Source organism: Gasterosteus aculeatus, chromosome 3 (genome assembly GCF_964276395.1).
Source record: "Gasterosteus aculeatus chromosome 3, fGasAcu3.hap1.1, whole genome shotgun sequence".
Lineage (NCBI taxonomy): Eukaryota > Metazoa > Chordata > Actinopteri > Perciformes > Gasterosteidae > Gasterosteus > Gasterosteus aculeatus.
Window position 1 is genome coordinate 6,893,534 of NC_135690.1, and position 102,187 is coordinate 6,995,720.

Sequence of the window (102,187 nt, forward strand, 5' to 3'; positions counted from 1 at the left end):
AGCGATGAGTCTCACTACAGCAGTGCATGCATTTGGGATTTGGAGTGAATTGTCCCTTTAAACACTTCGAATAGCCACATGGCTCCGTTGTTTGAGACGGCAGCTGAAGTGCTGATAGCGATCAAGATATGGATTAGATGAATAAACCATAAGCTAACAAGTGGAGCATGTATTGGTTTATATTGCGGCTCCCACAGTAGAGGCGCTGCGGTTTTAGTGTGTGATCAAGTTTGATCTAATCTGAGAAACAATTGTGACAGATGTTCCACTACGAGGGAATAAAAGTCGAGCGTTTGACGAATAAGAAGCAAAGCAGAGGTTTGGTTTCCTAGGCGAGTATCATGATTCACTTTTATTAAAAGCATCATAGCTACAATTCATCTTACATGATGTCTCCAAAAAACAAAAAGACAAACATCAAAAAAAGAAGAAAAAAAAAACATTTACATGGTATGTCTGTAAACTTCAAGGCTAGATAAGAATTTTGAGGTAATGCTCTTCAGCTTGCTGGCTAAAAGTAACAAAAAGTCCATTTTTTCAAGAAAAAGTATCTAAGTAATAAAAAGGTACCTGATTATTTTAACTCTTTAACACCAGTGCATCAACAGGAACAGAGTGAGACAAAATTGATTGCAGTACTTATTTGTCATCATTTACAGTTTGTTTAGTTTTTCTATTTCATACGACACTGTGGTTATTCAGATAGAGTGTGTGTGTGTGTGTGTGTGTGTGCGTTGGGAGAGTGATGTTGAAACATTCAAAAGCTGCCTTGGTTATTGCTGTCTCAGCATTCAACAGAGAACAAGGGACTTGAGGGGAAAGCGTCTTCCAGACAGCAAAAAAACTGCTCCCCCCCATCGGCCCCTCTCGCCCCTCCCCCCTCTCTGCATCTGCTGGGCTGGCTGTGATAGCAAATGTTAACATGACCTGGCCACTGTGTGTGTGACTTTGTGTGTGTGTGACTTTGTGTGTGTGTGTGACTTTGTGTGTGTGTGTGTGTGTGTGTGTGTGTGTGAGAGAATGGACTTTCAAAAAGTTGAACCACTCGCGGCGCTCGATCGGCCTCGGGGGGGAAAGCGAAACGAATCGGACGCCGTCTGCACAACCCGAGTGGAGCTCCATGTGGAAAGACGTGAGAAGTGTGTCGTCCCGTTCTGGCCAGGTGTCAGTGTGTGTGACTACAGAAACAGTCTCAGGAGAAGGGACCAGGAAGCAGCACTTTGAAACTACCGGGACACCAAGAGATAAGAAAAGATCACAAAAATAAAAGCAATATTAATGTGGCAGCGACTGGAAAAGAAAGCAAATTAAACAAAACCAACCATTGCATGTCCCCCCCCCCCTTAAAACAAAGAAACCTGAAACATCACATCCCTGTGAGAACCACCGCTCCGAATCCATTCACAGAAAAAAAAAAACTCCAAACGTGGTTGGCTGGTTTCGGCGGTGCAGAGCGGACCAATGGAGAGGCCCGAGTGGCGGCAGACCCCGCCCCCCGGCACAAAACCAGCCGCCTCGAAGAGACACAGGATTCAGACGTGGCAGTGGAAAGACTGGCATTCAAACAGTGTGGGACTGGGTCAACAGTATCGGTGCAGTGTGCATTCACACGCTCAAAGGAAAACAGCCGCCTCCCACTAAACAGTCACATGACAGGCGGGCCGGCGGGGTTAGTGTGTGGGTCGGGGGGCGGGACACTGAGTTTTAGTCCAGTCCACCTGGTCTGATATGTGAGAACTAGAAGAAAACGAAAAAAAAAAAAAAGTCTGCTCTGAAACGCTCACGTCAACTCCATTACCCACAATTCCTTTCGCAGCAGCCTGGTCAGACAGCAGCGCCGCGCCGAAATGCTGCTGGTCTTTAGTTTTGAGAACTGATGTTGGAAAGACGGCCGCCAACAACAAAACAGTCCAGACGACGAGGGAAGCAGAAATAAAGACACGAGAGCTGAAAGCAGCAATAATAATAACAACAATAACAATAAATGCACTACTGGAATTCTGTGAGTCCTGCTGGGGGGCCGGGGGGCCGGGGGGGGGCACCGTTCACAGTGCACACTGGAGGAGCTGGAGGATTTTCCCTGACTACACTATCGGTCAGAGAGATTTAACTTAACAAACACGCACACCTTCTGACGCGTAGCAAATATTCCTGCTCGAAAAAAAAAGTAGTAACAAACAGTGAGAAATCAACGGCGATGAAAAACAAAAGATGGTGGTAGTTTTACTTCGGGTGGAGGCGTGTAAACGTGGTGAGGAGAGGAAATGTCCAAGGCCGGTCACGCTCGGGTTTCCGTTTCAGTCACTCTTGTCCTTCTGTGGAGACGTCGCCTCGTCCTCGTCCTCCGGCCCTCCGTCCTCCGGGGCCGAATCGTCTGCTTTCGGCTCGGCTCCGCCCTCCTCTCCACCCTCCTCCTCGCCAAAGTCACTCTTGCCTCCATCCACCTCCTCTTCCTCTCCCGAAGCTTTCAGCCCCTCCTTCTCATCCTCGTCCTCGTCCTCGTCTCTGGGGGGGTTGGCGGTCACGGGATTCCCCCCCAGCGCTCCGGCCATGGCGCTCTGCAGCTCGGCCAGGGTGGAGGCGGTGGGGAAGCCGGGCAGGCTGAGCCCCCCGAGGCCCGGAGGCAGGAACATGGAGGGGTAGAGGAGGCCGGGGGCCATGGTGGAGAGGAGGAAGGGGTTGAACGCCAGCGAGTTGGCCGACATGCCGGCTGCGGCCAGCAGCGCCGCCGTGTCGCCGTTGATGCAGGACTCTGCCGACGAGTCGCCGGGGGCTCCCGTCGCGTCGTGGAGCGACTTCTGCGCCGCTCGTCTGCCATCTCGTCCCTTCTTTCTCGCCTTCTTGGCCCCCTCCTCACTACCCTCAGCCTCCTCCTCCTCGTCCCCTCCTTCCTCAAAGTCTTCTCCCTCCTCATCCTTCGTCTTCGCCGTCTCGTCGCCGTCTTGTCCCTCGCCCCCCGTTGTTCCGTTGGTGTTCCGTGACGTGGCGGCCATGGAGTTCGATGCTGCAGCGGCGGCGGCGTTCGCCAGATTGCCGCCAAACAGGCTGCCTAGACTGAACATGTTAGGGAGGGAGGCGGCCATGTTGGGCATGCCTCCCATTCCGGGCAGCATGAGGGGCAGCATGGAGGCAGCAGCAGCGGCCTGCTTGGGGTCGTTGGGGTGAGGGAACGCCATCAGACCAGCGGCCAACTGGAGCGACTGGAGGCTTTGCAGGGACGACAGGTCCATCCCTCCAAACAGACTGTTCAACAGCAGAGGGTTGATTCCGCCTGCAGACACACAAACACGCGGTCAGGTGACCAGCCTTCCTCAGTATCCACGTGGCGTGTGTGAGAGGAACACGCAGTGGTTATTACCTGCAGATTGAGCAGCAGAGGCCTGGGCCGCGTGAGCTGCCGCCGTGGCCTGGGCGGCGGCCGCCGCCTTGGCGATCTCAGATTTTGGTCGTCGCCCCCGACGACGGACGCCCTCCTCCCTGACAACGGGGCCCGTCAATAGGCGGTCAAACATGGCCTCCGGGAGGAAACCCTGCGTATTGGAGGAGGAAACAGTGATGCAACAAACTTCATCTGTACACAGAATGAGGGTCCAACTGTCTTTGCTACTAACCGACTGCTTGACGATGTCGGTCCAATCGGGGGCTATAGAATACTCCGGGTTCTCCAGCAACCATCTGGGGAGCTCCTTCATGGGTGGAGCCATAGCTCCGCCCATCTGAGGGGCAGGAAGATCACAGTTAGTACAAGAAGCAGAGAGAGAAGGGATACAGAGCAGCAGTGGCTGACGGGGGGGCGGCGTCCCCAGTGTGCTTGCCTTGCGTCCGTTGCGTCGGTTGACTACAGGCACTCGCTCTTCTCCGGTTAGGGTGTTGATGTCGATCTTGTTGGGGTTTCGACAGCGGTGGCGCTTCTGCTTGGGCTTGGAGAACTGAGACAGCAGTGCATCATCGCTCTTCTGTGGTAGGAGAAAGTACGAGGGGAGGGGGGGGGGGGGGGTAACATTGGGCATTAGCGCATTAAGATGAGGCTCACTAATAAAGGAGGTAAAAAGAGGAGGACGTACTGGTGTGAATCCAGTCATGTCCATGGTGTATGTAGGGTGCTGCCTCAGCCACTCCCCCAGCTCCTTGTTGGAAACCGCTGCCTCCTCCTCCTCCACACTGCCTGAGGCCAGAGACCGGCCACTGGGGCTCTGCTCGGGGACGCAGAGGGGTCTTTGGGCCCGGGCAGAATCCTTAACCCCCTCTGCACCTGAGACTTTTGTTCCATCGGTGTCATCCTGAGTGTCCAAGAGGAACATGGAAAGATGAGTTGAAAGACAACATTCGTACCGTTTTGATAAATCTCTATCGTCTAATTCAAAAACACTTCTTACCCCTCCTGCTCTCTTGTTGCCCATGAACAGCAGGTCCAGACCTTCCACATTTTTCCTGCGGCCCCGCCTCCTCCTCATGATTGGCAAGTCAGCCTCCATTGAACCGTTGGCTCTGTGACCGGAGGGCGGGGCTTGCTGCAGTAACTCCATCTGGGCCTTGAGTGAAGGGCTCGTCACCAGGGCACTGGGGAAGCCGGCCAACGAGGGAGCGGCCTTGTGGTGATGGTGCATCCCCTGAGAAAGACATGAGCAGATTTTAGTCATTCGTCTGGTTTCATTGGCCTTTTCTGTTTTAATACGGTAACTTTTGGTTTTCGCTAGTATGGCAATACCCTCTCTGATAAAGGCCTTGAACACTGAGGTTGAGATAAAAACGACGGTTCTCATCTGAATAGCGAGGGCTTTTCTTTGTGCAAGGTAAAAACCCTTCGCTTCGCTAGCAGTCGCCCTCTGACGGGGTTGGTGTAGCAGCTTCGCTTCGGCCACCAAACCTTTCAGTCAAGGTGCGTTCATATTTGCGCTGCTAGTATGAGAGCGTCCTACTTATATTTTAAGCTTTTAAAAGCATATAAATGTTTTCAAACTAATCTTAAATGAACTGTTTTGATATAACAAATTTCCATGACTTTTCCAGGCTGGATGGGAAACGACCATTTTAAAATTCCATGACTTTTACCGGTTTTCCATGAGCGTACGAACCCTGTTTTGGTGGCATTGTATTCTAACAGAAAGTATGGGAGTACTCCAGATAAAAACATTGAAATGCAGCAGCCGGGCTCACCTTAGTGAGGTCGATGGCCTGGCTCTGGGACTCGGCGGCAGAGTGACTCTCTCTCAGCTGCGCCACCATCTCCATCAGGTTGCGCCTCTTGGCCGCCCTCTCCGCCTCAATTTCGATCTTCCTCCGCCTCCTCCTCCTCTGGCGAGGCGCAGTCAGGCTGAGAGCGTCGTCCTGTAACATCAGGTTAACACTTAGACCTGTGACTGCACATCTTCTCAGGGTTTGTCATAGCGTTGGTCAAGTTTGGATCAATTCAAATATTGTTATATTTGTATTTGTATATCTAATATATGTATTTCCACAAGCACTCACATGAACCTGTGGCGATAGCGTTTTATCCTCACTCCCGCTGTAAGCTGTGTGGATACCGGCCATCGTCATCTCAGCGAGGCTCCGCCTCTGTAGCGGGCTCTCGGTCACTGTGGCGATGGTGGATGCTGCTGCAGCGACAGCGGCACTGTGCCCCGGTAGCATGTTGCTGGGGAAGTCAAAAATGTGGCGCCTGTTTACGGGCCACTTGCCCTTCAGAACGACCTCGCAGATGTTATCCATCCTGTTGATCATCACTCGGTCCTATGGAGAGGAGGGAGGGGGGGGGGGGGTGATGACTACTCTGCAACAATTGAAACGAGTGACACCACGAGCCCCCGATGTGAGACTCACCTTGGGCCAGAAGGAGAAAGAGTAGGAGCGGTCCTGTAGGGCCTGCAGAGCCGAGGTCTCCGGCAGGTCGTCGGGGTGGAACCCGTCTCTGGCCGAAGTGCTCAGCGACGCGATGCTGTCCTCGTCAAAGTTCTTCTGTTCGGACGCAGCGCTCACTGTGCACGGGGGGGAGAAAGCGCGCTCTTAATTTAGGGCCGACACGTATGGTTACCACGGGATCCACATTAGTTTCCATTCTCTTGCCACAGTGTAATAGAACACCAGATGTAAGCTTTGTGGTGACGGGCAACTACACAAGAGAACACTTAGAAGACATAAGACATTTCCCACTACATTTACAAGGTAGAACATCACTATCGTGATCAACGTCCTCCTGGCAAAAAACCAAATCCAAAGGTCCACTGAAATCAATGACCGACTTCAATTAACCCCGTTACCTTCAGCCTGAGAAGACTTCTCCGATTTGTCGTCCTCATCCATCCTCTCCTCCTCGTCGTCCTCGTCCTCTGGGCTTTTCTCTGCCTCGGCTGACTTTGGAGATTTGGGAGAGTCTGGGAGCTCCTTCTCCTCCCGGTCCTCCTGCTCTGCATCCTTGTGGTCCGGTTGATCTGTTGCAGTGGAGTTGGGATGCTCTGAGAGCTTGGCAGTCGTCTCTGTCGGGTCCCCGAGCGAGTCTGCAGGAGTGACACTCAACTTCTCTGTGTCTTCTGCCGGCTTCGAGGTCGTCTCTCCGTCTTCACTGTGCTGCTCCTGCTCCTCTTTTTTCAGTGTGGGCGTGGCTTCCTCCTCCTCTTTCTTCACCTCTTTTGTCGGTGAAGCGGTACTTTCCTCTTTGACATTTTCAGTCTTCACCATCAGAATGTCGCTTGCATCTCCTTCCTCAGTTTCCATTTTCACCTCCTTCCCTTCGCCCTCCTCCTCTTTCGCTGCAATAAGGGACACTTCGGCAGCCGCCGCAGCGTTCGCCATCTCCGCGGCGGTGAAGAGGGGCGCGGGGTTGCTCTCCGCCGCTCCCAATGCTGCTTTGGTGGTCTCACCCTGGGCCGCGGCCCGCTGGCCGGTGGAGCGCTGGTGGGCCTCCAGGAAGGCCAAGGCGGGGTCGTTTAAGATGTGGTAGTCTGTCCGGCTCACGCCGTGCTTGCAGGCCCCCAGGAGGAGGTCGCGGTCGTGGCGGCCGTTCTCCCACCACTCTGGGAGGTCCGGGGAGGATTGGCAAAGCTTGAGGCGCTCCGAGAGCAGCGGGTGGGGGAGGACCTGCTCCCGGATGCGGCGGAGCAGCTCTATGCGGTACAGGGTGCGAGAGGCGCGCTCCTCTGTGATGGGGTCGATGATCAGGGTCGGGTCAGGGAGTTCTGAAAAAGGTAAGAGACAGAAAATCCTTTGTTTAAAAAGCAACAATATCTCCACTGGGCCTTGAGCTTTGACCGTAAAGATGTTATTTCAGTGAAACCACACAAAACGCCGTCTCCTCTCACCGGTTTCAGTCTTGACCTGCATCCTGCAGACCCGTTTGCACATGGCGATGAAGGAGTAGTAGTATTTCTCCAGGCTCTCATCCGTTTTCTTGTCCAGTCGAGCGAAGGCCCTGAACTGCGCCCAGTCGAATCTCTGCCGCTGGGTGTCATAGACGACTCCAAAGGTGGACACCACGCGATAGAAATCTGCCTCCTCGCGACGAGTCCATCTGACAGAGACAAAGGATCGTAAATGACGGAGTAACATTGGACGTAACGTCATGTGACAGAGTGGGCAATGCAGGAATAACTACCGTTGTCGTCTTTCCTTGTAGTACATGGCGCCATCAGTCATCAGCGAGCTGGCGCTCATCACCGGCGACGCCTCCGGCAGGAACTGCCCCCCTTTGGCAAAGTAGGCCCCTCCTTTAGTCAGGTACGGGCCTCCATCCGTCATGAACACCGCCGCAGCATCTTGGATGTAAGTTGCCCCTCCTCCCGTTGCGTCGGTAACCATGCCGATGGCTGGCAGGAAGTCCCGGCGGCGGCGGCGGCGCCCGTCGGGCCGGCTGAGGGCCTCCTGGCGGAGCTGCTCCCTGCGGTTGGAGCGCTGGTAGGCCGTGATGAGGCGACGCAGCCGGGCAGTGAGAGCAGAGGCCGCCGGCCAGTAGAGACGCTCGCTGGAGCCCGAGGCTCCGCCCACGCCCTGACCGTTTTCACCTGACTTGGCTACATGAGAGGAGAGATGTTGGGAACCTCAGCAGATGTTTGCTTGGATTTGAAACCGTTGAGATCTTTCAGGTTTATTTGTTGAGACGATGGCACATTTGATTTGAACAAAAAATGGTGTCCACATTCTATAAAACATGCATGAGATCAAAGTTTACCTTCCGCTTCACCGTCCACGTGCTCATCTTTGTCATCCAGAGGAGAGTTGGTGAAGTCCTCCATTTCGTCTTTGAAAGGCATCCGCAGGGGCTTGTACTCTGGATCCTCATCCTCACTGTGGGAATCACAATTAACATTACTGATCAATTTCACTTTGGATATTTGAGGAACCAGGAGAACACTGATTTTAAAAAGGCAAAACATTAAGACAGTGAAAAAATAAGCTTCAGGTTAACTCAGGGGACTTTCAATCACCTTGAGTGCATGAAAGGTTTAAACAAATTAAGACATGTAGCACCGGTTTGCAGTCACATTGTTTGCAGATATGCTTTAGATCTGACTATTTGAATCCAATGTACGAGAGTAGGAGGTGGAGAAGCGACTGAGGAAAAAAGATGAAGCAGAGATGCTCGCCCGCTTACCCCTCAACGCCATCTGTCATCATGTCAGAGCCCCTCTGCTCAGCGGCAATGGCCTTGGCGTCGGGCATGCCCACCCTCTCCAAGAAACACAGGGCGGGGTCGGCTCGCATAGAGTTGTACTTCTCGTAGCCTGAAGAGGAGGAGGAAGAAACAATAAGACACTAAGGCCTGGAAGCCATGACGTCGATGTGCTGCAGACATCGAGGAAAACTCCTAGAAAACAAAAGGGGGGGAAGGAGTTGTGATGCCGCCCCCACACACCATCCAATATAAATGAAGGAGTAGACAAAAACAGCAGCAGAAGGGCAGACCCCAGGAGCCAGCTGCTGACAGGACAGACAGCTCGCATGTGTGCGCCTGCAGGTGCTTATTTCTGCCAGAGAGAGTGAGGATGAAGAGGAAAAGTGTGAGAAAGTGAGCTAGTGGGTACGCGAAACTGTGTGTTTGTCCGTTAGGGGCATTCAAGCAGAACAGATTAGAATGTGCAGATCCCACAGGGACACAGTGGGGTTGGGTTGGAAGGAATAAGGAAAATTTAGAGGAGCACGTGAGATGAGAGGAACACAGAGGAAGTGAGTGTAGAGGACAGGTGGACGGAGCCATGGATGACACACACACACACACACACTTTTGTGTTGCGCCCCCCCCCCCCCAGGGCCTCCAAAGTGAATGAAGATTATGATTACCTATGAGTGAGCCCTTTGTATCCCATTGTGTGTGTGTGTGTGTGTGTTAATTGAATCATAGAGGGTGGCAATGATGATAAAATTATGACAATTACACTGAATATGAATGAGGGTCTCCATCCACGGCTTGTAGTCAGTGAGCACCCAGGGGGGGTCATAGGGAAACGCTACGTCTCAGAATGACTATCAGTGAACCAAGATGTGTTATTATCATCATCATCATCTGTGATATAAACACCTGTAACTACCTGCCAAAGCACACACACACACACACACACACACACACACACCTCCCCCGGTGGCTCCTGGTGAAACCAGCCATCAATCACACTCCCGATAGCACACTGAGCGTGCCAGCTGCGCGCCACTATTGCCATAGCAACACCAATCAACCGGTGGCTGCAGAAGTGGGTGGGATGTGTGTGTGTGAGAAGGTGCTGACATGTTATCGGTGTGTGATGTTCATTTAGAGTCGACCCCGCTGGGAGGACGTGCATCTCTTCTCACCATGTTTGAAGACGCCGATGAGGAGGGATTTGTCGGCCTCGCTCTCCCACCAGTCGGCCGGGACCTCGGCGTGGAACGGCTGAGGGATCCAGATGTCCAACTCACTGTGGGACACACACACACACACACACACACACACACACACACACACACACACACACACACACACACACACACACACACACACACACACACACACACACACACACACACACACACACACACACACACACACACACCGTCAGAGAGTCAAGCTATGTGGTTTGTGTGTGCAATAATCTAAACAGGAAGCACGGCGTCAGCTCCCTCAAGGTTCAAATACGTTTACTTTTCTTCCCAAAAATGGTGCTAAATGAAACTGAAACAGGAAGTGAAGAACCAGAGGACAACCAGCAGAATTGGGAATGGAATGGTTTCTTCCCTTCTTTCCCCATGGAAGGGTTTTCATGTTTTGGAGAGTTTTCCTGTGCTGATGTGAGGGTTTCGGGACAGAGGATGTCGCATGTGTACAGTGACTAAGACTCTGAAGCCAATTTTTGATTTGCGATTTCGGGCTATACACAATAAAATATTCAACCATGTGCATGACTTGGGGCTTTTTTGACAGCATAGTTAATAAGTTAATTAAATATCAAAGCATGGTCACGTTTTGCACCGTTCATGTGTGATTGTGGCCCTTTCATTTTCATAACTTTAAGGTCTTTGGCATCGGTTGACTGTGCCTCAAAGTCTCATTCAGCGGCCGCGTACGTCACTTCCGCCGGGACTCTCTTGTCCCAATCCATCGGCTCCTCTGGACGCGGTCGAGGGACGCAGTCCTCCACGAGCCGGTGTGGAGGACACATCTGATCTGTCCTTTGCGGCCCACAATATCCCAGCATGCAGTGCGGTCCGACGAGGATTTAATTTATTCAGGACGCAGGCGGGTGATCGACAGGGAGGAAGAGTTCCCTTTTAAACGTAACGTTAAGTAATAGAATTCACTCCAATATCTATCGACAGAAACGTTAGAGATAAAATCACAGCTTTATGTTTAGTTTATGGAAAGACTTAAGTTACGTGACCGATGCAGCGTATTATGGTAACCAATGTCGTGACTTTAGAACAAGCTGCTCTTAATTATAACCTAGAGCTGACGCAAACAGGAAGTCCCTCCGTAGGACACGCCGTCCCATTTCAGAGTGCGCTCGGTTCAGCGGTTGTTGGTGGACCAGAAGGCCGCTTTACTTTGCTGAAGAATCCACTTACGAGACGCCACATTTGATCCCCGTTCATTTAGGGACTGAGGAGTTCAAGGGAGTTCTGAGGAGTTCGTCCATTCTGCACCATAGTGCATCCAGAACAAGAGTCCCTCGGGTATTAATATCGGAGCTCACAACTGTAAAAGGTGAGTTGTATTATTAGTGAAGTGTTTGAGGGAGCAGTTAAGGTGCTTCAAACACTCATCAACCACGAACTGAAGAGATAAATCTTCTCAAGGCAATTCGGTTTCCATGAGATCAGGAAGGCCTGAACAGACGACTCCAAGGGGGGAGGAGTTGTGAGATAGTTGTATAAAGTCTAGAGGGAGTCCTCACAAAGACGCGACCCCACCAGACCTCTGCAGCTCCCTCTCCCCTCCACGTTAGCCACGGCTAGCAGAGCATCCCCGAGACGCCAGCTGGTCTAGTTCTGCTGCATCCAATCACCGCGCGCACACACACGCACGCGCACACACACACACACACACAACCCCCCCCTCTCTAGGAACAGTTACTAGAAGCGATGCAACACCAAATTAATTAACTGCCGCTTGACAGCAACGTACGGTGGAGCAGCTAAACTGCGACTGAGCTTAAGAGGTCCACGGTCTTACAAACTACACTTGGTCAGCAGCAGAGCTTTCCGTGCACGACAATGACAAGCGCAGAATAATTATGCGTATTTTGCAGGAAGGATTTAACATTGGGGCACCAAAAAAAATCTCCATTATGGAAAGCAGGTAGAAAAGGGTGTTTGCAGTAAGTTCCAGAGAGAAAGGGTACAATGCACAATGGGTGCAGAGAGAGGGGGGGGGGGGGGCAGGAGGGGGGAAGAAAGCAGGGAAACAGTCCCTTATCTCTGCAAACAGCAGCATGCCCGGCCTTGGCAGCGCACACACGCCAAGACTGGCATGCTAAATCCCTCTGGCATATGTTGGCACCACGGCCCCCCGTATGCTCACGTCTGGCACACACATGCACGCGCACGCACACACAGGGGGGAGATCAACAAGAAGTGCACGTGCTCCACATTATAAATGCAGTCACATCTGGGTGAAAGGGCGATGCGGGGGGGTGGGCGATGAGTCAAGTGGACTGAAGAGAAGGGGAAGGGGGGGGGGCAGATGGCAAGAAAAGTGTCACTTGACGTGGGAAGGAGACCTCCACACCGCCACGCAGAGACACGTGGAGGGAAAACAAAGATCTCTAAATGGGTCAAAAGCACAACAAAGACGCAGATAAGGAAAGTGCGTTATCTCCATCAGAATAGAGAGGAAGCAGCCAAAGAGGCCAGTGGAACAGACAGAAATACACACAGTAATAATTCATGACATCTCTTAACTCACTCATGATCATCCGATACATGAAAGCTTCCCCGTCAACTGTAAACCACCAGTGTGCAGGCAGGGAGACTGCAATCGCCTCTTGTATGGGTCGGATGTGGTTAAAGAGGCATTTCAATGAAGTGTTTACAGACCTGGAGTCAGCGCCTTCCAGGATGCGATCGGCCTGGTCGCCGATGACTTCCTGTCTCAGGTAGTACAGCATCCTCACCCGCAGCAGCACCCTGCAACACGCAGCCAATGGGTCAACAACAAGCAGAAGCTGTGGGTCATTGAAATCTGGTATATCAATTATTCAGTGTGGGTTTTATTGATCAGTTATTTCAGGTTCAGGTTTTCTAATCCAACGATGTACCGTTTTTCTGTGTTATGAATCCGTGTACACTTTGTCTCTGGGTGCAGTTCTCCTGGTCAGATGTGAACCCTTTAAAAGCTTTCACCGTTTTTGGAGGTTTAGTAAAGAAAATATTTCAAAGAATTGATTGTAATGTAACTAATTTTTAAATCTTTACATACTTGAAAATATATTTGTGAAGACTTCTAAGAAATTATAAAATTAAAATTTTGAAAATCGGACTAAATACAATTACTATAAACCTATGTTGGCGAACAAGATTTGTAACATTTCCCAACACGTTCTTCCATGGATGTCTCACGTCCATCCCCCCCTCCCTCCTCCCCAGTAAACATGGATCACTTCAACCAAGGCTCATGGATGAGGTCTGTGCTTGTGACTTCACCGTAAACATTGTCCCCAGGACTTAATGCCAATAACTGATGGGGGGGATAAAGAATGGAAAGGACAGAGTTGGAGGGGATCGAAACTTTGGGAGAGAAGGCAAAGACAGGGGGAGGGTATGAAATTCAGCCACTTGCGACTCACTCTGCAGTGTGTGCGTGTGTTTGCGCATCAATGGCATCAAAACTTGCTGTGTGTGTTTGTTGGCAGGCTGCGTGAGCTCATCCATCAATGTGCCAGGCCTGATTAGCCACAACGCTGTGCTCCAGCCTAGCAGATGGCACCACATAATCACCCCCAAGTGTGCGCGTGTGTGTGTGTGTGTGTGCACGCGCGCGCATGTGTGCGGGTTCTTTCACCCCCTTCCAACAGGTCTGCCTGCATAGCACCTGGCCTGGCACACAGCCACACTCACAAACACACACACGTGCACAAACACTCACAAGCAAACTTCCCCCTCAAGAAGAAGAAAAACAATCTTGGGACGGAGGCCTATCTCCCTGACAACAGAAGAGCCGACCACGGGGAGCCATCCAGCCCGCGAGCCGAAGCCACGGCTCGGCCCCCATTACGTCGGTATGCATTCACTAATGACCCATGAAGGGTTACTGGGCCCCTACAGCGTGCAGGACGCCAGCTAGCACGCTGCATGTGTGGTGGCGAGTGAGGAAGGCCTACTTGTTACAGTGGTGTTTCAGGTGTCTCTTGTAGCTATCCTCTTGCAGTAGGTGGTCAGGATTGCAGCTGGCCAACCAATCGGCTCGTGGAGTCTGCGGAGGCGGGGCCGTGGGCTTCCCCTTCTTGCCCTTCCTGCCTCGAGGGACCGGGGTGGAGAGACCTGGGGGGAGAGTGAGAAATAAGTGAGAAAAAAGAAGAGAGCTACAGATAGAGGAGGAGAACTGTTAACTTCAGTTTGAGTGTCCAAACGTCCTTTTCTAGTCATCTGATTCTATAAAGCGAATCCTTTTGTCATTTTAGTCTAATTTCACGTTAGATTCCATCAGATGCAGATCTGCATCTCAGATTGTGCAATGTTAGCGGGCGCTGTGCAAACACAAAATGTAACTTCATACACAGAGCCCATTGGAGATCAAAGGGCCGTGTCCCTGTGTGAGATACGTGGGAGGAGAAGTGAGGGAGATCACAAGATTTGTTATTTGATTTTGTTAAAGCAACACGGCATGTGGACTTCTTTACGGTTCGTGTTGAAGGCGAATGTGCCGTCTCGTCAGCGTCTCGTCTTAGCCGGGGCCACAGAAAAGATGCCAGAGCACGGTTTTGTTACAAAAAACCAAAAGCACGCATATAAATAACACTAGTGTGCTCAGTGTGGCCGACCCACCTGAGCCTAAATACCCTGGTAGCACTGTAAGTACCAGCACCGTCAGCTGTGATGGGCCACGAATGCACAAAGGCAAGACATCGCTTCAAAGCCACCACTGCCATTGGAATTCTCTGATGCAGCCGTCGTTCCTGGATTCAGCAGGTTGTGTTGGTGCAGTGTGTATGTGTATGTGTGTGTGTGTGTGTGTACGTGTGTGTTACCAGAGTGGTTGGTCAGTGTCTTGGTGGTCCCGTCTGCACTCGGGGTGATCAGGTCCCAGATGAAGCTCTTGATGTTCTCGTCTCCGCGATAATGCAGTAGGCAGTAGGCCAGCAGGGCCCTGCAGATGGTCTCCACGTCGGCCTCCTTCAGGGGCCGCTTGAAGCGACCGTGAGTCAGGATGTCGCTCCACCTGCCCCACCTGAAGACAGGTGAGCAGAAAACAGGAAGGAATTTAGTTCGAGAGACTCACAGGCTCTGGGACTCTACAATATAGTAGAACGCTACAATATTTCATTTCAGACAACACAAAAAGATTAGTAAAACTTAATAATGGGTTTATTTCCAAAGTGCAAGAAGACCACCTCAGTGTCATTACACGTCATTTAGCTGACGCTTTTACCCAAAGCGACCATAAGGATACAAACAAGAAAGTACAATTTCATCAAATAACAAATTTACAACTCGCTATGGATTCATTCAGACTACATCAGGACCTCCTCGTGGGTAAAGCACGGATGGAATAAGTGATCATGTTAAGCTGCTTCCTGTGGAAAAGAAACAACAAATAAACAGCCCTAAAAAGAAACCTGCTCTAGATTGTAAACTGAAACCAGAATGCTTCCTAGACTAAACAACTTCACCGTTACAGTCGCCCTAACTGGAACCATCCAGGAATCCCACTGTGTGTGTGTGTGTGTGTGTGTGTGTGTGTGTGTGTGTCAGAGAGTAAGCGATGTAAAGGCTGATTTGGACGACACGCTGTCCTGTTGTCTGCTGAAATCTTTCCACTGCTGCTTCCAAATCATCACTGAACCATGCGCCCTTCCTCTGAATGGTTTTGGGCGGGGTTGGGGGGGTTGGTGGGGAAAAGACAACAGAGCTGCATGGGCACGGAGGACGGTTCCAGGCAGACAGTGTGATTTTGTGTCCTACAGCCTCGGGCCACGAGACTAGACTGTAACAATAACAGAGCTGACATCCCACTAGCACCACTGCCTTAGAGAACACACACACACACACACACTATAGTGTACTGTGAAGGGGTGATTGTTGTATTATTGTATGATGCTCAGGCTAATTCTAATTAAATAGTGCTTTTTAAAGTTTGAATGCAGTAGTATTGTCATGGTCTACAGTTCCGCCCTGAAAACAAATTCAATGGGTTTCAAATAATTTAACCGGGTGTAACTAGAGTGGAACACACACACACACGCACACACACACACTCTCTCATTAGAGTGTTGCTGGCCTGGAGTGCACGGCTCTACAGGGGCTGAAGTGGCCCAGCGAGACTTCCCGTTCTTCACCTTGGTGTTGTACTTCTGCCTCTCATACCTGCTGCTTGGGGAATTTTAGCGCCATTATTCTTAATCTCACTTCACATTAAAGGAATAGTTGGTCCCACACAGGTCGGTTATGAGCAGCTGCCTGGCCTCGTTTCTCCAACTCCAATTGCCCCCCCATCACCGCGTTATGGCCATGGTTATGCTAACCGTGCCGTCATCATGCTGAGCTAAACTGCCCGTAGCTTCATGCTTGAGTGGAATCTATCTTGTTAACTCTCAGCAAGAAAAGAAAGAAAATAAGTTTCCCAAACTAGTCCATTAAATGAGACTAAACAGAGAACCAATTCCCCGGCTGCAGATTGATCGAGATCCCCTGCCATGGCGCCTCATGGCCCCCCAGTGGGCGGTTTGTTCCTGCCCTTTCACTAGAGAAGAGATTTCATAATGGGAAATATTCTCAAGGAGGAACGTGTGACTGACCCGTAGACCAGGAGGTTCTTCTCCACCCTGAAGCACTCGGACCGGGGGTAGCCCTGGCTCTTGTCCTGGGGCCGTCTGGGTTTGGACGTGGGCCTGCTCGGCTCGTCCTCGTCGCTCTCCAGCTCGGAGAACTCGAGCATCTCGTCGTCTTTGGCGCTGCTGAAGTGGCGCGTTTGCTTCCTCACCCTCGGCGTGTCGATCACCAGCGTGTTCTGGAGACAAAAGGCAAACGTCAAGTCGGTGTACTATTAGACACGCGGTTCGTTCCTGCCGCTGTACCACCTGCTTTAGCCGCGTGCACGGGTACCTGTGCATCGGGACTCGCGTGTCTCGCTCTGCAGTCACATTAATTGGATATTCAGGGCCACGTTTTATTCCCGATGCGGCGAAAATGTATATCCGGCTCAAACAAACTGCCGTTAATTATGTTGTCTAATGAATTACATTTTTGTTCAATTAATTAGATTTCTCTCCCCCCTCCCACCTCCGATCCCATTAATATGCGCAAATAGGGCAGCAGTTAGCGCTGCAATTATCACAGAGCTTGAACATCACACAATGAGAAAGCCCGGGGGGGCTGGTGGAGCTGGATTAAGTGTTCCAGTGGAAGGTCCTTTACTAGAGGGGACGAGCCAACCAGGAGGGACAACTACACCAATACATGAAAGGGAAGCAACGAAGGAATATAAAGATGAGTGTTAGCAGAGCACTCGACGGGTGTGCAAGAATGTGTGTGTGTGTGAGAGAGAGCACTAGCCTAAGTGATATCTCTGTACCCTCCAGGCATCTGCGCTCCGTTAAGTGGAGCTAAGCAGCTTACTCATTCTCGCTCAAACACACACACCAGAGCAGGGAAACATGGGTAATTAAGAAAGAGAGGAGATTCCCAACAGTCAATATTAATCTCTCCCTCCCTCACCTTCCCCCTCCTCGCTTATGGTGATAGCATTGACTAATTAACACTGCTAGTCCCCCTTATTTTTCTTTTCCAGGGAATAACACCTAGAGTGTGTGTGTGTGTGTCTGTGTGGAATTTCAGTAAACCAAAGAATTTGGAAGCATAGTGATTGTGGTCTTCCTCTGAGGCTTTATCGTGTGTGTGTGTGTGTGTGTGTGTGTGTGTGTGTGTGTTTTTACTTGGGGAGGGTTCACTGCCGGTACTTGTGTTTACAGTGCGTATGCACAGCGCCTGTGTGCGTGCGTATTACCCTTCCATTCATGGCGTCCAGGTCAAGCTCTGCCTTCTTGGCCCATTTCTGCCAGAAGTCCGGATCCTCAAGAGAAATGTCTGTTCGGTTACCCGCTGCGACAAAACTGGCCTGCAGAGGGAGGAGAAGGCGCTGGTCAGCGGCGCTGCATCAGACCGCGTGAATAGGGGGAAGCCACGGGAGCGGCCCGTTACCTTGGCGAAGGTGGAGCCCTTCCCCTCGGACTCGATGGTGATGGTGTGGGTTCGTCGCTGGAGGATCTGGTCAATGTCTTCCTCGCAGAATTTGGAGCCCTCGTCCTCTTCGTCCATCAGAGCCCCGTACGCTCCCTTTCTCAGCAGGTCCTCCACCTCCTTCTTGGACAACTGCTGGACCTTGGAGTGGCGAGGGGACACATAGCATGGCGAACGTTGACGTGTGTGTGCGCATGTGAGTTTTGTTTGTCTTGTTTGTAAAGCTTTGGGTGCACTGTTCCAACAAGAGTGAAATATATAAATATACACGTAGACATGAACCCAAAGAGTTTGTTCAGACGTCAGTTGACACTTTTCTGGCCTCGTCTAAAAGGGTTTTTGGTCAGATGGCTGAAATGAAGTCTGCGGTTAACACGGGTTAAAGACATGTTTGTTCTACGTGTTCACAAACAGAACAAGCTGAATACCTTTGAACACCTTTGGCTTAGTGGGGGTTGAAGTCATGTGACCTTTCTTAATTTGTGTAGATTATCTTGATTAACAAAATGTAGATAGTCATTAATCTTTATTGTCTGCTATCATCAGACTACCAATTGGTTTGTCATCATCGCGAAGACCAGCCTTGACACATGGCACACAAACGGCTATCTGAAGCCATCTCTGGAAGCTCACCCCGCTGTTGGCATTCTCTCGTCCACTCATGCTCTGGAGGACCGCCTTGTCCAGCCCCAGCTTGAGACTGGCCTTGTCGAACATCTCCCTCTCGTAGCTGTTCCTGGTGATCAGACGGTAGATCTTCACTGCCTTGGACTGGCCGATGCGGTGGCACCTGGCCTGGGCCTGGGAGGAGGACGGCGCAGACGGGAAGTCAGAAACGTTGCCTACTCTTGGGTTGTGGCTGGCGGAGACATTTCGCCCAGCAGCAGCTCGGCGCTGTGGACCATCGCAGCGGTTCATACCTGCAGGTCATTCTGAGGGTTCCAGTCCGAGTCGAAGATGATGCAGGTGTCTGCTGCGGTCAGGTTGATGCCGAGTCCTCCGGCTCTCGTACACAGCAGGAAGACAAAGCGGTCCGAGTCGGGTCTGGAGAAACGGTCGATGGCCGCCTGCCGCAGGTTTCCCCGAACTCGGCCGTCTATGCGTTCGTAGGGATACCTGGAACCAGAGAGGGGGCGTTCTTATCAGCACGCTCCCAGAAAAGCCCGTCCCAAAACGGACCGGGACGTCCCGGCACCTTGCGTCTCCGCTCACCTTTTCTGGATGAGGTAGTCCTCCAGGATGTCCAGGCAGCGGACCATCTGACTGAACACCAGGACTCGGTGACCGCCGGCCTTCAGTTTGGGCAGCAGCTTGTCAATGAGCACCAGCTTGCCCGCGGCCTGCACCATGGCTTGGAGGGCCATGTCCGGCATATCCGCCCTGCCGCCGTGGGATTCCCTAAAATCCTCGGCAATTTTCTCTTCCGCTCCTGGACGCGAAACAAAACTTCAGTTCGTCGGGACAAAAAACGCTTGGTTTGCAGAATCTTCAGAACTATTTCTTTTTGGCGTTACCATTGATGAGGTACGGGTGGTTGCAGCATTTCCTCAACTCCATCATGGTGTTGAGGAGGTTGGGGACGTTTGGTCCTCCACCTCCGCCAGGACCTCCTTTAGACAGGAAGGAGAAGTTCTTCTCCAGAATGGCCCTGTAGTATTTCTTCTGGATGTTGGTTAGCTCCACCTGATAAAAGCAACAGCTGACTCGATTCATTTCTCATTCTCTGTAATATGATCAAGAGTTTTGGCAGCAAAACGTCTGCTTGCGAGATGACTCCAGTCCTACCTCGATGATAGTCTCCTCTTTCGGGGCCAGGTTCTTCTCCACGTCCTCCTTCAGTCTTCTCAGCATCATGGGCTTCAGAATGGCCTGCAGTTTCTGAACCTGAGATACACAAACGCAATGTTGCGCAATTTCAAAAGTGAGAAAAGGACTAAAGTCGCCCCGTGTTTGCCCAGTTCTGAATAAGTTGTCCACTCACCTGCTCTTCAGTCTTAAGGTCTCCAAATTCAGTCATGAATGTCTGTTCGGAGGGGAAGCGCTCGGGCTCCAGGAAGTTAAGCAAGCTGAAGAGCTCCTCCACGGTGTTCTGGAGAGGAGTTCCCGTCAACAGAACTTTGTGCTCCTGGAGAGGGAGGAGAGGGAGAACATTTGAGCCCCCAAAGGGAAGGAAAGATGCATTGTAGTGACACAAGTTGCTTACTGGCCTTAAGTTTCAAGAGCAAAAAGAAATGCCGCCGCATCTTCTATCAACCCGTACAACCCATACTTGAGTCTTGTGCTCAGGTAGTACAAGTAAGACCATGAGACACTCCAAGGGAGACCCTGACCGCCACTCACCATGTCCATCATTTTCAGTCCTTCCAACAGTTTGCAGTTGCGGTTTTTGAGGCGGTGGGCCTCGTCGATCACCACGCAGCGCCAGTTCACGCTGCGCAGCTCCGGGCAGTCGGTCAGAATCATCTCAAAGGTTGTTATGATGGCGTGGAACCGATACGCTCCCTTTATTATCTTACCCTGGGGGAGGAACAGGGAAAAGAAGGAAGGTCAATGGAGGTCATCTTACACTCCTTTATTATCGTACCCTGTGGATCTGTGGGGGACACCGGCGTCACTTAAGATAAAAAGCAGTGATGTTACGACGCAGCAACTGCTGACATTTGTGAGGTAAAGTAAGATGCTCTAAAACAGGTCAATTGTATTCAAACCAAATCAAGACACACAACTTTAAGCCATCGCAGACGCGGTGGAAACAAACCGTGGAGACCAGGAGGTGTCTGCTGTATGCAGAAGAACACGGCGTCCATGGCGACCTTGAGGATTACCGTAGTCTGGATTAGGCACGAGCAGCTAGCAAGGACACGGCTACTAGAGCTTATTCTGCGGCTTGTGCAGGAGGAGCTTACAGATGCAGCCCCGCAAAGAGCTTACACAGCAGAGGAGCAGCCGGCTGGAGACCTCCCCGACCGAGGAGGAGCTCGGATCTGCTGACTGGAGAACTCTGCCTCGTTACTTCTCATGCCGACGTGGAACCAGCGAGCCAACATCTGTTGCTTCTCTGGTCCAGCCCTGCTTTACACTCCTTACACTAGCTCAGGTTGAGCTCACACACACCCACCAACTTTTACTGTTACGACGGCAAATTATACGTTGCGTCTACGTCAGCTATTTTCTTTTCTGTGTAGAATTGCCCCCCCTCCTCACACTATTGCGGTAATTCCAGTGCAAAGCCAGGTGGTCGGCCCCTCCGACCCGTCTACCTGTGTGTCTCTGTAGTACATCTCGTAGGCCTGGATGGTCTTGCGGCTGGCCTGGCTGCCGTGGTAGACCACCGCGTTGAGCTCCGTCCAGGTCCTGAACTCCCTCTCCCAGTTGGGGATGGTGGAGAGCGGGGCGATGACCAGGAAGGGCCCCTCGATGCCCTTCATGAACATCTCGTAGAGGAATGTAATGGACTGGATGGTCTTGCCTAGACCCATCTCGTCCGCCAAGATACAGTTACGTCTGCGGGGGACAGAACGAGACGCTCAGAACACGAACACACGCACTTGTACAGTCTAGTGAGTGCCCTGATGCCAAATACCTTAAACTCTGTAAACACATTTCACCTCATACTCCACAACTAACGTTCACGGTCAAACTGTCAGATGTGTAAAGATGTACAAGGCCCTCGGTCTCAGTCCACCTGCTACTGAAGGAGGATGGGTCTACAGTAGGGGTCTCAAACTCGCGGCCCACGGGCCAATTGCGGCCCTCGGGACGATATTTTGTGGCCCCCGCCTTCATATGAAAGTGTAATGTTAGTGCGGCCCGCGAGTTCTATATTGTAGCAACCTCGCTGTTAGCAGCCACTTACAACCTCCACCTCAGAGCACACGTTTAATCCACGCATGGCACCAGGAGGAGGACGTCTAGCACACAGTACTGGAGGCCCACTTAGGACTATAGAATGAGGCTGGCGGAGGCCGTCGGGGACTCGTACCAAGAGTAAAGTTGATGCAGACTTACGAGTTGTACCAGTTGAAGGTTAGCCAGTTGAGGCCTTCTAGCTGGTATTCCCTGAGTGCGTTGCTGTTCTTGTAGTCCCTGGAGCCCTCCAGCTGTTTCCAGTCGGCGGCAGGAGGCCGATCCTAGATGCACATGCAATTATTTATTAATCCACATTGAGGCTTAACCATCCTTATGAGATCATTGATGATTTAGGAAAGGCAGCTACAATATAGAATCAATGGATTTTTCTTACCGACATTAGGCATGGCCAAAAATTCACATGACTGTATTTTGTATGATTCTGGCGGTTTCCCGCTATATGACAGTATGTTTTTCCCGATCAAACGCATCCATTCATTGACGGCAGTTAGAACTGGCTCCAACTTGCCACCAGAGACAATAAATCAGATTCTTCAAAAGCAACACCCTCCCAACAGACGGCACACAAGAAATAAGCGGTTTTGTTATTGTAGACTCCTGGTCCCAGTGCACATGGTCCTCTCGGGATGGGGAGGGCTCAGAATAGAGTCCTGACCCCCTTTTAAACCAGAGTTATGTCACCGTGGTTTAGAGGAATCGTGTCATGCACCCAACGGTTGACAAATCTCATTTTTGACCAACAGTCACCAACATCCATCCTCCCATCATCCTGGGAAGAGGAAGAATGTCCATGTGTCAAATGGTCGAGTAGATGCTTCTATGTGGGACCAATCAGATCCCTCTGGCTACACTGCCACAGTGTGGATAAAATATATTAATACAATACAAAGTATGCCTCTGTGGGTGCATTTGTAACATGGTCCTTAATTTAAGGAGTTAATTCGATTCTAAGAGTACAAAGTTCTTGCAATGTACTAATGTGGACGTTTTGTAGACACCTCAAAGTAACAACAGTTCACGTCTGCACAATGTTAGCTGTCCTCTCTTCAGTCACACTACATTATAGTGTGAAGTCAAACTATAATACACCAAAAGTCACCAACCAACTAACTGATTGCGGCAGGGCAGCAACCACTGTGTACGGAGAGGCTCAAACGACCAAAAGGCGCAAAGGGCACAGCTAACGGTTTCAGTTGCCAACAGGAAGGGCTGCGTGACGGCAACATAAAAATATTCCAAAATATAGAGTATATGTAAACTGATTGTGTTCAGTACCTTGCTTCCATTTTGTCTAGTGTAGCAATACACCAACTATGGAGAAGTGTCTGATACAAGGACCTAATGGGCATCATCTGTACATAGAGACAAACTATCAATAAAGAAAGAACTCAAAAACAGCGTGCAGCAGCTAAATAGATGGAGAGAGAGTGAGGGACCGACCACAGCCAGTCAGCTGCTTCTGTTCAGCATTAAACACACTGTTAGTGGTTTGGCTTGGCCACAACAGCAGGGCGTGTGTGTGTGTGTCTGTGTGCATAGGACCACAAGAACGTTGCCCTGTGGAGAGCAGTTAGGAAGCTGTAAATCTGGAAGGCGCAAACACACACACACACACACACACACACACAAATACTTGCCATTCTCGTAGTGTTGGGTGTGCGTGCTGCGATGCGTTCATATTCCTCTATCTTGGACTGGTCGATGTCAGCCTTCAGCTCCCAAGTGGAGTCTTCATAAGGCAGGCTGCACCATTTCACCAGATACAAGGTCACCGTCTGCAATGACACACAAACACGGGAGGTTTGGTGAGTGCGCGTTTGGGGAGGGAGAGGATCAAACCCCATGGAAGATGACAGAAACACCAAAGCACCTCTCCGTTTTCATCTGGGCTCTCGGAGATGTCCAGGACGCGGTCCACCTCCACGTAGTCCGGGTTAAAAGGCTCGTCGTCCATCTGGGGGGAGCAAAGATCAGGGTTATGGTCAGGTGGTTATGACTCCTCTCAGAATGAGACGTTTCCATGTCGATCTGTCCGTGTTTATGGATTTAGACACCTGAACACTCGGCTGTTTCTTAATCCAGAACGGATTCGGTCAATGAGAGATCCGTCATTCATTGGGCTCATTTAAAAAAGTTTCACTGCAGATTCCGAAAATAATCTGCCATTCTTGGATGAGCGGTCATGCTTTCTAGCCGGCTACATGATTAACATCCGGGCTGAAACGACTGGAGGAGAGCTCGCTCGCGTTAGCGGCACTGCTAACTGCTAGCGTGCAGAGGATCCAGTCAATGACATCCCGGTGCATTCATGCTGTGTTCAGAGGAAAATATGTGATGTCATCTCTTAAAACAACATGTGAACACGTCCCACTTTTGAATTAAGTCTGTACTGGTCCATAAGGATCATCAACGATGTGCCTTTGGTACACGCGGTGGTGGAGGAGAGCGCATGTCTTACCTCGGCGATGAAGCTGTTAAGTTGCTGCTTAGCCCGGAACCTCTTGACCTTCTGGTGTATTCTCTTGTCCTTCTCCAGCTCCTCCAGGTCCGCCCAGCGACAGTGAAGGTACGAACTGAGACAAAGACACAGCCGGCGGTTCAGTTCACGCCGATCGAAGCCAGCGACGCTGCTCGTGGACAATATCAAACTCTGCACTGCCGATCACACACTTATTTGTAGGGTCAAAGCTGCTTGCAGCTTTGCTCTCATTTTCTTTTTTTTTGCCGTCCGAATGGAAAGAGATACTTTATCAATCCCCAAGGGGAAACTTACATACATACAATGAGAAATGCCCAATATACACACAGCACATAATTTGGGCTACTTGGGCTGGCTGAATAAATGCCTGCCATGACAGAAGATGGAGGAAGAACAAACAAGCGGCACCACTGGATGCAAGAGGATGCTGGAGTGAAGAAGGCCTGTTGAGTATACTGAGCGCTGACACTTAGGACCCCCTGAAGAGTCTGTGTGCGTGACGAGAAAAAAAAAAAAAAACCTGCTGCATACGACAAAAAGACGCTCATGGGGAGAGCGAAAAATAATAATTAGCATGTTACTCACAAGCCCTTGAACTTGACGTAGAACTCCTCCACCTGTGCTTCCTCCCCCAACTCCAGCTGCATGGACAAAAAGGAAAAAAAGGTTAATAATGCACAAATAATACAAGTGACTGTACGGCGAAGGAGCAGAAGTGGAGTGTCATTGTTATACAACGTGTGAGCAAGTGGAACAGAGGGAGCTTGAAAAATGGTTTTCGCACCGACATTAAGCTGCACACTATTGATGTGTGACACGTTTTCCCAGTGAGCGAGTGATCGATACGTCTCTGTAGGAAACAAAGGAAGCTTCCCCTGTGGAGGCGTCCGGGGACTCCAAGGTTTTTAGCTATGTTTTAAAGTTGAAGGAATCAATCTGAGGATAAGTGAAAATTCTGCTCTGCTAAAGGATTGACTCTTTCACAGTGAGCTGGCCTGCAGTTATCCTTTACGGTACAATAGTAGATAAAACAGGAAGGCCAGATTCATCAGCATAGAAGTAGAAGGAACGTTTCGAATATAGAAAGATTCAACCTTAGAACAGTGTTTCTCTCTACATACAGCGCGCGTGTGTGTGTGTGTGTGTGTGTGTGAGAAAGGGAAATACACAGTAGCTCTTAAAGGGGAGCCTTCCACTTCCATTCACCATTAGTCCTCAAACACACACACACACACACACAGCTCTGCCATGCTACTACTACTGTAACGTCATGAATCATCAATCACACACACAGCCTGAGGAAACGCTAGCTTGGCGTCTGGCGTAGCTACTATTGTGGTTTTGGCTGTATGCCACGCCTGAGGTCAACTCTGAATGGATCCGTGTGTGTGTGTGTGTGTGTGTGTGTGTGTGTGTGTGTGTGTGTGTGTGTGTGTGTGTGTGTGTGTGTGTGTGTGGAGGGGGGGGTAACTCGTTGGCAGCTGGCTAGCAAAGAAAAGTTGGCTGGTGACTAGATGTGCTTGCGTTGGCTCAGCGATGAGCTTTCTTTAGACAAGCCGCCTGAAAAGCACACACACACACGCACTGTCTGAGCCCTGTGTGTGTGTGTGTGTGTGTGTGTGTGTGTGTGTGTAATCTGCTCAGACCAGCTGCTGGAGCAGCTAATCAGGTGACGTGACGGCCGTGTGTGTCCCTGTCGGTTACGTCGTGCCTCACCTGTTTCTTGGTGATGCGTTTGCCCATGATCTTCTCCACGATGGGCCCCTCAGCCTCAGCCACGTCCTGCACACACACAAGAAATGTATCTAAGCCCCATATGGCCGTTGCCTGTTCTGACCCACAATCCCTCTGAACACGCACTGGCGTCTAACCCCGAAAGAGTTTCTCCTGGTTCGTCGAGATGGAGGAGACGCAACAGGCTGTCCGACAAGAAGCCTGATCATTGCAGAGTTCGTGTAGTTTAGTCTTTTCCCCCCCATGGGTGTTAGCGGACAAAGCTAAATGGGGCTCATGTCGGACACTTATTAAATGAAGGCGTAATGGTCCTGCGGCTGTACCTGTTGCTGTGACGACGGGGACTTGGGTGCCGGCGAGTCGTCGCCGCTGTCATCGTCGTCCGAGATCCTGAACTCCAGATCCTCCGTGTACCTCTTCCTCTTTACCTGGCGGCTGGAGCGACGCTTCTGTGGGACAGAGGACATCAGCTGTAGGTTTGATGACTCGATACCCCCCCACTCTGTTCATTTACTGGTCGTAAGGCAGGGGAGATGTGTCAATGCAAAGGGACTCGCACCACAGAACAAAACGTCAGAGGGCCTTTTATGCATATTGGGGCCGGGCTGGGGGGGGGGGGGGCACCGGCTGCCAGGACACACTTCATTGTCACCATTCTCCTCCATATGGCCGGCATGTTTACACCAACACGTTGCCAAATAATAAGGAAGTGTGAGGCGCTAATGTGGAAGACGCGCTGCCGCCGAGGTATTCTCACGTCTGAGTGAGAGCCGCCGCTCTTTGCGCAGCCAATAGCCAGCTGTTGCTTTGTTTACATGGTCTGCATCATAACAAATCGCACAGAAAATAGATCTGATGGGTTGGAGGGGGGGGGATACGGTGGAGTGGCCTCGGTTCCTCCAAATTGCAAATGGCATTTCACTGGAAAAAAAGCAATAGATGTGTGCGGCAGCTGAGAAGCTGTGAATGCGTTGGTGGGGGCCGGGTCTGCTTGGTCTGTCAACACGGCCGGTTTACAACACAAACACTCGCCGCCTGCTTTCTCTACGAAGAAGGCTGCCACGGGCAAAAGGGGTTTTATGGCCTTCTGCGGTTCTCACACGGCTTCCTGAAGAATACTTTTTAGACGCCTACCTGGACACCGTCATCGTCGTCCTCCTCAGGGGGCGAGGGAGGGGGAGACTTCACCTCCACGTCATCACTGACCGACGGCTCTCTCTTCCTCTTGGAATCCTTCTTAGCAGCGCTAGACCCGCCCTCAGACTCAACCTTCTTACTGCTGAAGAGAAGAAAAAAAAACAGCAAACGAGTCAGTGAAGAGACAAGTGGATAAAAAAAAAAAATAACAAAACAGTCCTCAAAGTGTTTCCTATTCAGTTTACACACTCGAGGCCTTCGCGTGTGTGCCTGTCTGTCCCAGGGCAGTCGCCATGTTTGATTTACCCATTTAGAAATCATTAGTGAGCCTCAGGCTCTGGCACACAGGGGGTTAATGTGATGAAAGACTGCGAGGAGGCGGAGGGAGCAAGATGGAGAGATACAGAAACTGAGAAGAAGGGGGGTGAGGGGGAAGCGAGACAGGCAGAGAGAGAGACAGGCAGCCTGACAGACAGAGGAAAATAGAGAGGCCACAGAAAGGAGGAGGAGGGGGGGGGGTTGAAAGGGCTTCAAGCTTCCTCTAATCTCTGGCATGGAGTGCAAGAGGATCTGGCGCACACACACACACACACACACACACACACACACACTTCGGTCTGTCACATCACTGCTACGACCACTTGGTTATGAAGGAAGTTTACAAACAGGATGTTCTAATAACAGCTGCATGCTCCATGGTTTAGGTCATGTAACAACCTGTACAATAACGATGCTTTGCTACATTTAGGATTGTGAGTGGTTCCCAAATCTACTCCAATTAGAGTAGCTACGCCAGTGTGTTGGGGATGCTAATGGACTTTGTGTTTGCAGTCCAGTAAGACCACTCGTACCGGAGGGGCCTCAAACCAGCATTCTCATGCTGACCACCAGGGGGCGACTCCTCCGGTCGTACAACAGTTGCACGGGCAGCTTTTAAAACAAAAAGGAGAGCTGGCGGGTTCTGGTAACGTAGCGTTTGCTTTGCTAACTGGGCTTCACTCGTCCACAGCAAACGAGGCACAAACAACGGGTGATGTCATGGTGTCTACATCCGCTTGGATACGGCCTACGGTGTGGCACCACTGCAGGAACGTAGCCGCTGTGACGGCTTTAGGGAGGAGGAGACTTTATTGTCCATTAGGACATCGTTGTTGTGTGTTGTATGTTTTATGATCACATAAAAAGGGACATATATTAACAACCTTTAGCCTCAGCTCAAAGTCTGGGAGCCCCCGGGTGACGCTTCATGCATCATGTTCTCCAGTGGTGAACAAGTGGTGTTTGTTTGCTAGCGTTCACTGGGTACTGCCACCTTGAGGCTCAAAAAAGATTAGCAGCGAAAAACTGTACGGCAACGTTTTCTTTAAAAGAAATCCGTAAGTTACGGGTTCCATAACAGATTTGTTAGCATTATAGCCATGTCATGTTTTCCACAAACCTGGACCAACAACAGCGCGGCTATGCGAACCCACCACACGTCTCGTGAATGACCAACATTCAGTCCTACATTCAGGCCACAAAGGACACGGTCCCGTCCCCTCCTGGACGTACAACAGCTGGGTCCTCGCAGTGCGACTGTTGCCCTTTGCAGTACTGTATGCCTGGATCGCTCTCGCTCTCCCCCCCCAGCCCCCGTCTCTCGCCCCCTCTGTCCCTGGGGCCCTTCTCCTTTCATCCTCACGCCAAAAGCAATCACCATCTCCCTGGTAACGGCTGGTCATGTGACCTGCACCTGTTCCTCTGGCTGGTCGCCACACGCTGGAGCCATCTGGCCACACACACACACACACACACACACACACACACACACACACACACATCTCCACTTGGCTGCCTTCTCCCCTCTCTTCCTCCTTGCGTCTTAGAGGCCTCACTCCTCTCTTCAATCACTTCATCGCCTCGCTAAAGCGCTCGGCTCCGTCCGGCCGCTCAGACTCATGCGCTCCTTTTCCCATTTCCTGTTTTTCTAGTTCAGTTGTTCCCAAATGCGACAACAATGGCGAACTCCAAACAAGTTCAGCAGCGGTTTAGCGTTGGCCTTGTGTGGACCGTTAACGTCGTTCTGACAGAAGCAGCAGATGAACACATTCGACGATGGAGGGATGACGACACATTGTAGCCGACAGGAAGTCAGCGACACACTGGCTCCTTCACGAGTCGGACATTTGTTCTTTTACCAAACAAACAGCACTTTCAAAGAGTGAATGCTAAATCGGCAGACGTCCAAAGCTAACTTAAGGCTACAAGCGAGCGCACAGCTTATTCAGCGATGATGTACAGTATCTGTTCACATTGACCCGAGCGTTCCGTATCCCTGCGCTCTCAAAGCAGCAGGTTAGATTTTGCTCGACCGTAAATCCCACAAATGATCGGTTTGAGGCAATGAGAGCTTTCGCAACCGGACAATCAAGGTGGACGTCATGATCGATGTGAATGAATGAGACGGTGCGAGACCCGATGCTGTTTACGTGCAGGTACAGGGACTATTTGTCTCTAGACTACTGAAATGAGACACACAACGTTTGGTGGCTACAACTACTTTGTGCTGAAAGGCAGCGATTTACTTCTCTAATTTTGCTGGTAACCGTATTATAAAAGCAATTAAAAGGTACTTGAGGCTGTACTTTATATTCAATAATGTAACTAATAATGTAGTTTGAGGGTTGCCTAACAACACCCCCGAACTGTTACATTATTGGACGATAAAGTACAGCCTCTCTTACTTTATCGCTTTATCAAACTTTGGAATCTATTGAAACACTTGTTATTAACCTTGGCCCCTGGTAGCCTGGAGAGGGCGAGCGTGTTGTCAGCGGGGCTTTATTAATTCGTTATTAAGTGGCTGTCTGTTTACAGAGCTTCAGCACATTGTGGGGAATCAAATCGGGAAACGGCGTGACATTTGTTCTTCTGTCTGTGCCGTCCGGTGCCAACAGGTAGCCAGTAGGGCCGAGCAACGTGAGCATTCGTTTAGACTCATGTGACTGTCCGGGGGCACCGGCCTCCCCGGCTCTCATTCACTCCCGTGGGCTTAGAGCCTGCCGGCCAGCTGTGGTGTCCTCTGTCAGTTTGTGGGAGAGGAGACGCTCCTTCTACGTCGGGGGAGGTGGGAGGGAACGAGAGCAGGAAGTGGAGTAAAACACAGGGAGTGAGAATGAGGGAAGAAATTAAACAAAAAAAAACACAGGGGGAAGGGCGGAGTGTAAGGTACACCTGCTGCCTGGTGAGTCATGCCACTGAAGCCCCGTGCACACACCCGCCCCATGGTAACTAAAAACCTACACCAGCGGCCAGAAGGCAACACACACACACACACACACACACACACACACACACACGTTTAAAAGTGCCGTATTTGCACAGGCGTCTGCAGCCACACAAGGTGCCTGCGTGCCTGTCGGACTTGTTTGTGTGTACTGCAAACAAATCACGCACACGCGCGGCCGCCGAGGGCTCAGTTATTTATAGATGTACTTCCTCAGAGAGAGCAAAGGAAAAGAGTGAGGTGACACCACCCACCCCCCACACACACACCTTTAGTGTTACGGAAAGCATCTTCATGTGTGCTGGACACGGCGCTGTGGGGAGGAATGGGTGACAGATGAGGATCTGGAAATGTGCAGACGCGTGGCAGCACCACCCTGAACCCGCGGCGTGATCCACACGGCGTCAGGGAAGAGGAGCGAAGATGGAGATGTGATGGAGGGGGGGAAGAGATGAAAGGCTCCGACCCTCTTCAGCAGGAAGAGGTGGGACCGGAGTGAGGGGGGGGGGATTACAAGAGAGGATAGTTTGGTGATTGCAGCGGTCCACCATTTTAGAGTAGCTGTGAATGGCCAGCAGCCATTATTATGCTAAATTAACCTGGGAGCTCCGGGCCGCCACTCAAGATGGAGGAAAAGCCTGACAACAGATAAGAGCTAGTTTACCAACACACACACACACACACACACACACGGCTGAGAATGCACTGGCCCGCCCACACATTTCCTCCGCCCCCTCCCCCACCCAAACACACACACAGTTGTGCCTGTGGAGTGGTCAGCAGCGTGGCCTTCATTATCATTAGACGCCATTTTCTGCCACTAACCAGCAACCCCTCCCCCACAGTGCACACACACACACACACACCTCCCCCAGCGCTGACCCCTGCCTGCCGCTCTGCTCCTCCCTCTTCCTCAGGATAAAAGAGGGGCCAAGAGGAAAGGGGGGATGGGGGGGGGCGCCTGACATTCCTCAGTCCGATCAAGTTTCCGCCATCTCAATGAAACCACATCTGACTCCCGCACACAAACCAATTGCCAAGGGACAAAAAAATAAATAAAAACGCTCACGTCGGGGTCATCAGTTATCCAAAAAAAAGTGGAGGAAGAAGCGGACGAGGCAGAGGGGACCAGCGTAAAAGATGAGTAAGGAGCTCCCAGCCAATAGGGAGCGACGCCGATGACTTGGATCCAGCTAATCAATATCAGGACTTACTCAATGGATGATGCTCACAGAGCACAGAATGTGGGTTAATCCGCCGCACAAACTAGTCCCAACAAAGTGGCCATCTCCTCCCGTTTGGTTTAATATAACAGTCCTTTCACAGACCGGTCGGGGGGAGTCATTTCGTCCGGTCGGGGGGAGTCATTTCGTCAGGTTTGGTCTTTTCAAATTAGTTTGTAAAAAAGAAAAAACAAAAAACAAAACAGCAGCATCTTTTAAAGACTAACTTGAAGAAATTGTGCGGTTTACTTACTTCTTACAGAGTATTAGAGCGCCACCTACAGAAACAATGTCAGTCTGAATACTTTAGGAAATATGCCCTTTTCTAATGTCAGATATCTTACATTGCAAACATGATACCCGATAGAAAAATCTACAAATTTCATTTTGAGTTGATTTATTAAGCCTTATGATAATATAGTCTGTTCTTTAGAATAAATGTGGCATTTGCAGGGGGTTAACTGACAACGTGACGAGCTAAGAAGCAGGTGAATAAGGCCACTCTACCCCGACCTGCGTAACTGACAGCGGTTCTGACCCCGTTGATCCGCATCCATAGAAGAAAATGTGATTGATCGTCCGATCTGTCAGGAGCGCCACTCGCTCAATGCTTCACTAAGCCCTGTGAACGCACACAAGGTCATGACCTCTTCAGTTCCCCCTGGTTGGGCACATGAGGGATGATCTAGCGAGTGTGGATCTAGGGCTGCACGATGAAGCGCTCTAGCAAGGGCACTGTATTGTGCGCATGTGCAAAGGTCACATGACACCACATGCATTGTGGGCAAATATACTCCAAGAGTCTTTTTTGCTGCTCGATCTAAAACTCGACAAGTTCTCTTTTCCATTAGCTGGTCCAGTGTGTCTCATGCAGTCCATGTGGACATAATGAACTGCACACGTGCACACTTCTCCTCCTCCTCCTCCTCCTCCTCGCCTGCCCTTGTGAGCACCACCACCCCCAACGGTGAGCAGCCCTGGGACGCTTTGGCCCCAGGGTGAATGAGGGCCATCTCCTCCCCGGGGAAGGCACAGGGCTCACCCACACCACCGATTTAACCTTAAAACTTCAGAAATCCAGACCTAGCGAATGGTCCATCGTGTTGCTACATCCGCTCACGTTGCCCCTCCAGGACCACAAAACAGAATGACCAATGTAAAGCTGCTCCTACCTGGGTTTCTTGGGGGTCTTGGTCTTGGGCGTTGAGCTCTTGGCTTTCTTCTCCTTGGGCTCCTTGGGCTCTTTGGGGGTCTTGGGGGTCTTGGGCGTCTTCGGGGCCTTGGGCTCCTTGCCCTCCACCTTCTCCTTTGGTTTCTTTTTCCGCTTCTTTTTCTCCTCCATCGGCGGTGAACTTCCCTCTACAGTACCTGTGCCGGCCACATGTTCGCCCGCATCACTTCCTGTTCCGAGATAGTCAGACTTTGCGTCTTCCTCTCCTTCTCTGGCTGCTGCTTCCTCTCTAGCCTCCTTCCCTCCTTCATCCTCTCCGGCCGCTACTTTAGCTTTCTTCTTCCTTTTCCTTTTTGGCTTGGTCACCTGGTTGCTGGGCTGCTCTGTGCTGATTGGCTGGCCAGTGGTTCCGGCGCCAACCGTCGACCTGTCAGGAACCATCATTGAGGCGTCGCCTGACGGGTCGGAGGGGGAATGCTGGGAGGGGGAGGACAAAGTCAGCCGTTAATTTGAGTGTTTCAGCTTAAAAACCTAAAGATATATAGGAATAAATCAAGACAATATCAGTGAGATAACAGGAGATAACACGCACACACGCACACACGCACACGTGGTCAATGTTAGCAGATACGCGTGAAAAGCAGGTGAATATTTCTCACTTTGTGACTCATTCATATATTTGGGTTGTAATAGGGATTCTATTCCTGTACTCTATGAATGTGCGTGAATGACAAGTCATTCAATTGCTAGTTGTTTACCCACATTTGTTTAAAATAATGAAAACTAATTGAAACTAGTTATTCTATCAATTCGTAATCCACAATCTAGATGGCAAAGATATTCAGTTCCATGCCATGAAAACTGTTAATCCATTTTTATTGGCTCGGATCAGTTGGAGAACGTCTGCGTTGAAACGTTTCAGTTGGTCATGTTCAATAGACACACTTTCTGCATGGTGGGGGGTGAGATTGGCAGTAATGGGTGACTACATGGCTACACTACCTTTGCCCCCCCGCCCCAGCAGGCTAACCTCGGTAAACAAACCGACTGAGTGCTGCCTTTTCTCCTCCTGCAGACTAAATCCTCTCCCGTTCTCCTTCCTCACCAATCCCAAGTAGGCTCCCCGTGACAGGCAACTGGTTACCAGCTGTTGGGAGCCTCTCCAGCTGCCTTTCCTCCCTCACCCTCTCTTCCAGCTCTGCCTCCCTGCCTCCCTCCCTCTCCCTCCAGCTGCTCAGGGTCCCAGTAGCAGATGGGAAATCAGGCATCATGACACGAATAAATTATCTCCATACTTCAAAAAGGCGCAGCGAGGGAGTGTGCATGTGCATCTGTGTGTGTCATAGCAGCGTGCCTTTGAGAATGTGCGTATGCAACTGTGTGTCAAAGACGTGTGTGTGTGTGTGTGTGTGTGTGTGCATCAGCAAGTTTAGAGCAAAATGCCAAGGCAGCAGCTCCCCTCTGTGTGCGTGCGTGCACAAAGGCGCTTGGTTGTGTTGCCGTGGAGGAAGGAGTCGGGGTGCCATCACTGAAAGTCCACTTCCATCAGGAAAATGCTTATGTACACGCGCACATTTCACACCAGACTACTGCAAGGTCACACACACACACACACACACACACACAGGAGATATAACTGGGGGTATGAAGAGTGAGTGAGCGAGCGAGGTGTGTGTGTGGGGGGGTGCAGTGCCAAGAGATAAATCTGTCCTCCTGCCAAGCTTCCCAGATAATCAATCACACGAATGACAATGGAGACACACAGTGTATACACACAAACACACACACACACACGGCGTTGTGCGGGATGAATTCAGCTCGATGGTTCTCCACAAGGAATGGATAACACACCTCCATCACAATAATATCACCAATGAGTGAATTGGAGGAAATGATCCATGGAAGGGACCAGGAGACGGGCTGGGTTGAGTTTCATCTCTCCTCCTGTGTGAGGACGACGCTCTGAAGGGTTCAATCTCAGGCAGAAACACTCAAGACTCCCAAAGGATGGAGTGAAATTAAATACGGTTAGTGTTGTTTAGCTTCTTCCTTTACCCTCCAAGAAGGCTCAAATGTTAGCAAACAGCAGGACGTCCTGACCATTAGCAGATCTTGCACTTTCCTTTTTTGCTATCAGAGTCCATTTTATTTCTGGGTTTGGTTGAGTAGTCTCACGTTGTCCAGCTTTCTGAACTGCTGCACTTGAATGATTATCCTGTTATGTATTCATTCGTGGCAGACATGACAACATGGAGAACATATTATCCTCCATGGAGTCAGTTGAACGCCTCGTGACTTGAAGTCACTTGTGCACAGTGATGACAGTGCAGTATCACTACGGATGTCACGACAACTACTTTGTTGTGCGATATATTGCACTAAAATATATTGCGATATTGTAATTTTAGGCATAATACCGGTACGCTTTTTCAAAGAAAACATTTTTCTCTCCCAAATATTTAGACATTAAAATCAGAATGTTAAAGAATATACCCTAAATAAATAAGAAATACACCTTTGTTGACAAAAACAAGGTGCAAGGGACACGGAGCGGGGCGAGGCATCGGGCTTGGTGCGATGCCGTAGAGAACATGTGTTCACCGGAAAGGCGCGGCGCACAATTAACTTCTCTCATTCGGCTTAAAGCCAAATCGTTCCCACAAAGGAGCTGACACGGTGGGTTCACTCCTCTTCACCAGGGCCACGTTCCTGGAACGTGGCTAACGGAGTTAGCCGGATAATTGTCAGGATAAGATTACACGAGTCAGGCTTTTCGGTTCCTCAAAGCAAGCATGGCTAAATCACCATAGAAACGCATCCAAAAACTTGAACCTGCTCCGGCGCAGGTTCATTTCAGCTGCTGGATTAGTTCATCACTCCCCGGGGAAATGAGGGCAGCCCTCTTCCTCATTGATGAAGGAGCGATATCAAAAGACATCAAAGATCCCTTATGAGATCACTTCCTGTACGAGCGCTATCGATGCTGAAGACAGGAATCATTTATTTACAAGAAGACCTTATGGAGCCGTAAGGTTACATGATGAACACCACACGCTGCAGCCAAGCGCCCACTGTCCCTCACACTGTCTCACACATTGTCTCACACACTGTCTCTCACACTGTCCATGTCTGTACAGTGTTGCGATGCAGAGAACATCTGGAAAGCCGCTGCATGTCGTGCTCTTCGTAAAGTTCTGTTGGTTTATTTGGCGCTTAATAAACTTCTGGATGTTCCATGTTTCACTGCTTCACTTGATCAAATGTTTGATTATTACGGATTCACACACACACACACACACACACACACACACACACACACACACACACACAGACACTCTCTCTAAAACTCCTAGTTCTATATGGCCAACTACACATACAAGCTGATATAGTTATGAAGATATATGTACTGTTCTTTGAATTGGACTCTTTGGGCTCGTTTTGATCTACATATGCTGAAAGAGTTGAGATCATTACTCTCCTTGGATGATAATTCCATGAAGCCTTCTGCCAGCAGGCACATTTAAAGGAATATAATCTTGATTGGGGTGATGAGGCACCTAAAATGAGCCTAGAAATACCGGGACATACCGGACTACCGTCAGAATCTTACCGTGATATGAATTGTTGGCTACAGCGCCGCGCCCAACATATGACTATGGGACACATATTTACAGGTAGACGTTTACTAAGTTTTGCTATTATTATTAGCATAATCCAGCTATAGGAGAAGGCGAAATTGATCGGGTTGATCGATTTGTTCGTTCAGAGGGCGTGAGCCCTGACCAAGCACATTTTGAAAGCTCAAACATGCTGCGTATGTAGAGTGAATGTTTCATCTGTGAATGATGAAACCTTCACAGTGAGCACAGGAAGGAGGAAGCACCTCCTCTCGGTTCAGACAGCAGCAGTTGCGTGTCTCAGCTCTTCAATCATGGTGAGGTGGGTTTCCAATAAAAAAACACTCCACCACCAAAACAGAGATGAAACCACTTACAGAGCAGAAGCCCGGCGAGCTGCTCGTAGGACGATTAAGTGAGTCATCTTTGAGGACGGCGGAGGACGCCACAATCACCCTCCGTGGCTTATCTTCCCTTAAATCAGATATGCCTTGCTCTGACGGGTCTGATGATGGGCCCATTTTAAAAGACATTTCTAATGGACAACTGTAAACAAAGTGTACAAAAACAGAGCTTTAAAGGAGAAGCGAGCAGCACTCGTACATGGACCACTTTGAAGGTCATCTCTTGAGCAACTACACGTCCTGGTCACTGCACGCGGCTGAAACGCGTGAAAGACAATCCATCAACCAGTGACAAGCATTTCCATGTGTTGGAATCCCTACAAACAACGAGACCCGACCAACCACCGGAGGAGTGTTTCCTCGAAGCCACGGCGAGCTGGATGCTGTGGCAGCTCGCTGACAGCGAGCGAGCGTGGGGGAGGGGCGAGACAGGCATGTTATATGTCAGCTAAAGTGCTGCACGCAACACACTGTGTGTGAGATGTAGAATAAAGGTTACAGCGCAGCACTCTGCTGGAGCTGTGACCTTGAGCTGCTGACGGAGGCCCGTCTGTGTGTGTGTGTGTGTGTGTGTGTGTGGGTCTGTACGTGCATTTGCATGGATGTGTAATAACCATACTTAGTGAACAGATGGAGCTTAGCGTACCAGACATACAGTCATTATGACTGACTGACCAGCTTGGTGTGTGTGTGTCTCGCTTTCTAACAAGTGCATCATGAGGCACAGAGAGCACTCCCTTCTTGTGTCGCAGACGTGCACGCACACACACACAAACACACACACACACACACACACCATTCTGAGTACTCCTCATGCAAGGCTATCCTATTTCCACAGGCACATTCGCCATCCCATTTCAGACCACACCATCCAAAGCCACACTGTGCGTGCGTAATGACAAGGTCTGCCGGGCCTGCAGCCAGAGTCGGGGCGGCACATGCAGCTCGCCTGGGCCGCGGCGCAGGACTCACCAGTCAACCTGACATCTAGGTCAGGAGTGCTGGATGGATAGATAGAGAGCGACGGCTGAAATGTCAACCACAAAACGCAGCGACGCGCGGTTTGGGGGTGGGGTGCGGTAAGAGAGGAGTACTGTGAGCGAGAACGGAATGGGCGGGGGGAGGGGGGGGGGGGGGGGGGGGGGGGGGGCACAGGGCTGCTATTGTGTGTGAATGGGTCAGTGGAGAGAAAGAGCTTTGAGCAACAAAACAAGCTAATGGGAGCTGGAGGGTGCTTCATGCGGGCCGCGATGGCGGCACACTCGCACAGAGCACAAACATGGAGGTTCATGGAGAACTGCCCCCCCCCCCCCCCCCACCACTGCCCGTCCATCTCTTCTGCTGGAGAGCAATCTGGACTCTTTACTAATTTTCCCACTTCTCTTCCTCTAAGCATGTTTCCCCCTCCACCAAACTCCTAATCACCCACCAGCTTTTCTTTTCCACCCCTCCTAAATGTTTTCCCTTTTTTTTTTACAAAAATGCTCTCTGCACATCCGGCTACACAACATTAACTCAGAGATGACACCCCTGAAATGGGCAGGACAAACAGAGAGAGAGACTGAAAGAGAGAGAGAGACACAGACAGAGACAAAGACAGACAGACAGATAGCGGAAAGAGAGCCGGGGAGGAGGGAGAGACAGGAAGGGAGGTTTCCTGTATAGAGAAGGGGGAGACATGGGAGCTAGGGGGAGAATAGATTATGCTGGTGGCGCCGCTGTGTGTGTGTGTGTGTGTGTGTGTGTGTGTGTGTGTGTGTGTGTGTGTGTGTGTGTGTGTGTGCACACACACACAGACAAGCATGTGTGTGTTTGTTGCACACATCTCAGGATATGCTGCTCACAGGAAACAAACCGCTGCAAAAATCCATTTACACACACTCACACGGCAAAAACACACAACACCCCTCCACAATGAACCATCGCCCAGTGCACCGCTGTGTTCTCAAATGTCATGCACACCCTTCACTCCAAACACACACATTCCCCCACCCACATTAGAAATGAACACTCTCTTGAAACACACACAACTCACCTGTACGTGAGGCACTTTCTGTGGAGTGAGGGGGGGTGAGGAGAGCGGGTGGGAAGCAGGGGGCGCCCAGGGGTGGGAGGCCTGGTTGGGGAGAGGGGGTGTGCTCTGCAGGTGGCGCGGCTGGGGAGGCATGTGTGCATGCTGCGTCGAAGTGCTCTGGGCAGGGGGCGCCAAGCACTGTGTCGGGGCCGGGACGCCGTGCTGCCCGACAGCAGGACCCTGGAAACCAATGGGAGTGGGCTGCATGGGCGGCCCGCTTCGGGGGACTTGGAGCAGACGCTGGTCTCCCCCCTGGCTGGCCGGAGCTTCAAGAGGCCCTGGGGGTGGAGACGGAGAGAGGGACGCACCGTCAGCGTGTGGATGCATGACCGTCAGCAAGGAGTTTTTCCTCATCATCACTAACACCCTCTTTCTGTCTCAACAACACAATATTTGAGTAACAGATGCCGGCAGCAGAAAAATCCGTTTATATAAAGTACAAAGGAGGTGTTGAATTATGATTACAGGCAATCAACAGAACAGAAACAAGAGTAAAAGTCTTGGTCTATTGATATTCAGACTGCTATGAACATTTGGCAGAAACCGTGGAGACGATCATCTTACAGCTTGTTAATGAATGTGTTTAGTGGAAGTGAATGGACAGACCAACATGGGACCCAGCCACCGCCCGGTGCTTACCTTGCTGAAGCGGAGGCCTGCTTGGCCCCATCTGTGGACCACGCTGCGGCCCCAAGCGGGGATACATCTGCCCCGCACTGGGGGGCATGTTGTGGGGCTGCTGGTGTTGGGGCTGTGGGGCAGACAGGGGGATTTGGGGAGTTCTCTGCACCATAGCATTGGGCTGAGACTGCAGGGCTACATAACCTGCAACCTCCGGAGCTCCAACTAACCCTGCGCTGGGGGGTCTTCCCTGCTGGGGAGGAGGGGTCGGGGTCCCCAAAACCCGCATGGGGGACATTGATGACGGGGAGGGGTAATTTCCCTGAGCTGGGGGGGCAAGGTGGGATTGTGGCGGGTTTTGGGCCTGGGGCAGACTTTGAGGGTGTTGGGGGTGCATGGGCGGGCCCTGTTGCCCTGCCTGCTGCATTGGGGCAGAATGGGTTGGATGGGGTTGGGGTTGGTGCGGTGGTCCAGGTGGATATCGCTGCACTTGTGGCCCAGCTGCTGGGGTTGATCCCTGGTTAAACCTCTGGCCGAGCTGTCCTGGGCCCATGGCCGGGCTTGTGTTAGCATTGACATTGCCCCCCTGGCCCATCCCAGGTCCCATGGCTCCATACTGGGCCTGATAGCCAGGGTACCGGGAAGTCCCAAACCCTCCCATGCCCGGTTGGTGCTGGTGGGGGATTGAAGGCTGTCTGGAAGGGGATTGTGGGTATCGGGCTGTGTGGCCCATGTTGGGATAGCCCTGGGCTTGCGCCTGGGGCTGGGGAAGTCTCATCTGAGTGCCACCCATTCCATGTCCCAGGTAGTGAGATGGGTCCTGAGCAGGAGGGGGTGCCATGCTCTGCGAAGGGTAGTGTTGGTTCATGCGAGCTGCATTGGATGTGGGCGGGCCTTGCATCCCACCATAGTTGCCTTGGGATATCTGATAGGCTCCCATCTGGTTAGGGCCGGCCCCTGCTTGTGTCGGAGGCTGCTGATAAGCTGATCTAGTCTGCTGTTGCTGCGTTTGCTGTCCCCAAACACCAGCTCCACCTCCACCTGTGCCAGCATCACCCTGGTACCCATGGAGGGGGTTGCTAGAGTTAGCTGGGTTATTATGGTAGTGGGAAGCCATGCCGTTCATGGCAGGGTTCACGATTGGTGGTCCCTGGCTGGGGCCGTTCTGGGCCATCATTCGTCCTCCGGGGCCCACAGGTTGATCGTAGCCTGTGTAGGGGCCATGGTCATACATCTGCCCCAATTTAGGTTGCCCAGGGCCGGCCCCGGCCCCATGGATCATACCCTGGTGGTAGCCCCTGTTTCCCTGGAGCTCGTGGCTCAGTGAGGGGTTACTCTGCTGGGTTAAAGGGTTGGACTGGGCGGAAGCAGGCTGTGGAGGAAAGCAGTCCCCCAAGCCATCCAATCCATCTGAGAATAGCCCTGCATCGTCCCCGAATAAGCTCAACATCCCTGGGTCCGCCATGGCTGGGTGGGGGGCCCGCAGATGCTGGGGACTGGATGGAGGGAGGTGTGTTAATCAGCCAACTGCTAATTTGAAGCGTACTACTTCATGGTCTTAATTAAGTTTCCTGGAGAAACAGACAAAGGGGAGGGGGGACAGAAAATTGGAATTAGTGCATAGGACTAAAAGGCTGCCGCACGCTTTGAACGGAGGGCTGTACTGAAAGCTGGAAAGTGATAAAGGAAGTTAAAAAGCTCCTTGATGGTTTGAGCGGGCCTGGACAAATGCGGAAAGTTAGACACGCTCAAAGTCTGATTCATTAAACAACGGCTGCCACTAAATGACTCGAAGCAGGCAAGTCGAAGCAAGAATTCATGTGTGAAAAAGGGGTTGCGTTTTCACAGCATTGATCATGTATAGCTACATGCCACGTCTTCACACCAGCATATGGTTTTAAGAAAAACATACAGGCATGTTTGTATCCTTATGGTTGAAATGCACTTATTGTAAGTCGCTTTGGATAAAAGTGTCAGCTAAATGACATGTAATGTACCGTGCCACAACATGGTGGGGCTGCTTAAATCATGATTTGGGGCTAGCGGGTAAAAAGTAAGTCTGGAGTTAAACACTAAACCGATTTGTTAGACGGGACCTACTAGTTTATACTATGTAGTTCTAGTGGTACGGCCAAATGTTCATACGACGATAGATGAGATATTCTGCTGCCCGCTGAAGATCGACAACAGTTGTTACGGCGGTGCACCGGTATGTGATGAATTCATAGCGCAAGGACATCAGAAACCGCTGTCCCGGTTGAAGCAGTAGACCGCCCAGCCCTACGATGAAGTGACCGCCCACTACTTTTGAGTGTCATGGCTAAGATGGAGGTAGGACTGCAAGGTACAGCCAAAAATCCATATCCCGGTATGTGATGGTATTGCTTTTTCAAGTAAACGCATTAATTCATTGACCTTGAAAAGTCGGCTACCCGAACAGCCGCTCGTTGGCCAACTCGTTCGCAACTGCCTGTGAGTTAGCGTATTAGCATGTTGTGGCTGCTAGCGTTGCCATCAGAGGTTCGACAGACTTTGCAATAAATCGTTTTCTGATCTAACTTACATCAGATTTTCCAAAAACCCTCCAAACAGACACAGTTCCCAAATGTTTTGTTCTTTGCTTTTACAGAAGCATGAAGTAATCAGCTCCACGACAGAGAGCCAACTGTGGAAGCAGTGAATCGGATGCAGAAGACAGCGTTGTGCAGAATGGTCGAGCTGTTTGACATTGACATTGCTTAACATATTGCTATAGCTCATGTATACATGAGAAGCTACAAAGAAATATAAATAAAATTGAATCAGATCCGATTAGTTGACTGTCAAGTTAAATGTGGAAATAATCACAAGTGGCATCGAAGACGGTGCCTCACAACGTGGCGTCACTGCGGCAATCGGCTGACATCCAACAGACACCAAAGAGGGCGCTGGTAGCAGTGTTGACTGAGACAGGAAAAAGGACATGTACCAAAAGTGAGTCACTTGACTCCAACATGAAGACTCAAAATGCAGGCTGAGATGCCACATACAAGTCAGTCTAAAACAGTAATACTGGTCAGGAAATTAAAAAAAAGTATAGCTTCCCACAAAGCACTCCAAACCCTGTTGCATCATACAAACCAATTTGCTTTAACATTTATCCACAGCCTTGTTAGCTGCTGAGAAGAGGTGCAGGGGATTAACCTGCATGTTTACCAAGGAAAGACACACACACACACACACACACACACACACACACACACACACACACACACACACACACACACACACACACACACACACACACACACACACACACACACACACACACACACACACACACACACACACACACACACACACACACACACACACACACACACACACACACACACACACACACACACACACACACACACACACACACACACACACAGAACAAAGGGGCCCAGCAGATGCAACTCTTGTTTGAACAGCAGCAGCTGCCATCTAGCCAGCAAACAGGCCAGCAAGCTTTTTCAAGCCATTCAGCTGGCTGGCTAAGCAGTCACTCAGTCTCGACAGATGTGTTGAGGAAGCCAGTTAGCCGCGCGCTACCTTTGGAGCCGCTCTGTTGCTCTCGCCTGCTGAGGAACATAACGTGCGTTCACAAAGCCTCCCGCACCACGATTTAACTGCTCACATTTTTGAATAAACGATCTAGAGAGACATAACGGGACTGGGAGGCCTCCCCAACTCTCAGCCAGGCCCCGTGAAAAGGGTGGAGGTAGGTGGATGCCAGCATGCATGACTATGAGCAAGTAGGCCTTGCATCTGACAGGGGGAGGGGTCCCTGTTGCTTTTATGCAAAAATCACACACAAGTGCCTACAGTTTCCCCCGCCTCCGTCACCTCATTTATTTCCTCCGCTACACGCATCTCCCTCCTACTAATTTTACTCACCCACTTACTGCTTCAGGTAAAATAGCTCACACAAATTGGTCATTTTCCTTTCCTAATAAATATTGTGTCTTGCCCCTACTGTGCTAGTGGCAGGCTGGTGTTTAGTGTACAGCATTTCAAAACTAAAGCTTGGACGGAGTTAAATACTCCATGTTAGTTAGCGTCAAGACGGCGACTATTCTTCAAAACCGATGTTACTTGACTTGCTTAACAGGAAACGAGCTGCTGGCTTAATATGTTCCCTCAACAGCACAGTAACCAACCACAGCACGTTAACAGGATCACAAGTCAAACGGCAGATCAGCTGGCTAACGCGTTAAAGATGGTTTCATTCTGCCGTTCTCTGCTACCGGCCAAGAAAGGAAAGACTTTTATCCATTTGGGGCCGTGATATAAATGCTATCCAATAGGTATTATAGACATTTCAGCATTGTGACCCCCTGCTCTTTAGTACTAAATAACAAAGGCCAAACTACTTCTCCATCATCGATCACCACTACTGTTTATAGACAACCAAAGAATACCCATTCAGGGACCATTAGCATGACACAGGACCACAGCAAAGCAGACCCCCTGCAGCCCTTTGAGGCCTCTGCGCTCTCCACAATGCCCGAGTGGAGCATCCAATCTTGTTGGGTTGTTAGTAGCAATTACCAAACCTCTTCCTCCAGCTCTCTGAACCATAAAACCAGCCGCCAACAAAGACCGGAGCGGCTCAACTCTTCTACTATATGATGGTCGGGGCAATAGGCGAGGCCTGTGTGAGCTCATCTCGATGCACTTTGTGGTCCTCGGGCACAGCGGCCTGTTCGAGCACGGAGACCGCGTGTAGTGCGTTATGAATAGGCTCGTAACAACAAATCGTGATCTAGTCATATTGAGGTGAACTATCATGTGTCGAAGGAAAGGAGACGAGTTTTCTATTCTTTTAAACCAATATGATAGGGGAACCACTGCAGCAGGAAGTGGGCCAACGTCGGCGTATTCTCCACAGCAGACTGAGGGCCTACAGCCACATTAATGTGGAATAATCCATAACACCAGGAACTATACGGATGTAAAAGGGATGAACGTTGACGCAATACTTCCACCCTGCTACAACTATTTGACACTGTCACTTACTTTTGGATCAGCAGAGAGATCAAATACATCAAATTAAGCGCTCCTAATTTCTCTACAAGTTTATCGAATAACAGCACTGTGGGGTGGACAATATATCTTACAATGTGCCATCACCAAAGGCAGTCAGGATAAAAAGGACAAAACCCCTTAATATATAGAGAATATATTGGCCTTTGCTTAGAAGTGGACATCATCCCCACATCGTGGCTATCTCAACACTTCTGACCAGAAATTGGAATTTCAAATGCCCCTTTTTTAAAAGTAGATTTGTGTCCATCAGATCAGAGGTTTGTTTTTCCCATACAAACCTATGGAAGCTCTTCGGTTGGTCAAAACTAGATATTTAACGGCCATGTTTTCAATGAATCACTTAAATGCCGGTTGCAAATCCCCAAAGTTCAAGTTTAGTGGTCATAACTGCTCAGAGACCAAAGCAGAGAGCAGCAGGTTCTCACGGAGGAGGTGTTTGAACCACAGGGTGCAGCAGGACTTCTCCTTCACAGTGGAAGGAGAAACGGCACTGTTGAGTTACATCACTCTGTGCATTTCAATCACTACAGCCAGAACAAAAAAAGGCTCCTTCATGCGCGCCCGTGCCAAGTGAGAGTACATTTGTGTAATTTCACATCCTTTGCACCAAGTAACTGAGAAGGCAACAGATTTCCTGTCAGCAGAGTCAAAAGCACACCGCATTAAGAGTTCTACAATACAGAACAAATATAGCTGTATGAGCACTTGCGGGCTGAGAGTGTGTGTGTGTGTGTGTGTGTGTGTGTGTGTGTGTGTGTGTGTGTGTGTGTGTGTGTGCGTGCGTGCGTGCAACAGCCTTGAGGCTTTTCATCAGAGGAACGGCGCTAGTTTAAAAAGTAGATTGGTGTTTTTCTGTCCTTTGACGAGCCAAAGTTGGTCTGCACACGTTACTCGCCTCCTCCCGTCCAACTCCCCGTCTGTCGGGTGCTGCCCGTCCGGTGAACGGGGGGGGGGGCTTCACTCTCCTCAGCCTTCAGCTGTCTTCAACTTTCTGTACCACTTCCTCAGTCTTGTTTCTTTCGCACAGCGCACACACAGAAACGCGCTTGGCGTTGAGGCCCAGCTGTCACTGCAGAGGGAATTAGGTGAACGGTCAGCGTGCTTTGGACAACAAATCTCATCAAAGGATGAGGCCTTTTACTCCTTTGCTCCCCCTCCCAAGCCCGGCCATCACACACACACACACACACGTGGTGAGGAGAGAGACCCGATGGATTTGGGCTTCTACTGTCCGCTCCCACCTGGGAAGACACTAATCAAAAGAAGTGCTGTTCACATCACGGGCTTCAACAACTTTTCCCAAAGTTGGACAACCGAGCAGAAAAGCGCTGCAGCGCTGCAATCAGCAGCGAGCCGTCTGCCTCCTTCCCCTTTGGTATCAGCATCAGCTGCACAGCAGATTGAGCTCGTAGTGACGCAGAGAGAAAGTGTTCACTAGTGTGGTTTCACAACACCACACTGATGTTTATCTGACATTTTAACTATTCATCATTCATGCGGTCGTCATGAGATGAACTCCGTTACAGCTACAGTAGCCGTGTTCCAACAGAAGACAGAGCTCCACACGTCACAGTAAAGTGAGGCTTTCATGATGAAGAGCAGTCAGTCAACTGAACTATCAGGCAGCCGTGTGTTAGTACGGTTTGTATAAATATCATTTCCATCAGAAATTAATCTGCTGCTCCTTTTCTAAAGGAATATGACCAGTTATTGATGTCTGTAAAACAGCACAGGGGACACATTTTCTGCGCCCAACTATCCATTTGGGATTCTCCAAAGTGCTTACCGGCTTCCATTTTGATAGACTGACTTATTGTTCGGTGTGAGACGGGTTCAGGACGAAAAGGGAAATACATAAAGGGTTCCTGACTCCAGCTCCGCCTCACCTGAAGCCAGCAGTCATCACCGGGGGGGGGCTTCAACGGGCCTGATGAACTAAGCGGCCTCGCCGGCGAGGCCCAGGGATTCACGCCGACAGCGCAGCTCTGTCAAACCACAACTATGGGTCGAGCCCCCAGCAGGCGACAGCCAGCGGGGCCACAGCGATCCACAGCGTCACACTTTGACTTCTGTATCAGACGCTAAAGTTCAGGTACAATCCCCGCGCTGTAAACGGCTAAAGGTGAGTCACTGGGGGACATCGCATGTGTGTTAACTTCAGTTGGTATGAAAACCAGCAGGTGCACGGCCCTCCGTGACACGCCTCTCTCGTTTCCTGCTCTGCTGTTCACAGACCGGCGTGCACGTGACTGTCACGCTCTTGATGCAAGTTAGACCCGAGAGCTCCGGAAGGCCTCTTCCTTATTGACTTTGTTTCAATAAAAAAAAAGACTGATCGGGTTCCGTACTGGAGAAGGCGTCCAGAAGGCCGCGTGCATGCGCTGGTAGTCGGCCATGTGTGCGCCGCACAAAGTAAACGCTCTGTAGCCTCCAGACTACTACAGGAAATCTCTCCCTGTCAACAACACCAGCGTTGGGTTTTTTCTTCTTTCCTGCGCTCATGCGGCAGGCAGAGACCAACAGGGTGCAGCCAGAGCGTCAAGAAGTACAGCAACCTACCCCCAAAGCAACACCTGAGGTAGTGAGCGATCCCCCCCCCACCCCCCCCCCCCTTCCTCGGGAGGACGCGTGTGCTCCCACCCACCTCCCACCACCGGCGGGATCTAAGCCGCTATAATTTATACCTTTGTTCCCAAATGGAGGACGGCGCGCTGGAGCTGGCTAGCTGCGTGTGTAATTACGCTCAAGTGAGGGGATGCGGGTCCGTGTGTTTGGGACTGGGATTTGTGGCCCGGAAGGAAGGAAGGGAGGCGGGGGAGGAGGAGATCAAGAAAGGGAGAAGCAGTGAAGCTAGAGAAAATCTGGTTATTTTACGCACGGCTGCTTCGTTAATGGACAGTGTGCAGCGTGAATGTCGGGCGGGGGGGGAGCGGGGGCCTTTTGGCGGAAGGAGGGGGTCAGCAGGAAAGGACTGTGTTTATCCAATCTGTTCCCTGCCTTTACCATGTGGTAGGAAAAACCACTGGCCAGCTACCAGTGTGATCCCAGAGGACAGAAGAGGCAGAGAGACCGGCGGGGGAGGGAGGGGGGGGACGGAGGGAGAGAGAAGTAGGCCACAAGGGGTGAGTGACCAAGGAACCTGTGAGGGAGGAGAGAGACCACGTGTGTGTGTGTGTGTGTGTGTGTGTGCGCGCACCCTCATTCAGCTAAAGAACCTGTTATAGGAAACCGCTCATGAGTGTGCCGAGTGGCATCTGTACACGTGTGGCTTCCTATTGGTCAGCGAGTGGCGACGCCGTCGGCGCTGACACAGTTCAGCCGCAAACCTCACGGACTGGAGGTCTGAGGAAGAGGACAACACGCCGTTCACACTTTTACGCAACAGAACAGGAAGTCTTACGTGTGGCTGTGAAATCGCGAAGCGGGTTACTGGCGTCATAAAAGGCTACGGAGACGACGAGTTGGGAGGAGGTCCCCTGGAAAAAGATTTACTGCTGTTTAAATCAGTGCGAGATGTTTTCTTCACTATGCCAGATGGACACATCATAATATTTCTAATCCTATGATGCGTTGCCCCACTTTTATTCACCGTCAATATTTGGTATCAACGCCGGTCGAATAGCTCCGCCCACAAACAATGGCCCACTTTCCCAATCGAGACGTTTCCAGTGGGATTGAAATAGATATCTTAAAAGAGAAATACATCCTCCATCTCCATTCATACGTTATATCTATATCGGACTGCTCCTACTGGTGCCACAGCCTCTCCTCAGACGGCTTGGCTCGCTGGCAGCAGCTGGAGACATCTTACCCCCGTCAGCACGGGTCCACCTGGATTTCACCCAAACGGCCCAACGTACAACTTCAGTCCCGTCAATAAACCTAAATGAAGATCAGGAATCAAACCACGGCTGCTGGGGGGGGAAATTGTTGCATGACTATGCAAATGAGATTTCAGTGGTACAAACAGGGGGAGGGGGGATCCCCAAATGTAGAAGAACTTTTGAAAAGGGGTTAGTCTTCAGGACTTGTCACTAGCTGGCGGTCTACGAGAAAGCCCCAGTGGTTTTGGGGGCTGGTGAGAGATTTGTCATCCCGGTGCAGATAGACAACATGAAGCAAACGACGCCACGGGCGGGACTTTTCTCTTTCTCAGTTTGATCCAAAATATGGACAAGAGCTTCCAAAGAAACGGTTTTATGATGAATATCTGAAGACACCGTTGCTCTACGTGAGAGCACGCACACGCACACACACACACACACACACACACACACACACACACACCCTAATCAATCACTGCTATTGACATGCCCTCTTAGACCAATGGGACCGGCGTGCCTGGATCATGTCCCCAGAGATTGGCCGATTCCCCTCCCAGCCCCCCTGCCTGCTAACAACCAATTAACTTCCAGAGTCCTTTCTAGGAGGCTGAAAGGAACTAACCCCCCCCCCCCTTTTTTTTAACCAGAGTCAATTCACTCTGCAGGACCCACCGTCCTTCAGTTTGTAGGTGCGCAGGATCACGCATCTCAAGGACAACATTTTTGAGCTCTGGGTCATTTGAGCAGCATGAGCCCCCCCATGACGGGAGGGCGTTGTCTAACAGGAGGTTTACAGGAGAGATGAATACATGGTCTCCTGTATTTAGTCACTCCTCTCTGACCTTGCCTCCTTCTCCATCTTCCTAACTGGAAGGCAGCACTTAACCTTTCATTGGCCGTGTGACTCAGTGGAGGAGAGAAGCAACGGGGTGGAAAGATGCCACAGTGGTGCCGTCGCAGCCCGGCGCGGTTTGTGCGGCAATGGGACGAGATTTGTTTTGTTTCACCAGCAGCGTTGGGTTAGTTGATGGCGGAGCGCTGAGGAGGGAGGGGGGGGGGGGCACAGGTCGACTGCGCTCAAGGGGAGATTAAAAAAGAAGCGCACAGGCGGGTCAGGGATGTACTTGACAAGCCGCCTCGTCCGTCACACATGCAGCCCACACACAAACACTTGAGCTGTATGAACGCCAGCCTCTCTTCTAGGCACAGCACTTGGTCCAGAAGGTCCTCGCTGCAGGAGGACGGTGGGGGGATGGGGGAGGCAGAGTGCAAAGGAGGAGCAAGCAGAGGGAGAGACAGGTGAGAGTGAGACAGGGATGACACTTGGTTTTGAATGTCATCACTGTGCTAAAGACCCCCGCTAACCTTTTGGCTGGAAATGAGGACTGGAGGGAGGGAGGGAGGGAGGGAACACACAGGCAAAGATGGGAGAGAGCGATGGAAAGGGTGAAAATGGAGAGCAGAAAGTAGCAGCAGCTCCCGTATGGGTGGAGGGGGACAAATTGTGGGTGCGTGGCGGTGGCGCGATGGAGGGCTGAGATGAAAGATGAGGACAAACAGCAGCACTTCCCGCGTGTCAAACACAGACTCATCCACGACACATGAGGGGAGACAAAATGGCCACCCATGACAAACACCGTCTCTCCTTCTGCCTCCGGATACCCAACACCACCCAGGTCCCCAGCGCTAAAAACGTTCAGCCGGAGCATCGCAGCGTCACAGGGCTGGTTACCAGATCACATGGCTGGTTACCAGATCACATGGCTGCAAAGGCTTCAGGAAAGTTACACCTGCATTGACGCCATTGATATTATGCAAACCATAAAGATGCATTACACATGGAGCAGTTGAGCCCCCCAGGGTTGGACATTGAGAATTGGTGCCATATTGGCATCTTATACAACCAGACCCTACAGCAGCAAAACGCCTGATGACTGTGTCCCGCAGCAGCTAACGACAGCCTACTGTTTGTGTAGCTACTGTAGCTAGCTAGCCATTGGCCTGCTGTCAGTACTTATTTAAGTTAGTGTCTCCGCTACTGGTATTAAAGCCTACAAGTTTACACTGTGCACAACAGTTCCCTCCCGATGCACAGGTGAGCACGCTCCCACCAGCGGACACAGAGCGCGCGCGCCCCCCCCCCAAAGTTGCAGTAATCGAGCTGCAGACAGTGACATTATTTCACGCGAATTAAAGCAGATGTTACCTAAATATACAAATAACAAATTCTGCCACACAGTAGATAGACGATGTGCTCTCGTGCCTCACGCAGCTCTGAGACAAACAAGGAGCGTCAATCTATCGTAATATATATTTCGCTCCTGCACAATGAGCATAAATCTAAAGTTAAATTCCAAAGAACTAATATTGGCACTTCTGGCTCTTACAGGGGGGGAAACACTACGTATACTGCAAACTTAACAGTTCAAAGTGTGAAGTTAAAGAGTTTGATGCCACGTGTTTTGTATTTATTCATAATTACAGTGTACTTTAAAACAGTTAATCTATTGTTCGATTTGAAGAAGAAAAAATTGCCTTGGCAATAAAATTAAAACATGTTGTCAATCGTTTTCTTAAAGTTTAAGTATCGGTCCAGTGCACCCCCCCTCTGAAAAAAACAATCACAGTTGAACAACAAGTCATTTCACACACTGGCAGCACAAGAAAAAGTTTGTTACGCATTTGTCTCTTCTGCATTGACAAAGAGGTAAATCGACCAAACGGCTTGAAAACGACTTCAATCTGAAGACTGAAATCAATAACGATGCGATAAGTACCAGTGTATCAACATCAACTACACAACGTCAGTCATCTGCAACTCAAAATATGTAAAGTAACAGAAATAGCGCTCAGGGGACATTGTGGAGATTTTAGTAAGTGGAGAATGGGAAATTTCCACACCCCCACAGAGGAAATTCCCCCCTCGGTGGTGGGATTCAACGGCTCGTCAACAACTGCTATTGTTCAGTTACAATATCACTTGGTGGTGTCGAGGCTTCTCTCTCTTTGTTGGACCATCATTCTAATAACTGGAGAACTCCAACAGCAACAAGGCAGCGTAGCCCCCATCGTATACCACCCGGTCCTCCACCCGGGCCTCCACCTCTCTCAAGTACGCAGGACGGGCTTAATACGTCCAGTCACTTCACGACGACCATGTTGCAGGTGCAAAAACACCAACAATTGATTTTCTATGTGGCAAACGGGGGCTAATGCATCACATTCAACATGAATTACGTTTTAGGATGAAATAAGTCCCACTGAAAAAAAGTAAAACATGCCTCCAAGAGAAAACTAATCTTAGCCCCCATCTTCACATGCATCTGTGTTTAAATGTAAAATAGCTGCTTTTGATGAAAATATTGCAACAATCATTTTAAGTATTTTTTTCAGATTGAGAAATAAGAGGAATTTCCAAATTAACCAAAGCCTGATGAGTTACCCTTCTCAGGAGAAAACGTCACGCAGCAAAGAGTCAATGACATGGGAGGGACAAAGACAGGAACAATGGACATTTTCACTAAACAGAACAACAGTGTTGTCAGCCACGAGCTGTGACACACACTTTCCCCCCCAATAAATGTATCTAGCTGGTTAAAAGGGCGAGAGATGGCGGCGCATATTACGAGTGAAAAAGTCGAGATAACCAGAGCTGATCACGGTAATGATTCATAGGTCATAACAACAGGGAACAGATAACTGAAACACGTGACGCGTTGATGGACACCTGTTCCAGACAACGTGTCTCTTTCCCCTGTAAAGCGGGGGAGGGCGAAACAGGCCCGCGGCGTGGTCGAATATCCACGACCATTACCAATGTTTGCTTGGATGGGGGGCGCACAATGGGGGTATACATATGGAGAGGGGGGGCACCAGCGCTGGTTGATACTACTGGATATTGAAGAGCGCCATTCTGTGAAATCTCAATGAACTGGTGGGCCGTAGTGGTATGTTGGGTGTGGGGTTTCCCTCGTGTCGGCCTCTAGAGACGGAGCTGAAAGTTTGTGCAGACGACGAACTTCACGGCACCCTGCAGGATTTTATAGACTGGACTGGATGTGGCTTAGAACAGCTAAATGGACCAAACTACACACTATACCCAGAAACTAACAAGTTAGTCACCTACTGAGCAACATTTAGTTACACCTTAGTTCCAAATGCCTTCATCATTCTGCACCAATTATCCTTCATGCCTTCCAGACTGTAAATAATTTAACTTAACGATAGAAATGTACTCCAAGGTCACAACGACAACTTCTGGAAACAACCATAACTACATCCAGTAATCTGCAGAGATGAAACCACGTTTAAGGGCAACTAAAAATGATCAAATCTACATGGGGGTTAACTGTGTCCAGCTTTGTCCAAAGCAACAAACCAGGGCACCCATGTGGCTGAAGAGGGGGGGGGCTCAACTTTAAGGACAAGAAAAGACGGAGACAAACGGCAGAGGGACACATAGTAGTGAACATCTGCTGTGCACCGAGTGCGTGCGTGGCCGGGCCTCTTATCTCCACCCGCCGCCCGCCTCGGACTGGCTGCCATCTTGGCTCAGGCACAAGGTGGTGGGGGAAGCGGCTCCTGGCTCCCAGGCAGGCTGGAGGAGGACAAATAACCACATGCACGTACCCGACTCACTAGAACACCATGTGCGAGTGGATGACCACGCACGGAGTGGCTGTGGAAGAGGGTTTTGCGGACACATCCACGTAGTTTTATTTCGTGTTTTCGAGGAGAGCAGCCGAAGTTGTGAGAGCGGCAGGGGACAGTGGTGCAAGTTCACCGATTACACGGCGCATAATGGAGCGAGCGGGCAGCGTGAGAAAACACGCCATAAAAGTGGCGGTGTGCCGACGCGTACTTCTCGCTGTAACTAGCCAAGAAGTACACGGACATAAGCAGGTGTTCGGAGCGTCGGCCGCCCGTCCACACGACGTAACAAGTGCAGCCGCGGACGTTACCAAACTTCGCTGGCGGGTTACAATGAAACCGTACAAACAAAAGCTCTCGCAACAAAAGCCCGAACGCGGAAAAGGACCCGGCGTCACTTTGTCCTTTGACATCGATATATTTTTTTTAAAAAGTGAAGCGAAAGACGAAGAAAGTTAATTTCCTCGCCCATCGCTGTGCGGGGAGCGACGCCCGGGCGGGCCGGCAGCTAGCTCGGGCTAATGAGTGGCTGATGACGGGGTGCGAGCCGGCTAGCAGAGCGTCGGTGTCCTCGCGCCGGGCTAACCGCCAACGGCTAGCGGGGCTAATTAGCCTGTCGGTGGCACGTCGCTCCGGACCGGGAACGCTTCGCTCATCTCGGATTTAGCCAAAAGTGAAAACACTTCCCGCTTTCCATCAAATGCTTGACATGAGGACTGATGTTTCTTGAGCAGTTAAGTGTGTTTTAGCGACGGGAAACGTGGTGGAAACAACATGAAAAACACGATTGTATGGGATGACCGCCTGGCCTCGCTGCCCCCCCCCCCCCTCCTCCTCCTCCTCCTCTCCCACTGCTGCGTCCCTTCCGTCCAACACAACACAGCCGCTACGGACACTCCGCGCAGCGCCCAGCGACCGACACAAAGTATTTGGTGGAAATACAACTAGTAGTAGTGCGTCGGATGCGACGCCGTGCCGCGTGTCCGTGCCGAAGCGTTAGTGAGCGCCGGTATTCTCCGCTGGGAATCTGACTCCGTGAGTCGGCCAGTGACTCACCTCTACGCTCGAGCCACCTCGTGTCTCCTGCGAGCGCAACACAATTAGCTAACGGGGCTAACGCGACACTTTGAGACCGACTCGGGCCGACCGTTCGTGTCACACAAGTCAACAAGTTGGCGGTGAAACGGGCCAGAAACGGGGAGGCTCTCCGTGCGGTGCGGGCGATGTTTCTTTCCACTTTTCAACTAACTACGGGACTGTTGTGTGTGTGTGTGTGCGCGCGCGCGCCCGTTTGTGTGTGCGTGCGAGCGATGCAGCGGGTGGCAAAGCTAAGCGTGCTATTGTTAGCATGTCGGCATGGCAGCTACAGACCTTCAATGACTTTCTAATGAAATGAGAAAATAAAAGAGACGCCAAGTGAAGCGGCCGTCATCGACGCGAGTTTTCCAGCGAGTTGGCGGTGAACGAAACACCCATCGACCTGGAAACCAGCTCACACGACGGGTTAAAAAGAGTGCGATTGTGTTGGGAAAAAGTATGGAAAACTTACTATAAAAGGCAGAATATAACCCGTTTGGATTCACAGTCAGCGGTGGCCATCAAACACTCGCACTCAATCCTGCTCGACTAAATTGAAAGTGCACTCATTCAAAGGGCATTTGTTAGCTTACCCAACAAGCTCGGTCACTTCGGGCTTTTATCAAATCAACTCCTCGGTAGTATCTCCGCTTGCTTGAAAAAAAAATCCTCCGTGGTCCCTTTTCGTTTGAAATATAAATAAACGAAAAAAAGTTTCTTTTTCATGAAATGTTTCTCCGGCGTGTTTCGCATCCGCGACCTCGCCGACTAGTGCGCGTTGCTCTTCTCTCCTTTGTGTTAATTTCACTCAAATCGAGTTTAATCCGATCGATCCCTCGGCTGGTCGCGCTCCCGAGTCCTCCCCTCCAGACACTCGCTCACCTTCCTCGGCCAGGGGGGGCGCGCTCCCGAGAATCTCTCATAGAGATAAACAGGCGGCGTGCGCGGTCACTGACCTGCCGTGCCCGGATGACGCGCTCCGGGACTTCTCGATGTAATACGGGCGTCGTTTGGACTCTGGGCTGGTGCCATAGCTGCGGGTCCAAATACGATGGGGCCGTTTATTTTCTTGTTGCTTCGATAGAAAGGTAATAGACTCGAGAAACCCTTTTGGAAGTGCAATACAGTGTCAAAATCATCCCATTTATTTTTAAATAAATGATTGAATGAATGCATATGTAAATGTTCAGTGTAGGTTCAATTCTAACCCTTGCTCTGCCGTGATAAGTTAGTGCAAATCTGTACAAAGGTTTAGGCCTCTTTATGTACTTATATATATGCATGAATATACTCTGCGTATATGAATGTAGAGTATATTGTATGTACGTATACATGTATGTAGATATGTACATATCTGTGTATATGTAATCTGGATACGGTATTAATTCCTTGTTTTGTTGAGTCTGTGCCTCAAATGCTAGGTTAGAAATATTCTAATATATAAAAGTTCATGTTTAAATGGAATGAATGTGATCATTAATTGAGCACCTCAGTAGAACTCTTCGATCCCAAAGCCAAACAGGGAACTTCTTTTGAACTGTGCTGATCGTGGCCGTCAGGAGTCGGCATAGGCCTCTTTCTTCCTTTTGTCTGAATTTTTTGAAAGCATATTATTGAAAATCTCTATCATCAGGAATCAGGAAACATTCATTGCCAAAATATGTCAAACAAACAAGGAATTCGTCTTGGCGGTTGGTGCGTGGCAGTAGACAGTAAACAATAGACAACAAGACAGCAGTGCACAAGTAATAAAATAAAATGAAATGCTAATGCAATGGGTTAGTAGAATAAGGCTATGGGTTAGTATAAAACAAGAGAATAAAGTTAAAGTTAAACATTAAAAGTTACAAAAAATATTAAAAAATAAAGTGCTATACTGTTTTGTACCGTGGAATTCGTCTCGCATTTAAACAAAACCCGAAGAATGCTAAATGTGAAGGCTGTTGGTCCTTTTGGAGCAGAGGATCCACTTGTTATGCCAACAAAAATGTCTGTCACAGTTATTGTTATTGTAGCTCATAGTGATTGTTTAGGTTTTACACAAATTAGAGGACAGGCAAACATTTTGTTGAGTGTGTTCATCAAAGGGACTGTCCACCTGTCCACCTGTCCCCGCTAAACAGACCTTGTTGGGATTAGTTACATGTAGGAACTATCTTCTGGGTTAACAAAGTCCACCTCGGCTCATATTATTACAACAGCCAATTTATATACAGGCCTATATATAGTCAGGGGGAGGCGAATCGACCCAACCTCACCATCCCCCCCACCTCTTCCAGCGGCCTTCGGCCCCATTAGGCGCTACTAGGCTAACCCACCCTGATCTGTAGTCACCATGTTGAGTCCAATTTCAGAGTTAAAACATACGTTGTTTTCTGTGGAGAATCAGCCAGTTTATTATAATATAGTCGACAACCGTACCAGTGTCTGTGCAAATTATACGCGTTTTATTCTGATGGACTGGGATGACTCAGACTTAAAACGTCTTCTACTTAATCTTGAGTACTTGAGACTGGTTCTGGTCTCGGGAACACTTTGTGACGTCCTGTCTGGAGATCACTGAACTTCATATGCATTGTCTCATTGATCAACCAATCCCCATACGGTCTCGGCCTGGATAGCCTCTGGTCTTGGTCAGGTCTCCTTCTGGATACCCTCTTGTATTGGTCTGGTCTAATGGATCCTGGCCTGCTCTGATCAGCCCGCCATTCCTCGTGAGGTGGTTTCCCTCCACGTCATACATGCTGTATCTTTCTCCTGGAGACTTTCTGAACATAGAAAGCCCCCCCCCCGCCCACTTTCAGACAGCCTTGTGGTTTCAGCTAATTTGAGTAGGTTTTTAGAATCAACATGCAGAGACTTGAAACTTGCTGGAATTAGGTAATCCATCATTGTGAACATTGTGTTCTAAAAATATGTATCTATCTGTAGCCTGTAGCCTATGATCATTCTCAGTTTTGCGCGCTCGCATTGGCTAATGAGCACTAAACAGGGCTGTGTATGGAGGACATGGGGCAGCCCCCGAGGTTAGCACAACATTTTACTCCAATCTACTTAGTACGTGTTGACATACTTCACAGGACAAGCGCATAAATTTGACCTATAGGTGTCACTTAATCTGTAACGCCTCCCCCCCTGTGGACCACGAACGTCTGTACAAACACCGTTCCATGAAGTGGTCGAGATATTTCAGTTGGAAGACCCCGCAGGAATGTGATGTGCCACATGGGAGCTGTGGAGCGGCACGTGACGATGGACGAAAGCGTGATATCATTGGATGATTGTTTGGGTGGTCAATGGCGGTACATCACATTTCAATCCGATACTGCTTAAACATACTAACTGTAATTCTCAAAGCGTGGTCTGCATGTCCTTCTACATCCAGGCTGATCTGAGGTCTGCACTCAGCAGCATCCAGGCTGGAGGACTTGCGTTTCATAGTGCTCTTCAGTGTGTTAGTAGGTTGCACCGATTACATAGTAGATATTTTGTCACTAGATTCACAAGTTTTATTTACTCTCGTATATTAATTACACATTTCCTGCCAAGACGAGTCAAAATGTCTGCTGTGGAAAAGGTACAACTAATTGCGCACTAGATTCTCTCTTATTGTGAAGGAGCGAGTTCCAAACTGCTGCACATTAAGTCCTCTGCTGCAAGTTTCCACGGGAACTTTGAAAAGTAAAATGTGCCAATATTTTTTGGGGAAAAGCATATAACAGAGAACTTAAATGTAGTTGAGAAGACGACTATGCACGCCCAGCTCAGCTGGACCCTGGATGCAGCTGGTTGGGAACATTGTCTGCCAGAAACAATCGCAAACATAAAACGTTCTGTTGTCTTCGAACATCTTTGTCATTACTGAGCATATTGAGCATATTGATTACTCGGAAAACTGAAGCTAAGTTTATTTGAACACAGTAGACTAAATGTCCTCCATTATTTCAGGGTCCATCAAAAAGCACGAGTTGGGCAACTTGTCACACTACAGCAGACTATTGAGGCCACACTCCTGCATTTGAGCACAAGGACTACATTGACTCAGGTAAGTTTGGATGATATTACTGGGGTAAATATGTTATTGAGAAGACAAACAAGCTGCTCGTCATTAACAAACTGACAGCTCATTGTTGGAGAAAAGCTCAATGTTGGTCTGTCATGAGTGGGAGATGGACATGACTACTGCGCAGTGGAGGAACTGGCTTGAGCGGTCTTTTAAGATGGTTGCGTAGATGCTAACGTGTGCCGTTGGTGCGCTGAAAGAACGTTAGGCTATCTGACGTAGGCTAACGTGCTAATGTAATCGCAAATCACCAATCAACCATTACTGCTGGTTACAATAATGCTGTTATCAAAGAGACCAAAAAAAATACAATTTATTTTTTAAATGGCCGTCAAGTGGATGATTTCATTGTATCTTATAAAAGCGGAAGAGACAGAATAACAGGTTTCAAACAGTCCTTCTTTCTCTTCTTTAAGAGTGGGAAGGTAGAAAGACAGGATTTTAAGAGTTTTCGAACACATTGGAGAGAACTCCCATTCATTTCAATGGCCAATGCTACGCTAGTTACGCCATTGATTTCAATGGCCAATGCTATGCTAGCTACTTCAGCCAAGGAAGGGGCGGGGGGGGGGGGGGGGGGGGCGGAGGCTTCCCTCAGGTGTAGCTATGATATAATCGCCATGGATACAGGAAGGCGTAAAGCTAAACGAAAGACGGGAGTGTGTGTTAGTATTTTACAGCCACTTTGCTCTGCTGTTTTTTTTTCTATTTTAAAAGTTGTATTATAAATGTTTGCATACATGTCTGCTTATGACAAGGTAAATAGTCAAATTACCCCCAAATTTCCAGTTTATTCCAGTTATTTCCCATGGAATGTTTCCAACTTTGTATATTCCTGGAATTTTGCAACCCTAATTAAGTCCCATTTAATAATTTAGCTGTGATCAAACCTTCCACAAACATTGTCACGTCTTCTTGGGAGTTAAAAAGTACTAATTGTTATTAATAGTCATTAAAGCACTCATTCAGCATTAATTGCATCAGAAGGAAACACGCTGTTGAGCCCAAAATGTGCTATCTTCAAGGAAATCTGAATTTAATGTGTGCATTTATTTGCAGAGAATCTCCTGCACGTACACAAGAGGTAAACCTTCCCTGACTGCATATGAGTTAAAACAGGTTTCATTCAGTCGGCTGACCTTCATTGGGAAAAACAATCTCCATTACCGCTGAAGGTCGAATGGCACGGATCCAGGCGCGTCCCTCTCTGCTCATTTGAATGGACAAATCAGATCGAGGAAAACACAATGTGGACTCATTAAGATCGATCTCTTCACACCCTGAAAAGTCAGGATGGGCGTGGCCAGGTGGCAAAAAAAAAATAATACAAAAACAAACAAACGGGTGTCTTTGCTATTGTGAGAATTACAGAACAGTCCTCACGCATGCGCGGTTGCATCTTCTTTTGTATCGATTTGTTTTGCATGCCCCCCCCCGGCTGGTCGGATCGTCAGTGCCCCCCCCATGTGATTGTAATGGTCGGCCCGCTTCAGTATCTGGCCCGGACCTGAAATGACTTTGACACCCCTGGTTTAGAATGTTTTATTATAGTTTATTGTGATAGCATTTTCATTTTTTCATTTTTTTATGTTTTGTTTTTTCCAAAGAACAAACAGCAAATAACGTCAAAGGGGAGGAGGGAGCGGGGGGCGGGCGGGAAGAGGGATAGAGGAGGGCCACATGGATAAAAGATAGCTAGTTCGTTCCAGTCAGACAGCTCCATGGATGCTTCAGGTTTGGCTTGATCCTTCCCCCCTCTGGTGCACACACACAGACACACACTCTACATTTTGTCATCTGAATGAAATGAATAAATGACTGAATATATCTAAGAGCTAAAAGAACAGCAAGAGAGGGAAACACTGCCGTGATATCCACCAAAAGCTCCCGACGGCCATGTTAGATCAACACAAATCGATGTGTGCGTCTTCTGTGTGTGCGTGTGCGAGATGGTGGGGGGGCAGCATGTTGGGGTCCTTCCATATGCCCCTATTTATTTGCACAATGCAAACTATGCATGTTCCTAGGAGCTCTTCCTACGACTGCTTCTCTGCAGGTAATGCATCGTCGGCTAGCTAGCTAGCTACAGCGTCAGGAGAAAGCGTCCGTTCCATTCATGTTTGTGGCAGCTGTCCAAATCTCTCAGGGCTGGAGTTAAGGCAGGCAGCTGATTTCAGGACATAGTACAGGGGCGTAGGAGATTTTTTGTTTTGATGACACGCAGGTAAACAATAATTTGGCATTAAAAAAATAGACAGTTAATGTTACCACAGAGAGGGGGGGGGGGTTGAAGTAACCGAAGTAGCAAAGTAATGAGCAAAACAGTGAAATGGTGCCGATTACAACGGGGATGTCCAACCGAAAAAAGAGTAAGAACAAAGCATTGCATCACGGCATCGCTCCAAGCGCTGTACGTTAGATATGTGACGCCAATGTTACGGTGGAAGTCTTCGCTTGCTCGGAGAAGGGAGCTCCCCGCTCACAGCCCCGTTACTCGTCATTTAAAAGAAAGGGCGTCCTGGGTTTAAATGAGTTGTTAAAATGGTAAAGAAATGATGAGTCCATAACAAGCCAAGTTTCACCTTGAACAAGCCCCCCTCGTCCCCCCCTAAAAGCTACAGAAATCTAAAGAGCCATATATACACAGAAACGTGCCCGATAAATATAGTTAACAAAGAGTCTTGATTTCGGTTCTACTTTCCTCTCAACTTCATAATGGCGGCCCGCTGCGCTCAACCTCTAAACTTTCCTTTCGTCCCTAAAGGATCCAGTTTCGCCCTCAGCTTGCACTTTTACTCTCTAAATGTTTTTAAGCCACAACCAGTTTGTAGTGTTCATTAAATACAAATCATATATGGAAGTCAACGAAAAAGGGACACAAAGACCGAGACAAAGAAAACATGGCGATGAACGGGACAGACGATGCAGAGGTACTACACACAGCTATTTATACCCTCCGTACACACAGCATGTGGAAACAGGCCCTGCTGCCAGCGTGCTGCGTCATCAGAGCATGTACAGATGTGTACAGGTGTGTGTGGGGTTTGTTCCATAGTCTGCTTGTTAAGAGGGCGTTACGCGGACATCCTCAACAATTTAGAGGCGTGTGTGAACAGTTCTTCACATTCTGCCATGTTTTAAATAAAGAGATAAAAATCGATTCATCTTGACCCAGTCTAAGTAAGACCGGACAGTCAGGTTGTTTCGGGGGGGGGCAGAGCCCTCCCCAATACCCTTAGATATGGCCATGGGACCAAGCAAAGACATGGCTAAAAGACAAAGAGAGAGAAAAAGAGACAGAGGGAGGGATGGATGGACGAATGGAGCAAAGGAGAGACAGAGGTTAACAAACTGCCAGTGAGCCTGGACAGTTCTGTAGAAACACGAGGGAGAGGAGGAGGAGGAGGAGGAGGAGGGGGGGGGGGGGGGTTGGAGGAGGAGGAGTGTGTTGGGGCTTTAGCAGCAGCCGCCTCCAGCCTGTTGGCCTCCCTGGCTGCCGGACAGTGTGGAGTTGGTGGTTGGATGCTGGGGTCCAATCTTGATACCATTAGCCTGTTTGGAGACAGAGACGGAGACAATGAGGTTCACGGAGGGTTAAGGAAAACAAACGAGAAGCACACCATCAAGAAAAGATCTCACTCAAGGGTGATGAAATGTCTCTGCTGCAATCCCCCACAGGCCGATCGCTGGGACAACACAGATCCCACATCAGGGCGCTGCAGCTATGGAGTAAACCTGTCCAGCTGTGACCTTCTCACTGCAGTATGGGCGAGGACTTTTGGGTAAGGCGGGTTTATTCAAATTTAAATAGTGATTCAAATGCAGAAAACATCGGGGTCGGTCGGCCGCCGGCGCACGCACGAACACGCACGAGACACAACGAGGCCAAAATTGATGACAACGTTCATCTAGAAGCAGCCTCTGATGCAGATCTCTTGAACCAGCAATCCGTTAGCGAGCGACGGTACACAATCTTCGACAGTTGTCCCTGAACTACGTGTCAAACGTGTGAAGAACGCAGCGAAACGGTCTATCAAACAGTCGAGTTTCTCCATCACATCTTTCCAAAGCACTACGTTTGAGCCATTGCAAACATTCATGCAGAGCATTTCCTTTCAGCCTCTACATCAGATTTGTTTACAAGGCTCTTGTAGAATGTGTCCACTGTACAGGTTTCAAAGCAGAGGGCCATAAGCAACACGGCCAGACACAGGCAGGGTGATCTAGTCCATCTCAATGTAATAGTCAACAAATTACAGTGCGCAGGCGGAGGCCTTGTCAGCATATTAGCTCGCTAGCTGCCACGCTAGCGTGACTACCCTGTTAGATCACATGATTTAAGCTTGAATGCGCTCTGCTAACTAGCATGTTACCGGGTAGCTCATCACCGATGGAGGTGATGACGATACATACGATGTGCTGTGTGCTCTTTACTTGATGGGACGGGCAGGATGTGGACAGGTGGGGTCCCGTGGACAGATTAGAGGCGGGGGAGGACGTAGTGCATAGCGCCTGTTTGGGCTTCTCTCCTCCACATCGTGTCACGGCTGCGTGACGAGAGAATCTGAACCAGCCGACCAAGGCAGAGGTAGAACATCTGAGAGATGAAATGGCTGTGCTTGTTTTTGAAGGGAGCATCGATTACAGACTGGTGGACTATAGCTAAATATAGTGGACCGCTATTGATCCACAGCAGTCGGCCTGTTTCTTCAAACTGGAGGCGTGCGGACCGCCATCTATCCTACTGCAGGTAAGTCACACACGGGCCTCGGAGAAGCAGCGACACCATCCCTGCACCACCGCTCGGGGCCTGATGTGTGCTCCTATCAGATCACAGGCGGAGCAACAGGTGCTGAAGCATGGCACAAAGGAAGGGGAAACACCAGCAGCACTCAAGGACACGAGGAGAGAAAGCAATGGAAATGAAAAGCTTTTCTAAAAGAAGAGGGAGCGACAGAGAAAGAGGCAGGTGGGTGGTAGAGACACGGCTTTCATCTCTGTGTGTGCTGTGGGTCTCACTTTCCCTCCGTGTGTGTGTGTGTGTGTGTGTGTAGCTGCAGCACCCTCCCAGCCTCGCTCCCTCCTCCTCTGTATATATTTAACTCCCTCCCTCTCCACGAAGCTCCCACCCCTCTTAAACTCAGTAGCAGTGGTGCCTCAGGGAAACTCTCCCTGCCTTTAAATCACATTTATTGAGCTTAGGCCATGTGTGTGTGTGTGTGTGTGTGTGTTCTCATAGTGACTGCCAACATTTCTGGTGGGGCTTCCCTCTCGCTGCCTCAGCCAGTCAGCTGATGTGGTTTGGCCGGCCTTCCTGTCTCACTGCTACTAATAACAAAAGCTCTGGCTGGCTCCAGTTCTGACCCGACTACTGGCTGGCTAAAGGGCCTCAAGATTATATATATATATATATATATATATATCTCTCCGAACGGGTACTTTGCCCGGTTTGTGTCATTTTAAAAAGCAGCCCAGCTGTTTTGGCCCGGCCCACCGGCAGACCAGTAGGCTCAGCTACGCGACGCTGGAGAACGTTCTAGATGTTACCAGATGCTATCGGAGATCAGTGCGGCTTGTTGTTCGCCCCGTAACGGGAAGACAAAAGTGCAGACTCCGCCCACTGTGGGAAGTCTCAATGAACCAGACGTGGCGATGTTCCCTGTGAAGAGAATTTTTGGGACCTTTGCGATGTGAACGTCGTGTGACTAACACTTGCTGACAAGTGCATACTTGCTGCATGGATAACTGTTCCGCTGAGAGAAGATAACCATCTGGCTGACTGGATTGTGAGCTTGCTGACTGGCTGGATATGAAGCTTGCAGGCTGAGTTGCTGGCTGAGTGTTTGTTTTCTTGCAGAATGACTGAGACGTTGTGGGATGTGAGGAATTTATGAGCTGGCAAGACGCCAAGAGAGACAGACAGAGAGAGAGAGAGAGAGAGAGAGACAGACAGAGACAGAGCGCTTGGCTGGAGTCAAAGGGAGCACAGAAGAAGAGAGTTTGGGGGTTTATTCCCTCCCCTTTCGTTTTGACATTACAGCGAGCAGTGCAAACCACACACTGCTGGACAACTACAGGGGGGGGGAAGAGGACAACAAAGACTGGAGGGTGGAGAAGAAAAGGACAGGTCAAAGAAAGAGTGGAAAAAAGTGTCTCACCTCATTGTTGATATCAAACACTCCCTCCTGGATCTTCTCATAGATCTCCTTGGCTGTGTTGATGAAGGCCTGAGATAGAGACAGGAAGTGAGAGGACAGAGGAAGAGGAGGAGATTCAAGTCATATCGGATGTCCACTCCTAAAACACAACTTTGCTTTTCTTGTTAAGCAGGAAGCAGTTTTCTAGATGTTGGCTCAATGTTTGAATGGATTTGTCGAATATTTCTGTGTGTGTGTTAAATGCTACTCACACATTCCACGTTTTAGAGTGGAAACTCACAATGACCCAACGCAGACACTATAATAAAGCAATAAAAGGTACGAAAGGCTGTACATTGTCGTCCAATAATAGTTTGGGGGTGTTTTTAGCAACCCTCGAACGGTTATTGAATATAAAGTACAGCCTCAAGTACCTCATTGCTTTTATAATACGGTTACCAGCGAAACTAGAATCAGGAAGTAAATAGCTGCCTTTCAGCACAAAGTAGTTGGAGCCACCAAACGTTGTGTGTCTCATTTCAGTACAAATAGTCCCTGTATGTGCACGTAAACAGCATCGGGTCTCGCACCGTCTCATTCATTCACATCGATCATGACGTCCACCTTAATTGTCCGGTTGTGAAAGCTGGCATTGCCCCAAACCGATCTCTGGGATTTACGTGGTTTTTTTTCCGGCAATCGCCACCGAGCTAAAAGCTAAAATGTCAACTAACGGTCGCACAAAATCTATCCTGCTACTTTGAGTGCGCAGTGATACGGAACGCTCGGGTCAATGTGAACAGCTATTGTACATTATGCTGAATAATGCGCTCCTCGTCAGGCTCAACCAATTGGAATGCTGGATTTCATCTACCCGTATTGTAATGCAACATATTGGATGTCTGGACAAAGCTTCAGCGGCCTGCGAGGCTCACAACATGCACAAAGGAGTGGGAGAGAGATTTCTAAAAGACAAATCCCAATGCCTCTCAGTTAAGGCGCTGGCCTGCTTCTGCAACTGCGTCTGCGTCGCTTTGCGCAGTCGTGTCGACTCACTCGTTTAAATCCATGGTTGTAAAATGTTTGCGTGTGTTGCAGAGCAATTAACCGCCAGAACAGGTGGGGCAACGTTTTGTTGTCGAAGACGACCTAGAGAGTTGCGTCTTTGTGTGTGGAAGTCGTTGGTTTGTTTATTTACTCTGACGTTTGCAGAGATCTCCCTCAATGAATCAGAGGCCGTCCGCCAATGACGGCTTGTAGAAGTGATCATATTTCCGTAAAGCTCTTCAATCGGATTCATTCTCTCCTCAAAAATCTTCCTTTTAATAATGGCGGTATTGTGCTATGAAAGCGGAAATGTGAGACTCCGTAAAGGATGTAGTTAGCAGACCAACCACAGCCTTGTGGGCTGCAGGAGGCTTGCGTAGCTTTTGGTGCTAGTCTAGAAAAATTGGTGGACGCACGCAAGGAGGTGTGACACGCAAGGGACACGCAAAGGGCTCTGGCGTGTCCCTTGAGTGTCCCTGCATCTCTCTGAACACGCACAACCATAAACTAGGCTTTAACTCCACATTTCCAATAGGATACATATTATTCTGAGAGGGAAATGAAATGAACAGTTTGAAACTCATGTCTGCATTTAGAATAGACCTGCTGTGGTTAGCTTAGCTTAGCATAAAGGCTGTAAGCAGCTGGCTCGCCCTTAAAGAAGCCCCCTTTTCCTAGAGTACATATGTCAAACTCAAGGCACGGTCTTTGGCCCACAGAATATTTAATTATTGGAGCTGGCCTGCCGGTATATTCTTCAGTATAATTAGCTGCAATCTCAAATCGATCCACCGGATGTCGCACCGTGTGAGTGAGCGCTTGCCACATGAAAATGGCGGTGCACCAGTGGCAGCCTGCCCTCCCCCTGAGGCACACAAAGAATATACAGAGATTTTTTTTAATGTCAAAATAAATTTTACAAATAGTCTATATTTTTGTTTTTTAAACATGGAATATACCCAGTAATATTTGGGGCAGGCCCAAAAGAGGCGGGTCTAAGAATCAGTTTAGCCAACCACTGATGCTACTGATACTAAAAGATACACGAGTGACATAATTTAGCCAATCAGCACCCTACAATAGATTCAGCTTTGGGATTTACCCAGGCTGCGCTCTCGTCAGGGTTAATCACGCGAGGCACAAGCAGTATTCTTCCAAGACCCGGCCCAAACTCGAAGACTCGTTTGAGAGAAGAACTTTGCTGGAGAAACTAGAGGTGAAACAGCTGGACCCCAATCAGCCGGACCTCTCGATCGGACAACGGACTGGCGTGAAAGGGAAGCTGCACATACAAAGCTTAGAGACGCTACATTGGGAGGTTTAGCTAGCTGGATCAAGTCGTGCCAAGGCCGCGTTTAGCTTCCCATGCTCACTTAAATATCTAACATACATTCAACAGTTTAACTGCAAAGTAATAATGCAAGTTTGATACATCTATCGATTGGCTGGTTCTACCCAAAAAACAACAACTGCATTGCGGTGCACAATCGGCTCATACAAGTCATGTTGTTAAATGTTGAGCAATATCTTTTCATATATTAATACAAAAAGGAGAAAATATTCCTTTTTTTTCGGCACGCCCGGTTTTGATTGGAAGTCAGTGCTGTCAAATTAAAGCGCCGTTGAGTCCACCCTCGGCGCGAGGAGGAACTGCTGCGCAACACGTTGGTTTCATTGCATCAGGAAACATACAAGAAGACACTCTAAAAGGGCAGTTTTGTTGGGACTTTAAGAACCAAACCGCCTCTGTCAACACCATCTACGGGACTTTGAGAGCTTTAAGGAGCAGATTTGCTTCCTTGTGTGGACAGCTGCTACATGAGGAAGATCTGAGCAGTACACACAAAAAGACGCCACGCAATCTGTTTCTTTCCGTACGCACACCTCACAGACAGACAGGATCAGAGACGTTAGAATAAAGTGGAAATAAGCTTCCTTGAGCTACTCGCCTGTGATATCGCTGCATTTGTCTCCGGGGACAAGTCTCAAAGTGTCTCAGGGGGTAAACCGGGAAGCAGCTAGGATAAACTTGTTGGAACACAGCCACCGACTGCAACTTTGTGAGGCTGAGCAGAAGTGTGCGTCTTCAGCAGTCATTAAAAGAACTGGAAATATGTCCTGAACTAATCCGACACGGAGTCTGAAAATAGGCAGAGGAGCCCGAGAGGGTTCCCTGGTGCACGCTGCCCTGTTCACTCCTGTCCTCCTTCCTCCATCATATCTCATGTCCCTGGTTCCTCCACACCGAGACTCAGAGGGATGTGGAGGTTTCAAATATGAAAGGAGGAAAAACAAAGACTGATGAGAACATTGGGGACTACGGCAGGGAGACTATATTTCTAACATAAATAGATCACTATAGTTTACCAATACAAAAGATGCAGTGTGTGTTCTTTTCTGTATCTGCTGCAATTTCATTGAAATAATTAAAACCTTTCAACTGTAATATGGCCCAAATGCTTAATATGATGACGTGTGAACAACTAAGTACATAAACAGCCAAGTAGACAGCTGACCTTTTATAAGATCCTTAGTCGACCTGATGACATCTAAACTATTGTGTGAACTGTACATACAGGGGAATTTATTAGGAATATGACCAAATAATATGCTTGATTATTTTGAAAAATTCAATGCGTTTAAGTACACTTTGTGGGATGGTTACAGGTAAAAAGCAGCAAAAAGAATAGAAATGACCAATAGGGGAAATAAATAGACGAGGGAAAAGGTCTCGAGGGAAGGAAGAAAAGGAGGCGAGATGACAGCATGCTTATAGGATGCTCTCTCTAAGGCGCATCCCAGCGGCCCAGTGTCCACCCACAGACCCTGACGATAAGGCTGGCCCACCGATTGGCTGCAGGGTGTCGCTGAGGGGGGACGGGGGGGTGGCAGGTTATGAATATGTATGAACTATAACTGTTGATATACTGCTGAGAGAGAGAGAAAACTAGACGATGGAGAAAATGGAGGAGGAGGAAGAAACAAATGGAAGAGGGGCAGGAGGACGCAAAGGAGGAAGACCTGTTGTTGGAGGAGGGGGAGGGGGTTGAAGTAGGATGGGAGGGAGGTAAAGAGCAAATGATGGACGTGGGATGGAGTGAAGAGAGATGAAGGGAGGCGCGGTATCGGGAGGATTTAGAGGACACTAATGGGACATATTAATCACTCTCTCTCACACACACACACACACACACACACACACACACACACACACACACACACACAGGGATAGGGGGAAAAGAATCAATGTAAACACATGAACGCACCGCGGTGCCTCAGCTGCGCGGCGTAGGATGGGATTATTTATGTGAAGTGAGAAACTGGTCCCTGAAGACTAGCGCCATGCATTCATTAGACACAACGACACCCATTGGCGGAGCGCAAGAAGAAGGGCGGAGCCACCTGCTAACCGCGCTTTGTGACGCTAACCTGACAAGGTCTTTGGCCACTGGGGGGGAAAAACAACATGAAAGCATGGATCCATCCTGCCTCCTATCAACGGTTCAGGCTGCTGGTGGTGTGATATTTGCTTGGCACACTTAGGACCAATTGAGCATCATTTTGGTTTCCTGAACATGACAATGAGTTCACTGTACTCCAATGGCCTCCAAGTCACCACATCTCGATCTAGTAGAGCTCCTTTGGGATGTGCTGGAACGGGAGATACACATCATAGACGTGTAGCCGTCACGTGCTGGTGACAAGACGTCATTGATAAAGGTGATTTACACTTCTGAACATGCTCAGCGATACGTCTCCAGTAGAGGAAGTTGATGCTTACAGTGTTCCAACAGATAGGCGTGCAGCACTAATCACTGTGAAACGCTTTACTCCATCTTAGAACAGATTGATGTGTGTAATCTGGAGTCTTTCAGTGACATTTTCTTTTCCTTTAAAGGTTATAGGCAATATATTAATATGTCATGATGATTTCAAAACATGCACTTCAGACAAACTGCAGATCCACTTAAGCAAACTGAGTAGATGAAGAGACCAACTTGGTTAAATAAAGGTTTATTTTTTTAAATCAGCGGTTCTGTGTCTCATTTTTATTCAATGGTTTTGAAAATAAAATAATTTATATCGGCATCTAAAACCCATCATCAGCAAACCTAGTCTAAAAATAGTCAGTAGAGAGTAGTCGCTAAATGTAGCCTGTATACATATATACACATACATAGTTTTACTGTGTACGTGTGTATGATTACCTCCTCGACATTAGAGGCAGTCTTGGCTGAGGTCTCCATGAAGATGAGTCCGTGTTCTCTGGCAAACGCCTCGCCCTCCTCTTTCTTCACCTCTCTCCTCGACTCCAGGTCACTAAAAAACACACACAAACAAACAAACAGGTGGCTGCGGCGTATTTCACAGACATTTGGTGATATAAATGGGGACTTTTCTGTCCTGAATTAAGCCACGATGTGTTCATGATGACGGATCGCCAGCGATGACTCAGCGTTGTTTTGCACTTTAAGGCGGTACCTGGGCCTCGTGTGAGGTCTGTCTGTCATTTACAGTCAACAAGGGAATGTCTTTACCAGAGTAGAATTAGTTCCTGTAATTCTAACGAAAGCAGATTTGACACACAAATTACACAACACTGTAATGTAGCCTCGGGTACGTGCATACGCGTCACTGGTTACCATGGCGAAGGGGCGGACTACAAACTACGACTGACTGGATTTTGTATAAAACTTCCTATCAAAGCCAGAGAGATGTGCTCATATTTACACCAGAGCCTCTGGCCGTCATATCCTTCAGGTTTGTGGGGCTTAAAATGTGACTGAGGCCGCATGAAAATGTGGAGCTCTTGCTCCTCTTACATATGTATTGGACATTAAGAGGTGGCGTGTGTCACTGTTACCATGGTGATTGAGGCACCTGGGTGGAGGAGAGGACTAATTAAGAAAGGTTAGAAATGGTACCGTCTGCTTTAAGAAATTTGTTAACATCGATTGTGATGCAGCAGTTGGGTGGAGTTCAGTTGGCGTAAGCCGGCTGGATTCCACAGACACAGAGCTGCACGGTGTCCCGGTTCAAACGGTAAGACTTCCTTACGGTATGAATCTCCGTACCGTTCATACCGGTGTTACACCATAACAACTGACGTTGCTCTTCAGCAGGCTGCAGAATTTATTTGTACACGTCATGGAGGAGCGTCCAGCGGTCGGAGCTGCTCGTCTTACGTGTGTTGTGATTGAGTCATGGTTATAACTTAATAAGAACAACGAATAACCCACAACAAACTCTCTTTAACAGGGTAAAACACCACAACACTACAGATTGTGATACATAAACTATTAGTAAAACTAATAATTGTACATTTAACGAACTGCATGCTGGGTACAGCTCACAACAAGAAGTAACTCTGTTGCGACATGAAAACACGGAAAAGAGATACAGGAGGAACAACGAGAGACCAGAGGGGCACCAACACAACTTGTGCCCAACAGAGGAGCGGAGTCCGTTTGGTTTTGGAAAATCCAACGTACGTTACATTAGATCAGAGAACGATTTATTGCAAAGTCTGTCGAGCCTCTGGTGGCAACACTAGCAGCCACAACAAGCTAACGCGCTAACACGCCGGCCAGTTGCGAGCGGCAAACAGCTGTTCGGGTGGCCGCGGTCCTTTTCGGGGTCAATGAATTAATGTGTTCACTTGAAAAAGCCATACCGTCACACACCGGGATACCGTCAAAATCTTTAATACTGTGATATGGATTTTTGGCCATACCGTGCAGCCCTAACAGGTGTGCGACCAAAAGGTCCTACGGTTTGCTTTAAAATGGTGTATGAGGAGCGAAAATGGTGTATGAGTTGTGAAAATACTGATTTGGCCCAATATAAGGCCAGAATGTTTTTCTGATCTCCTCAGTAAAATCGATCTTAGAACAGTACAGGGGAAGGACTAGTAAAAGACGCCACAGCGCTTCTGATGGTCCAGCCTTGTGGAGGATGCAACTCACCTCTTGTTGCCAATGAGCATGATGACCATATTGGAGTTGGAATGTTGGCGAGCGTCCTCTAACCAGGTTGTCAAGTGGTTGAAGGTGTCCCTTCTGTTAACGTGAGCAAAGAACACACACTGAACAAAGACAAAACATCAGCTTTACAGTAAACAATGATATCAGCTCTTACTCTCCCCTTTCTGAGGAATGTTGTCGCCACCTCTTGTTCTAGTTTACTGTCCTCAAGCCCAAGGCATCGTGTCCCGTGTCCCCCTAGTGGCCTCTAAAAGATTGGAACATCCACTGTGCCCCACAAGATTATACTTATATCAAAATAAACCAAAGCAGCAAGTCTAATAACTAGGTCAGAGCTAAAAAACCCTCAGGATTGCAATAGTGCCATACTCTTAAGTCTATTAGATTAGCGTTATCTTTTTGGGGATTTTAACATATAGAAATTTGGCTAAGAGGAGATTTTGACCTGATGGTGGTGCTGGACAAAAAGGTCACAGGGTCGTGACTACCGTTAGAATCAACCTCTGAGGACCATGACGATTCATAACCAACATGGATTACAATGTCCTTCTGGGATGGGTACGAAGTTTGGGTCAGACATTCATGGTTGCCAGACAAAGCGGATCCTCTGACCTCACTGTGCAACCATGAATTTAACTACGTGTTCAATTGCCATCAAGATTTTCACACATTAGTGATCAGTGGGAAAAACCTCATTTAGAGCTTTTCATTTTGCTCCATCATCGTCTTTCTTGTTGACCTAAAAACGTTTTTGGGTTTATGATCAAATACCCGCAGAATGGATGAAATTCACACTAACTCGAGTGGTAAATAGAAAGTGTTAGCATGCTAACACACTAAAGCAAGAGGTTGAACCTGCTCAGCACCAGATATTAGCATCGGTATTGTTAGCATGTACTGCGTATTGTTCTTTGGCCCAGCAACTAAATACTCAACTCTCTTATTTGGAGACCTGCCATGGTGAGGAAAGGGACAAATTTAACGAGTATTTTCATTCCAACACCAAAGTTCACAATGATCCTGAATGCACCTCGGCTGCAGAGTATGCAGTGTGATACCTTGTGATGTCATAGACTAGCAGAGCCCCCGCTGCTCCTCTGTAGTAAGACCTGGTGATGGACCGGAACGACTCCTGACCAGCCTGCAGAAACATACATATATTAATAAACAGAAATTGAAACGTGAATAATTAAAATGACCACAGACGACTGCTGATCCCCCGCTTTCCTAAAAGAGCCGGGCCTCTACAGCCCCTCCCCCACCGGCCTGCTTATGTAGTCTAGTCCCGATCCGGATTCTCTAGCAGTGTCCGGCTCCAGTTTATCCGTCAGCTGGGGGAGGACAGAGCAGAGCCTGTAACTGGATACAATGGAGGACTCTCTCCCTCTCGTCGTCACGAAGCCTTTCTTGCTCTCCACTTGCGTGTCTGACCCCACCGGCTTCCATATTTACCGATAACATGGAAGCTCACATGGGCCGCGGTGTCATGCGGAACAAACCTTTAGCATCGCCATAAACATATAATCTGTAGCCCCTCCCCCTGTGTCACCTTGTTGCCCCAATTGCCCTTTCAATTACTACCGCTCATAGTCTGGCCTCCACCCTCTTCCTTGCATCACTCATCTTCTCATTCTCTCGCCATGAATCGCTCCTCTTTCCATCGCCCCTTTCACCAGCTAGCGCTCTTCCTCCGCCCCCACAACCCCCGCCCCACCTCTCTATTCATCCTCTGTCTCCATCCCGTGTACAGTAACAATGTTGTCAGTGTTTCGCCCCGACCAGGGCAGAAAACAAAACAACTCTATCACAGCAGCTGCAGCGCTGCCTTGCTCGGCTCTGACCTCATCTGAAAAACCAGACAGTCAGTCAGCAACACGACCAGTCGGTCAATCCCGCAGCAGGTCGGAGCCCAGGTCGCTGAGCCAGCTAGTTAGGGCAGCCTAACACCGGTAACCAGCTCGACCAGTCAGCGAGAGAGGGGTGGGGGGGGGCAGTGAACCAGGCGGGCAGTGAGGCGGCCACCAGTCAGCAGCCAACCAGTCGGTAATGCTATTAGTGAATAAATGATGAATAAGGGTGAAGGAGAGGGAACGCCGTGTCTGGCTGCCATCTGCTCTACGTGCTGCAGTGTAGAAACACACACACACACACACACACACACACACACGCACGCACAGCCTACACAACCATCCATTTGCTGTAGCCATTCGTGGTGCTTTGTAAGAGGGGATGGTTACGCATGTTGGTTGGTCAGATTGTGCACCGTCTGGATGTTGACTTCACATGGCCGCTGTAAGTAAGCATGTGGTTATAGTAATAGACTGGATATCATTACATTTTATAGGCCTCATGTGTTCACGCTGCATTCTTCCTACTGTCCACTAGGGGGCGGCGACTCCAGTTGTTTAATTAGAATTGGTCTACTTGTCTCTTTAATAATATTCCCCCAGTAAACATTGTAAACATGTGTTTATGATCTCAGTCACTAAAGTCTTCTTCAATACAGCATGATGTTTATTTGGTAAATGATGGTTCATTTAAAGTCAAATAAGACCGTAAAGCACAGCATGCTTCAGGGCGGGGCTACAGGCGGATTGTCAGGTCTCTGCTGCTGCGTCTACGTCACTCCTCCGCATTCTGCACTTCTGTTCATCAGTTGCAGAAAGAGAACCATTAAGACACGATCTAATCAGGGACAACATGACACCTGGTCATCCAGGTGTAGACTAACTAGCTGACTGACAACCTGCAGCAGCCTGTTCCCTCAGTTCTGAGAAGCAGGACTGACGTCACTGCTGTGGCCCACTGTCCTTCCATGGAGCTCCACCTCCACCTGCTGGTCCACTGGTTAACTGCACAGACTTGCTAGTGTACAGTGGAACCTCACAGATGGATGGATACGTTCAGTCAAGAAAAATGTAAAAAAGACTTTGCACTTCTCCCTCTTTAGCGAGAAAATGCATTTTTGTTTCGTTTTTTTTCATTAGTTGATTTGAAGCTGAAACTCTCCTTGAACACAACATGAAATATGTTGACAAAGTGTAACAACTTCTCCACTAAGCCTTCTTGTTATGTGGCAGAGCTCCAGATATATTGATTTTCATATTGAACGTAATTCATTAAAGATTAATCAGAATTCTTTCAACTTTCCAACAGAAGTAATTCATATTTATGACAAGCATCACCACAGAATCACAGTGGAAGATGAAGACCTGTGACTTCGGTAGTTCAGAGTAGTTACAGCACTTCATTTAGGTCGCTCAACATTTGTACAAGTTTCTCTAATCTGCGGCCACAGTGTGGAGAGCTTCCTTTAAGAGCTAAACAAATAGATGTATTACCGTATCCCAGATCTGCAGTTTGATCTGTTTGCCATCTATAGTGATCATCCTCGCTCCAAACTCCACACCTGGAAGGACACACACACAAACTAGTACAGTTAGGTACTGACAAATTAGTCTTTTACTTTATTTTTATTTCTATTAGCATTATTAGTTCAGAGAAACATCAGTGAATCGTTACAAACGGGAGAAACTCTACTGTAAAGTAGCTGTACACAACATTCCACCTGTTCACTCATCTTTCACTGGCCACGTAAGAAAAGGTGGCTTCCCCCGACGCTATAATACGGCCATCAGTAATTATTTTCTATGAATGAGTGTAGAGGACAGGCGCTCTTACCGATGGTGAGATCGTGGACCGGCTGAAACCTCTTGTCTGTGAACTGTAGTAGTAGACACGACTTCCCCACACCTGACAACAGCAAACACAGGCACAATTAAAAAGAGCAGGTCTACTGATTCTACGGGATCACAAACACACACATGAACACAATCATCCCATTTCCAACAGAAAGAAATACCACACAGGCCCCCGACATCAATGTGAACGCCCACGCACAGGCGCTCTCAGCGTCCGTTCACCTGAGGCAACTGTTAGCGAGCAAGCCCGCCGTCTCCACATGCGTGATAGCTTACTGAAGATCTGTGCGGAGAGGTTTCACAGAGCGTACAGGCCATCGGTTAGGAAACAGGTTTGCTGGAGCAGCAGCGCCACAGCAACTCGCTTTGGAACAGGCTGAACACAAGATCTCCACACTGAACATTTTTAAATCAGAAAACATCATATTGTACATGTCATTGACCACGGCAAAGCCTAAAATAGTGAGATATTGAGTTACATGCATCGCACTGAGCTTTTAGAGAGAAATCAAATCTCTAATCTCACCTAAAAGGAGAGGTTGACGTATTTAAAGTCTATCTGAACATAATGCTTAAACGACCATGAACAAATAGTTATTGGTGGCTGTGAAAAGATCATTCCAAATGTACTGCGAATGAATGATGAACACAGCTCTTGATCTGTACATTCAGTCTTTCTAGAACTCACAAAGGTGGTTTTGCCCCGCGGACAGAAAATTAATCAGCAACCGTTCTGATGGCACTCACCGGTTTGTGTTCTCTAAAGCTAAAGTTAGTGCTTTTCTCTGTTTGGAAATATCTATGGTCATATTTAAATATTTTTTGGAACAATCAATTAAAAAAAAAAACATTGATCAAATTGATCAGGACAGACTTCCATTTTCAGAAGAACTTTTCAATGTCATTGTCTGGCAGGATGTTGGTTTTTGTTTGTGGAAACAGAAACATCGATTTAATATTAGAAATGATTTCCATTCAAATATGCAGCTTCTTGGAGAAGGACCCGTTTGGTGGTTATTTTTGCAGATGCGGGTTTGATGGCAGGAGGAGTTGGGGAGCGGTGCAAAGCTGTCAACAGGGCGCAGACGGGGGAGAAGCGAGGGATGCTGATGAGGGAGGCGGTGACCGAGAAGGACTCGGTCGTCCTCCTCAGTGGTTTCCCAGGGTTACCATCAGCAGGCAGCAGAGCGTTGCTAGGCAGGCGTCTTTGCGTGATATTGATGATAAGCGACGGATGGGCCACACGCAGGGTAACGGTTGTGTCGTGGTTTGAATCGCCATCCCACTGCTGTTTGTCATGAGGAGACATTGAGCCCTTTATCTTCCATTTCATACATACTCAATATGCTGACCGGTCCAGTGTAGCACACAGTGGTAAAACGGCCCCCTGCTGATCTATATGGAGCCCACTCGCTGTTCAACACGCAGGTCAACTGGCGAGTATTGACAGTTTGACATTAACCACCACAGTGCGGAATGAGGTTTAACCGTCACTATTTATTAAAGTAGGCAGGTCTCCTGCTTTTCTAGTCTGGAATCACTGATAGCGTTACATTGTAATAACCAGTCTGTTTTTAAATAAACCCGCAGAGCCAGCAATGAAGCAGCAACACGAACATGTATTGGAATCATGTGACCTGGTTAAGTGTAAACACAGATGAAGACAAATAGATATTCTGGCTCCCTTCTCCTCCAGTGGGGGAGATCTACGCTTCTCTGTGAGGTAAAATACCCTCATAGGAGACCTGTGAGAAAGCTTTGACAAGAGCATGAAAAAAGAAACCACAGCTCTGCCCTTCACACAACGATTCCCGATCATGTAACTGGTGGATGGGTCAGCTCCAGAGAAATGGCTTTAGTGGTTGTCACAGCAACAAGCCTTTCCCTTAAATCCGATAAAAGGCAGGCTCATACGTCTGGCATTCAGTTGGCATTTCTGTTGTAATTACTGTTTTGGGGGGACAACGTGTTCAGAACCCAATTTCAAAATGCCTACGTTAAAATGGCGAGGTTTAGTAGGTCCCCATCCGAGCCGACAGCGCGGGGGCGCCTCGCGGAACTTGAATGCCGATTGAAAATGTTATGGCGATCCATACATGTGTTGAGGTGTTTCAAATAAATGAAAATGAATAACTCGTATAACTAACAGAGGGGATCAATGCACACGTGGGATGACGGGGTGTATGGGGGCCATTTGCTGAAGCGCCGCGCTTGTTACCAGAGACGGGACATTATTCCACGTACTGTAATTTTAGGACGAGGCCGTCACGCTGCAAAGTGAAACCCCCAAGTGCCCCTCTGACACGGATACGCTGCCAACCAGAAATCCATGTTGAGATCTGTAGGACAGCTAGTTGAGGTTAGCGGTTAGCAGTTAGCTGCCAGTGGCAGCACGTGGGTAAAAACATAAATTCCATCGAGTTAGGTTAGGATGAGTTCAAGCTTCATTCTGGTTTAGCACAGTGGAATCAGTTTACACTGCTATGGAGTTCTCACTACTACACGTCTACATGTCTTGTGACATCTCTGGTCCTCAAACATGGCGGTCAATCTCTGACCTGCCCGATGAGTCATCCACGTGCGACCCGTCTTAGTTACAGATTAATACGGCGGTCCGAGACTCCGCGAGGTCGGCCGTGTATCACATTGTCCTCTCGCGCATTCAAGAACAATCATGTCAGTCAACATGTGTGACTATATAGAAGCCTTTACACGGTGTGACTTTCTACAGCGTACACTCCTGCTGTACATGCTTCTGTTTGCTCATCTTCTCTGGCACAACTGTTTGTGTTGAATATTATTGAAGAGTAAATAAATGTTGGGTACGGTCTAATTAAGTGTACAGAGAGTAGAATTCTCTTTTGGTCATATTGCAGAAAAGGATCAATGACACAACACGTATATGTGTTGTGCCTCCATTTTTGCCCTTTTCTCTATTTTTTTTAATCAAAGCTGCACTTTAGGCTCCTTTTGTAACTCAAAAGATAAAGCGCTCCGAAAACTAGGAACAAAAACAACTAACGTGCAACTAAAGGCGTAGAACTGAAAAGTCTGAGTGACTTGCCAGACATGCAGGGTCCCAAAACACCTCTGAACTAGTAAAGCGCTGCGTACGGCAGTCACCAGTCTCAGAGCGCACTGGTTGTCACACAGCGAAGCCACCTGCACGGGTCAAATGGGGGTTTCTCTTCATTTCCTGCCCTCTGCTCCCGTAGGAGCATCAACGGCATTCTCCCCCTACACCGGTTACAACAGCCACACTATCTGGTTGGAGGTGGAAACCATCCTGCCAGGTAGGTGATGAGGTACGTCAGGAGTGCTCATTTTCCCACATTCCCCCGATCTGCGTAGAAGTTCAGGGGGGCAGCAGAACTAAGACTCAGCTGGTTAGGGTTATACCTGGGGGGCAATAGAGGGAAGACCAAAGCCTACGGGGCAGAAATATCAACACAATGAATTCCTGTAATGAAGTCCTGTAGATACGATGACAAGGCCCGGCTGAGCAAAGTACCGACCGGTGATCTCCATCAACCCGCCGGGAGACAAGAGAAGGATCTCAAATGTAGAGCAGCAAAATGATGGCATACGACAACCAAAAATGATACCTAAAAAAGATAAGATGCTAACAAGTGAGACCAAGGCATAAAATAAAATTGAGAAAATGACCTCCATTTTTTAAATGACAATGCTGAAACAATTCCTTTACAAGTAAATTAATTAGTAAACTATGAGACACCCATTTCTAAAAACTGCATCTTCGTATTATTTTACTCATGTAAATAATCCAAAAACAATGTTGGTAAAAGCATCAAAGATGCTAAGACAAAAAACGAATGCAGAACTTTATTTTGAACCATTTTACAGACTTAACCTAAAAAAAGTTAGAACATAAAAGAATTATTCATATTATTATATAATAATTATTCAATCCTTTTTAGCACCTGCTTGTTTAGGTTGTCGTCAGCCGTGCTAAAAACTTCAGAAAAAACAACTTTCTAACGGACTACATTGTGTGGCTTGTATTTGAAAAAAACAACTCACTTGAGTTCTGTTGACGAACGTTAACTAAGAAAGAATAATGGCATTTCCTTCAAACAGAACAAAATATTTAATATCCAAACTACATTCGTACTGAGAGACACATATACCCACCAACCCAATCTATTTATAAATATACCGTGATCAGATCACCATCCCAAATCTGAACAACAAACCCTTGTAATTTACATTGAGAGGAAGCCGACTGGGCTGCTGCGAGGTTTGGAAGCCTGAGTGGATCTCTGAGAGGTCCTGATCACACCATTGACGTCACACAGTGATGATGGAAACAGAGATTTACCTTTGCTATTCTACTCAATTCTGTCAAATACGTTACTGAACGACAAAAGCCGAAAGGCCACGGAATATTCTATCACACAAGGACCTATGAAGTCAAAGCCACACAATGTCTGTACGGCTCAAAGTACTCCAGCACACAGGGCAGTGCAGAGTACTCCTTGTGTCGACGTGCATGTAATCGAGCAAAGCTGCACTGACGACGACAACAACAGCAGCAAAAACAGGTTTCACAATAACTTCTGGCCCTCCACGGTGGTCTTCCACAAGAAGTCAAGACGTTGTCAATCTTTCCTCGCTGCGCTTCAATTACTTTCACCATAACTGTCTTGGTTTGAACGTTTACTCTAACAATGTCACCAAGTGCGTGAAGAATACTCCATAATAACCAAATTGCCCAGACAGGAAACACCTGTTTGGACCGCGACTGTATATTCTGTCCGTGTCTTTGGTTTGGCTTCTTGTACAGAATAATCCTGATGCATTTCTCCGTCTACCTGAGAGGTGCAGTTCTCTTTTATTTAAACACTGTGGCAGCATCACAAATGCACCCGCTGACAGTCTGCACGCCCATCAGGACAGACAGTTAACCTCAAGATTTAGTCAGAAACAACGAAAGTGCTCTACGCCATTTTAGGGAATATAATAGGGTTTAGCTTGACGTGTTGGCCTTCTGTCACAAGAAGCAAAGTTCATGTGAAACGTGGCGTTCGGTGACGCATCCACGATAAAGGGAAATTACTGTCACGATTAGCATGTAGGTGAAAGCAGATCTAATGAAGTACTAAATGTCGTTCCAGCTGTTTGCTAATATTTTAAGTGGAACCGCTAATGCTAGCTAGGCAGTTAGCTAAGCTAGCAAGCCGAGGCTAACACCCCCACCCTCGAAGAAAACGGACAATAGGCCCAACTCTGTCAACAACCGCTACGTGAAAGTAGTTTAGGGAAATATTGTGATGGAGTGTCTGTATCTTCCTTCGCGTCACTGTCAGGGCGCTGACAATATTACATCAAATGTGTTTACACGGGAGACGTGGGGCTGTCATCTCCTCCCTGGCGTCTCTGCTTTTACCACGTCATTGGACTATCCAACACTGCGGAAATACACCGCCAGCTAGGCGTTAGCTGCATGCTAACTACCAGCCTCGCTGGCACTTCCTGCGGCTTACCCGTGTCTCCAATGATGATGTATTTGAAGAGGTACGCATACGCCATGGCCCCTGGTTTGTGCAGTCCGCTGTCTCGCGTGTTACACCTTCGTAAACCAACCGTGAACCGTGTGAAAAGGCAGCTGGCAGCTTGTTAGCCGTGTTTCTCTGTCGGTGTTGAGGAGGGAACAATAAACAGCCCGAGCCTCGGCTCTACGTCACACGGCCCGCCCTCGCCACGCTACACTGTGATGTGTTCAGGCCTCCTCGGAAAACTCGCCATTTCAATGCTGGGGCGATCGCAGTTCAATGGAAGTCAGCGAGTCTGGACTTTTCACACCATTCAACATGTGTAAGTGTTTTCTTGGAAAAGACAGAAACTTTCCCAAAGTGGTATAAAATTGTTAAAAACGGTGACAAGACAACACTCGCCCCTAGCGGCTAATTTGATAACACAAAGGCATCCCGAAACTCACATTTGGTGGACAATGCTGATATTTAGAAAAGTAATCACTAATGATTACAAATGCAACAAACAAGTATATGTGTTGTGTCACGTGCTACTATTTGGTTGTTCCTTATGACAATACAGCAAAATATTCTGCACGAAAAACAAAAAAACGAGTATGAGAATGTATAAAATCCGTAAAAATGTGCGTAAAATAGGTACAATGTCTCCCTTTCAGGTACAGCTGTATTTCTCAAGCACATTTTATTTACTGAGCAGAAGATGGGACTCCAGCAGTGCTAAATGAGGAATACTTAAAGAAACCTAACTACATTAATTAGCTAGCAGGGCTGTGCGTGAGGTCAGCACAGCCCTGCTGACCTCACGCACAGGACACCTGTCACACACACACAAGTCAAATTCCTTGTATGCCTTGTATTATGGCAATACATGTTTCCTGATTCCTGATTCCTGAATCTAAAGTGCTTCAATAATGAAGTGGACACTTTCTTGAATGACTTTAACCATATTCTTACGTCCTCTGGGATATGTAGCATAAATGTGAGAGCGACACACAGTCATTTTTGAAAAATAAGTAGCATGCACATCCTCTAGCAACACAAAAAACGTCATCGGATCATAGCTCATATGGCACAGATTCAAAGCATATGACATGAGAAGTACCTCATTCTAATACTTTACTTTTTATTTGTAATTCAACCCTGTAAAAATATCCCATTGTAATTATTGACTTTTATCAGTAAACATCATTCAGCATTGAACATATAAAATGTTGTCTTTAATGTCAATAACAATATCAGAATTTCACTAAACTAAACATGCATCGTGGACAGAACAATGTTAGGGAGTGGAACCCTAAAGATAAATTATGCAAATTAATCTTTTTCTGGTGAAGACAAATAAATATCTATACAAGCACAGTGAAATGAGTCAATCAACGGGTCGGACGGGCTCCTTCAGCTGAGCTGCAGCGACTCGTGACTCCCTGCAGGGAGCAGCAACGGGATGTATGTTAGAGACAACTTTCATGTTTGTGTGTTCTTCGTCTGCGTTTATTCTTTGTATTTAGCGGCTGGGGACAGTACATATTAATAAATAGATACTACTTTCCTCCCTAGAAAACCCCCAAATCTAAACACTTTAGTAGTGTTAGCAAATCTCATCATACAGGAGACCATTACACAACTCAGTGTGACAGTGTATCCATGAAAACAACAAACCACAAGGACAAAAGCATATACTAAAGCACACGCAAAAGAATTACTCCGGAAATATCAATATTTGGTTGTGCACTTTGGCCTCTTCTGGCTAAAATGATCCTCGCATGGACAAATGACCTTTCCAAACCTTTTTTTCCACCGGTTCTTTGCCATAAATATAGAGAGAAAGAGAGATTTAGTTAAGATCTGGAAAATGGATCAACACAAACATTCTTCTAGTCATCTCACCGTGCTTGCCAAAGGAATACGTATTGCAACATTTTTGTATATAGTAAAGACAATTTAATTTTAATTTTAATAGAGCTCAGATGAGGCTACAGGCCAGTTGTTGCCATTCAATAGAACCACACGTGATCATGAGCAATGACAAAAATATAGTTAATAAAATAGAAATGAACAATGAGGTCAGAATGCACGCTGCCATCTTACATGCTGAGTTCATGAGGTAACTGATTTAAAGAACAGGGACACACGCTGGTCATTCACAATAGAACAAACATGTTAAAGTGTTGCACAATGTGTGAACAGCAGAAAAGCATCCCCTCTGTTCATAGAAATCACAAAAACAATCTTTTAGGGGCGACTTCCCGTAGAGAAAGCAGGATGAATGCAGCCTTCTTGGATGCTTGTATGGTAGATTAAACATGATGAAGCGGCATCCAGTGTGCCTCTTCAAAAATGGAGAGCCCTGTTTCTCAATGTATCCATGCAAAGTTTGAGGACATTTTGCATGCACGCGTTTACACATCGGTCTACCTTTTGATTTGCGGACTGGTTTTATGTTGCTGGCGCCCTCAGACCTATTACTTTACCTCTTACTACTTTGCACTCATAATGGCTCTTATCAAGTTGTGAATCGGCTTATTTCATGAAATTGCACTTTCTTGTAGTTTCTCTTCTGGGTTTGTATCCTGATGGTTGAAATGCACTTATTGTAAGTCACTTTGGATAAACGCGTCAGCTAAATGACATGTAATGTAATGTCACTGCAGTCGAGGTCCTGCTGTGGTTCCACAGTGAGGAAACTGGGGAGCTGGGCTGCTTTTAGATGACTCCGAGGACAATTTCCTGATGAGGAATGTAGGGCAATTAACATCAGTAGCCTGGAGGACATGGATTAATAAGAGTGAAAGAAAGCAGGGAGACACAGAAAGGGGAACATGAACTATTTATCCCTCTTGAATTTTCACACATACAAAGAACAAAGAAGCCAACACATTACATTTTGTTCAGACATATTCTTTTTAATCCAACCTGGTGTGAAAGTCTCAAGTATGACAGTGTCCACACCCAGCCCCCCTTTGTAAAGCAGTAGAGGTTCAGGAGCACTAACCAAAAGGTGAATGTGGTGGGTTTAATGGTTTCAGAGTGCGTGAGAGTTTCTTGGTGCATCTTGAAGTCATCAAGGTTGGAGAACAGTTCACTCGCCCCACCTACTGTTTTTCTGCCGGTTTCCTCAACCATCGCTGTTTCCTACAGCCAAGGGAGGGTCTGTGCATGGCCTCCAACGCAACACCAGCATGACCTTCCTGCCAATGTGTATGCCAACACACACACACACACACACACACACACACACACACACACACACACACATAGCAGGCAACCAAAACAGCACAAAGGTCAACAAAATATCATACACGTCAAGCTGCTGTGGAGAAACATTCATTATATGGTAGAAAGGAGAAATAATACAGGCAAATACAAGAGGGAGAAGCTGGTGGTTATTTGGGCAAGACCACCTGCAGTCTGGAGGGCAAGAGAGAGAGAAAGGAACTGAGCCGGAGCGAGCGAGCGAGGGGTGGGGAGATGGCAGAGAGAGAGAGAGAGAGAGAGGAGGAGCAACAGAATGAAGAGAAACACAGAGAGGCAGACAGCTCCACACACATCAGTTAGTAGATGTGAGAAGACAAGAGCGAGAGAGGACATAAGGGGACACGAAGACACAAAATTAGAAGAAAGAAAATAATCCAAAGAGCCAAGACATCAAGAAGAAAGGGAAAAGTCAAGCAAGTTGTTGCTCAGTTGGGAATCAATCCGGCCGGCTGCATAGTCTTCAGATTGTCTCCAAGTGAACCAGTGTGACTGGCCGTCTACTGGGAGGACGGACTGGTTTGAACCCACAGTGAGCAGACTGCCGAACACCATGGCTGACAGCGTGAATGAGGAGTCGGATTATAACCCGGGGAAAGATGAGCTGGCCTGGGGCTACGAGGAAGGTAGGCCATGCTGCTCCTCATCAGCATACGGAGGGATGCTGGGATCTATGGAGCGTTGTGAAACAAGTTTATGGTCCACATGGGTTTTTAAAGCGTCTTTACCTCCTGCATCGGCCTGTTCATTCTATAAGCATTTCGACCCTTTCTTAAAGATCAATCTAGTACGTTTCTAATAATGAAACCTCTTAAATGTGTAAACTGTTTTAAAAAGTTATGTGAGTGTTGCTCTGCTGGACAATTTGCACAAAAGAAACCAGATTAGTTTGTTTGGGATGAATATAAAAAGGTTATTTTATCAGAAGGACACGCTTGATTCAAAACAACTAATGGTCAAAATAGAGGCAGCAGAGACCTGGGGACCCTACAATTCCCACGATGCAAGTTAATCGTGTGTTTTTTGGAGTTGCGAAGCGGGAATGACGGCTCAGGACGTATTTTTACATCTTTGGAATGAGGGACTGCTTTGTGTACAGCAACAGCCATGGCGATTGTTGCTGATTTGGTCATTTCGTCACCCAAAATTGAATCCAAAATAGACAGATTTATGATGCCTTGTGCAGACTTGTCCAATAATGGTAAATCTGAAAACTTCCATGAGACCTATTCTAACCAATGGAAAGCTAATGCCAGACCTTGACCTCCTCGCCAGAGTTTTGCAAGTGGAGGGTTACCATCTCAGAAGTTACTGGGCCTCCGTCCACCATTAGTGGCAACCATAACGGAAAAAGCCATTCACTGAAGTTGGACTCAAGCAGCTGTCTTGTAAACTTTGCCTGCATCTCAGCACAATCAGAGAGCCTGTAGGTAAGCCTGTTTCCTCAGGGCCTCAGCATGCAGCTCCTGACGCACGCAGAGCCTGTCGACATACGGACCCGTTCAGGGAGTGTGGATGGAGCCCCTAGGGTGGAGCAGACCTCCTGAGGACACACTACTTACCCGTTGCTGTCCACATGAGCCACATGTTTAAGCCGTGGCAATGCTCCCCATGTCTGTCCCTGTACACTGTGGGACCTTGACCTGGTGGACCAGGGGCTTCTGAAATGTGTAAAAGTGGTGGGGCTCCCCTTCAACTCGGGTCAGTCATACGAGATCAAAGTGAAATGAGACACGTTGTCCTGTTGTGTAAAGCCTCACCTAGAGCTGATTTATGCTAGTCCACATAAGTACATGTGAAAGTTCAAAGTGATGAGTTCATTTAAATTGTGTCTTCTTTCTACCTATGCACTTACTGAGCATCGAGGGATGCACTGTGGTACTGAGCTGTGTCATTCTCATCGTGAGTATACTTAATGATATGCAACGCTTTGTGGGCATGAGATAGAAAATGAAATACGTATGGCTTGCAAATGTCACATCGGTGTTCCTGTGGAAAAACCTGAAAAGTAATCCAAATAACTTAAGAAAAAAGCACAAGGTTGTTCAGAAGATGTTTATGATATGTTTGATGGTTTTTGAATTATGTTAATTAGTTGATATTACATTATATTGGGCGGTCTCCATTACGGTGGAGATTAAGGGTTTTCTACAGGACACTTGATATTAGAATTGACTGAAGCTTGAAAAGAAGTGAAAACAATTAAACAATAAATAAATATATTTATTATTTATAATATATATATTTTAAAAATAAATAATACAACCAATAATGTATGATTTTTCAAGGAGACCATATAAACTATTTTATACATTTTTATACACCATATAATACATTTTTTTGTTTTATTTTAATTTTGAATAATGAAAAAATATATGTAATAGTTAAGTAATAGTAAAAACTCCTCACAGTGGTAGAATATGAATAATCTACTAAGGCTCAGTGAGAGGATGTTTCTTTTTATTTTTAAAACTATTTGGAAGCTTTAGCATTAAATTAAAAGTTAAATTGGTTTGTTTGAGGACGTCTTTAAGTTAAGTGAGTTAAGTGTTTAACTCATTTTGCACATTTGTGAGAACGGAATATAGAAATAGAATTGGCTCAAGCATTATGTATGATGTTAAATCTTTGAGATATACAGCTAACCAACAAGCAAAGAAACAAAGTAACTTGACCAACACATTGCAAATCCCCATTTTCACTTACTGCACTAAATAAAGAAAACTCTTTTGGACACTGCGCATCCTCAGTTTTCAGGCACATTTTTCCGGATCACAGTCGCAGTTTTAAGCTCAGAGTTCAAGTGTAGATTGAAAGGAAAAAAGAGAAAAAGCTACTTGCCAATTCATCGACAATGGAAGTACCTAATTATGTTTAGTAAAAGATCACGGTTTGACTTAAATGAAGTATGTTTGTTACATTGTTTAAGTTACGTGGATATTTGGTTTCCCATGGGACAAGAATAGTGGTCTCCTAAGTGAAACCCTTCATCCACAAACTCATACAGACTACAATAAGATCCATGTGTAAAATAATTGATGATGTAGTTTTGGTTGTATGGGAACATTATTTTTAGATCATGCTCATAGTCGTTGGATAAAAGAAAAATTACTGCTTGGTTGGTCTCAGGGCGGTGAGCCCAACAAAAGATATTCTTCAAGGGCCAATTAGGATTTTGGAAATCTTGTGCTCATATAAATGAAAAAAATAAAGGAAAGGTTGATGAAAGAGCTTGAATGAAGTTGGCAAAGCCTTTTAGATGTGTGAATACATGAAGAACCAGAAGTTACAAAATGGGAGTGAACCTCCAAGTATCAGAGCTTTGACTGCTTTATTTATTTTTTTAATATCTCATAAGAAGACGCTTGCAAGCACATTAACTGAGTGACAGTCAGTCAACCACGTCGTCACTAATATTATGCGGTTAAGCAATGCGATCCATCCCAAACACATTTCTAAAGCTCTAAACGCGCACACTGAGGGTTGCACAGCCCTTCAGTGTGAACCCCTCACTGCTTTCAGTGAATTGTTGTCATGGTTTAGTTGCTGAGGAAAGAGGGAATGTGATGCTCCGCTCGCCCCTCTGTGCTGAGGAGAGACCTTTCTGCCGCGTCTGTCTCGCCTTCAAATGCAGCAGAAAGGAGTGCAGTGAGAAGCTCGGCGTATTTCTGGGTTTGCTGGTGTACTGGGCCTTCATGGACATTTTACGCAGCACCTTTTAAACACACGTCAGGTTCCACACACTCATCAATGTTGTCACTGTGCCGTTAGAGTGTTTGCAGTCAGTGGGAGGCTGAAGGGAATCTAGGCCAGCGGGTACCTCACGGATCTCTTTCTACACTCAGCTGTGGGTCCTCACTCTGCCGGCGCAACAGATCTTAAGCTGATAGCAACATCTCGAGTCTCATAGAGAGTTTTCAAATGGCAAAGACTAATCAAGTATCGACTCGTGCCTCAACCTTTATTGCTTCATCATGCAGGTCATGTAACGACACAGACAATGATGTATTCACGTTTTAAAGAGTACAAAGTTATTTACGGTTTTTCCTCAGTAAAATCAAACTAACTATTTCTGTGTATTTAATGCTGCATTAAAGCTCTTAGATAACACGGACTAAGGCAGGCGGGGATTGTTGCTAGCTTGTTAGCTTCGTTATAGTAAACCACTGTTTGCTTTGTGAGCTTACCCAGCTTGCCTGATATTGTTCTGACAATACTTTTATTGATGACCGAGATGGATACGATGCATGTAACATGTTTTCACTCATAGGTGTAGAATGGGGACTGCATTTCCCATCAGCCAATGGCGAGTACCAATCTCCCATTAACTTGAACTCCAGGGAGGCCGAGTACGACCCGTCCCTGCTGGACGCCGGTTTATCACCTAACTACGTGGTGTGTCGAGAATGCGAAGTCATCAACGACGGACACACCGTCCGCATCATCCTCAAGTCCAAGTCAGGTAACTGCCACGGGCACCATGTCAACGTGTCACTGCTCATTGTTTCAAAAGGGAGGAGAAAGCAGACTGTGTGATTTGCATTCATACATTTCTCTGTGTTTGAAAACAAGCCCGCTGTAATGATACCTCACACATCCTGCCACATCGTTGCTGCGCATAAGTGAAAAAGCAACGGGTTTACATTTTTAAGCTTTTTTAAGATTTTTAATCTTCCGACGCAGTCTGATGAGGTACAGTGTACAATATATGAGCAGTCATGGTCACTCATATTTAGATGTGGTGTATTTTATGTTGTTTATGAATTTTACTTTTATTTTTCTTATATCTTTATATATTGTATTAAGGGAACAACATATCCTATTTTTTATCTGGGTTTTTAAACACATATTTCTTCTATATAGATATATTTTCTGTACACTTCTGTTTCAAGAGTTCTTAATCCTCACTGCCCTTTAAGGCTTGGATCCCCCCCCCCCGCCTTTTTTTAAGCTATACCCCCCTTTCCCAGTTCCCCCCCGTGGCTCTCTTCGGAGGGCCGCGTCTACCACAAAACACTCAATTGCAGTTGTTATCACGGATATGTGATCATTTAAAAATACATTTTGTGTTTACTCAGGTTATCTTTGCATAGTAATAACATTTGTTTGACAATTTAAAACATTTAAGCGTGACAGATATAAAAAAAACAGGAAAGGTTCAAATGTTTCCCACAGCACTGAACATAATATCCCATTTACAACAAAGTTGATTTCCTCTTGCAATATATCCTAATTATTATGAATTAAACTCCTCGTTTTCTCACGTGAGCCATCAGCTTCCTTCTCAGCTCTTTCAAAAGTTGCCCGATAGCAGCAGCGAGCAAGGTGCAAGGATCAAGAAGGGACAGCTTCTGATCGCTTTGATTTGACTTCTACTTCCTGTGTGTGTGCCACAATGCCCTGCGCTTCCTGTGCCGTTGTCAGTGGTTTCTGGCGGTCCGTTGCCTAGTGATCATGAATATGAGCTTCACGAGGTTCGTTTCCACTGGGGCAAGGAGAACCAGAGAGGATCCGAGCACACTGTCAACTTCAAGGCTTTCCCTATGGAGGTAGCGCAAAGACACACACACACACACACACGCACACACACACACACACACACACATACACACACACACACACACAAAGTGAGAGCGCGGGCCTAACACACTTTCAAAGCGGACTAAATGACTCTGAAGACTAAAGATCTACACTGTGCATTTGTCCTTCAGATAACACCACGGCTCGTTGAGTCCTTGAACGCAGAACCCTTTAATCTTCTCTAACAAGTCACACTTCTGACATCTGAAGGATGCTACTGTTTTTACTGTTTTTTGCAGGTTGAAATGTCTCTTCATTGGTCCGAGACAAAGACAAAGACATATATTTTAACCGGTATTTCTTGTGGAACCACAGCGGACAGCGTGAGGCTGCCGTCTAATCGCAGTTCATGACACCAAACCGGACAAGGATGCAGTCAGGACAAGACTCTGGCAAAAGACCCTGGTTGCTGCTGGCGTGCAACCGTAGTTTCCAAAGAAACTGTAGTTCAAACTATTGACTTTAACTTAGCTGTGCTCTGTCAGACCACATGTCCCGGGAACTAACGTCTGGTATTTAGTGAGAAATTAAAGGTCTGAAGGGAAACTATGGTGCAGCCAGTAGTGGAACACCAACACACTCATTCGCTGTGATGATGAAAATAAGTGAGTCCATTTGCTACCATTCTGGTAGCCCAAAGAATTTTTACCTAAAAATGGTCTCCAATAGTCTCTCCCTGCATGACTTTTGTTAAAATGACAACTGCTTCCGTAAAAGATTTAAACTTTTTACAAAGCAAAATAAAACAATATATTTGTGGACTCCAGTAGAATTTTCCTGAGAGGGACACTTTTCATCTTATAAAGGATATTTTAAACCAAAAGAAAAGTTACCATTCTTACCAGTAAAAAAAAGGTCGGGTTTGCTTCAAATGTAACTGTCATTGTTGGTCATTTTGACATTTGTAGCAATTGTTTCAATTACTTTATACTGTATTTAAAGAGCAAGATAGCTTTTGACCAACCATGATTTTTCAAACCACAAAACCAGTGTTCAATGGGAAGTGTGTCTAAACTACTGATGAAGTGGCTGACAGCTTAGAGATATCTGAGATTTTAAATATCATTTTGGTTTAAGATGAGTTCCAAAGCAGCTTTTATTCTTATTAAGTATAGATCTGTGGTCCGGTCTGATAATGTGTTTCAGGGTAAAGGGTTTGCAAATATTTCTGCCCGATCATATTAACGTGACATAAGAGTATAGGAAGCCCTCATTCAGCCCCAGCTGATGGTCTCTGCCTCTCTCACTTACCACTGGTCCATACACCTGTTTACAATAACGGCCACACGGGTTATGTTCTGTTGTTATTGTGCCCATCTTTAGCTCCATCTGATTCACTGGAACAGCACCCTGTTCAATACTTTGGAGGATGCTCTTGGGAAGAAGAACGGAGTCCTCACCATTGCTCTCTTCGTGCAGGTAAATCATCCACAGACAGAACCAAGAGGCTGGTGGTAGTGGCCAGGTGGGGTCGCTTTTAAAACAGTTTAAACACTTTAACAGAGCCAATTAACTCTGTTAAGAGTTCAAAATCAACATTTGAAAAAATAAACACATGCAACCTAAAAGAGCACATATTGGGTCCAACGTTTGTTTTCTAATATTTATATTTGTATATACATACAGTATATGCATACAGAGTACCAGTCAAAAGTTTGGACTTTTGACTCACACTGTATATATATATAATGTGCATTTGTCCTTCAGATAACACCACTATATATATGTATATATATATATATATATATATATATATATATATATATATATATATATATATATATATATATATATATATATATATATATATATATATAGTTACCAATACATAGTAAATATTTCCAATAATGTAGCCTACCAATTTGTATGAGAATGTATGTGTTAGTGTCCCAGGTTCCCAGCTATTTACTTCAATCTATCTAGCTTTAGCATGCTGACTAGTATAAACCTGACAATGGCATAAGCTAGCATGTTGCTACCACTAGAAGCACACTGCTTAACCCACCAATAAACAATCCTCAAAATCCTAAAGCATCCTTCGCTACTTCACCATAACACGCATCACAGCAGACACTCCTGTCCACAGCATCAGCTAGCAACATGCTAGTCAACAAAGCAACATCCAAGAACCGTTAAGTAACTTACAATATCTTAAGCTTTTTGCTTTCATTTTCATGAGTATTATTTGAGTATGTCTAGTTTGTATTGAAGTAGGCTAATAAAAGCAAAAGCATTCATACTGTAGGTGAACGTCAATGTGCCCTATAACTATTTGTTCCTGGCTTGGACGGTAAAAGTTGTTTTCCTAAATGAGCAAACAGGTTCATCCCAGATGAGCTTGTACCATCTTATGTAAAAGTATACGTTCACCCAAAAGTTAAGCAAATTTTTTGCTACGCTTTACTGTCATGAGTTTACTTGATGGACTATTTGCATCATTCAGGCACTATCCACCATGGAAATACCACTTTTGCTCTGTACTTGGAATTTGCTTAATTCACGCCGCCCGTTGAAAATTTGCCTGGTTCGCAATTATGCACGTCTGTGCATTGACTTTTTTCTTTCTACTCGTGAAAAAATTTGCTACTGAAATAATCCGTACCTTCTCTGCTAGGAAAAACAACTTGGAACTTTTACTCTATTAAACTCGGCAAGACCAACCACCTTTGTGCGATCTGGGTCACACCAGTGAAAAGATTCCATCCAGAAATGTCCTTCTGCTTTCACCTCAGACACCCTTGACCTGGGGTTGGCATAGATCCTGTTTTTACTTCCTGTTATTTCCTATGTAGATATGCCATACACAAACTACGATCCTGTTCAAAGTCTTTAAAGGTTGTTACTGATAATTAACATCAATAGTTCACCAACTGTCCGCCCACTGAAACCTGTAATGCTTTGTGTTCTTATCAGATTGGTAAGGAGCATCTGGGTCTAAAGGCCGTCACTGAAGTTCTGCAGGACCTGCAGTACAAGGTGGGATTCAATCTTAAAATGCAGATATGGGGCCATCTGTTACACCAGATGAACAACCCAACGGTTGAGCATGCATGATGCATTAATACAACATGTTCTGTTGTGTTGCTTTGACACCATCAGGGAAAAAACAAGATAATCCCCTGCTTCAACCCCAACACTCTATTACCTGGTGAGCAGAAAACTATCAATTGTTTCAAACGCATGGTGAATATATGGACATTCCTTGTATGTTATATCGCTACAGTTGCCTTAAACTGGCAGCATGCTGGGTCTTAATCATCCCCTCATAATTTCATGCATTCATAATGACAGTATCTACAATGTTGGAAAATCAGTGTTGCACTACAGGTCACAGATTCTGACCTGGAATAGAATAAGGGTTAAGGCCGAGAGAGGCACGGCACTTGTCCTACAGGTGAAAATGCACCTCCGTCCAATTGTGTGTTAAACGGTTGGTACTTCAAAATGATGAAAGGTAGATAGGTATTGAAGCAGGGACTCGTTGTTCCTGTCTTTGCTGAGAACCCTCAGCAAATATTACGTTTGGCAGTGGTTTGGCTGTGTTTACACGCACCTTTAAAACGTGTTTGCCACGTTTGGCCTGTTTTAATACATCACCTGGGAAAAGAGACAATCCAAGGGAGACTGTGAATCCAAAATGTAAAGGAGATTTATTAACCGTGGAGGTTAAAAGTGCTACTCTCACTGTTACACATAAAAGGTTTGTTCATCATAATCCCTAGCTGGAGAACAAACCGGCTTTTTTAAAGCGTTTTATTTCTGAATTGTTTGATCTGCCTCCAGACCCTCTACTGAGAGACTACTGGGTGTACGAAGGGTCGCTGACCACACCACCTTGTAGTGAAAGAGTGACCTGGATCCTCTACCGCTACCCTCTCACCATCTCACAATCACAGGTAAAGGATACACACAAAACCAAGGATCCAAATCAAATGAAGGTCCGTTTCCAGGTCACGCTCAGGAATATAGTCATATATATGTTTAAAGTTGTATGCGTTAAGCATTTAGTAGTTCCATAGGGAGCTATGTGGAATCTGACGACTGTTTTGAGTCAAAAATAAATGAGCTACTTAGCACTACTTACATGTTTAAGCCAGCCGTTCATCTCTGATAGACGATAGACCGAGGCAATTTACTGTAGTCCCGCTTCAATTAAGTTCAAGTGGAGTTCTCCTTTGGGTTCTAATGTTGGGTGTTTTAATCAACCTGCTTTGTACTGTTCAAGTGGTTACTCGTGCCTGCATCCTGTCTTCATTCCCTACCTAATTAAACAATGGGTTGTAACATGAAAGCGGTTGTTAACTCAGACTTTTGAGTATTTCAGTGTCTCTCTGTTCACTGTGTTGGTTCTTTGGGCTGCAAGCAGCTGTCTTCAGAGAGGACGCCCCGCTAAAGCCAATGTGCTCCTGCTGCTCAGCAGCACACACACAGACATGCACGCATCCTGTAAACAGGGCGGAGCATTTAGCACATGATAGGAACATAAATATTGGTGGATAGACACGTGACAATTGAACAGTACCTTTTTTTACTTTCTATTCCTTTATTTTATTTTTTTTTCTGTTTCACTGAACAAATAATGCAACAAAACAGTAAGTGAAAGGAAAAGAAGACGAGAAAGGAAAAAATGAAAATGAAAATAATAATATAATAACTGATATAAATTGAATTAAAAGGGGGTCGTCTCCCTATACTTTTGGATCCACTCTTTTCAGGTCAACTGTCAACTTTACTCATCTTTTCCCCTTGTATACAGTCCGTTTTCCCCAGCGTTGTTCATGGATGCCTGCAGAGAAACGTTTTTCCTCTACAATGTCCAGCCACTCTGCTTGGCTTGGAGGGTCATTTTTCAGCCAGCTGCTTGTAGTGGCTTTTTTACTTGCTATAAGAGGATTTTAAAGAGGTAGATGTCCTTCTTTTGAATTATGTCGCCGGGTATCAGGAACACGATCCCAGGGATCTTGTAGTGTAGGATGTCCTCCAGAGACGGAGTAACTCTGTCCCAGAATGATTGTATTTTTATACATGACCAGAATATGTGTGAATGGTTGGCATTCATTTGCCCGCACTCCCTCCAGCATGGCTGCTTTTTACCCAATGTCTTTGGTGTTGAGTTAAGTAAAAAGAAGTTCTTCCAGCCAAATTACCTCCATCTTCTAGAAGTTGTGGAGGTTTATTGCATTCTACATATGGAAAGCCAATCCTTCTTCGGCAGTTTAATATTCAATTCTACCTCCCATTTTGATTTTATGTTTAGTGTGTGCTACATGTCCCATGTCAAAGTGTCTCTGAGCAAGACACCTAACCCCTAATTGCTCCCTGGGCTGAAATGTGAAAACCATGGGTTAAAAATGCAATGTTAGTCACTTTGGATAAACGTGTCAACTAAATGACATTTAATGTATTTAACACTGGGTAGATTTAGACACTTATTCTGAGTTAACTTGTTAACACTTATTAACACAATATTGGGACAATATAAACACCAGCTTAGAGTTAAAATTGAATCTCACAGAGTCAATTTAACTCTCTGAAATATGCTGTAGCAGGAGTGAGGTCATCACTCAAATTAGCATGGATGCGGCCCACAACTCCTTTGGTGGCCTTCATACAACACAGCAGCACTGACCTGTAGACCTCTAGCATTCAACACAGAACCGGAAGCCTCGCCAATCAATGTGCCTGTCACATTGGCTTGAATTCCCCCTGATTCATGGTTCTAGGATGATGATGGTTACTCCTCTGACCTTCCTTTCAGCATTTCATCTTACTGCCCTGTGGCATGCTGACCCTTTGAAATGCTAACAGGCAAATGACTTCCTGGTGTCCTCCAGCCTCAGGCTATGTCCATTCCACAAGGTTTTCCACGGAGATCAGGCACATTATCAGCATCAGCAGCCTTTACCAAGGTTAAGCTGTTCCCTTTAGGACTAGTCCTAACCCTGTGACCTCTAAATATGAAGTAATTGGGAGGTCATTGTCCCAGGTGAGAAGCTCAACTATTCTGAACATGTTTAAAGGACATCATTGTTGAGTTCAAACCACGTTACATTCTCAATAAGGCATAACTATTTCAGCAAGAAGGAACCAAGAAATTAGCCTACAAAAATGCCTACCCCAGTCAGTCTGATACTACAGCCATTAGCTATTGGTAGTTTGTGTTTGAAGTTCACACAAGGGAGTAAACAAAACTATCACTGGATTTGTTCAATACCAAAGTCACCTTCAAAACAAGATGATTCTCAGATAGCTCTGGCTTTGTAAGGAATGCATTTTATTTTTTTTATGATTTTGAAGTGGATTGTGTGTTCAACGTTGTTTCTTCCTCTATTGAGTTGTGTTAAAGTCCCTGGATCTGCAGCAGCTGGACAAATTATAATATACATCATATTCCTCATATTCAACCTATTTTCTGAGTCATGTTTAATCGGAGCACCTGCAGCTAAAGTATTTTACAATAGCGGGTCCTGTTTACCTAGACTACACACCTCCGAATATCCGGCTATCATTGCCTGCTCAGAGAGAGAGAGAGAGAGGGAGAGCGAGTGCAGGTATTCAAGTTGCCATGCCTACAGGGTTTTGCACTTTGACAGCGGGCTATAAATCCTGCTTCTGTCAGCCAACAGCCCGACAGCACAGGAACTGTTGTTTGTCTTGGCCAGCCACTCTTCAGTACATGCGTGTAAAAGCGATAGTATCGGCGCTGGTTTCACGTAAACGGGAAGTCAGATTGTGGATCCATTCTGTCACAGTTCTGATCTGTACACTTTTGTGTGAGTAAGAGAACAAGAGGAGATGCTGTTTTTTGTAGCGCTGGGTAAATACCATCTGTTTGCTCAGCCGTCTGCCACGCTTTCTTTAGGCAAACATCAAGAGCGGAAATTACCCAAAATAATCGACCGACAACACTGTTTCATTCTCTGAAAGCTTCTTTAATCTCCTTCCGACACTATGACGATATCATTAAAGGATATTTATCTGCTATTAAGGAATCCAAATGCATTCCAGTCTTCTAATTTTACCCCAATAGGTCCTTTTTAAACCCTGAGTGTGGAGCATATATTTATGTCACCATTGTATCTACAGAAAGCCAAAGGACAAAAGGGGTGTCTATAAGCAACCATCTTTGTTTCTAATGATGGTTGGGAATTCTCTCTTGCAAATCTGAGAAGATTCTGAGTCGTTGAGCATCCTTAGTTTGAATCCATTGCCAATTGTTGAGCTTCTCTCTGAATGCTCTGTGAATGGTGAATGGCTGGCCTAAGCTGATCGATGCCCTTTGGTCGATGAGTGAAGTTAACGCTGCTTTCCATCCAATGAATTGCATTGCATCACCACTGAGGAAGGACTGCTCTGCAAGAGGGAGCCTTTTTAAGGCTACGCTGTCTTGAAAGACCGGCGCAAGAGAGGAAATGTCTGTATGAGAGGGATGCTGCATGTGAAAGAGGGGTTCATTCCTTGCGTTCCATGTCCTTATTGTACAGCTTAAGTTTGTGTTGAGCCGCCAACTCTCAGATCACTTCCCTTTGCCTTTCTTCTGCTACCATCATCTCATTATTCACTTCATTCAATGCAAGTTCAGCAGCTGCATTCAAACATGTAGCTGCCGTGGATGGAGTAATAGGGTGGTGTCACTAATAGAAGACGCAGCAGATCCGTAGACAGACTTTGCAGATGCAGCAGTTCATGAAGGCAGAGTTTTTCATGGTCCTCATCAAACTCCCCTTCTTCGTCAATTGCTCTACTAAGCGATCCTGACAATTTACGTGGTAACGGATTCACACGTGTCTACTCGTCTTCTTCGCAAATGTCAAAATACATGTTCATTATCTTATCATTCTCTTCAGCTCTTCAATGAGAGACCAGAGCTCCCTCGCTGGCATTAATATCTTCAGCTGATCTCTTGCCTTACGTACATTAAGCTTCCATTGACCATACATTGCAAACTGTCTTTTTCCCCTTTTCTTGGCTTCTTTCTCTTTGCAGCACAAGCATTTTCTCTGTCGGTTTCCATGGCACGTTCTGAGCATCACAGACCTCTAGGTTGTCATGTTTGTGAAGAATATCTTTCAGACAGGTTTGCTCAGATACATTCCGTGAGAGGAGCTTACGCTCTTAAAGTAGCAAAATGTCTGTAGTTAATTCATAGGAATATAAACAACACTGTCTTTCCTTTGCTGTGTTGAGGAACATGTCGGTATAAACCAGTACGAAGTTGTCAGATCGGTGGGGTCCAAGCTTTACAGTGGTTCCCAAACTCACTGACGCGGCTTTATCGCCACCGTAAAAAAAAGGACCCCCTCCCCCCGGACTCCGCCCAGCTGCCTTTCTGTGTGGAGTCTGCATGTTCTCCCCGTGTCTGCGTGGGTTCTCTCCGAGTTCTCCGGCTTTCCTCCCACAGTCCAAAGACATGCTCTGGGGATCAGGTTGATTGGGGACTCTAAATTGAGTGTGAAATGGTGAATGGTTCTCTGTGTCAGCCCTGCGATTGGCTGGTGACCAGTCCAGGGTGAACCATGTTTCTCACCCAAAGTTAGCTGGCTTTGACTCCAGCCCACGCGCGACCCTGTATGGATAAGTGGTTTGAAGATGGGTATTACTCCAGAAAAAAACGAAAGAGCTATGGAACAAATAAAACATGATCTCGAGTTAAACATTTTTTAGTTTACATTAAAATATCATTAAAATAGACATCCTCTGTCCCAAAACCGAAAGTTACGAATGTAACTACGGTTCTATGAATCCCAGATGACCGCCAGAGGCAGGCAGGATTATCTTCTGTCTCGCGCATGCGCGGGTCGAGTCTTTATACCAACAAAGTCACCTGTGACCCTGGATGACCTCCTATCACGTGTAAGTACCGGTGTCATCCTGGGATCAGTTCTAGGGGTTCCAAGTTCCTGATTTTCGAAATATTACGTAGATGAAAAAAGGCAGTCCTTGAAGTCTTCTTTATATGAGAGTTGAAGGACATATCCTGGTCGAAGAGAACTCCAAGATTCCTGACGGTGCTGCTGGGTACCAGAGACAGAGCCCAGAGACAGCTGGCTTCGAAGGCGCTCTGGGTCTATCACGATAACGAATCTGAGTTTAGCATCAGGAAGTTGCCGGTCATCCAAGTTTTGTCTCCAAGACATTCTTGAAGTCTAACTAGCTCGTCGGTCTCTTCTGGTTTGATCGACAGATACAGTTGAGTATCGTCTGCATAACAATGGAAGTTTATGCGGTGTTTCCTGATAAGATCGGCCATAGGAAGCATATAGAAGGTAAATAAAATCGGTACAAAAGTACAAAACCCTGTGGGACACTGTGACCAACATTTGTGGACTTCGAGGATTCACCGTTTACAAGGACAAACTGGGATCGATCCGATAAATAGGATTTAAACCAGCTGAGTGCAGTTCCTTTGATACCAATCAAATGTTCTAGTCTCTGCAACAGGCTATAATGGTCTGTGGTATCAAATGCGGCACTGAGGTCCAGCAAGACAAGAAAAGAGATGAGTCCTTGGTCCAATGCAGGTAGAAGATCATTGGTAATTTTCACCAGTGCTGTTTCTGACTGTTTCCTGGAAATTCTCGAACAAAACATTGTTTTGTAGAAAGTCACATAATTGATTTGGATTTCTCAAGGATCTTAGAGAGGAAGGGAAGATTAGAGATAGGTCTGTAGTTAGCCAACACCTCTGGAGCAAGAGTAGGTTTCTTAAGAAGATGTTTAATTACAGCTACTTTGAAGGACTGTGGTACATGTCCTGTCAACAAAGACAGATTCGTAATTTCTAGTAAAGACGTGCTAACTAAAGGAAAAACTTCCTTAAGCAGCTTAGTCGGTTTCCAGTAGAAGATTTAGACTTTGAAATTATAGAAGTCAGTTGATCAAGGTTGATGGAAGAGAAGGCATCCAAGCAGACATCAGGGCCCACTGCTGCATCCAAGGTTCCTACATCTGAGGACAGGTCAGCACTGGTTGAAGGCAGGAGACCATCAATTTTCCCTTTAATAGTCAGAATCTTATCATTGAAGAAATTCATGAAGTCGTTACTACTGAGATCCAAAGGAATACACGGCTCGACAGAGCTGTGACTGTCAGTCTGGCGACAGTGCTGAAAAGAAACCTGGAGTTGTTTTTATTTTTCTCTATTAATGATGAGTAATAAGATGCTCTTGCTTTACGGAGAGCCTTCTTATATGTTTTAAGGCTGTCTTGCCAAACTAATCTAGATCCTTCTGATTTGGTGGAACGCCAAGATCGTTCAAGTTTCCGCACAGTTTGCTTAAGGTTCCGTGTTTGAGGGGTATACCAAGGAGCAGACTTCCTTCAGAACCATTCACCAGCATGAAATGTCCTCTTTAAACATTGACTTAATAAGGTTGGTTTCACAGCGGACACAAGCGACAACTTCTGGGGGAGTCCTAAAAGTGCTCCATTTTACTAAACGCTCCTAATCTTACTGCAACTGACTTTCTTGTTTATTCATGACATAACTGCGGCCATGTAGAACGTCATAGTATTACGGGTAGAGTCACTGACTAAGCTACCGGATGTTATTACTTATGAGTGCAAACAGGCTCATTATTTAGGGCCCAGAATGTATTTAAATGTACTGTACAAGACACTTTGTCAAGGATAGAATACACCAGGTGCACTGGAAGCCCACTGGAGCCTTGAGATAAAGAGCCGCAACCTATAGTGTGTCCTCTCAAAGCAAGTCTTTCCTCATCTGCAGATCGAGGAGTTTCGGAGACTGCGGTCCCATGTCAAAGGGGCGGAGCTACTTGAAGGGAACGATGGGATGTTGGGAGACAACTTCCGTCCTACCCAGCCGCTCAGTGACCGGACGGTCCGCGCAGCCTTCCAGTGACTCTTGCTTCCCCCTGCTAACTAACAGAACAACTGTGGCACCCACAGATACGAGCACAGAAGGTAACAGTGTCACAGCCAATTCCACTCCGTCCTGTTTTCAACATGCAGTTTGAATGCACCAATAAATGTCAGCTCAACATGCTCTCTGCTGCTTAGCGCTCCATTATGTTGAGCAGCTCAAGCAGCGTAGGTTTGCTTTAATTTTTTAATACAAAACACTTATTAGTGCAGCTTTAATTTAGCACCTAAATGAGAAAGATCTTACTGTATAAAATAAATTGATAAGTGAATAAACACACTGTTCTCCATCATTTTAGTTTGCTCTGCATATTTACACTCAAGGGAAAGTCTTTTAATTGAACTAGGAATTCTGTCCCTGACGTAACTGGGTCCTCTGAAACCACAGTGGAGTGGGTCAAGCCCTGGAAGAACTAACCCGGTTTGGTTACTGATCTGGGACAAGTCTATATGCAGTGTTTAGTGTCCACGGATTCCCAATTTAGCTGCACTGCATCAGGAAGACTGAGAGGGTATAGGGACAGTAAAAAAAAAGAAAAAAGATGACTTTCTGAGTTTATTAACTTTAGCGGATAGTACAACTTTGTGGTTATTTATATACGTCAGCAGTAAGCAGTATGTGCAAAAAACCTGCAGAAATGCTGTTGCTGTTCTAATTGCGTATTCTTCTTCAGTCTAATGCTTTCGCATTGCAATCAGTTGGCCTTGGTAGACAGCATAGAGTCAGGGAAAGGAGGACCATAGTATATTGTATATATATATATATATATATATATATATATATATATATATATATATATATATATATATATACATTCATTAATGTACTGAATTGTTTGAATTAGATGTCCTTATTATGTTAAACTGTTGGAATAAATGTTAAATATTTAATTGCAGTTATAATACGTGTTTGATACCTTTTTTTTGCATTGAATAAATCTGGGATATTGACTGAAACTTTTTGGCCCATGGAAAAGGGCTTATCACGTCAAAAGTCTCCGGGAGACGGACCAGAGAATAAAGGAGTTAGCGGTTAGTTGCCAGGCTGCATTAAATATATCCATTAAGAGGAGGCCAACATCACATTACAGGTCATTTAGCTGACGCTTTTATCCAAAGCGACTTACATTACATTTTGAACCCATGGCTTTTTAAATCTTTGCCCGGGGAGCAACTGGGGGTTAGGTGTCTTGCTCAGGGACACTTCAACATGGGGCAGGTAGGGCTCAAACCACCAACCTTGCAGTTCCCGGTGCACCCTCTCTACCCCTGCACCACGACAACCAAATATTGTTTATAAAACCATCAAAAAACCTCAGATGAGGGCAACAGAGCCCATATTAAGGAACACAGCGATGAGAGTAACAAAAAGCCTTTGGGAAAAGAGGGAAAACCGGTATTTTGAAGAAGTAAGTATTTTGAGAGGAGGGAGGCGCTGTGGTCAATGGGATGCAAGAATGTCTGAGGGATAAAGAGGGGGAACTAGAGGGCGGCATGCCAAAAAAAGTAAGGAAAGAACAATGGAGTATTGTATATAGTGTAAACGGATACTTATCTGGTCCAACCAGCACTAACCCACCTGAAACAAGACCTGTGAATAAGAGGACGGAGACAAGTGGAGAGGACGGGGCTCTGGGTGGAGGTCGACTACCATTAAAAAAAAGGGTAGATATTTCGAATTAAAAGACTAGTGGTACCAGACTAGACAGAAGCCAAAACAGGACAACCTGCATGAATCAGCTCTCACCCCCATTCATGTGAATGTTACAACCGACTATCATGGGCTGCATATCTTATTGTAGAAATAAGGGAACCTGTCTTGTCCGTCGTTGTCCATCTGTCCGCACCGATTGGGATGCGTGATTTAAGCTAAATGCTGATAGTGGAATGCTGAAAGCTCTCAGTAGCCAAGTTAAAAGGCTAATGCTAAGTGGCTATACTGCTAACCATCTTC

General features: G+C 47.4%; 3 protein-coding genes across 10 annotated transcripts; 1 reads left to right on the plus strand and 2 right to left on the minus strand.

Moving 5' to 3' along the window:
* Positions 1–319: 319 nt before the first annotated feature.
* On the minus strand, positions 320–55,090 carry chd7 (chromodomain helicase DNA binding protein 7). Of its 6 annotated transcripts, none has more exons than XM_040170649.2 (41): positions 54,666–55,090; positions 39,467–41,019; positions 38,789–39,105; positions 32,734–33,209; positions 27,071–27,215; positions 26,260–26,385; positions 25,919–25,984; positions 24,788–24,843; positions 24,182–24,296; positions 23,594–23,677; positions 23,361–23,498; positions 21,862–21,983; positions 21,114–21,357; positions 20,194–20,370; positions 19,835–19,978; positions 19,639–19,737; positions 19,368–19,536; positions 19,066–19,282; positions 18,774–18,969; positions 18,487–18,654; positions 17,815–17,994; positions 17,621–17,731; positions 16,413–16,624; positions 14,646–14,845; positions 13,779–13,938; positions 12,496–12,585; positions 9,778–9,881; positions 8,585–8,714; positions 8,162–8,277; positions 7,589–8,003; positions 7,296–7,504; positions 6,258–7,172; positions 5,821–5,975; positions 5,470–5,730; positions 5,158–5,328; positions 4,377–4,610; positions 4,065–4,280; positions 3,816–3,956; positions 3,612–3,716; positions 3,359–3,530; positions 320–3,271 (listed from the first exon to the last, which is right to left on the minus strand). In XM_040170649.2, the coding sequence occupies exons 2-41, from the start codon at positions 40,911–40,913 to the stop codon at positions 2,298–2,300; spliced, it is 9,777 nt and encodes a 3,258-aa protein (XP_040026583.2). In that variant the 5' UTR covers positions 40,914–41,019; positions 54,666–55,090; the 3' UTR covers positions 320–2,297. The 6 variants fall into 6 exon arrangements, with proteins under 6 accessions (XP_040026583.2, XP_077954978.1, XP_077954976.1 ...); XM_078098852.1 differs by having other exon boundaries at positions 5,821–6,002; XM_078098850.1 differs by having other exon boundaries at positions 4,065–4,610; positions 5,821–6,002; positions 27,071–27,212.
* Positions 55,091–59,666: 4,576 nt separating this feature from the next.
* rab2a (RAB2A, member RAS oncogene family) lies at positions 59,667–80,806 on the minus strand. Its single transcript, XM_040171010.2, has 8 exons — positions 80,509–80,806; positions 74,985–75,056; positions 74,645–74,712; positions 72,362–72,444; positions 71,286–71,378; positions 69,528–69,639; positions 64,294–64,362; positions 59,667–61,687 (listed from the first exon to the last, which is right to left on the minus strand). The coding sequence occupies exons 1-8, from the start codon at positions 80,552–80,554 to the stop codon at positions 61,592–61,594; spliced, it is 639 nt and encodes a 212-aa protein (XP_040026944.1). The 5' UTR covers positions 80,555–80,806; the 3' UTR covers positions 59,667–61,591.
* A 3,201-nt stretch (positions 80,807–84,007) lies between these two features.
* On the plus strand, positions 84,008–101,129 carry ca8 (carbonic anhydrase VIII). 3 transcript variants are annotated; one of them, XM_040171944.2, is made up of 8 exons: positions 84,008–84,395; positions 88,046–88,231; positions 89,194–89,318; positions 90,673–90,768; positions 92,263–92,325; positions 92,449–92,497; positions 93,133–93,245; positions 100,079–101,129. In XM_040171944.2, the coding sequence occupies exons 1-8, from the start codon at positions 84,323–84,325 to the stop codon at positions 100,211–100,213; spliced, it is 840 nt and encodes a 279-aa protein (XP_040027878.1). In that variant the 5' UTR covers positions 84,008–84,322; the 3' UTR covers positions 100,214–101,129. The 3 variants fall into 3 exon arrangements, with proteins under 3 accessions (XP_040027878.1, XP_040027877.1, XP_040027876.2); XM_040171943.2 differs by having other exon boundaries at positions 84,022–84,395; positions 88,040–88,231; XM_040171942.2 differs by lacking the exon at positions 84,008–84,395 and adding an exon at positions 85,573–85,671 and having other exon boundaries at positions 88,040–88,231.
* The last annotated feature ends 1,058 nt before the right edge of the window (positions 101,130–102,187 follow it).

Coding starts and splice junctions, on each gene's coding strand:
- chd7 (XM_078098847.1), bottom strand. CDS start 40,913: ATGGCGGACCCAGGGATGTTGAGCTTATTCGGGGACGATGCAGGGCTA. Junction 33,210..38,788: donor AGAAAGTGCCTCACGTACAG/GTGAGTTGTGTG, acceptor TCCCCCTCCCAG/CATTCCCCCTCCGACCCGTC. Junction 20,371..21,113: donor TGTACTACAGAGACACACAG/GTAGACGGGTCG, acceptor TTCCTCCCCCAG/GGTAAGATAATAAAGGGAGC.
- ca8 (XM_040171942.2), top strand. CDS start 85,581: ATGAGTTCATTTAAATTGTGTCTTCTTTCTACCTATGCACTTACTGAG. Junction 89,319..90,672: donor TCAAGGCTTTCCCTATGGAG/GTAGCGCAAAGA, acceptor GCCCATCTTTAG/CTCCATCTGATTCACTGGAA. Junction 93,246..100,078: donor TCACCATCTCACAATCACAG/GTAAAGGATACA, acceptor CCTCATCTGCAG/ATCGAGGAGTTTCGGAGACT.
- rab2a (XM_040171010.2), bottom strand. CDS start 80,554: ATGGCGTATGCGTACCTCTTCAAATACATCATCATTGGAGACACGG. Junction 74,713..74,984: donor GGTCCACGATCTCACCATCG/GTAAGAGCGCCT, acceptor GTGTCCTTCCAG/GTGTGGAGTTTGGAGCGAGG. Junction 61,688..64,293: donor TGTTTGATATCAACAATGAG/GTGAGACACTTT, acceptor GTCTCCAAACAG/GCTAATGGTATCAAGATTGG.